This window comes from Pelophylax lessonae (genome assembly GCF_965119305.1).
Source record: "Pelophylax lessonae genome assembly, chromosome: 8".
Taxonomy (NCBI): Eukaryota; Metazoa; Chordata; class Amphibia; order Anura; family Ranidae; genus Pelophylax; species Pelophylax lessonae.
This window is the reverse complement of record NC_138775.1, coordinates 34,372,082-34,516,260: the sequence shown is the minus strand read 5'-3', so window position 1 is coordinate 34,516,260 and position 144,179 is coordinate 34,372,082. Positions and strand designations below refer to the sequence as shown.

General features: G+C 45.2%; 3 protein-coding genes across 3 annotated transcripts in view; 2 read left to right on the top strand and 1 right to left on the bottom strand.

The window, feature by feature from the left end:
- Nucleotides 1-5,733, top strand: part of IL17RC (interleukin 17 receptor C) — a 126,822-nt gene extending 121,089 nt beyond the window's left edge. Inside the window, exons 18-19 of the mRNA XM_082265783.1 lie at nucleotides 2,178-2,213; nucleotides 4,982-5,733. Of these exons, the coding sequence (XP_082121909.1) occupies nucleotides 2,178-2,213; nucleotides 4,982-5,658 (713 nt within the window). The 3' untranslated portion in view covers nucleotides 5,659-5,733. The remainder of the gene's footprint in view (nucleotides 1-2,177; nucleotides 2,214-4,981) is intronic.
- A 43,791-nt stretch (nucleotides 5,734-49,524) lies between these two features.
- Nucleotides 49,525-93,358, top strand: CRELD1 (cysteine rich with EGF like domains 1). The gene is made up of 10 exons (XM_082265772.1): nucleotides 49,525-49,675; nucleotides 55,125-55,207; nucleotides 59,970-60,080; nucleotides 65,294-65,385; nucleotides 65,472-65,648; nucleotides 69,558-69,653; nucleotides 70,752-70,832; nucleotides 78,910-79,005; nucleotides 89,367-89,504; nucleotides 92,307-93,358. Exons 1-10 carry the CDS (start codon nucleotides 49,544-49,546, stop codon nucleotides 92,525-92,527), a joined length of 1,227 nt encoding a protein of 408 aa, XP_082121898.1. The 5' UTR covers nucleotides 49,525-49,543; the 3' UTR covers nucleotides 92,528-93,358.
- A 15,596-nt stretch (nucleotides 93,359-108,954) lies between these two features.
- LOC309561021 (uncharacterized protein) lies at nucleotides 108,955-128,705 on the bottom strand. The gene is made up of 6 exons (XM_082264736.1): nucleotides 128,670-128,705; nucleotides 124,512-124,636; nucleotides 120,758-120,885; nucleotides 117,080-117,143; nucleotides 113,852-114,037; nucleotides 108,955-109,082 (listed from the first exon to the last, which is right to left on the bottom strand). The coding sequence occupies exons 1-6, from the start codon at nucleotides 128,677-128,679 to the stop codon at nucleotides 108,972-108,974; spliced, it is 624 nt and encodes a 207-aa protein (XP_082120862.1). The 5' UTR covers nucleotides 128,680-128,705; the 3' UTR covers nucleotides 108,955-108,971.
- Between the last annotated feature and the right edge of the window lie 15,474 nt (nucleotides 128,706-144,179).

Below are 144,179 nucleotides of genomic sequence, written 5' to 3'. Positions count from 1 at the left end.
CTTTTTTGACTTTTTTTCACTAGTTTTGCACTTGGCTAGGGTCAATATCACTACTTGTAGTATGAGACGATACCTGGACCCTATAGAGGTTGCACACGTAGTCTAACTCCTCCAGGGTGGCACATCAATATGTACCATTGCCAGAAGGTTTGCTGTGTCTCCCAGCACAGCCTCAAGAGCATGGTGGAGATTCCAAGAGACAGGCAGTTACTCTAGGAGAGCTGGACAGGGCCGTAGAAGGTCCTTAATCCATCAGCAGGGCCGGTATCTGCTCCTTTGTGCAAGGAGGAACAGGATGAGCACTGCCAGAGCCCTGCAAAATGAACTCCGGCAGGCCACTGGTATGAATGTCTCTGACCAAACAATCAGAAACAGACTTCATGAGGGTGGCCTGAGGGCCCAACGTCCTCTAGTGGGCTCTGTGCTCACTGCCTGGCACAGTGGAGCTTGAACATTCGCCATTGAACACCAGAATTGGCAGGTCCACCACTGGCGCCATGTGCTTTTCACAGATGAGAGCAGATTCACCCTGAGTACATGTGACAGATGTGAAAGGGTCTGGAGAAGCCGTGAAGAAAGTTATGCTGCCTGTAACATCATTCAGCATGACCAGTTTGGTGGTGGGTCAGTGATGGTCTGGGGAGGCATATAAATGGAGAAACGCACAGACCTCTACAGGCTATGGCACCCTGACTGCCATTAGGTATCGGGATGAAATCCTTGGACCTATTGTCAGACCCTACACTCGTGCAGTGGGTCCTGGGTTCCTCCTGGTGCACAACAATGCCTGGCCTCATGTGGCAAGAGTATGCAGCCAGTTCCTGGAGGATGAAGGAATTTATACCATTGAATGACCCCCACACTCGCCTGACCTGAATCCAATAGGACAAAAAATATGGGGGTTCCCCCTGGGGTGGGATTTTAAAGGCACAGAAAAAAGGTTCAAAAATTTTGTTTTGAAAAAGTGATAAATTTTATTAATGAACAAAATGCACATGATAAACATTAAAAACAGAGACAAGCAGAGAAAATTGCATCATATCAGAAACCAACCACACAGTACAAAGTCGATACCCGACGCGTTTCGAAGTGACTGGGCAGCTTCTTCATCAGGGGTGACTTTGGGTGGTTTTCTGTTGATATTAAATATAGTGATAAGACCACTCATATAAATACTTAAGAAATCATCAGAAAACAGTACAATGGAATATATCATAGAGGTAAACTTACATGGTTTACTGCACATGAATATTGAATGCTTGCTGAGATTAAAATCAAAACAGGATTAATTGGAGCCTGACTGATGCTGTATGGCCTGGGAGAAATCAGATGTGTGTAGATGTTCACTAGATGGTTGCCCAGTTGTGTGTCCCCTGAATTATGGACAGCTGGAGTCCAAGGTGGCTGAAGAGCTCACTGAGAGAAAGCCATAGAGGACTAAAATAAAATAGAAGAGAAAAGAGCATGCTTTTCGCTTAATGAAATTACCTGAATTCAATAGAACACCTCTGTGGACATTATGTTTCAGTCCGTCCAACGCTGCCAGGTTGCACCTCATTCTGTTCAGGAGCTCAGTGATGCCCTGGTCCAGATCTGGGAGAAAATACCCAAGGAGACCATCCGTTTTCTCATTAGGAGCATGCCCCGTCGTTGCCAGGCATGCATACAAGCACATGGGGGCCATACAAAAAACGACTATGTACCATTTTGAGTTGCTGCAATGAAATTTCAGCAAAATGGACTAGCCTGCTGCATCATTTTTTTCACTTAAATTTTCAGGGCTTTCTTTGAATTCAGCCCTCTGTAGGCTGATCATTTCCATCAAACGATTTGGCATCCTTTCGTTCCTAACACATTACCCAGTCCATATCAGTATAGATATCCAGCATTATATTTTTCCGCATTGACATCTGATGTGTTTTCAAAGTGTTCCTTTAAATTTTTTGACCAGTGTAGTTTGTTTGGACCAGCTTGGCCCAAACAACCTATCATAGGAAACCTGGAGTTAGGCTTTAGGTGTGAGATCATAGGACCAAAATAATATTGATAATATATAGACAGTAAAGTGAAAAAATGTGGAAGAGGGTAAACAAACGATAAATATACCTTGCAAAATGTAGAAAATATTGACCCATCAGATTTCCTACACATAACCTATATACCTTTTCTGTATACAGAGTGGTTGAAATCGGTGACAGCAGAAAAACCTGTGGGTAAGTACAACCAGGAAATATCTTGTATAATAAAACTAATTGACTTGGCTAAACAGCCAAATTCCATCAACAACCCTCAAGAAAGTTTAACAACAGGAACAGCAATGGCATTTTAAATTATGTAAATGATTAAAGAGGGCAAGTTCTCTTCACCGCTGCTTGGGGGCCACACCTTGCTTCTTCTATACACAGGTCTTATCTTGTCATCATCATAAATCACAGCTTAGGATGTCAGGAAAGATGTGAAATGGAGATAAGTGGGATTCCTTAATGCTTGCTGCATACCTACATATTTAGCCGATGTGACAAACAGCATCAAGACCGAGCACAAATAGTGAGAGCTCCTCATTGGTAATGGTGTATCTCAGCCTTTCTCAACCTTTTTAAAGAAGAGAAACCCCTTAAATAGTTTTTAGGTCTCGCAGAGCCCTTACTAAATCCAATTCACGGGGGTCAATGGCAAAAATGCTCCATACACTGGTGGTCAATAGAAAGATTGCTCCTTACATTGGTGGCCAGGTGAAAGAATGCTCCTTACATTGGTGGTCACTGGGAAGAATGCTCCTTACATTGGTGGTCAGTGGAAAGAATGCTTCTTATATTGGTGGTCAGTTGGAAGAATGCTCATTACATTGGTGGTCAGTGGGAAGAATGTTCCTTACAGTGGTTGCCAGTGGGAAGAATGCTCCTTACAGTGGTGATCAATAGGAAGATTGCTCCTTACATTGGTGGTCAGTGAAAAGAAAACCTCCCTTGCGGGCAGCTAAAAAGATCATTGGGGTAATGCTAATGGCTTTGCCAAGTGGTGTCAGCCCTAAGATTATGCAGGCATCATCAAAGAAAAACTCAATAAGCCACAGCTCAAGGAATCCCTGGCAACCTTTGGAGGACCCTAGGGTTCCAAGGAGCCATGGTTGAAAATAGCTGGTGTATGTTGTAAAACTTTTTTTTTTTTAGTTGTTTTGTATAGAGCACGGGTCTCCAAACATTCCAAACAAAGGACCATTTTACTGTCCTTCAGACTTTAGGAGGGCCAGACTATGGCCAGTGAAAATGCCTCGGGCTTGGTGGTTAGTGGAAGTAAAGAAAAAATAAAAAATGTAGCACCTGTGGTCAGTAGGAGGAATAGAGCCCCTTCATTGATGTCAGTGGGAGGAAAAGTGCCCCATCATTAGTTTCAGTGCAGGGAAGAGTGCCCTATCTTTGGTTTTCGGTGCCTCTTTTATTTTTTGTCAGTGGAAGGAAAAGCACCCCATCATTGGTGTCAGTGGGAGGGATAGTGACCCATCACTGCTTTCAGTGGAAGAATAGTGCCCCTTTCCTGGTTTCAGGGGGAAGAATAATGCCCAATCGTTGGTGTCAGGGGAGGGAATAGTGTCTCATCATTGGTGTCAGTAGGATGAATAATGTCTTGCATCAATGAGAGGAATAGTGCTCCAAGGGCCAGAAAAAGGCAAGTAATGGGCAACAAGCGACTAATTAGCTGCAGTTTGGAGACCACTGGTATAGAGTATTGAATGCTTAAAACCACTGTCAAGTTTCTTCTTTTTTTGGTGATTCTGTCCCATTGGGGAGCTCTTCCCTCACTTCCCATTTGAGGCAAAACGGGAAATATGAAGGTATTACTTCAAAGTAATATAAATCCTTGCTTGGACAGTTATTACTGGAAAAAATGTCTCTTCTGTAAGTTTTCCTTTTTTTACCTCTATTTTTGCTCTGAAGACAACTTTGAATTTTCCCTCATTTTCTGGTCTAGGGTGAATTGTCCAAATGGGGCACATAGACAGCAATAAAATCCACATTGAAGTTCTAACTCTTCCCTACTTTATCCAAAATATGTTTATTTTGGCTTTAGATACACTTTAAAACTGAACTCCAGTAATTTATCTGTACTGCATACTTACATTGATCAAGCTTGGCACAATTTAAGTATGCACATCTCATACCTAAAGGGCTGCTGGGGAAGCTGACAATTACATAGCTCCCAACTATCCTATATTTCGAATGACTGTCCCTGAATTGGAACAAAGGGGTCAATTCACTAAGAGTTAAACAATGGCCAGTAAAATGCGGTAAAAAAACACTTGCGGTAAATCTGTTTTGAATGTGCGATTCACTAAAAATTTAGCCTTAAATAACAGATGTTTGTTTGATTGAGCAGTAATTACTGCATTTTTTAATGTGGTAATTTATCACATAAAGCTGGTTGCTAAGGAGAGGGCCTGGGAAGCCGGCCACCGCGTCCTTAACAACCGATGAGTCATCAGCGGGTTACCTGCTGACAGCTAAATGTAAAAGAAACTTGCCGACAATTAACAATTATGAAAAAAAACAACAGCATGCCCCCCCCCCCCCCCAATGCATACCAGGCCATTTGGGTCTGGTATAGATTTTAAGGGAAACCCCATGCCAAAATTAAAAAAAGGTGTGGGGTCCCCCCCAAAATCCATACCAGACCCTTATCCAAGCATGCTACCCAGCAGGTCAGGAAAGGGGGGGGGGTCCCTCCCCCCTGAACCAAACCCAGCCACACGCTATCAACATGGGGGGGGGGGGGTGGGTGCTTTGGGAGCTACTACAACTATTTTTCATTTCCCCGGTGGCCCAGTATGTATGAGTAATGCATACTAACATTGTGCCAAGATTGATCAATGTATGTAAGTATGCAATACAGATAATTCCCAGTGTTCAGCTTTAGGTCCTGAACAGTGATCTAATGTTCATGGTTAATGTTTTCTGCATGTAACAATGCTTTTTTTTTTCTCCAGATGAGATCTTCAAGAATAGAAGAGTGTTGATCCTCTACTCTCCAGATAACCCAGCCTATGAAGAACTAGTGAGGGTTTTTGCTCTCTCACTAAAAGTTGAGCTTAAACTTGACGTGATTCTGGACCAGTGGGACCGGATAGAAATGGCTACAGTGGGCCCTTTGCCTTGGTACCAGAAACAAAAATCTGATGCTTTTGAAAAAGGCGGGCTTATAATCCTGTTATTCTCAAAGGGAGCCGGAGATAGGTATAAGGCGTGGAAAGAACAGAGAGCTGAGCAGGTTGTGGAATCTGACCCTTATGGATCATTTGGTGCTGTACTAAACTGTGTTTACCCTGACTTCCTAAAAGGACGGGCCAAAGGGCGCTATCTTGTCGCTAGCTTTGGCTCCAATGGTGGTGATGTGCCAGATCCATTCAGTTTACTCCCGAGCTACACATTACCCTTGAATTTGCTAAAACTATTACCAGAGCTGGCGGGAGACAATAGGAAAATACTTCGGAGAAAACAAGCCAAGCATCTGTCTGTTAAAATCAGTGACAGTCTACAAGATTCATTGAACATGTGCCCGCAAATTATGAACGGGAAAACTGTCATAAGCCAGAATGGTAGTGAGTTGTCTAAATCACCAAGGTTCAATGAAAAAGTTGCTATGGAACTAGAGCCACTTGTGTAAAACTTGGACACAATTTGGAATGGTAGCACACAATGTGGAGGCCACTTTGGAGGACTGTCGGCCAGACCAAGGGACCTGTTTCCAAATGCAAATGCACCATTGGCCAATTATGAACGGCAAACTGTCATTAGCCAGGATGGTAGTGAGTTGTCTGAATCACCAAGGGTCAATGAAAAAGCTGCTATGGAACTAGAGCCACTCGTGTAAAACTTGGACACAATTTGGAATGGTAGCACACAATGTGGAGGCCACAGACCAAGGGACCTGTTTCCAAATGCAACAGAAGTATTGTACAGATGGACAAAGCACATTAATGGGCATTTTGTAATTTATTTTCAAGGGTACAGTGAAGAATTTTTTAAAGAGGTTTTCAGCAATTTTATGACTTTAAAGAGTATTTTTAGAAAAAAGAGCTAACCTTTTCTAATGTACTCATAAAATAGTATTTTCAATGATGAATGCTCATATCAATACCTTCAGTGAGAAATTCCATGATGCCTGAGCCCTTATCTTATATTAGCTGATCTGAGATGAACTGTTGTGTCTATAATTATACAATTTTCATGTACAATTTTCATTTAGATTTACTAAAACGTTATGCACACTTGCAAAGTGGTTAGCACTTGTGCCTAGCAGCACAGGGGTCATCGGTTTGAATTCCAACCGCGGCACAACCTACCTGCAGATTTCATGCTTTCCCTGTGTCTGAGTGGGTTTCCCCCAGGCACTCCAGTTTCCTCTCACACTCCAAAGACATGTAGGTTGGTTAATTGGCTCCTGTCTGAATTGGCCCTAATATGTATGAATGTTAGTTAGGGACCTTAGATTATAAGCTCCATGAGGGTAGGGACTAATGTGCATGTGGGAGCATTGGTGTTCCATTGTTGGTGTCAGTGGGAGGAATAGTGCCTCGTCATTGGTGTCAGTGGAAGGGTATAGTGCCCCATCATTGGTGTCAGTGGGAAGAATAATGCCCCATCATTGGTTTGGGATGAGTAGTGCCCGATTGTTGGTGTCAGTGGAAAGAATAGTCCCCTGTTATCAGTGGGAGGAACAGTGCCTCATTGTTGGTGTCCTGGGAGGAATAGTGCCTTTATCTTTGGTGTCAGTGGGAGGAATAGTGCCCCATCATTGGGGTCAGTGGGAGGAATAGTGCCCTGTTGTCATCAGTGGGAGGAATGGTGCCCCATTGTTGGTGTTGTGGGAGGAATAGTGCCCCATGCTGATGTCAGTGAGAAGAATAATGCCACATTATTGGTGTCAGTGGGATGAGTAGTGTACTGTTGTTGGTGTTAGTGGAAGAAATAGTGCCTGGTTGTTGGTGACAATAGGAGATATTTTGCCCCACTGTTGGTGTCATTAGAAGGAATCGTGCCTCATCGCTGGTGTCAGTGGGAGTAATAGTGCATCCTATATGAGAGAGGAATCAAAGAGCCACAGTTTGGAGACCACTGCACTAGAGAATCAGAGTTGCTGGTGCACCGCTCCTGGTAGGTTTCTGTAGGAATAAATGAAGAATGCACTGTTAAGGGGGGAGAAGAATAAAAATACGCTTACATGGATGTCTTGGGTGTCACAAGGACAGGAAGTGAGGACAAGGCTTAACATAGGGGACACAAACATTTATAAAAACCCAGAACAAGTACTAAACTTTCCCTACTCTATTCAAAGTTAGTGTTTTGGTTGACTTTCAATTTAAGAAAAATGAAGAGACACTTTCTTTACCCACCTACATTTTGCCTTATTAGACTGTACAGTAGTCTAATCTTTGGCAACCAATCACCTTCCAGGTTTAACTTGTCTTGTGAATATTGGCAAACACAAGGAGAAATCGGATTGGCTGCTTTGAGAAATGAGATTGTCAGGTTTGTCCTTTTATTTTGTAACCGGAGTTAGAGAAACGGCAGCTGGGGACTGATTGGTTGCTCTGGGCAAAAGGAACTGTTCTCTTTTAGAACTATTTTTACAATACAAAATTATTCCTCTATGATGATATATAAGTGGCTGCATGCAGGACCAGGCTAAGACAGATGCAAGATAGGCAACTGCCTTTGTTCCTCTGCATTGCCCTCCTGTGCCCTGTACTGTATAGGGCCAAACTCTCAAACTGACAGCTCAGTCCTGCAGATTGCACTAGGAGCAAGAGAGCAAGATTGCACTAGCAGCTGTCCCTGTGTAATTAGCCAAGCTCTCTTGTCAGTTTAATACACACCTGTTCTGTTTTAGGAGCAACACCATTCACAGAGCACGGAACATAGCTGATAAAGTCACAGCAGAGCTCCTCTGATTACACTGGAAGAGCTGCTCACCCTCCATAATCTGCAGGTGGGTATTTATGCCTTGTCCTGGCATTGGGTGCATGCACAGAAAAAAAATTCTCCTGAAGGCAGGTAATGCCTTTAAGACCTGTTTCATTACACTGATATTCAGTGCAAATGTTATGTACAGTTTTGTTCTATCAGTTTCTGTGAAACTAAACATTGGCTTGAAATTTCAGTTTAGGGTGGGTGCCGTTGGCAGAGTACTTTTTTTTATAGTTGCCAGCATTCCTGAAAAACCTTTGGTGCATGTTCATGTATCAACTGCTTTGGCAACATTGTCTCCACTCCCTCCTAGAAATCCACAACAATGGTGGAACTAGACTTTCATTACACATGGTGGAGAAAATGATGCAAATGACATCATCAAGTGGCTTTGTGGCCTTGACAGTTGGACAGAACTGGGAAATCTCATGGATTGGTCTCACCATCCTAGTCCCCCTGAGGTATAAGAAGCCAGGACATGCACTACCTAATGCCTCGTACACACGCGTCGATAGTTGGCCGTGAATTTTCGGCCAACGTCGGATTGGCCGATTTTCGGCTTGTTAGTATGATGCTTTCGACAACCGACTCCGAGTTTTCGGCCGAAAAAAATCTGGTGTGCAGGCTATAAAATTTTTGTTGGCCGTCAACACAACGGCCGATTTTCCGTCAGTCAGTACAGATTTCGGCAGACAAAAATCTTATGAGCAAGACTGGGCATGCTCAGAGAAGAAAAAACACACGGAAAGTAAACCATCACATGACATCACTTCTGAAGTTGATTTTTGTTGTCCGAAAAAATTCGTGTGCAGTCTAGGCACATTCCAACCAACAAAACACAACTCTGGACAAAAGACGGCCGATCGGTCGGCCGATAATCGTTGCGTGTGTACGAGGCATTACCAACAACCATGAAAAACTGAAATCCCAGAAAGTAATGGACAACTACATCCAAAATATATTTTTTTGATGAAACTGACCTTTATTTTCTGGACATGTAAAAAACTATGAATGTAAGTACAACCTTCACATTATTTGTGTACATAATACTGTAAATCCTGCTGATTGATAATTTAAATCAGATTGACTTGAATCAACCATCTTGTGTTGTTGAAAATGAATGGATTATATAATTTTGTATTGTTGCTCTAAAACAAATGAAGGAAATCCAATAATACTGTCTACTGTCTTTGAATATAAACCTGCTGGATATGGTATGTAACCTGATAAGGTAGATTTCAGGTATGAAAATGTATGATAAAACAGCTAAACGTTTTTCAACTAGGCCTAGCGTACTCATGACCATCAATCCCTCATAACTGAAACCCAGGCCTCACCAATCCTTAACAGATAATGCCTGAGCCCCACCAATCTCATCTCTCACAAATGACAACCAGGTCTCACAATTGCTTCACAGATGACAGCAGACCCCATTCTCTAATACACATGTGTCAAACACAAGGCCCGCGGGCCGAATTCGGCCCTCCAGGCCCTTTCATGTGGCCCTTGCACCTCTCCTGCAGCTGCTCTGGTCCTTCTCTAGACCCTATACTTTTTGCTTTCTAGCAATGCCTACAGCTTCTTCCCAGCAGCAGCATAAGATAAGGGGTGATGTAAGGGAGGGTGAGGGACTCAACTTCTGATGGGGAGAGGCTCTTGACATCTTATGTAAGGGTAAGGGATGCTCTTTACATCTAGTCTTACAGATATAACCGGCCCTTTTGAGGGCAATCATAACGCTGATGCGGCCCACGATTGAATTGAGTTTTACACCCCTGCTCTAATAGATGACGCCTGAGGCTCACTAAAGTTTCACAGATGATAACCTAGCCTCGCCATTCCTTCACAGATGACACCTGGGCCCAGTGCCATCTTAAGAGCATTAAAGGGCCGCAGGCAATGCAGTGCACTGGGGCCCCGCCTACACAATCACCCACGAGAATAAAAATGCAAATTATCAATAAGGCGATATTTATTGGAACAGCAGTGCCAGGCTAATGACCGCTTCCAAGCTGGGTCTGGTGAACACACACACGGACGGGAGTCAGATTAGACTGTCCTGTGTGTGCCTGTTCCCATGGAGGCGGACAGGCATTCCTGCAGTTGTGGGCTCCCCCTTCATGGCCCAAATGGCCTGACAGCAGCGCAGGGCCGACAGGAGCTTGCCACCTTCTAAGTTTGGCAACGGGATGCACATGGGAATTGGGACTAATGATTAACTGGGTCGCTGGGCAGGTGGGGCCCCCTGGGCAACTGCCCAGCGTGCCCATTCTGAAAGATGGCCCTTCCTGGGCCTTTCCAATCCTTCACAAATGGATCTCTGATTTTAGCAATCCCTCACAAATTACACCAGGGCCTTTCCAATCCTTCACAAATGGCTCTCTGGCCTTTCCAATCCTTCTCCAATTTCACCCTGGCCTCACCAACCTATCAAAGATTACACTTGTGCCTCACCAATGCTTCACAAATGACACCAGACTTTACCAATCCCACACAGATGACACCTGGGCTTCACCAATCTCTCACAGATGAAAAAATTACCTCTCCAATTCTTCACAAATGACACCCCACCCTCACGGTTCTCTAATAGATGGGCCTCACTAACCAACACACATATGAAACAATTAACACACCAAATGGTAACATTTTACACATTTATTGACATAAGTTAAAAGAATTCCAGCAAAGGGAGTATACAAACATAGCCAAAGCCATATAGCACAGGATAGCATGAACTATTGATTGCTGACACACATCGAAAAAGGTAATCCCAAAGCTTATCGTCCAGAGCCCTGGCGCGTTTCTACTGGTTCAGTCTTCTTCAGGGAATTTGTGGACTTACAATGCAAGTTGGGTTTTATAAAATTACAATCAACAATCAGACAATACACATTGCCCATTCAGACAGGGGCGACACTACTTGCTGGGGCGACCTGCTCGGCGCGACTTGCACGGACTTCATATAATTGAAGTCAATGCAAGTCGCCTCCAGGTCACCCCAAAGTAGTACAGGACCCTTTTTCTAAGTCGGAGAGACTTGTGTCGCTCCTATTAGAACGGGTCCTGTGCTAATCAATGGCAGGCGACCGACCGCGACTTGTCAGGTGACTTGGTCGCCTGACAAGTCGCGCTAGTGTGAATGGACCCTTATAGAAAAAAACATAAAAAACAGTGTTTGAAAAGTAAACAACATTACATACATAGCAGGCTGGATAACTTATGCTGGGGATCCATTCACTGGATGAAACCAGATGTAATTAGCCTTTGCCCATAGTGTTGAGTCCTGAAACCCTTTTTAAACCTATTCTATCACTCCCTTGCCTTTTGAGTGCATGGGACCATAAATACAGTCCTTATGACCCTTACTTTGGTGTATTATTATCATTTTTTTATTTTTATTTTTTATTTTGGAATGCATTAAGTTTTGGCTGCCACTTTTATGTCCTTTGCTTTCAGGACTCAACACTATGGGCAAAGGTTAATTACATCTTGTTTCATCTAGTGAATGGATCCCCAGCATAGGTTATTCAGCCTGCTATGTATGGAATGTTGTTTACTTTTCAAACACTGTTTTATGTTTTTTCTTATGCATGCATATTGTCTGACTGTTGGTTGTATTTTAGAAAACCCAACTTGCATTGTAAGTCCACTAAACCCCTGAAGAAGACTAAACCAGTCGAAACGTGTCAGCGTTCAGGACAATAAGCTTTGACATTGCTTTTTCGATGTGTCAGCAATCAATAGTTCATGCTATCCTGTACTATATGGGTTTGGCTATGTTTGTATACTCCCTTTGCTGGAATTCTTTTAACTTATGTCAAATTTTTACCATTTTTTGTGTTCTATTGTTTGATCTCCCTGGCAACACTAAGAGTCCCGCCTCTTTCCCCTTTTGACCCTTGTGGTATGTTGTACAATAACAATTTGGGAAGGATGCCATTTAGGTGATCTAAATCTATTTTGTACATACTTCACAGATTACCCAGTCCCTCACAAATGGCTCTCTGGTCTTAACAATCCCTCACAAATTACACCAGGGCCTTATCAATCCTTCACAGGTTACACCCAGGCCTCACCGATCCTTCACAAATTTTACCCTGGCCTCATCAACACCTCAAAGATGATGCCATGCCTCACCAATGCTTCACAAATGACACCCAGGCCTTACCAATCCCTCACGGATGACACCCAGACCTTACCAATTTCTCACAGATGACAACATGACCTCGCCAATCCTTCACAGATGACACCCCACCCTCACTGTTTTCTTATTGATGATGACTTGGCTTCACTAATCTTTCACAGATAAGATGACACCCTAGCCCCATTAATCACAGGTGACACCCAAGGTGACACACAACTTTACCAATCCCACATATGACACCAAGGCCTTACAAATCACTCACGTCACCTAGGCCTCAGCAGTCCTTCACAGGTGACACCCTGGCCTCAGGATTTCCTCACAGATGACACCCTTGCCCCACCAATCCCTCAGAGATAACATACTGGTCTCACTAGTCCTTCACAGATGACAAAATTCCTTGAATATCTTGGGCTGTAAATGTCCAGCCAGACATAAGCTAAATTGACCAGCAACAAAAATCCTAAAAGCACCTTAAGGCCCTTTTCACACATGCTGTCTGTTTGTCAGTTTTTCATCCATCTGTTGACGGATGAAAAACGGACATCAATGCATCTCTATGTAAAAACGGATGACAACTGATGATCATCAGTTAACATTTGTTTTCATCCACTTCCGTAAATGTCTGTTTTTTTGAACGTATGAATGCCCTATTTTTCATCCGTCAAAAAAACGGATCGGCCAAAAAAACGGATGACAACGGATGAAAAACGGATGTCAACTGATGACAACGGATGACAACTGACGAAAAACGGATGACAACGGATGAAAAACGGATGAAAAATTGATGAAAAACTGATACATTTGACGTGACTGAACTTTTTCATCAGTTGCCATCCGTTTTTCGTCAGTTGTTATCCGTTTTTCATCAGTTATCATCCGTTTTTCGTCAATTGTTATCCGTTTTTCATCCATTTTTCGTCAGTTATCTGTTTTTCATCTGTTGTCATCCGTTTTTCGTCCGATCCGTTTTTTTGACGGTTGAAAAATAGGGCATTCATACGTCCAAAAAAACGGACATTGACGAAAGCGGATGAAAACGGATGTTAACTGATGATCATCTGTTGTCATCCGTTTTTACATAGAGATACATTGATGTCCGTTTTTCATCCATCAACGGATGGATGAAAAAACGGACAAACGGACAGCATGTGTGAAAGGGGCCTTAAAAAGATCTGCACTGCCCAGAACAACAAATCAGATTCTTCATTTCTATTTCAATCCAATTGGTCATTATAGAGATCCAGATAGTCCTTCCTTCAAGACTCAGTTACAGTATTTCTGGCCAAGTTTACCGTTGAAAAAGGAGTCAAGCTGGAGCTTTGCCCATACCTGGAGGAACTTTCGGGTTGCAGCTGTTTGGTGTAGATATTTAGGCTCGGGTCACACTATTGCGATGCGGGAAGGCTGCGAATTCGCAGCCTGTTCCCGCATCGCACACGCACCCCCGGCAGTTCACACTGCCATATGCGATCCGCTGGGGGTGTCAATGTAATCTTAACAACACCCCCAGTTTGATCGCATATCGCAGTGCGATCGTGCAGTTCGCACAGGATGGGATCGCACAAGTGTGAACCGCTGTGCGATCCGATCCTGATGCGGCTGCAAAAATGCCTCCTGTGCGTGTTTGCACCGGGTGCGATGCGAATTTAGCCATACAAACTGTATGGCTAAACTCGCACCGCACAGCTGATCGCATGTAATGTCGGAGCAGTGCGCTCCGACATTACATGCGAACCCGGCACTCGCATCAGTGTGAACCGGGTCTTAAACTTAAAAGTGTTGTACAAGTGTGTATTTATAGCTGCGGTTTGTGATAAGATTGCGCAAACATTTGATATGTGGAACACACTGTGCTCAGTGAAACCTGTGGAAATACACCAGATCCTACAGTGACATGCATGACAAATATTGGAAGATATGTTTTGGTCCCAGCCAAACTAAGCGAATAAACCCAACCCATACCATTTACACAAGATTAGATAGGATGGTTCTGTTATCAGCATGGAGAAATTTGACGCAGAGGTTGTTTATGGTTCTTTTGTCACGTACAATGGCAAGTTGGAACTAAAAGCAGCTCTGGCATCAAAAACATACCAGTGAACCTCTCTGTACATGAACCACAGAGGCTTTAACAGGGCTGGGAGCCAGATCGCTAGTGTGACTCAACTCAATCTGCTTTTCCTAATGCTGTCAATAGAAGTGCATATTTTCCTGGTATCCAAAATTACTCAAGGTGCAGTAAATTGGTATTGAATGAAAAAGAAGTTCCACAATGGGGTAAGGCCAAAATAATGATGTTTTTAGGTGGATGGATGGATGGATGGAGGAAGGGAGGGTTATAACCCCTGACAGATTTTTTTTTCGCCTTCTGTGTCCTATTGCAGAGATTTCCCCTACTGTCCCAGCAAAAAAAACTGACAGGGGTTCCAATCCCTCTCCACTCTATCCAAAAAAAAAAAAAAGTTTGCATTTTTTTATACTTCCAAATAAATAGAAAATTGGGCCAGCAGGAGTTTTTAGCCATAATGGGCTAGTATACTACCTTGTTTCCCCCGAAAATAAGACCTACCCTGAAAAAAAGACCTACTGTTATTTTTTGGGAGGGCTGCAATATAAGCCCTACCCCGAAAATAAGCCCTGTAAAATCCTAGCATACACTTAATTACCGTTTTATATAATGTCCAGGGTGTTTCTGTAATATAATAGTGTGAAATACCTTCGGTACACCGCTGCACGGCGCTCAGCTGATTCCCCGCTCTGCTCTTCTCCTCCATTCCCAGCTGTCAGAGGGGGATCTCAGCCCCTCTCCTCTGCAGTGTTCAGAGTGGGTCACAGAAGCGCCGAGCATTATATTATAATTGTGTGAAATACCTTTGTTACAGCGCCGTTCGGCGCTTCCGTGACCCCCAGCTGTCAGCGGGGGAGAAGAGAAGGAAGAGCAGCGGGAAATCAGCTGAGCAACGAGCAGCACTGTACCGAAGGTATTTCACACTATTATAACATAATGCTTGGCGTTTCTGTGACCCGCTCTGAGGGGAGGGGCTGAGATCCCCTATTGACAGCTATGAAAAGCGGAGGAGAGCAGAGCGGGAGATTAGCTGAGCGGCGCTGTACTGAAGGTATTTCCCACTATTAGATTACAGAAACACACACACTAGACATTATATAAAACAGTCATAAAGTGGATTCTACTATTTTTACAAACACTAAACTTGGTTCACACAGGGGTATCCTGACAGGCAGTGAGGGATTTAAGACCTACCCCAAAAATACGCCCTACTGTGTCTTTTGGTGCCAAAATTAATATAAGACCTTAATAACGCTTATTTTCGGGGAAACACGGTATGACATTATGGCACACATACCTTGCAAGTGAACCCCTTCAGGGCTGCAGTGTCAGAGCTCCCATTCATCATGAGCACTTCCATGTTTTCCCATTCATCCTTCCGGGTTCAGATCTTTTATTCGCTTGATTAGCTGGGCAAAGCTGACTCTTGCACACGCACAAGTGATTAAGGCCATTTTAGCAGAAAGCCCGCGCATGAATGGCTTGGGGCGTATTCAGAAGAAGCAAACATAGGCAGGTAGAAAGGAGTATTTTTGACAGAAGAGACCACCTAGGTCTTTAATGGTTCTACCACACACTGTATTTTACATTTGGTAATTGTCAATACCTAATCCAACTATCAACTGTTCCAATTTACTAATTGTTTAATTTGATATGTTTTTGAGTAAAACCAGATTTTTACAGTATGTAGGTTCCCCAAAAACTCCCAGTGGCCTTAAAGAGGAAGTAAAGTGCTGGCTTTTTTTCCATTGCCTGCAAAGTAAAGGCATAATGTGCTAGTGCCAGGAGCTGCTGGGGGGCCGTTCCTTCAGAGCACATGTGCCGGTGCCGTCATCAGCAGCATATGCAGTAATTATCTCCTAATATTACATGTTTAGGAGATATTTACAGTACCTATAGGTAAGCCTTATTATAGGCTTACCTATAGGTAAAAACAATCAGTAGAAGTTTACTTCCACTTTAACCACTTGCCGACCGCTCCCATGGGTACTACTGCGGCAAAGTGGTTTGTTATCGTCCAGCAATGTAGACCTACGTCGCTGGACTCCTCCCCTTGTGGGCGGCAGGTGATCAAGTACCACCAAAAGAAAGCTCTATTTGTGGGGAAAAAAAGAACATAAATATTAATTTGGGTACAGCATCGCAAAACCGTGCAATTGTCCGTTAAAGTAACGCAGTGCCGAATCTAAAAATATGGCCTGGTCAGGAATGGGGTAAAATCTTCCGGTCTTAAAGCGGTTAAAAATACGCTCATTGAGAATTTTTTGTCAAACACATGTAGCTAAATACATTTTGGCCTAAATATATGACAAAAATTGAATATATTGGATATTTTTAACTGTCAAAGTAGAAAAATATTGTTATTTTTTCAAAATTGTCGCTTTTTTTATTAATATCGCAAAAAATGAAAATCGCACAGGTGATCAAATGCCACCAAAAGAAAGCTCTGTTTGTGGGAAAAAAAGGACGTAAATTTCGTTTGGGTACAGCGTTGCATGGCCACGCAATTGTCAGTTAAACTCGCACAGTGCTGAATCGCAAAAAGTGGCCTGGACGTAAGACAGCAAAATCCTCCGGTGGTAAAGTGGTTAACCAAGCACTAGAATATTGTTTTTTTTTTTTTTTTTTAAGAGCCTAGGTAAAAGGTAGCCACCCAATCCAGGTGCTTTCCTACATATAGATTGTGTCCCTGATTTCAACACTTCACATAAAATCAGGTAACACTGGGAAATATCTTACTATTCTTTTGGTGTTCTTAAAGTAGACCTATAGGAAAAACATTTTTTTACATTTTGGATAAAGTAAGGCAGGGTTATAACCCCTGTCAGATTTTTTTTCGCCATCTGTGTTCCATTACAGATATTTTCCTTCACTTCCTGTCCCATAGCCAAACAGGAAGTGAGAGAAAATCCATCCTTTCAAATTGAGGGAATTCCTTGGGAACTCCCCAGGTCACCAAAACTAGTGTCCCCATTGAAATATTTCTCCTCTATTACATTTCTGGGAACAACCTAAAATTTTGGATTTTCTTTTACGTTCACTTTAAATAATAATGGTAAACAGGACAAATAGAGAGGGTGAATCTCCCTAATGGGGGCACAGACCACAGTAAAATCTCACAAGCATTCTAATCCCTCTCCACTCTATCCAAAAGGAAAAAAAAAAAGTCTGCCTTTAGTCATACTTTAAATTACAAGCTAAATTTTGTAGAAAAAAAGTTCTTTAATATTTGGATGTCCTATTTGATTCCCTTTGGCTATGCCTTTACATCCCTTTTAATAAATTTGCTTTCTGTTTGCCCTTAGCAAATCTATATATTTCACCCACAAAGTCTCTAGAACAGTGTTTCTCAATCTTTTTACCCCAGAAGAACCCTTTGAGTAATTTTCAGGACTCAGGGAACATCAGCTTGACTGAATTAATCAGGGTCAAAAGGGAAGAATGACCCTTACATTGGTGATCAGTGGGAAGATGCCCCCCTTGGTGGTGATCAGAAAGCCACCATTGCAAACAGTTAAAAAGATAATAGTTGTCATGCAGTTGGCTCTGCCAACCACAAACGAACCGCCAACCACAAATTATGCAAGCACCATCAAATGTGAGGTTATTTGACCACAGCTCAAGGAACCTCAAGCAATCTCTGGAGGAACCCTGGGGTTCCATTAAACCTGGCTGGGAATTGCTGCTCTAGAATATCCCTTTCTAGGAATCTCTCCCTAGAAAGCCAAAGACTCCCTCTCAAACACCTCAAGATTGTAAAATTTGTCTTATCCTAATAAACTGTCCTTGTAGGAATGCTCCAACAACACTCCTAGGATGGCAGCTAGTGGCACAAAGGAGGAAATTCTGAGAAATGGCTTTTCTATACACTTATACTTCCACTTTCATATCACATACTACATAGAAACATAGAAACATAGAATGTGTCGGCAGATAAGAACCATTTGGCCCATCTAGTCTGCCCAATATATCTGAATCCTATGAATAGTCCCTGGCCCTATCTTATATGAAGGATAGCCTTATGCCTATCCCATGCATGCTTAAACTCCTTCACTGTATTTGCAGCTACCACTTCTGCAGGAAAGTTATTCCATGCATCCACTACTCTCTCAGTACTTTTAAACCTTTGCCCCTCTAATTTAAAACTGTGTCCTCTTGTGGTAGTTTTTCTTCTTTTAAATATGCTCTCCTCCTTTACCGAGTTGATTCCCTTTATGTATTTAAAAGTTTCTATCATCCCCTCTGTCTCTTCTTTCTTCCAAGCTATACATGTTAAGGTCCTTTATCCTTTCCTGGTAAGTTTTTTCCTGCAATCCATGTACCAGTTTAGTAGCTCTTCTCTGAACTCTCTCTAGAGTATCTATATCCTTCTGGAGATATGGCCTCCAGTACTGCGCACAATACTCCAAGTGAGGTCTCACCAGTGTTCTGTACAGCGGCATAAGCACTTCTCTCTTTCTACTGCTTATACCTCTCCCTATACATCCAAGCATTCTGCTGGCATTTCGTGCTGCTCTATTACATTGTCTTCCCACCTTTAAGTCTTCTGAAATAATTACTCCTAAATCCCTTTCCTCAGATACTGAGGTCAGGACTGTGTCAAATATTCTATATTCTGCCCTTGGGTTTTTACGCCCCAGGTGCATTATCTTGCACTTATCCACATTAAATTTCAGTTGCCAGAGTTCTGACCATTCTTCTAGTTTTCCTAAATCCTTTTCCATTTGGCGTTTCCCTCCAGGAACATCAACCCTGTTACATATCTTTGTGTCATCAGCAAAAAGACAAACCTTACCATCGAGGCCTTTTGCAATATCACTTATGAAGATATTAAACAAAATTGGTCCCAGTACAGATCCCTGAGGTACCCCACTGGTAACATGACCTTGTTCTGAATGTTCTCCATTGACTACAACCCTTTGTTGTCTGTCACTCAGCCACTGCCTAATCCACTCAACAATATGGGAGTCCATGCTCAATGACTGCAGTTTATTGATAAGTCTTCTATGTGGGACAGTGTCAAAAGCCTTACTAAAATCTAGATATGCAATGTCTACTGCACCTCCACCGTCTATTATTTTAGTCACCCAGTCAAAAAAATCTATAAGATTTGTTTGACATGATCTCCCTGAAGTAAACCCATGTTGTTTTTCATCTTGCAATCCATGGGATTTAAGATGTTCCACAATCCTATCCTTTAATAGGGTTTCCATTAATTTGCCTGCTATTGATGTCAGACTCACTGGTCTATAGTTGCTCGATTCCTCCCTACTACCTTTCTTGTGAATGGGCACGACATTTGCCAATTTCCAATCTTCCGGGGCGACTCCTGTTACTAATGATTGGTTAAATAAATCTGTTAATGGTTTTGCCAGCTCACCACTAAGCTCTTTTAATAATTTTGGGTGTATCTCATCAGGACCCTGTGACTTATTTGTCTTCACTTTAGACAGCAATCTTAGAACGTCTTCCTCTGTAAAGACACATGCATCAAATGATTTATTAGTTATCCTTTCGAGTGGAGGTCCTTCTCCTTCTTTTTCTTCTGTAAAAACTGAACAGAAGTATTCATTAAGGCAGTCGGCTAGCCCTTTATTCTCTTCTACATACCTTCCGTCCTTTGTTTTTAATTTAGTTATTCCTTGTTTTAATTTCCTTTTTTCATTTATATATCTGAAGAATGTCTTATCCCCCTTTTTCATAGACTGAGCTAGTTTTTCTTCTGCCTGCACTTTAGAAGTTCTTATAACTTGCTTGGCCTCTTTCTGCCTAATCTTGTAGATTTCCTTATCTTCATTGCTCTGGGTTTTTTTATAATTACAAAATGCTAGATTTTTATTTTTAATGATTTGGGCCACTTCTGCTGAGTACCACAGTGGTCTCTTCCTTTTTTTGCTTTTACTGACAAGTTTAATGCATCTTTGGTAAGTGCAAGAAAGTGTAAGGGTCCATTCACACTAGCGCGACTTGTCAGGTGACTTGGTCGCCTGACAAGTCGCGGTCGGCCGCTTGCCATTGAGTAGTACAGGACCCGTTCTAATAGGAGCGACACAAGTCGCTCCGACTTAGAAAAAGGGTCCTGTACTACTTTGGGGCGACCTGGAGGCGACTTGCATTGACTTCAATTATATGACTTCACAGGTCGCCCCACAAAATCCTGTTGCGGCAGTGTGAATGGGCTGTGAAGATTATTTATTTATTTCACAAGTGAATGGTAAATTCTACTAAATTTTCATTCAGACAGTTGACCCATATCAAAGCTTCCAGATCACCATCTATTATAAAGATGAAATCATTTATTTGATAGAAAAATAAGTTTGATGAATGATCTGTAAGGTTTACTATCTCCACAGACCTGACATTCCCACCGTCCCATATAGAAATTGGCATATTTCTTCCAATGGCAACAAGTCTTGCTTTTAATGGCCAGACCGATAAATTACTATCAATCCTAGAAGGAGTTTACTTTATAAAAAACGAATCCAAAAGAGTGCGGGGCCACTTGAATGAATACATATATTATAAATACATTTCATAAATATAAGTAAATCTAAGTGAAATGAATGAATAATATTTTATTCATATTGAAAAAAAAATAGGGAAAAAAAGTATTTTAAAGTGAATAAATATTGAAAAAGTCTTTCAAAAAGAACAAATAGATAAATATAAAAGTCCTGTGCTATGAGAGTTTGCAAAAGTGGTGCAAAATGACCATAAATATCACAAAATGGAAAAACGCCAGTGCTTGAAAGTGAATCTTCTGAAGTGCAATCCTTCACCAATAAAAAGTGGCTGCTCACCTCCCGTTCTGACCCACTGTGTTACCCGTGGGTCAGAAATAGCTGTTCCCAAAGAGGGATATATTCCTAAGGATGATGACTGGCCGATGATCCTTCAATCTCCAATCTTGTATCCCCTTAGATGTGTCTCCAGTATAAGGCTCCTTTCACACGGGCGATCAGTTTTTATTCTCCGCTCCGGTCCTTTTTTTTTTTTTCACGGAGCGGATGACATTTGTGTGATCCGCTCCGTGTGTCCGCATATCATCCCATCAGTTTGCGGATGATATACGGACATAATGTAAGTCTATGGGGATTGCGGATGTCAGCGGATGGCACCGCTGACATCTGATTTTGCTTCCTTTACGTTTTTTGAACGGAGGAAAAAATAGGGTTCTGTTCCGTTCCAAAAAACTGAACAGAACTGAAAGGAAGAAAATCGGATGTCAGCGGATAGTCATCCGCTGACATCCGCAATGCCATGGACATACATTATGTCCGTATATCATCCGCAAAAAAATAGGATGATTTGCGGACATACGGAACGCCCGTGTGAAAGGGCCCTAAGACAAAAAACGGGACAGATCTAGTGCTCTCCATATATCAACATTTATTGGAAAACAAATTACAAAGTAACAGACTCATTTCACTTTACCTTTGTTGGAATCTCCAAAGGCTTAATGCTTCGCTGAGCCACACCTTTGGAGATAGTATTTTCCCATCAAACAAAAAAGTAATTATAGATTGGCAAATACCGAACTCTCTCTAGGTAAGTTATCTGTCTGGGCATTAAAGCCGAGTACACACGGGCCGAACATCAGATGGAATCGGCTTGCTGACATTCAGCCCATGTGTACAGCGACTGCTCTGTCGAAGGGGCATGACCTAAAAAGGACTTCCGGTCACTACTCTCAGCCAACCAGCGTGTTCTGGCGGGGGGGGGGGGGGGGGGTTGGGGCACGCTCCCCTGCTTAAGGCTGCACTCAAGTCAGAATCATTAACTTTCTATTCCGGAGTCATTCCCTAAGGCTGGCCATAGATCATACAATTCTCTTGTACTATTTTCCTTTAGCGTTTACTGAAATAATAGAATATGAGGTCAAACCTAAACACTTTCAACTTGTATGCAATCAGGCAGACCCTTGCACTACATAGTTGAATTAAATCTAAAGGAAATTAAACTAGATAGTTGTATAATGTATGGCCAGCCTTACCTTAACTAAACCTGCAATCATTTTTATTTAGTAGACTCAGTTGTCCATGAATAAGAAGCCCTACAAGAGCTCCACCTCAGGGCTTGACTGCACTGTCTTCTGATAAGACTGGTAGCCCCCTTGCTTTCTTCATGGGTTAGGAACTGGTTGTCTTTTAGTTCCTGAAGCCAAAGGCCAGCAATGCCTTCAGTACAACATGCCTGCAATAGGTGGAAATGTTCTGTGTTCTACCACCCATCCCCACTCTCAGCCCTTGAATGACAGTGTACTGTGAGTCTTGTTTAGAATGCGTATATGATGTAAGCCGCCTTGCACATCCCTCCTTCTGATGCCTTGAGGCAGCTGCAGCGCTTGGGGAAAGGTGGTGGCATCATAGATATTTATAGAATGGTTTTCTCTGCAATCAAAATTTGTATTTGTATTTTGGCAATTATTTCTACACTGTGAAGTAGGGTTGCACCGATACCGGTATTGGTATCGGTGCCTATACTAGGCCTTTGCACGAGTACTTGTGAAAATTTTCCGATACCTAAAACCTATACCTTTGCGGTGTAATCTGTGACCATACAAAATGAATGGGCTCAAATCGCACTGCAAAGAATCGCCAGAGTTGTATAAAGTACTCAAAACCCATACTTGAGTAAAAGTACAAGTGCTCGATCAAAAAGTGACTTGAGTAGAAGTGGAAGTGCTCAATCAAAAAGTGCCTTGAGTAGAAGTACTAAAGTATTCAACATTTGTTGTACTTAAGTATTGCAAGTAGTTTTTTTTTAAAAATGTGCTACTCAAGTACTGAAAGTAAAAGTACAAGTACTGTGTTATGTAGTTATTAAAGAAAGAAGTCAAAAGTTTATTAAAGTTAAAGTTATTAAAGAAAGAAGTCAAAAGTCAAAATTACACATGACATTATACACATTTTTTTGAGCTTCATGAAACCTGCCATCTACTGTTCTGGCAGTGGTAATTTTTATAATAGTAACGAGTAACTATGCAGCACAAAAAAAAAAAAATATCGGAGTAGAAGTATTGAAATCATCGAAAAAGTGTAGTGAAGTAAAAGTGGAAGTAGGAGAAAAAAATTCTACTCTAGGAAAGTACAGATACAGCCTTCCTTAAAGCGGAGTTCCAGCCTAACCGCACACTCACCTGTCCCACAGTCCAGCGATGCGCCGTCTCCTCCCTCTCTGCTCCGCGGCGCCGGCATCACTGCTGTGGGCACCCGGCTGTGACAGTTTGCGGCTTCACAGCCAGGTACGCACTGCGCATGCGCGAGTTGCGCTATGCATCGTGACATGTCCCAGAAGATTGCAGGGAGGGAGGGAGAGAGGAGAACTTCCGCTTAGGGCGCCACGGTGCTCCGAGCGGAAGTGGGAGCGGGTACATGTCAAAACTAGGTACCCGCTCCCCCCCCACCAAAAATGACATGCCAAATGTGGCATGTCAGGGGGTTAGGACTTTTTAAAGAGGAAGTTCCACTTTTGGGTGGAACTCCGCTTTAAGTACAGCAGTGAAGTAATTCTACTTAGTTACTATACATCTCTGAGAATCGCATGTGGAACGCGGTGTGATTCCTGTCCAAATCACATGCGGTTTCCCCCACCGCTACTATGTGAACCCATGCTTGTCATAGTGACTTCAGCCTGGGTTCACACAGGAGCGGTGCCGGAAACAACATGCAATTTGGACAGAAATTGCACCGTTTTTCTGTTCAAATCGCATGCAATACTTTGCAGTGTGATGTGAGCCCATTCATTTTGTATGGGCTCAAATCACACCGCAAAGGTATCGGTATCGGCGAGTACTTGCGCACAAGTATCAGTACTTATACTTGCTGATAAATAAAAACAGTAATTCTGTGCAACCCTACTGCGAAGGAAATTTATGGCATAAAAAATAGGTGATCCTGGTGTTTTGGCTTTATTAACCACTCTGCAACCGCTCACAGTAATACTACTGCGGCAGAGTGGTTCGTTATCGTCCAGCCACGTAGTATTAACGTGACTGGACACTCCCCCTTCTTGGCGGCGCTTGCGCGCCGCCGGAGGCTCGCTCCCGCTGTTTTCATTCACAGCGGGAGTCGGGCCAGGGGAGGAGCAGCGGCGATCGCCGCTGCTCTTACCCGATCGTCGGGGATCGAGTCTGGAGATCCGCCCGCTGTGTGTAAACACAGCGGGCGGATCTCCATAGTGACAGGGAGTGACAGATCGGACTGTTCAGCATAGCTGGACATCCGATCTGTCCATGAATCACATAGTCGCCTCCCCCCCTACACGTCAGTAAGCACCAGGCATACATTAACCCCTCCCTCTCCAATAAAATTAACCCCTTCCCTGCCAGTGTCATTTTTACAGTAACAGTGCATATTTATAGCACTGATTACTGCAGTAATGTCACTGGTACCCCCAAAAGTGTCAAAAATGTCAGTCAGGGGTCCGGTCTGTCCGCCGCAATGTCGCAGTCCCGCAAAAAAAATCGCAGATCGCCGCCATTACGCGTTAAAAAAAAAACACCAAAAATGACAGAAATCTTTCCCTTTGTTAGTAAACGCAATAACTTTTGCGCAAACCAATCAAAATACGCTTATTGCGATTTTTTTTACCAAACATATGTAGCATAAAACAAATTGGCCAAAAATTTTTTAAAAAATTGGTTTTTACATCTTTTTTGGGGGGAATTTCATATAAAAAAATGTTAAAAATATTGTTATTTTTTCAAAATAAACGCTCTTTTTTTGTTTATAGCGCAAAAAGTAAAAATCGCACAGGTGATCAAATACCACCAAAAGAAAGCTCTGTTTGTGGGAAAAAAAGGACGTAAATTTCGTTTGGGTACGGCGTCGCACGACCGCGCAATTGTCAGTTGAAGTCGCACAGCGCCGAATCGCAAAAAGTGGCCTGGACGGAAGACAGCAAAATCCTCCGGTGGTAAAGTGGTTAATATGACTTGTTGCCAATAGTAGAAATAGGAGCGATCATAAAGTTAAATTTCTTGGAATTGTTTTCCCAGAAAAGGTGATAACCTCCCATCCAACGCCTCCATGTTCAAAGTCTAATACAGGCAAACCTTTCTTCTGTAGCTGGATTAGGTAAGATGTAGTCACAATCTTATGTCACTTTGCAGGTTGCTCAATTCTGTTGTAAAATGAAACAAAAGTTAAAGTTTCACTTTTACTGCAGTTTGTTTAAACATTAATTAATTATTGGGCAACATTTAATGATCCATTTATATTTTCCTTCCACTTCCCCTTACGGTGATTCTTGTAACTAATTAACCACTTCTGGACCAGAAGGATTTACCCCCTTAATGACCTGGCCAAATTTTGCAATACGACACTGCATTACTTTAACTGGCAATTTCGCGGTCGTGCAACGCTGTACCCAAATAAAATTGATGTCCTTTTTTTCCCACAAATAGAGATTTCTTTAGGTGGTATTTGATCACCTCTGCAGTTTTTATTTTTTGCGCTATAAACAAAAAAAGGGGCGACCATTCTGAAAAAAAACCCCCAAAACCTCAATATTTTGTACTTTCCACTATAAAACACAGCCAATAAAAAAGCATTTAAAAAAAAATCGATTTTTTTTCATCATTTTAGGCCAATATATATTCTGCCACAATTGTTTGGTAAAAAAAAATCACAATAAGTGTATATTGATTGGTTTGTGCAAAAGTTATCGTGTCTGCAAACTAGGGGATAGATTTATGGCATTTTTATTTATTTTTACTAGTAATGGCGGCGATCTGCGATTTTTAACGGAACTGAAACATTGCAGCGGACACCTAAAAGACACTTTTGAGGGGACCAGTGACACTACTACAGTAATCAGTGCTAAAAATATGCACTGTTACTGTATTAATGACACTGGCAGGGAAGGGGTAACACCAGGGGCGATCAAAGGGTTAAGTGTGTCCCTAGGGGGTGCTTTCTAACTGTGTGGGGGATGGACTCACTGGATGAACATAGAGATCAGTGTTCCTAAATAACAGGAACACAAAATCCCTGTGTTTATCTGTGACAGAACTGCAGCCTACTTTGTTTTCTAAAGGCCCGTACACACGTACCGATTGTCGGCCGAAAATGTTCGGACGATTTTCGGCTTGTTAGTATGATGCTTCCGACAGCCGACAGCGCACTTTCGGCCGAAAAGAATCTGTCTTGCAAGCATGAAAATTTTTGTATGCCGACACCAGAACGGCCGATTGTTCACCAGTCAGTACAGAATTCGGCCGACAGACAGCAGATTTGCAAGACTGGGCATGCTCAGAGAAGAAAAAACACAGGGAAAGTTAACCATTACATGACATCACTTCTGCAGTCGGCTGTAGTCGGCGGACAAAATTCTTGTGCAGTCTTTTGCACTTTTCAACAGACACCGACAGCCCTGGACAAAAGACGGCCGATCGTTCGGCCGACGATCGGTACGTGTGTACGGGGCTTTAGGCAGACCGCCGTTTTGTCTCTCTGGGGATCGATCCTGGGTGGCCGGCGGATGTCGCATCTGCCGGACTCGCTGATTGGCTCCCCCTCTGGCCAATCAGTGCACCTCCGTTGGCGCGCGCTCCCACTGGCTATTGCACGAAACGACGTACAGGTAAGACGTTTCGTGCAATAGAGCTGACCTGCTGCAGTATATGTTCTGCTGATGGTGGGCAAGTGGTTAAAGTAAACTCATATTAGAGCTGAACTCCGGGATGATATAACTGACACAAATGAGTGAAGCGTGGTATTCATAAATGGACAACACATTAAAATAAAGTCCAAAAAAGTGCTAAAGTGGGGCGCACTCTGTGACTGATGTGTCCTTTACCTCGATCTGTGATGAGCTGTGTCCAAAGGGCCAATCACCACAGACCTTTACCATGTGATCAGCTGTGTCCAATCACAGCTGATCATATGTAAACAAACTTGCCGGTTATCACCATTCCTTTCCTCATATGCTGTCACTGTGTGAGGAAAGGGGAGCTGATAACTGGCAAGGCTGACAGGGAACATTTACACTGACAATCATTATTAACGCAGCCCCATCAGTGCAGCCTATCAGTGCCCATCAGTGCCTCCTCATCAGTGCAGCTTATCAGTGCCCACCAGTTTTAACTTATCAGTGCCCATCAGTGCAGCCTCACCAGTGCCCATCAGTGTAGTCTCATTAATGCCCATCAGTGAAGCCTCACAAGTGCTCATCAGTGCAGCATTACTGGTGAGTGCCCATCAGTGAAGCATCATCAGTGCCCATCAGTGCATCCTCACCAGTACCCATCAGTGTAGTCTCATTAATGCCCATCAGTGAAGCCTCACAAGTGCCCATCAGTGCAGCATTACTAGTGAGTGCCCATCAGTGAAGCATCATCAGTGCCCATCAGTGCAGCCTCACCAGTGCCCATCAGTGTACTCTCATTAATGCCCATCAGTGAAGCCTCACAAGTGCCCATCAGTGCAGCATTACTAGTGAGTGCCCATCAGTGAAGCATCATCAGTGCCCATCAGTGCAGCCTCACCAGTGCCCATCAGTGTAGTCTCATTAATGCCCATCAGTGAAGCCTCACAAGTGCCCATCAGTGCAGCATTACTAGTGAGTGCCCATCAGTGAAGCATCATCAGTGCCCATCAATGCAGCCTCATCAGCCCACAACAATGAAGAAAATAAATTACTTTTGCAAAAAGGAAAAACTTTTTTTTTTTTCTCCAAATTTAGACAAAAAACAAAACAGTGATGGTTAAATACCACCAAAGAAATCTCTATCTGGCTCAAAAATAATTATAAAAATTTAATATGGGTACAGTGTAGCATGACCACACAATTGTCATTAAAATTGCGACAGCATTGAAAGCTGAAAAGTGGCCTAGGCAGGAAGGGGGTAGAAATATTGAAGTGGTTAAAATAAAAAAAATGTGCAAAGTCTATAGCAGTGATGGCGAACCTTGGCACCCCAGATGTTTTGGAACTACATTTCCCATGATGCTCAACTACACTGCAGAGTGAATAGGTATCATGGTAAATGTTGTCCCAAAACATCTGGGGTGCCAAGGTTCCCCATCTCTAGTCTATAGGAACCCAATGAGTATGAAACATCTTTTCTTCAAGGAGACCACAAAAGAGCAAAAATGGGCTAAAAAACATCAACTCCCTGCCAGGGGACACTATCACCAAACGCACAGCTCCATATTATTCCATATTCTGAAAAGTCAGCTCTTGTGTCTTCACAGACACACAAAGATATAGTATTGTCCTTGAAAAGCCTTGAGGCATTAGGTCAGCCATAAGATACAGCCGTCATCCAGTGTGTCCGAATGGTATGTGACTGAATAAGACACCTCTGCAGCTATAGGCACTATGGATCTCAGTGAGGATATAATGCTTTCAGTCCTCGCTCACTGAGAGGAGGCGGGGCGGAGCACGGCCTCAATACACTACATACATACAGCTCACTGAGAGGAGGCGGGGCGGAGGCGGGGCAGAGCATGCAGTACAGCTCATCTCCTGTGTAATAATGCGAGATTTCATGCCCTGAAATACATCCCAGCACACACTGCGAATCGCCGAATGACGTAATCGCCGACCGGACCCGGAAGTGAGAAGAGGATAAATAAAGCAGAAAATAAGGTATTTACTAGCAACAAAAAAAAAAACTTTCCATTGGTAAAAGTCGTTTTAAAGGGGATTACATACATCTAAAGTGACTAAAATGGGTGGAACTCCACTTTAAGTACCGTTGTTTGGCACCATTCCATAGCCAACGATCGGCTGTCTTGTAATGACAACCGATGTGGCTGAGAAGCCACTCAGCTGTCATTACAAGGAGCGGGGGGGACGTCCCCCCCCTCCCACCACCTTCCACGGCTCGCCCGTCCCACCGGGAGACCCGGGCAACCAGCCTGCACGGCCGCCGAAAGCCACAGTTGCCAACATTTTAAAAAAATTTCCAGGGACACTTTGCAGCACAGCTATCAATTACCACACCCACTTCCCTGAAGCTCCACCCACTCTGCATAATTAATCTCGCCTACTTATCAGATTATAGAGTCTACTCCAATATAGAGAGAATTACAGGAAATTAAAAAGGGAATTTCAAACTTGAGCCCACAGTAGCAGAGTTGGAATAAGTCTCCCATTCAGCTGCACTACTTCTGTGTAACATTTATGGGCAGCCTGATTAACAGGCGCTTCCAGGGACAATATAAATTACCTGGGACAGGCTCCTATTTGCAGGGACTGTCCCAGGAAAAAAGGGACAGTTGGCAACTATGCGAAAGCCCGATCAAAGCCGCATTCGGCTCTGATCGGGTCTCCATGTAAAAACCCGGAAGTGATGTCATGACTTCACTTCTGAGTAGTAGATTCAAAAAATGACAGCATTCAAAACTTGCTTTTAAGTGCAGAGGAGGGGTTTGGGTTCTTTTAGACCCCCAGATTCCTCCACAAGAGTACCTTTAAAAAAAAAAAAATGTAAATGTACATAAATATTGGCCAATGCTGTTAAGCATTGACCAAAAAAAACGGTATCAGCAACGAAAAACCAATATCGGTCCATCACTAGTTCTCAGGTTATGAAAATGAAATGAAAGTGTACCAGGTTATATGTGGGACCTCCTCAAAGCTTACAATATATTATGGGTAATAAACAGCAGTAGAAAATAGACCTTATAATAATAATACCCCGAGAGAAGGCAAGTCAAACAGATCAAGCCTTATTCCTTGATTTTAGATCAGAGAAGAAATGTATTCCTTTCCTGGTAGCGCCCCTTAGTGGGCTGCTGGTGCATTACAGCTAAACTTTGCTGAATCCTGGGCTTCAGTGACTTCAGGCTGTATGTCATGTTATCACTAATGGCACTTTTCCACTGCAAGTACCGGCTCGGCTCCACTCGGCCCTGCTTGGCTCGGTTTGGTTTTCCACCGCATGGTACGGTGTTGGAATGGTTCGTTACGGTTCGGTACGGTTTGCTTTTCCACTAAAGTAGCAAGTGGGTGGGATAACAACGATTATCTGACCAATCAGTGGCTAGTATTGACAAACAGTCAAGGCTGCATGCAAAGGATTGTGGGATATGGTATCGGTACGGCCCTCTTGGAACCACAACCGAGGTGGTACTGTTTAAGTGAGCCATACCGTTCGGTTCCATGTAGTGGAAAAGCGCCGCTGTACCGTACCGAACCGTTCCAACACCGTACCATGCGGTACCATGCAGTGAAAAAGCGCAAAAGCGAGCCGAACCGTTCGGTTCCATGCAGTGGAAAAGCGCCATAAGTGCCGGTTCACATTGGTGTGATGCGGGAACCCTGCGAATCCACTGCAGGTTCCCGCATTGCACCCACCATATGCCATATGCAAACTGCTGGGAGTGTCAATACAAAGTTAATGACACCCCCAGATTAGTTCGCATATCGCAGTGTGAACTGTCAATTCGGACAGGAATAGGATTGCATAGGTGTGAACACCCATGTGATCCGATTCTGGTGCGGACCAAAAAAAGGGTCCTATGCGGCTTTGGCCCGAATGCGATGCGAATTCAGCCATACACTCTGAATTCGCATCACACAGACATCACAGGTAATGTCTGACATGGCTATAGTGCAGTGATGGCGAACCAAAGTCTAATTTATAAAGCTCAGGCGATTTCAGTTGTCTCAAACTATATATCACAATGTTTTGGGTTATTAAAATGTGAATTTAAGACACCAAAGTCAATTTTTTTAAAAAGTAAAGTGAAACAAAAATAACAAAAAAGTTTAAAGTGTAAATAAACCCGAACAATAAACTTCTCCTATTTACTCTCTTTTGGTCTGTTAACCACTTAAGCCCCGGAAGATTTTACCCCCATTCCGACCAGGGGGTTTTTTGCGATTCGGCACTGCGTGATTTTAATGGACAATTGCGCGATCGTGCGACGCTGTACCTAAACGAATTTGACGTCCTTTTTTCCCCACAAACAGAGCTTTCTTTTAGTGGTATTTGATCACCTGTGCGATTTTTACTTTTTGCACTATAAACAAAAAAAGAGCGTCAATTTTGCAAAAATAACAATATTTTTCAAATTTTTTTATATGAAATTCCCCCCCAAAAAATGTAAAAATCTAAATTTTTTTAACATTTTCGGCCAATTTGTTTTATGCTACATATGTTTGCTTAAAAAAATCGCAAAAAGCGTATTTTGATTGGTTTGAGCAAAAGTTATAGCGTTTACTAACAAAGGGAAAGATTTTTGTCATTTTTGTTGTTTTTTTTTTAACGCGTAATGGCGGCGATCTGCGATTTTTTTTTTGCGGTACTACGACATTGCGGCGGACAGATCGGACCCTTGAATGACTTTTTTGACACTTGGGGTTACCAGTGATATTTCTACAGTAATCAGTGCTATATATATGCACTGTTACTGTAAAATTACACTGGCAGTGAAGGGGTTAACTTTTTTTGAGAGGGAGGGGTTATGTGTGTCCCTAGGGGCGTGATTCTAACTGTGATTGGCTGTGGCTTGAGGTGTATGAACAGTGATCAACGGTTCTACATAGTAGAACCGTATGATCACCATTCATACACAGGGGAGAATGACAGGCGGCTTGTTTACATTAGCCGCCTGTCTTTCTTCCTATGCACCGACGATCGTGAGTGACCAGCAGACAATCGGGTCCGCCGCTCACACGCGGCGCGCGGGGGGGGGGTGGTCCGTGTCCGTAGTACTACGTCGCTCTGCCTGTGAGGGGCTGACCGCTGTAGTCGTGCGGCGGTCGGCAAGCGGTTAAAGCGTAACTCCACTTTTGTTGAGAAAAAAACATTCCCCTCTGGGTGATCTCTGTACATTACAAGGATTATAACAAACTTTGTTGCAGATTCCTATCTTTGGTTATTCTGAAGAAATCATTGTTTGTTCCTATGTGCTGAGTGGGTCTAATGGGAGTGGTTTCATAATTATCTATCAGCTGTGCAGCTGCAGGGCACTAATGAGGAAAATTGCAGGGTCTACATCACTTTAGACATGATTTCCTATTGGGAGTATCTAGCCACAAATTCAATTTTTCTTGCGGGGGATGCCTGAAATCTGACTTGTATCTTAGGCAGACTTCTGGGAAAATTGGTGAGCCAATCACACAAGCAGGAAATTATGTTTCTGGGGGGGCGTTGTGTATTTAATACCATTCAGTGATAATATGATTTGTGTCGCAATTGTATACACTTTATTATTTTTTCTTTCTTTCTTTTTTTTCCCCCACGAAAGTGGAGTTACCCTTTAACGCTGAAGTTTGCTCTGCATATTTTTTTGTCTTCCCTGCCCCCTCCCCCCCCTTTCCTGTCAACACTAATGACGTTTTTAAACACCGTAAACATTTTTAAACATATTTTACAATTTTTAAACACCTTAGCTGTGGAAGATTTTGCCCCCTTCATGACCAGGCCATTTTTTGCTGTTCAGCACTGTGCTACTTTAACTGGTAATTGCGTCATCGTGCAACACTGTACCCACATTATGTTTATATCATTTTTTTTTCCACACAAATAGAGCTTTCTTTTGGTGGTATTTGATCACCACTGGGTTTTTAATTTTTTGCTATATAAACAAACAATTTTGAAAAAAATCTTTTCTAATTTTTGTTATAAAACATATCCAATAAAATCCTAGGCTTAGGCAAAAATGTATTCTGCTACGTCTTTAGTAAAAAAAAAAAAAAAAAAAAAGAAATCCAAATAAGTGAATATTGAGTGGTTTGTGTGAAATTTATAGCGTCTACAAACTATGGTATACATGTTTGAAAATTGAGGATCAGTCCTGATATTCATGAGGCCCTTAAAATGCCAGTTTTTTTTTTTTCAAACTTTCTTTTTACATACTGTCCCCAGTGCAGAGGTTGATCAGGGATTTTTTTAATTATTTTTTTTAGTTTATTTTTTACACTTTGATTGCTGTTACAATGATAATCATTGTAACAGCAATGTTCTCAACATGGGTTACATTCACGGCAGCTGTGATTACTAGTGATCTGTGCTTGGCTTCAGCTAATCACATGGTACAGGGTGTGATTGGCCCAGGTACCATGTGATAGCTGTGGGCCAATCACAGCAACACTCTGTAGGAAACATAGCTGATATGAATGAAATTCTTACATAACAGCTTTGTTGACATTGAGATTGTGTGATTTCTGTGATTTGGGACATGGCCTCGGGCACACCATCAAAGGAACAAAGTGGAACGCCTAAGATAAAAGAAGTCAAGACTGACTGACCCTATAATCAAAATATCAGTTTTTGGATGGACTGACCCATTAAAATCCATGACAGCAACAATCAGAACCCAAAATGTAGTAATAAATTGGGCTACAAATATGTTAGAATAATATAGTTACATAATAGAATATTATTACATTATAAATGATAATACAGTCGCCTAGACAGCATTAAATCTAAAGTTGATGACACTGTGCATAGAATGGTGCAAAACCCCACCATGATTACTGAGCTTCAAGATTGCCTAGATCAGGGATCCTCAAACTACGGCCCTCCAGCTGTTGCAGAACTACACATCCCATGTAAAACTCTGACATTCACACACATGACTAGGCATGATGGGAATTGTAGTTCCTGAACAACTGGAGGGCCATAGTTTGCAGACCCCTGGCCTAGAGGAAGCTAACGCTAAAATTGATGACCTTGAAAATCACACCAGGAGGTATCATTTCATATACGGGGATTGCCAGAAAAGATATCACTTCTATCACTTATTCTCTGATGCAATCTGCTATACCAGATATTGATGAAATCTATATGGAGATTGACCGTATCCACAGGGTCCAAATTCCTCCAAAATCTGATAGGCCCCCCAGGGATGTGATTGTGAATCCCCACTTCTTCAGGGTTCAAGAAGCGGTCATGCGGTATGCCAGCAAACATCCTGATCTTAAAGTCGAAGGCTAAAAAATCTAGATTTTTTCAGACATATCACAAACTGCTATTCAAAAACGGAGAAGATTTAAACTAGTGATCGCCCAATATCTTTTTTTAGTGCCGATACCGATATTTTGGTCATCGGATATTGGTATCGGCCGATATTTTCGGACATTTACATTTTTTTTTTTTTTATTTGTCACAGGTACTCTTGTGGGGGGGGGTCTAAAATACCCCAAACCCCTCCTCTGCACTTAAAAGCATTCAAAACGCCAAGTTTGGCTGTTTTGACAGTATTAGGACAGGAGATGTACCAGGGGATTGGAGGAAAGCTAACGTGATACCGATATTCAAAAAAGGGCAGAGGCATGTCCCGGGTAATTATAGGAAAACAACAAGAGAAGGGCGCACTGACCTTGTGCATTACCACTTAAAAGTTTATTAAAATCAAAGAAGGGTAGCGTACAATATACTCACAAACGTAGCATATGAACAAGCATATAGGAAATGGGCACCGCTCGCTTCCAGGACACTTCTCTACTGCTGGATAGCGTGATGGCGTCCTCAAAACCTGATGTGGCTTACGCGTTTCGAGGGAGGACCCTCTTCCTCAGAGCCAAAATCGCCACTGCGATGCACAGGTAATGCACAAGGTCGGTGCGCCCTTCTCTTGTTGTTTTCTTGTAGTGCCTTTTGGATACCCTTGGTCCTGAGGGGGGCAGCAAGACCACTTCTTTTGTGTCATAAAACCGCCTAGAAGATTCACCTTCCCGCATACCACTTGAGCGCAGGAGAGATATTGTTGTTTTTTTCCGGGTAATTATAGGCCTGTCAGTCTGACATCAGTAGTATGTAAACTTCTGGAGGGGATGATAAGGGACTATATCGTAGAGTTTGCTAAAGACAACAACATCATCAGCAGTAATCAGCACGGGTTTACAAATGGGCGTTCTTGTCAAACCAATCTCTTAGCATTCTACGAGGAGGTGAGCTGTGAGCTGGATAGGGGGAGACCAGTGGATGTGGTGTACCTGGATTTCGCTAAGGCGTTTGATACAGTTCCCCACAAGCGCTTAATTTATAAAATAAGGTCTGCAGGTATCGACCGCAAGGTCTGCTCTTGGATACGGAACTGGCTAAAAGGGCGTGTCCAAAGGGTGGTAATAAACAGCGCATACTCAGACTGGTCTGGGGTGGTAAGAGGGGTCCCCCAAGGCTCAGTCCTGGGACCAACCTTGTTCAATTTATTCATAAACAGCATTGAGGACGGGATCAGTAGCTCTATATCAGTTTTTTTTAGATGACCCAAAATTGGGCAGGTCAATAACTGCACAGCATGAAGCAGATATCCTAAATAATGACCAGGACAAAAAAACAGAGTGGGCAACGACATGGCAAATGAGGTTTAATGTGGAGAAGTGTAAGGTTTTCCACTTGGGGGCTAAAAACATAAAAGCACAATACACTTTAGGGGGGGAACCTTTGGGAGAATCAAAAATGGAGAAAGATCTGGGAGTCCTGGTAGAGGATAGACTAAGCAATAACATGCAATGTCAAGTGGCAGCTGCCAAAGCCGGCAGAATATTAGCATGCATAAAGAAAGGGATGTATTCCAGAGATAAGACTATAATCCTTCCACTTTATAAAATGGTGATCTCAGCATAGAAAAAAGCTATTCAGTCGAAAGGATTGCATTAAGGACTCGAGGACATACAATGCAATTAGAGGAGAAGCGTTTTAACCTCAGGCAACGTGGGGGGTTCTTTACTGTTAGGGCTACAAGATTGTGGAATTCTCTACCGCAAGAGGTGGTTTCTGTGGGAAGTATGGTGGCTTTCAAAAGACTCTTAGACTTACATCTCAAGGATCAGAACATTAAGGGGTATGAGAGATGATTACAGCCACACACACCTACACAGGTTGAACTGGATGGACTATTGTCTTTATTCAACCTCACCTACTATGTAACTATGTAACTATATGAATGCTGTCATTTTTTTTAACCTGGCGCCGAGTACCCGGAAGTGATGTCATGACATCGCTTCCGGGTCTTTACACGGAGACCCGATCAGAGCCAAATGCGGTTTTGATCGGGGCTTCTCTTCTCTTATAGAAAAAATAAAATAGAATCAATATTAACCTCTTTACGACTGCTCGCCACAGATGTAACTATACGGCAGTCGCGAGCAGGAGGCTAGGGGGCGAGCGCGCATCGCCGCTGGCGCGCTCCCGCCCCCGCTCGTCAATGGGAAAGCTGATGCACGGGGGCAGGCGGCTCCGATTGCTGCCTGACACCCGCGATCGTTCCCCCGCTGAGAGAGAAGTACGGTCAGCTGTTGTAAACACAGCTGACCGTTCTTCTCCCTGGAATGATCACAGAGCGCCTGTGATCTTTCTATATAGGATCACAGGTCTCTATGGTCATTTCACAAGCCACGCCCCCCACAGTTAGAATCACTCCCCTAGGTACACATTTAACCCCTTGATTACCCACAGGGTTAACCCCTTCCCTGCCAATGTCATTATTACAGTAACAGAGCATATTTTTAGCACTAATTACTGTAGTAATGTCACTGGTCCCCCCAAAAGTGTCAGTTAGGGGTCCGATCTGTCCGCGCAATGTCGCAGTCCCACAAAAAATTGCAGATCGCTGCCATTACTAGTAAAAAAAAAAAAAACATAAACCTTTCCCGTAGTTAGTAGACGCAATAACTTTTTTTTTACCAAAAATATGTAGCAGAAAATAAATTGCTCTAAAATGTTAAAAAATTTGGATTTTTTTATTTTTTTGGGAATGTTATATAGCAGAATGTGAAAAATATTGATTTTTTTTTCAGAATTGTTGCTCTTTTTTTGTTTATAGCGCAAAAAAATAAAAATCGCACAGGCGATCAAATACCACCAAAAGAAAGCTCTGTTTTATTTGGGTACCGCGTCGCACGACCGCGCAATTGTCAGTTAAAATCGCGCAGTGCCGAGTTGAAAAAAGTGGCCTGGTCATTAAGGGGGCAAATCCTTCCGGTCTTAAAGTGGTTAATAAATATTAGTAAAATATACTTAATATACAGTATATATATATATTAGGAATATAATAAGAATACTTGTACTACTGCTAAAAGAATAATAGTTATTATTTATTAGTAATAACATATACATACAGGTAAATATACCGAAATAATAATAATAATCCTTCTAGAACGTTCTAGAACCTCCCACGTGCCGCACGGTCCCAGCTGTCCCGATCACATTATAAATAGACCCGCCCCGGCACGTAACGGGTTACCGCACACTGACAGCCCGCTGCCTGGGGACTCACCGGGTGACGTCAGGGCACATGGCCGCCTTCGATTGGCCGAGGGTCCGCTCCAATAGCAGAGGTGTTCTGCGGCCAGCTGGTGCTTGCAGTGCGGAGTGCGCGGTGCATGCTGGGAGTGGCGCTGGACAGAGGTAGAGCCGGGTAGTGGGGGACATGCTGCACCCCTCATCTGAATAGGGGACACCGCCAGAGGTGGGTACAACGGAGGGGCTGGGCTCATACATGGCAGGGTGTGGACATTGTGACTGCCCATAGATATGAGATGGGGGTGGGAGGATGGGAGGTATTGGTGGCCCTCATGCTGTGGACATGTATGGTGCCCATTCCCCCCTATGTGTGTGTTCTGGGGTCATCTCCCACAATGCACCGTGATAAGAGATGTGTGTTGTAGTGCACCATGGTATAGATTGCTGTATGATGAGAGATAGGAAAATTAACCTTTTTATGGTGCGTTGGGTGTCTGATTCAAAGGAATGTCTCCCTTATCACCGAGTGTCCCCCCCCACCTCAAATGACCCCCCCCCCACACCCCCACCTCAAATGACCCCACACCCCCACCTCAAATGACCCCACACCCCCACCTCAAATGACCCCCCTCACACCCCCACCTCAAATGATCCAGCCCCCCACCTCAAATGACCCCCCTCACACCCCCACCTCAAATGACCCCCACCCCCCACACACCCCCACTTCAAATGATCCCCCACCCTCCCCACACCCCCACCTCAAATGACCCCTCCCCACACCCCCACCTCAAATGACCCCCCCTCACACCCCCACCTCAAATGATCCCCCCCCACCTCAAATGACCCCCCTCACACCCCCACCTCAAATGATCCCCACACCCCCACCTCAAATGACCCCCACCTCAAATGATCCCCCACCCCCCACACACCCCCACCTCAAATGATCCCCCTCCCCCACACCCCCACCTCAAATGATCCCCCACCCTCCCCACACCCCCACCTCAAATGATCCCCACACCCCCACCTCAAATGATCCCCCCCCCCCCACCTCAAATGACCCCCCTCACACCCCCACCTCAAATGATCCCCACACCCCCACCTCAAATGACCCCCACCTCAAATGATCCCCCACCCCCCACACACCCCCACCTCAAATGATCCCCCACCCTCCACACCCCCACCTCAAATGATCCCCCACCCTCCACACACCCCCACCTCAAATGACCCCTCCCCACACCCCCACCTCAAATGACCCCTCCCCACACCCCCACCTCAAATGACCCCCCCCCACACCCCCACCTCAAATGACCCCCCCCCACCTCAAATGACCCCCCCCCACCTCAAATGACCCCCCCCCACACCCCCACCTCAAATGACCCCCCCCCCACACACCCCCACCTCAAATGATCCCCCACACCCCCACCTCAAATGACCCCCCACACACCCCCACCTCCAAATGATCCCCCTCCCCCACACCCCCACCTCAAATGATCCCCCACCCTCCACACACCCCCACCTCAAATGACCCCTCCCCACACCCCCACCTCAAATGATCCCCCCCACCTCAAATGACCCCCCCACCTCAAATAACCCCCCCCACACCACCACCTCAAATGACCCCCCCCCCACACACCCCCACCTCAAATGATCCCCCACACCCCCACCTCAAATGATCCCCCCCACCTCAAATGACCCCCCCCCCACACCCCCACCTCAAATGATCCCCCACCCTCCACACACCCCCACCTCAAATGACCCCTCCCCACACCCCACCTCAAATGACCCCCCCACCTCAAATGATCCCCCCCACCTCAAATGACCCCCCCACACCCCCACCTCAAATGACCCCCCCACCTCAAATAACCCCCCCCACACCCCTACCTCAAATAACCCCCCCCCCACACCACCACCTCAAATGATCCCCCACACCCCCACCTCAAATGACCCCCCCACCTCAAATGAACCCCCACCTCAAATGACCCCCCCCTCACACCCCCACCTCAAATGACCCCCCCCCTCACACCCCCACCTCAAATGACCCCCCCCCTCACACCCCCACCTCAAATGACCCCCCCCCCACACCCTCACCTCAAATGACCCCCCCCCACACCCCCACCTTAAATGATCCCCCCCCCACCTCAAATGACCCCCCCACCTCAAATGACCCCACCCCCACCTCAAATGACCCACACCCCCACCTCAAATGACCCCCCCCACACCCCCACCTCAAATGATCCCCCCCACCTCAAATGACCCCCCCCCCCACCCCCCCACCTCAAATGACCCCCCCACCTCAAATGAACCCCCACCTCAAATGACCCCCCCCTCACACCCCCACCTCAAATGACCCCCCCCTCACACCCCCACCTCAAATGACCCCCCCCTCACACCCCCACCTCAAATGATCCCCCCCCTCACACCCCCACCTCAAATGACCCCCCCCCCACACCCCCACCTCAAATGACCCCCCACACCCACCTCAAATGACCCCTAAAATGGCCCCCCCCCCACCCCCACCTCAAATGGTCCCCCCCACACCCACCTCAAATGATTCCCCCCACACACCCAACACCACAGGTGACCCTTTTTATTCTTCCCAACGCTGTACAATGCGGTTCATGTGTATTTACATCTATTCATCATAGTGCCTTCATTATGGCTTGGGATGCCACCATAACGTGACCTGAACGTGACCGTCCACCATAACGTTACCACCCACAATAACATGACCTTAACGTGACCACCCACGATATTATGACCGTGCACCATAACATGATCTTAACGTGACCACCCACAAAAATGTGACCGTCCACCATAACGTCACCTCAATGTGACCGTCCACCATAATATGACCTCAGCGGGACCGCCCACCTTAACATTACTGCAACGGGACCACCCACCATAACATGACCACTCAGGTAATATTGAGTAGGTCCTCGTTTGCCACTTAAATAGCCCTGACCCTGAAGGCATGGACTGCATTAGACCTCTGAATGTACACTGTGGAATCTGGCACCAACTCGTCACTAGCCGATACTACATAAGTCCTGTAAGTTGTGAGGTGGGGCCTCCATGGATCGGAGTTGTTTTTCCAGCACAGATGTTCGATTGGTCTGAGATCTGAAGAATGTGGAGACCAGTAAACCCCCTTAAGGCCCGTACACACGTGCAGATTGTCGGCCGAAAAGATTCGGCCGATGACCGATCGGCTGATTTTCGGCTTGTTAGTATGGTGCTTCCGACAGCCGACAGCGCACTTTCGGCCGAACAGAATCTGTCGTGCAAGCATTAAAATTTTTGAATGCCGACACCAGAACGGCCGATTGTTCGCCAGTCAGTACAGAATTCGGCCGACAGACGGCAGATTTGCAAGACTGGGCATGCTCAGAAAAGAAAAAAAGACCAGGAAAGTTAACCATTACATGACATCACTTCTGCAGTCGGCTGTTGTTGCCCGACAAAATTCTTGTGCAGTCTTTTGCAGTTTTCAACAGACACAATAGCCCTCGGACAAAAGACGGCCGAACGATCGGTACGTGTGTACGGGGATTTTAACATGATTGTGTTCCCCAAACCATTTTTGAATCCATCAGACCAGGCCACCTTCTTCCGTTGCTCTGTGGTCCAGTTCTGATTCTCAGGTGCCCATTGTAGGCATTTTTGGCTGTGGACACGGGTCAGCATGGACATCCTGACTGCTCTGCAGCCCCATAGACAACAACCTGCAATGCTCTTTGTGTTCTGACACCTTTCTATTTGAACCAGAAATACATTTAATCTACAGTAGGACCTACTCAATATTTAGTCTGAGAGTGTAAGAGGACACGCGGCCACACAATGAGATTAGAGGAGAAACGGTTTAAAGTTTTGAAAAATCAACACAATCTTTGACACAAATCTGATTCTGAACATGGACTGAACAATGTTTTATTAAAATTTTTAACCTTAAGGGCTCGTTCTTCACACCATGCCTGCCTGCATGAAAACTGATGGGAAAACCGCACAGATTTCACTTGCAGAGGAATGTTTCACATCAGTTTTCCTGCACACTGTGTGGTGTGAACACTGAACAGGGCACATAGAGAAGAAGAGTAAGGCTCGGTTCACATTTATGCGATGCGGGAAGGCTGCGAATCCGCAGCGTGTTCCCCCATCGCACACGCACCCCCGGCAGTTCACACTGCCATATGCGATACGCTGGGGGTGTCAATGTAATCTTAACGACACCCCCAGTTTGATCGCATATCGCAGTGCGATCGTGCAGTTCGCACAGGATGGGATCGCACAAGTGTGAACCGCTGTGCGATCCGATCCTGATGCGGCTGCAAAAATGCCTCCTGTGCGTGTTTGCTCCGGGTGCCATGCGAATTTAGCCATACAAACTGTATGGCTAAACTTGCACCGCACAGCTGATCGCATGTAATGTCGGAGCAGTGCGCTCCGACATTACATGCGAACCCGGCACACACACAAATGTGAACCGGGGCTAAAGGGAAGAACCATTATTGTTGTTTTTTTTGTGTACTTGCAGAACGTGTGCAGCAAAACTGACATCTGTCTATACCATGGTGTGACTGAACGAACGAACGAGGCCTAGAAGTAGACAGCTGTGAAACAAAGTGCTGGAAAAATCAAAAATTGGAAAATGGCATAAAACTGCTGCAGTGCACTCATTGCAATGATTACATTTAAATCACTGCTGCAGTGCAAAAGCTAGACAGTGCACAGTACTACACTTACTTCAATACTCCCAGTTATATAGAACATTTCAGCATGTTCACCAGTTAAACTGCTTCTGTTTTTTTTCATATATTGCTGCCACTTCACTAAAAACACGCTCGCTTGGTACAGAGGAAGGAGGAGCAGAGAGGTATCTGGGTGCTCCCCGGTGTTGGATCCTTGCATCACTTTTGTATTTAACACCAATTGCCTTTTTGTCCATCCGCAGTCAATGAAGTGGCATGTAAGACTCGTTAGTAACTGTTTGTCCTGACCAGCAGTCAGTGGTGAATGAGAATGAGTTGCCAGCATTCTCTGGTTGCAGCATAATCTTTACTTTGTCAATGACCTTTAGGTGAATCTTTCCCAGCATTTCGGTTCATTAAAACTTGTCACTCTTCAGTTTGTACCTTGGCTCAGCTATGGACATCAACCGCTTAAATCCAGAGTCAGACACTATTGTAAATGGCTGGTTATAAGTGACCATCATCTCTGTGATTACTCTGTCCATTAGTTGGGATCTTCCTTTAGAATTTAGCCATCCGTTTTTTTTTTTTTTTTTCCTGAAGTGTATCTCTTATTGTTGCCTGGGATAGTGGAAGCATTTCACTTTGTGATTCAGTTTGTATTTTATGTGCTGATGATGAACTCTTAGATGGACCCAAACATTTTATGTATTTTATGTTTTTGCAGTTGCTGATCCCATGCTCACATTGTTTGTGCTTGTGTTGCACACTTCTGCTTTTCCTGGGGATGGTTGAGATGAGAAATAGTCCCAGATCACGCCTTTTCTGTCTATATCCATCTCCATTGCAATTTGAAAGAGAGTTTATACTGACTAAGGGTAAAAAAACTGGCTGGCACAGGGGCGGTGGGTGTCTGGCTGGTTGGCACCCTGTTGTGGGTGGCTGGCACCCTGTTGTGGCTGGCTGGCACAGGGGCTGTGGGTGTCTTGCACCCTTTTGTGGCTGGCTGGCACAGGGGCTGTGGGTGGCTTGCTGGGTGGCACAGGGGCTGTGGCTGGCTGGCACCCTGCTGTTGTGGGTGGCTGGTTGGTACCCTGCTGTGACTGGCTGTTTGGCACCCTGCTGTGGCTGGCTGGCTCAGGGGCTATGGGTGGTTTGCATTGGGCTGGGGCTGGCTGGCACCAGGCTGCTGTGGGTGGCTGGCTGGCACTGGGCTGCTGTGGGTGGCTGGCACTCGCTGGCTGGCACAGGGGCTGTGGGTGGGTGGGTGTCTGCTGGCTGACTGGCTAGCGTGTCCTCCGTGGCGTGCACTGTCCAAAACGAGGGAGGCTGCCTAAGAACCCTGAACGTGCAGGCCACATAATAAAATAAGATTAGTGTAATTAATCGAATTTTATTTTAATTTATTATGTGGCATATAAATTAGTACTATGTATGTTGAATCTATATACAGCTAGTTGTTAAGCGATCATGTCCATCAGCCAAGCAGAATTGGATTGGATCACCAATTAAGCGATTGTGCGTATATAAATAAGAGAAGTGACGTGCACGATCACGTGACCCCTGATGACGTCAGATGCACACTGAGGAAACGCGTAGGGCCGGACTCAAACGTGACACGCCGCTTCTGCTTTCTGGAACACGGAATGGTGTCCCCTGTTTTTTACTTGCTTGAGAACATTCGTCTTTTGTAAGTTTAACGTTTTAAAGTTTGTATATACTATACCATGAGAAGCCCATCTTTTCTACCCACTCTATCCTGGGATTCTGTACCAGTATTAGGAACGGTTTCCAGAGGTCCATGGAGTATTGTCTATGCTGATTTCGTCTACCTGGTAATGGGGTCAAATATTTCTGGTGAGTGTCCTGTGCATGCGATTGTCGGTGAAAAAGGGATTCACATTCACTGGTGATCTTCTATGAATGGATGGTCTTGGAGGAGTTTGAACACTCGCCTGGATTGTAGTCACAAATATTTTTTGGACTTTTTTGAGTTTCACTATATTTTACATATAATTTGGAGCGCAGTCTACTATCTATTTATTTATCCTTTACTGTATTATGATGGATGCTCACTCTGGGGCTGTGCATTAGTGTATGGCCCCCTACGCTGGTAGCACGGCCACAATGAGCAGTGGGGTCCGTAGGGGTGGTCAGGACATTTGTCACTGGTGTATCCTTTCTGATGTAAGGGGGGGGAAACGGTTTTGGTAAATCTAAAAGGGATTGTACAGCACTTGGACAGCCAGATTGTTATGCATATGACCAGTGTTTGTGCAACCTACCTTCAGTCCTGTCCTCCAATCAGATTGTAACGGTTATGGTCAGCTTCTCGCAGTAGGTGAAACCCTTGGCTTGGCCAATAAATAGGATGATGTGGGAAGCAAGACCAGGAACAACAATGGCGATGAGACCTTATCCCATGCCCCCCCCCCCCCCCTAGAGATATAGGAAGCCAGCAGGTCGCTGCCTCTGTCTGCATCAGAAATATCTGTTTTGGGCAGAATAATCCTTTGAGAAGCAATGGCCGCTGCTTGTCGGCATAGCAGGTACCTAATCATCCTGTGCCGGCTCATGGTGCACATCTGTCAGTCTGGTCCCTTCGGACTCTGCTTTACTAATAAATACTTAAGTAGCAATTTACATCTCTGCGTCTGAGTCTACCGAGACCTCGGGCCGTCCTCGCCCAATAATCAGCAGCACAGGACTCACTCAGGGTAATGAAATACACAGCGAAGACCTGGTTGTATGTGAAGGGATACTCCTGTCTAATAATAGTAAAATAACGTTATATAGTAGAAAAGCAAGCCCATGTTATCATATAATAAAAGAATACGCAATGTATCCATATTATATTGTATATACAGGAGGATTTTACAAGAGCTCACTTTAGCGTAGGGTATCTTCAGTATCTGAGCCAGCCTTTATCAACTCTTTTGCCCCAGAGGAACTCTTGAAATAATCTTCAGGTCTCAGGGAACCCCTGAAGAGTAGTCCATTTAAGGAAATTGGGGAAAATGCCCCTTACATTGGTAGGTGTCAGTGGTGAGGAATGCCTAAAGCCTCGTACACACGCACAGATTGTTGGCCGTAAATTTCGGCCAACGTCCGATCGGCTGATTTTCGGCTTGTTAGTATGATGATTCCGACAACCAACTGCGAATTTTCGGCCGGAAAAAATCTGGTGCGCATGCTATAAAATTTTTGTTGGCCAACAACACAACGGCTGATTGTTCCTCAGTCAGTACAGATTTCGGCAGACAAAAATCAGATGAGCAAGACTGGGCATGCTCAGAGAAGAAAAAACACACAAAGTCAACCATCACATGACATCACTTCTGAAGTTGGTTTTTGTTGGCCAACAAAAGTCCAGTGCAAGTCTAGAGCACATTTCAACCAACAAACACTGGGCAAAAGACGGCCGATCGGTCGGCCAACAATCTGTGCGTGTGTACGGGGCTTTACTTGTAGTGGTGGCCAGAATGTCACCATCACTGGCTCTACCAATTGACGTTGGACCTGGAACTGTAAGTGCCGGTTCACACTGATGCGGCTGCGGCGATCTCATGTAATGTCGGAGCGCACTGCTCCTTCATTACATGCGATCGGCTGTGCGGTGCGAGTTTAGCCATACACTTTGTATGGCTAAATTCGCACCGCACCCGCAGCAAAGACGCACAGGACCCTTTTTTGCAGCCGCATCAGGATCGGATCGCACAGTGGTTCACACTTGTGCGATCCGATCCTGTGCAAACTGCAAGATCGCACTGCGATATATGCGATCAAACTGGGGGTGTCGTTAAGATTACATTGACACCCCCAACTTATCGCATATGGCAGTGTGAACTGCCAGGGGTGCGTTTGCGATGCGGGAACAGGCTGCGAATTCGCAGCCTTCCCGCATCACATAAGTGTGAACCGGGGCTAAAGAGGCCATCAAATGAGGGGTCAGTTAGCCACAGCTTGAGGAACTCCTAGCCACCTCTGAAGGAACCCTGGTTGAGAATGACTGACTGGTCTAAACCATCAATATATCCAGAGATCTAAACCATTAAAGTGCAAATTTTGACTCTTCCTGTAAGGCAGGGGTGTCTAACTCAATTTCATTGCGGGCCGCATCACCATTATGGTCGCCTTCGGAGGGCCGGTTCTATCTGTAGCCCACCACTATCAGAAGTCAAGAGCCCCCACCCTCCCTTATATCACAGTGCATCTCTTTACCATATGCTCCTACTGGGAAGAAGCTGGAAGCAGCAACTGCAGGGTCTGGAGGAGGGCTAGAGTCAGCTGCCAGAGTCTGTTGAATGCTGAGACCTGTGGAAGCAGAGAGAAGTGGCTGCACAGAGAGGTGCAGGATCCGTAGGAGGTGTTGTGACCTCCTCTCTGCTGCCAACTGCTGAGTTGGGGGGGTCCTCTCTGCAGCTGCAGGGGGGCGGCACAGGATCTGGCAGAGGAGTTCTGTCCTCTCTGCTGCCGTCTGCTGAGATAAGGTGGGGGCAGAGATGAGGGAGATGCTGCAGGAGAGGAGAAAGGGCCACATGAAATGGCCTGGAGGGCCGGATTTGGCCCGCGTGCCTTGTGTTTGACACCTGTGCTGTAGGGCGTCCTTCATATGGGCTTAATTGTTGACCTCTGACCAATAGAGGATCATGTTGTCCAAGTGGCTTGCCCCCGCACCGCCTCCTACTTGCCTGTTTTGAAGAGCTATTTTGCGCCAAACAGGCTCTCATCGAAAAGGGTACAGGGGGAGATTTACTAAAAACGTGAGCACCCAGAATCTCGTCTAGCTGTTCCTGGTAGCCAATCAGCTTCTAACTTCAGCTTGTTCAATTAAGCTTTGGCAAAAAAAAAAAAAAAAAACACCTTGAAGCTGATTGGTTTCTATGCAGAGCTGCACTAGATTTTGCACCCTGCAGTTTTATTAAATCTCCCCCACAGTTTCAGTGTGGACCCGTTCACCTTGGTGCAGAGGCAAGCAATACTAACATGCTAACTGTTGAACGCTACATGCGCCACCCCCCCCCCCTTTTTTTTTTTAAATAGACTTCAATCACCTGGTTTTGCCACTGACAGTCTCTTGACTTTCATTCTCTTGCATAGCCTCCCTATCAGTCTTTACATTGTAACTAAAGGCAAGTTTTGTTTTTTTTTCTTCATTTTTTTTTTTTTTGGATAGAGTAAGGCTCGGTTTACACATCTGCGATGACAGACCTTGCATGTGAGTCGCAGCGCACTGCTCTGAAAATTGCATGTGATGTCTGTGCGATGCAAATTCAGCCGTACTATATAGATAGTATGGCTTAATTCGCATCTGATTTGGCACAAACACGCACAGGGCCCTTTTTTGGGTCCACAGCAGAATTGGATCGCATGGTGGTTCACACCTATGCGATCCGATTCATGTCCGAATGTCATATTGCATCTGCGATATGTGAACTGATCTGGGGGTGTCGTTAACTTTGAATTGACACCCCCAGCAATTCGCATATTGCAGTGTGAACTGCCTGTGCTGGGAATGCGATGCGGGAACCTGCAGTAGATTCGCAGGGTTCCCAAATCGCATAAGTGTGAACCGGGACTAAGGGATTTTTTGCCTTTTTTTAATTACATTTTAAATGTGATCGCCATCCTCGCTAACCAGTAGTGAAAGTATTATAGGTAAGACAAGGTTTGCATACAATTTAAGCAGCTTATACACTGTATATCTGGATCACCCGATTGTGTTTTTTATATATATGTATATATTTTTTTTTTTTTAGTATACAGATTATTTGTAGAATTTTATTTTAGGTGGGTGATGGCTGTTCCCATAAACAAATGTTTTTTTTACAAAGTATATCTAAAGCCAAAAAGAGTTTATTTTTATTTTAGTTTGGATAGGGTAGGAAATCGTTTTTTGGAGCAACGCAGTAATTGGGTGCTGGATTTACCTCCTAGATAGTTGCTCCAAACCAGGTGTCCCTGTCCCCTTAACCTGGCCATAGATGGTTGGTTACAAATCTCGGCCAGTTCACCATTGACTGGCTGAGATTCGAACCATGTATGGGCAGGCTGATTGTACCCAAATTCATCAATCAACCAGCCTGTTGGATTTTCCATGCGATTATTGCGGCAGTAATCCCTATGTTCTCCTGGCAGGGACCGTTCCCACCGACCGCCCCCCCCGCTCCGGGAGAACACAATGTCTCCGCAGAACAGATTCCCCCATCAACACGGCCTGTGATGGGGGAATCAACCTGTGGTTGCAGGAAAGAAGATTATTCCATCTATGGCCGGCCTTACCTCTTGTTTTGGGGACCACTGTACAATTCTAGGGACCACTGTACAATTCTAGGGACCACTGTACAATTCTAGGGACCACTGTACAATTCTAGATTTCCTTGCACTTGCTGTATCTGTAACAAGGAACACTAAGACAAATTAAAGGGGCAAAACTCCATAGTGGGACATGGTAATACAAACCTGATTGGAGGAGGGGGTCTAATCCTTACCCATTCCATCTAAAGCAATCACAAGTAATAGGTAAAGCAGACCTTCATCCCTTTTTTAAAATGTTTTCTTCAATTTGCTTCTCCCCCCCCCCCAAATTAATACTTTGATTCCTTGCCTTGGTGAGAATGACCTAGTGATCCCCCCACTGCTTCCTCCAAGATCTCCCAAACAAGATCTATGCATGCCCATATTTGGCTGCCCTCGGGCTGGACCTTGTATGACTCTGGAAATGGGGCAAGTTGTCCTTTTGAAATCATGGGAATAGCAGTCTTTTCTAGAACTGTCTGTCTTCACTGTCTGTGAGCTATTTGTGCATCTCTCAGCACTGTATAGGAAGCATTCATGCCTGCACTGCCAATATCCTCTGCGTTGAAGATCTAAGGATGCTGAGGAGTATGAGTGTCACCCGGTGACGTACGGACTGGCAAGAAAACCAGAGTGATCAGCAGAACTCTCTGGCAAGCTTAGATCTCCAGGGCATAGGAGTTTGGTTGTGTGTGCGATGGTACAGGCAAGTATTGTTTTTGAGGATCCCTTTTATTATTTCTCTATTTCTAGTATATATTCTATGCATGAAGGTAAAAAAAAAAAACTTTGTGTTCTGCTCCCCCCACAGCTCCCCCTGCAAATACTCACCTGAGCCCCTTCGCAATCCAGCTATGTGCACAGGAGCCCCAGTTGTCTGGGATCTGCAGCCATTTGCTGTCAATCACAAAAACAGCAGGGGGCGGAGCCGAGCCGCAGCTCTGTGTGTCTTTTGGACGCACAGAGCGGGGCTCAGGAGTGAGCATGCACCAGTACACCCATAGCAAGTGGCTTGCTATTGGGGGCACTGGTCAAGGGGGAGGGGCCTGGAGTGTCGTTGTGGGATCCGAGAAGGGGAGGATCCGGGCTGCTCTGTGCAAAACCACTACACAGAGCAGGTAAGTATGACCGGTTTGTTATTGAAAAAAAATAAACATTGAACCTTTAAATTTAAGCACTCTGTTTCTAACTTTTTTTTCTTCTTTCCATGGTGCAGTACTTTGCTGTTGACTCTTCAATATGGATCGTCGGTCAGGACTGATGGGGTACTTTGTTGGGACGTTGTTCTTCCTTCTGGCACTGTCCAACATCAGCGCTGCCAAGCAAGAGCCGTGCATGACGTGTATGAACTTGGTCAACAATTTCGTTAGGGTGAGAAATTCTATATGTTCAGCTCATTGGTTAAATGTGTATATTTTTTATTTTTTTTTTGCAGCTATTGTCACTAGGAGGGAAAGTTATGGGAACTCTAAAATGTTCCAATTGTTACCAGAACAGGAGGTTAGGGGAATTTTTCTAATGGGGGCATCCTCCCTTCCTGAGATTTCCTCACTTCCTGTTGAGTTTCTGGGACAGGATGTGTAAAGTGAAATCTCTCCAATGGGACACTGCCCAAAAAATTTGGCTTCAGACACATAAAACAATCATGTCTTGGAAATATTGCGTTTTGTTGTATATGGCTGATAAATGTAATAGTATGCAGTGATTGAACTGTGTATATGTATAATTATAGGTGTGTAAATTTTTTTTATTTCAGATGCCTTTTATATTTTGCATGCAGACGATAACACTGCCAGGGTTGGTTACAATGATTAAGCTTTATTCATAGTTAGTCTTGTGTTTTTTTTTTTTTTCTTTTTTAAATAACAATCATGGTATTCTTACCTGCTCTGTGCAGTTGGTTTTGCACAGAGCAGCCCCGATCCTCCTATTCTCCAGACCCTCACCGGTGCTCCTGGCCCCTCCCTCCTGTAACAAGCCCCCATAGCAAGAAGCTTGCTATGGGGGCACCCGAGCTGAGCCACATCTGTGTGTCCATTCAGACACTGAGTCGCAGTTCGGCCCCGCCCTGCCCTATCTCTCTTTTCTCATTGGCTAACTGACTTTGATAGCAGCTGGAGCCAGTAGTGCTGCTGCTGTGTCTCCAATCAGGAGGGAGAGGCGGCCGAGGCACTCGTGCACATTGCTTGATTTGAAATGGGGCTCCGGTAAGTATTGGGGGGGCTGCTGCACACAGGTTTTTTTTTTTTACTTGATACACAGAATACATTAAGATATAAAAAAAACTTGCCTTTTAGGATCCCTTTAATCTTTTTTTTCTAAAAATAAAAAAGTGGTTATCCAACTGCCTCAGCACCCCGGGTAGTGCCTTACCTACTTACTTTTCCATAAATGTACCTGGAGGTCAGAACAAATCTCACATATTTATGATGTGTTCTGTTTCACCCAAACAATTTCAAGCACAGAGGTGGCTTGGATTATGCTTGCCTATCCTTCTACAGTCTGTGGACTTGGGCCATTTGTATATAGGAGATTGCTATGATCAGAGCTCTTTGTTTTTCTTTTGCATGACAAATGTTGAGGTCAGAATCTATTCACATAAGGAGGGGTCATTCATTTTTATTTTTAGGGCTCTTTCACACACTCCGTCCGCTGGACGGAGTCCGTTTTTCTCAGCGGGGGATCGAGCCGCCGATCCCCCGCTGAGCAGCAGGAGGACAGCTGTGTCTCCGCTCTGTGTGCGGAGACACAGCTGACAGTTCCCCATGCATTTCTATGGGGGAAATCGGATGTCAACGGACCGTCAGTCCGTTCTCACCCGATCCCATCTGATCCGCTGGAGGGATGGAAAATAGGGTTTCCATCCGTCCAGATTTGACGGATCGGGTTGGATGTCAGCGGACATGTCTCCGCTGACATCCGATGCCCCATAGGAATGCATGGGGGGACCGTTCAGATCCGCCAAAAAAACGGACAGGCGGATCTGAACGGTCCGCCTGTGTGAAAGGGGCCTTAATGTTAGTGGAAGTGGAAAGCTGGCCATAGACTGATCATATTTCGACTCGTCTATGGGCAGGTTGGATGTCTTGTACTCAGTTGCCAACCTACCAGATTGAAATACACTGACATGACACTCAAAATTTACTGGCACAGCCAAGTTTTTACTGGCATTTCCAAAAGTTAAAAATTACAGTTTTAAATGCAAATTTCAATATTTAGGCTACAGACAAATACAATATGCAATTATCAATGTGATTTAAGGTAGGTATTAAGGCAAAAACAAGAAATTAGAATGGGCGCACACCCATGAAATTGGCTCTTACAGTGACGGTAGTGTGCAGAAGCACAGATCACTGACACCATACATCCCCCCCTGAGTGACAGTCTCTCTCCAGGCCAAGTGGTGCCTTTAGTCCACTCCAGTCCAAACAGCACTGACCGTCCCGGCTTGCTTTGCTCCCGTCCCACAGACCCGCACACAAGGCTCCGCTAGGCTCCCTTGCACCATGACCTCACATACCATGCTTAGGCACCCCTTCTGCCCGACCTGCCCCCTTGCTATTGCCACCCAAAAACACTGTAGCAGGCACTTTGGGGGTCTCGGTCGGCTCCGGACCGGAATTGCGCATGCTGAGGCCAAGCATCATATTTTTTAATGGCAACCTTTTCCTGTCACTGGCATTTACTGGCAGGAAAAAAGCGCCTGTTTTTTACTGGCTGCCAGTAAAAATACTGACGGTTGGCAACACTGGTTGTACTGAAGCCAATCTATTGATCAACTTTAGTACAACCTGCGTTGTGTGTGGTTTTTGTGTTTTTTTTTTTTTTTTTCTTTTTCGGTACGATCACTGCTGCCGGCTATAGCTGTATTCTGACAGTAGAGGAACCTCCCACTGTCAGACTACAATAGCGCAGCAGGAGGGATTCCACAATCAACAGAGTAGATTAAGACCAGACAATTGCAAAATGTATGGCCAGCCTAAACCCTGGTACACACTGATTTTTATTTTTTATTTTTTTTGTTTTACGTTCAACCCAGAGGATTGAACGAAAAACAAAAAAATCTGTCCACTCTGGAGCCGCTATAACAATCTGACGTTAGTACAGCGATCTCCCCCGCTACGCTTTTGTGTTCTGACAGGTGGACTCCCCCCGTCCCTCCTGCTAGAACATTGCAATCAGTGCTCGCAGTCATTGGCTAAGAGCGCTGATCAGGAGCCACTTGGCTGCTGGTTTTCCAGCATGCACGTCCTAACAGAAGGTGGCGGAACAGCATACACACGGGCCCTTTGTCTCTTGACATTCGGCCCGTCTGTACGGGGCTTAAAGCGGAGTTCCGGGCACAGAAGTCATTTTTTCCTGAACATACCCCCGGGACAGTCAGGGCTAGCACATTCCACAATGGCTAGCCTCTGATCTGTCCCGGTTCGCACTTACCTTTTAGAAGAAATACTTACTTAGAAATTTTCTTCCACAGCGTTTCCATCTCGGTTGTGGGCAGCTGAAGCCGGCGCGGTCCTCTTCTCTGTCTTCTTCCGCATCTTCGTGTCCCAGAATGCACTGCACCGGCCCCTCGTCACTTCCGGTGCGGCGCCGCATTCCTAAACAGCTTCTGGGCATGCCCAGAAGCTGTTTAGCAGGGGAATGCGGCGTCGCCTGGAAATGACGAGCGGGGCCGGTGCGGCGCATTGATTCCTGGGAGCTATGACGTTTAGCTCCCAGGAATCATCGCGAGGCAGGAAGTGACGGGGTGAGCCTCGGCGCTGGAGGAGGAAGCGGTCATAGGTGAGTATTTACGATCTTCAATAAAAAGGTGAGTAAACAAAAAAAAAAAAATAAATAACTATCCAATTCCTTTTCAGGTGCGGCATACCTAGCGGAGGGGCACAAAAAAAAAAAATCTTTTTTGTGCCCGGAACTCCGCTTTAAGTGTCTTGGTGTAAGTTCACCTTTTGGAACATTGGAATGTGTTATATAGAGATAAAGGTGATTGAATTCCGTTACGTGCCACATCCTTAAATTCAACATACAAAGTGGGAGTTCACCTATTTTTGGGACTTTCAGCCCCCGTTCACACTGGGGCGACGCTGCTTCGCACCGCGACCTCCAAAGTCGCGGTGCGAGCAGCGCGCCGCTACCTCGGAGCGGCCGCCACGGACTTCATAACCTTGAAGTCTATGGCGGTCGCCTCCTGGTTGCCCCAAAGAAGCTCCGGACCCTTTTTCTGAGTCGGAGCGACTTGTGTCGCTCCTATCAGAACGGGTCCGCAGCTTCCCTATGGGAGGCGACCTGTGAGGCGACCTGTGAGGCGACCAGGTCGCCCCAGTGTGAACGGGGGCTAAGGGCACTGATTTGGTATCAAGTGAAAACCATATTAAGAAACTTTGTAGATTTTATAAAAACATCAATTTTATTAATACATCACTAAATAAAGAAATATGGTATGAACAGTCTTTTCAATGCACCAACTGTGAGAATGACATTGATGTGATATGACTTCCTCCACCCAACAGGTTTCAGAGATTTAATATATCCTTCATCAGTGATAAGTTTCATATCTAAACAAAAGGTGCTATAGATAAACATTCCATGTTTAAAAAAAAAAAAAAAAGTTTTAGGCCCCGGTCTGTTCTCATCCGATTCCCCCATAGAGAACAGTGGGGACCTGACAGCTCTGTCTCCACACACAGCGCGGAGACAGAGCTGCCATTCGCCTGCTCAGCGGGTGAATCGGCGGATCAATCCCCCACTGAGAAAAACTGAGTCCGCCGACGGACTCTACAGTGTGAAAGGGGCCTTACAGTTTTGCTGATCTGCTCAATTATCTAAATGAAGTGGAAGGCCGAAGATGGTGCAAGGAAGTGCCATAGAGCACTGTACCTAAAAGAGGAGTTTTCATCTATAGCACAATTTGTTTAGATATGAAACTTGCCTCTCGCTCCCCTGATGAAGGAGATATTCAATCTCTGAAACACGTCGGAGGAAGTCAGTCCTATTGCATCCAATGTTATTCTCACAGTTGGTGCATTGAAAAGACTTGTTCATACCATGTTGCTTATATATTTTTTTATTCAGTGATGTATTAAAACTGATGTTTTTTATGAAATCTATAAAATTCCCTATTATGGTTTTCACTTGATATCAAATCAGTGCCTTTAAAGTCCCAAAAATAGAGGAACTCCCACTTTGTATGTTAAAGCGGGAGTTCCACCCAAAAATGGGACTTCCGCTTAAGGCCTCCTGACTCCATGAGGTGCCACATTTGGCATGCCATTTTTTTGGGGGGGGAGCGGGTACCTAGATTTGAATGGTACCCACTCCCACTTCTGCTTGGACCGCCTCGGTGGCTCAAGTGGAAGTTCTCTTCTTCCCCCTCCCTCCCTGCAATCCTCGGGGTCACATAACAGGTCCCAGAAGATATTATTTACTATACATTTTTTTTTTTTTTCCCCAAAAGGTGAACTTATCCTATAGGTCATGATGACCTTAAACTATACCATAGGCATCGCAAATTTTTTTTTTTTTTGTGTATTTTTCAGTAAACAGAGGGTTTGAGTCTATATTCTAAGTTTATTTGACTGTAATTTAGACATGTTTTAATTTGCTGTATCCTATAAAGAGATATAAATTGTGCATGTTTGTTTATATAAAATGTATACTTTTTTTTTTTTTTTTTTTTTATTATTACAAAAGCAAGAACAGAGATTTGCATGAGTGGCTGAGCTACACACAGACCTTGTATATTTACCATTCTTCATTCTGATAATAGTGAGCATTGCATGCTGTGTATCAGTTAAATTGTATGCAACTTCCACTTTAGGGCATCGAGAAGACTGCTGGACATAACTTTGGTGGAGGAAACACAGCCTGGGAGGAGAAGAAGCTGGCCAAATATGAATTCAGGTATTTCCTGACCTTTTTGAATAGAAGTAAAGCACACCATTTTTTATTTTATAGCCAATGATAACTAGCCATAGGAAACACGTATCTTGATTGGCCAGTTCAATTGATCTTGCCAACCAACAATAATTTGCTTTTTGGTTTTGACTAGATTGTTTAGGATTTGCGTAGTTCCTATTACGTTGTTGGCAGATATCTAAAGTGGACCTTTCAGTAGCTTTGTAAATCTATATAAATACATTTTTGACCTGTATTACAGCAGTAATATCAAAATAGATCAACTTTTTATTATAAAAAAAAAAAAAAAAGCTGTCCTTGAGCTCTGGTCTTACACCTTTTGCCTAGGCTGAGATGAGGCCAGCATTCTGCTGCAGGCAAAATAATGCATTTCCCCTGATTATCTTTATAGCAAGTCACAATGTGAGAGGCTTTAGCAGAGCTGATCTATGCAAGACATTTGTAAATACAGCCAAGAACTGTGCCAGCCATTCTGAGCTGGCATCTCTTTTCTGGAAGTACAGTGCCTTTAAAGTTTTCATACCCCTTGACATTTTCCACATTTTGTCATGTTACAACCAAAAATGTAAATGTATTTTATTGGGATTTTATGTGATAGATCAACACAAAGTGGCACAGAATTGTGAAGTGGAAGGAAAATGATAAATGGTGTCCAAATTTTTTACAAATAAATATGGGAAAAGTGTGGTGTACATTTATATTCAGCCCCCCCGAGTCAATACTTTGTAGAACCGCCTTTCACTGCAATTACAGCTGCAAGTCTTTTTGGGGATGTCTCTACCAGCTTTGCACATCTAGAGAGTGACATTTTTGCCCATTCTTCTTTGTAAAATAGCTCAAGCTCTGTCAGATTGGATGGAGAGCGTCTGTGAACAGCAATTTTGAAGTTTTGCCACAGATTCTCAATTTGATTTAGGTCTGGACTTTGACTGGGCCATTCTAACACATGAATATGCTTTGCTCTAAAGCAGGGGTCTTCAAACTATGGCCCTCTAGTTCAGGAACTACAATTCCCATCATGCCAAGTCATGGCTGTGAATGTGAGAGATTTACCATACCTTATTTGATGTGTAGTTCTGCAACAACTGGAGGGCTGTAGTTTGAGGATCCCTCCTCTAAACCATTCCATTGTAGCTCTGGCTGTATTTTTAGGATCGTTGTCCTGCTGGAAGGTGAAGATATTAGGGTAATTGGCGCTGCCAAATAATGAAGAAAAATATAAAGGTGTGTCTCATAAATCTGGGTGCATATAGGTGGTCAGAAAAAATTATTGCTGTAAGTAATGGTCCTCATAATATAACCAATGGTCTTAGTGATAAGCCACAATAAATATTAAAGATATCAATAAATAAATTAATAATATAACCAACCATTCATCAATTAATATCACGAATAAATACTTGATAGAAATGCAATAATTAGGCAAGCCAATAAAATTAATAAAAACCGTGAACATTGTCTCAAAATAGAAAGTATAGTGACTCTTAAAACGATTGGTGTAAACACTAGGTGGCAGTATTAATTCGTGCCAGGTGCTATAATTAAATCAAAATCTAAAATTAAGTGCAAAAATGGGTATCCAAGTGAAATTAAATATATATAGAAACCAGCCAAGTAATGTAAAAATACATATGATGTGCCAAGTGAAATATAAAAAGTAAAAAACCAATAAATAGGTGAATTTCTGGTGAATAAATAAATATGAATATAAAAAATAAGATAGTCCGTAATATAAGTGACAAAAAGTCCAAAGAAAAATATATGCTCAATATAATAGTCCAACAACGTGCAATATGGTGATAGGACGTGCCAGGAAAAATTGCATGGATGGAGGGGGTGTCTCCTGGTGTGGATCAGGATGTGGGTGCTGGGTGAGGGAATTCCGTGCTCCCCTTCCTAAATAGCCCGCACTCACCAGAGAGCGGCACCCCTACAGGGGTAACCAGCGTTGGGTAATTGGGGTAAACCCCGATAAACCGCGGTGAGCCTCTCCTCTCCTGGTGGGACCAGTTGTACTTCCTCCCTCAAATGGTAGGTAATAGGGATGAGCGATGTGCAATAGGGGTAATATGCAGCGCTCCAGCAAAAGATGATGTCTCTTTCTTGCACTGAAAATCGTTTACTGCCCCAGGCACTGGAATGTTTCAACAGCTCATATTCTCCCGGTCCCCCCGCTGCCGCCTGTACTTCACTACCCTCAAAGACTTTGCAATAGGACCCTGAAATCATAAGAGTCTGTAATGTCACATTTGCTTCAGCTTCTGTTTAGACTCTCAGTCCAATCGAAAATGGCCATTTTCGATTGGACTGAGAGTCTAAACAGAAGCTGAAGCAAATGTGACATTACAGACTCTTATGATTTCAGGGTCCTATTGCAAAGTCTTTGAGGGTAGTGAAGTACAGGCGGCAGCGGGGGGACCGGGAGAATATGAGCTGTTGAAACATTCCAGTGCCTGGGGCAGTAAACGATTTTCAGTGCAAGAAAGAGACATCATCTTTTGCTGGAGCGCTGCATATTACCCCTATTACACATCGCTCATCCCTATTACCTACCATTTGAGGGAGGAAGTACAACTGGTCCCACCAGGAGAGGAGAGGCTCACCGCGGTTTATCGGGGTTTACCCCAATTACCCAACGCTGGTTACCCCTGTAGGGGTGCCGCTCTCTGGTGAGTGCGGGCTACTTAGGAAGGGGAGCACGGAATTCCCTCACCCAGCACCCACATCCTGATCCACACCAGGAGACACCCCCTCCATCCATGCAATTTTTCCTGGCACGTCCTATCACCATATTGCACGTTGTTGGACTATTATATTGAGCATATATTTTTCTTTGGACTTTTTGTCACTTATATTACGGACTATCTTATTTTTTATATTCATATTTATTTATTCACCAGAAATTCACCTATTTATTGGTTTTTTACTTTTTATATTTCACTTGGCACATCATATGTATTTTTACATTACTTGGCTGGTTTCTATATATATTTAATTTCACTTGGATACCCATTTTTGCACTTAATTTTAGATTTTGATTTAATTATAGCACCTGGCACTTTTCATTACCTATTATTGGTTTCACTTGGATATCCATACTTAATTTTGAATTAATACTGCCACCTAGTGTTTACACCAATCGTTTTAAGAGTCACTATACTTTCTATTTTGAGACCCTGTTCACTGTTTTTATTAATTTTATTGGCTTGCCTAATTATTGCATTTCTATCAAGTATTTATTCGTGATATTAATTGATGAATGGTTGGTTATATTATTAATTAATTTATTTATTGATATCTTTAATATTTATTGTGGCTTATCACTAAGACCATTGGTTATATTATGAGGACCATTACTTACAGCAATAATTTTTTCTGACCACCTATATGCACCCAGATTTATGAGACACACCTTTATATTTTTCTTCATTATTTGGCAGCGCCAATTACCCTAATATCTTCTTCATATTCAGATATAGTTTCACTATATTTTTGGGGTAGGCTGCCGCCAACCACACAATTAGATCCATTTGCGCGGAATCCTTTCTTTACTGCTGGAAGGTGAACCTCACCCCCAGTCAAGTCTTTTGCAGACTCTTAACAGGTTTTCTTCTAAAATTGCCCTGTATTTGGCTCCATCCGTCTTCCCATCTACTCTGACCAGCTTCCCTGTTCATGCTGAAGAAAAGCATCCCCACAACATGATGCCGCCACCACCATGTTTCACGGTGGGGATGGTGTGTTCAGGGCGATGTGCATTGTTTTCTGCCACACATAGCATTTTGCTTCTAGGCCAAAAAGCTCAATTTTGGTCTCCTCTGACCAGAGCATCTTCTTCCACATGTTTGCTTTATCCCCACATGGCTTCTCACAAACTGCAAACTGAACTTCTTATGGCTTTCTTCTTGCCACTCTTCCATAAAGGACAGATTTGTGGAGTGCACGACTGATAGTTGTCCTGTGGACAGATTCTCCCACCTGAGCTGTGGATCTCTGCAGCTCCTCCAGAGTTACCATGGGCCTCTTGGCTGCTTCTCTGAACGCTCTCCTTGCCCGGCCTGTCAGTTTAGGTGGACGGCCATGTTTTGGTAGGTTTGCAGTTGTGCCATACTCTTTCCATTTTCGGATGAGGGATTGCAAAGTGCTCCATGAGATGTTCAAAGCTTGGGATATTTTTTTTATAACCTAACCCTGCTTTAAACATCTCCACAACTTTATCCCTGACCTGTCTGGTGTGTTCCTTGGCCTTCATGACGCTGTTAGTCCTTTAAGGTTCTCTAATAAACCTCTGGGGGCTTCACAGAACAGCTGTATGTATACTGAGATTAAATTACACACAGGTGGACTCTATTTACTAATTAGGGGACTTCTGAAGGCAGTTGGTTCCACTAGATTTTAGTTAGGGGTATCAGAGTAAAGGGGGCTGAATACAAATGCACGCCACACTTTTCACCCATTTGTAAAAAAAATTTGGAAACCATTTATCATTTTCCTTCCACTTCACAATTATGCGTCACTTTGTGTTGGTCTATCACATAAAATCCCAATAAAATAAATTTGTTTTTGTTTGTAACATGACAAAATGTGGTACATTTTAAGGGGTATGAATACCTTTTCAAGGCACTCTAGATAGTGATGCCTCAACAAAGATGACCTCATGGAACTAACAAGCTGCTGGCTTTTCCTTTAATCTTGAGCAGATAAGAATTTTGTCTGTTGTGACATCTTGTGATCTTGTCATTGTCAGTGAGACGCGCCTGGTGGAGGTGATAGAAAGTGCTTGCGATCAGTCCGACTTTGAGTGTAACAAATTGCTGGAGCAGAATGAGGAGCATCTGGAGACTTGGTGGTTCAAGAGGTGAGGATCATCATCTTACTGGGATATACTCTGGTAATTTTTTTTTTTTTCTATTGACCAACTATCTTACCATTACTTGGGAAATACTCCCACCAGTCCCCACCTCCAGAAGAGCTTGCAATTTTTCGTTCCTACCATGTCTTCTTGGGCTGATTGGGCAGAAGCTTATGAACCTGCCAGTATGTTTTTGGGTACACAGAGGAAACTGACACAGGAAAAAATGCACCATGATATGTTGGTGCCTATGGGAATAATACGGAGGTCCCCAGTGCTGCAAAGCAACAGATTTACTATATTGCTAAAAGTATTGGGACGCTTGCCTTTACACACACATGAACTTTAATGGCAGGCCGTTAGTCCGTAGGGTTCAATATTGAGTCGGCCCACCCTTTGCAGCTATAACAGCTTCAACTCTTCTGGGAAGGCTGTCCACAAGGTTTAGGAGTGTGTCTATGGGAATGTGGGGGTTATTTTTGATCTCTGTAGAGCTATAAGAATACGTGTCTGCCTTCGTCCCTGAATAGATTGTATATATTTGGTTGCTACCTCAGGCCAGGTGGGTTGGGACTTTTGAGGCAAGTGAGTTGTATACAAGGTATGTAGGGTAAAAATATTTGTATTTATTTGAAAAAGAAATTGTTTACATCAAACATACGAGATGAATATACACATTCATTGTGATGGGTTATAGGCCCAAAGTGGATGAGTGCAAGAAGTTTAGAAGTAACGTGATGTGTCATATGGTGACTATTATAGGAATATTTGTCTCTGTCCCTCCATGCTGTTGGGCTTGGAAGTTTGATCAGAGAAAATTCCTGGTGTGTATCCTACGCGTTTCGGCTTTTTGCAAGCCTTTGTCAAGGATTAAAAGTTATTGTCACCATTTATTTATGGTTTTCTGTTCCATGTATGGTTCTTTTGCCCTTCACTAAGCAGCGAGAACCTTTAGGGAGCGTCAGTAGCTTGCTGTAAGTGGATTGGCCGAGTGGAGCAACCTGAATTGGTTCATGCTCCAAATAGATAATTTATGGATAACGTTAGTGGTCTCATCTAGGCCAAATGAGGTGACCAGGATTGATTCATGCACCAAATGAATTGTTTTTTGATACCTTTAGTGGTCCCATCTAAGCCTGCTGGGCATTATAGGAAGAAATGTATCTTGTCCGTAGTTGTGGAGTTTCTTTTGACCAAAGCAGGTAACAGCTCCCGTGTCCTTCCTTCTCCCTCTCTGCGAGAGAAGTGAGTGGGAATGTTTGACCATTCTTCCAGAAGCGCATTTGTGAGGTCAGGCACTGATATTGGATGAGAAGGCCTGGCTCACAGTCTCTGCTGTAATTCATCCCAAAGGTGTTCTATCAGGTTGAGTTCAGGACTCTGTGCAGGCCAGTCAAGTTCCTTCACCCCAAACTCGCTCATCCATGTCTTTATGGACCTTGCTTTGTGCACTGGTGCGCAGTCATGTTGGAACAGGAAGGGGCCATCCCCAAACTGTTCCCACAAAGTTGGGAGCATAAAATTGTCCAAAATGTCTTGGTATGCTGACACCTTAAAAGTTCCCTTCACTGGAACTAACCCTCAAAAACAACCCCACACCATAATCCCCCCTCCACTAAATGATTTGGACTAGTGCACAAAGCAAGGTCCATAAAGACATGGATGAGCGAGGGTTGGGGTGGAGGAACTTGACTGGCCTGCACAGAGTCCTGACCTCAACCTGATAGAACACCTTTGGGATGAATTAGAGCGGAGACTGCGGGCCAGGCCTTCTCTCCAACATCAGTGCCTGACCTCACAAATGTTTCCAGAAGAATGGTCAAACATCCCCATAGACACACTCCTAAACCTTGTGGACAGCCTTCCCAGAAGAGTTGAAGCTGTTATAGCTGCAAAGGGTGGGCCAACTCCATATTGAACCCTATGGACCAAGATTGGGATACCATTAAAGATCATGTGTGTGTGTATAAATGCAGACGTCCCAATACTTTTGGCAATATAGTGTGGATGATCCAATGTACCACCCAGTGAGTGAAACATGCAAGACTGAGAATCCTGAGAAGGAGACCATTCAGATTCTGTTTGCACAAAATGTATTTGCAGGAAACATGGAGGCTGCCATCGCTGTGCGGTCATAAAAATCCTTGTGGCTTGGTTAGATAGTTAGGTTGAAAAAAGTTCAACCAATTAAAAAAAAAAAAAACCGCAACCATACAATCCCAAATACACAATCCTATACCCACAGTTGTTCCAAATGAAGGCGAAAAATCCCAGTAAGCATGATCCATTTTGTTACAACAGGGGAAAATAATTCCTTCCTGATCCCCCGAGATATTCCCTGGATCAACTTTACCTATAAATATTAGTACCCATTTATATTATGTAAACCTAGGAAAGAATCCAGGCCTTTTTATAAAGCAATCTAGTGAGCTGGCCAGAGCCACCTCTGGAGGGAGTCTATTCCACATTTTCACAGCTCTTACGGTGAAGAAACCTTTCCGTATTTGGAGACAAAATCTCTTTTCCTCTAGACGTAAATAGTGCCCCCTTGTCCTTTGTGATGACCTTAGGGCTCTTTCACACGGTCAGCCCCCGTAGGCGGATCCGTGCTGCTCAGCAGGGGATCGTATACACCGGTGACATCTCTCTCTCAGCTCTGTGTGCGGTGAGAGAGAGAGGTGTCAGAGCCCCATGCATCTCTATGGGGGAATCGGATGAAAGCAGACCACCAGTCCGCTCTCATCTGATCCCATCTGATCCACTGGACGGATGGAAAATAGGGTTTCCATCTGTCTGGATTTCACGGACAGGATCGGATGCGAATGGCAGCGGATATGTCTCCGCTGCCCCATAGGGATGCATGGGGGATCCGATCAGATCTGCCTAAAAAAACTGACAGGCGGATCTGATCGGAGCGCTCGTGTAAAAGGGACCTTAAAGTGAAATCATACTGGTCCTGTGTTTTCATCACCACCTCAGTCCCTGGCTCAGAGCAAAAAAAGGCAGATAAAGAGTTATGACTTCTACCATCTTTTCCTTATTACATTATCATGGTGATCCGAATCATATTTAAGCCAGGCAACTAGCATTTTAGCAGGAAAACCACAAAGGCAGCCTATGTACTTCTCTTGGTATAGGTTAATGTTAAAGCCTGTCTAAACCCAAACTAAAAATGTAATGCATTGTACCTTACCAGTCTTCTGTGTGGTGACTGCATTTGTTTTTCTTTTCCTCTTTATTTTCACCTGGTTATCTTTCCAGTAACACATTTTCTGAACTAGGGTGGCAGCATTTACTTACACTAAAGGCCTGTACACACGGCCCGAATATCAGCCAGTATCGGCCGGTTTCTTTATCCTGGCTGACATTCGGCTGTATGTACAGCAGCCTGCCTTACAGAAGCCAGCCGAATGTCCCACTTTTAGATCACAATAGTACAGTGAGCTCCATGTTTTTTTTTCATTCAGCCCGCTGGGTTGAAAGAGAAAAAAACTGCTTGTGTATGTAGCACCCTACAGGTAGGTGCTAGGTAAATGTATAGTGGGCCTTGCCTGCCTAACAGCAGGGCCATGATTTTATTTTTAGTCAGCGTGTCATTGCTTCCAGGTGTGTCTGCTGAGAGGGGAGTCTCCTCACTGAGCCCTGTGAGAGGCTTCTCATAGGGCAGTGGAGGAAACCCAATCAGGGGACACATTCAGGCTTGTATTTACCCCAGAAGGCAGATTATGCCGCAAGGGATTCTGGGAGTGGGTATAAGTTTTGGGGAAGTGCGTGACTGGGTGTCTTTGGCGGAAGCAGAGTCCCAGGAGGGAGAGAACGGCTGTCTCTCTTCCTGTCTGAGGAAGGTGGATGTCTCGGGGGCAGGGGCGTAACTGCAGGGGGTGCAATTGCAACCGGGCCCCATGCTCCAGGGGGCCTGCGCAGCTCCCCTGTACACCTGGATAGGAGGGGCAGTGGGGGCAGCATGTAGAGAAATCACTGTCCTCCTTTTTCCTCCTGTAGCTGCAGGAGGAAAATAAAGGAGATTGGTGCTTCTGTATGCTGCCCCCGCCACTCCTCCTCCTATCCAGTTCACTTGTGTTCTGCTGTCTTTGCGGGACCGTAATAAAGGGCCCCGCAACGAGAATAAAGGGTCCAAAGATCAGTGGGAAGAGCCCCGGGCTTGAAGGGAAGGGCCCCGGCCAGGGGTCTGGGGGGCCCTTCATGGTTTCTTGCACCGGGGCCCTGAAGGTTCTAGTTACGCCTCTGCTCGGGGGGGGGGGGGGGGGGGGTCGCCTGAGAATCCAGAGAGTGCTGAGTTGAGCTGAGGGGGTCCGGTGTGCCGAGAACCTGCAGAGAGAGCGAGAGGGGTCCAGTCCCAGGAAAGACTACACAGGTCGTGAGTACTGCGGATTGCCCCTGGGGGTCTGCCTGAAGTGTTGAAGGGTGACCACTCCGGACAAGGTTCTAGGTTCCAGATCTCAGCTAGCTGTAAAGGGGGTACCTAGGTTGAGGACCCTGAAGTGACAGAGGGGGTACCTAGTCGGGGTACCCTGAAGAGTTAAAGGGGGCACCTGCAGTTTTGGCCCTGAAGAGACGGTGTGCGGTGTCTTAGTTGAGAGTTGTAGCTATACAGGGATTCACAACAGTCTACCTCAAGCCAGAGCAAGGCTGGAGGAAGACGTTAGTGACTTTGCAGCACAGCAGTGTCCGTAGCTCATTGTTCTACAGTCCTGGATCTTCTGGACTTAAGGTCGAGGATCTAGCACTTCTTTCAAGTTAGTGAGTTCTGAGTGTCAGTGAGCGTCGCTAGCGTCAAGGCAGCGTTAACAGACATTTTCCTGAGAAAGTCCCAAGTTGTACTTAGTTGAGCCTAAAGGAGTATCCCACTCATTTCCCTTCTCCCATCCCGTTAATTACAATAAAACAACAAAACAAAGATGCCGGAGTTGTCCGTGTCTCAGTTCTCACACCCAGGGCCGCAGCTCACACGGGCTGGAGAGGTAACCGGTGACAATGGCAGACCCCCATCAGGCCCAACCTGGAAAACCTGCTACATGTACCAGGCTTAATGCAGTCACCACATTTAAGAACTGGAACGCTGCAATGTACATTTTATTTACTATTATGTATGCGATTTAGCTTGGCAGTGTGAGCAAGCCAATAACCTGACTTTCCTTTTTCCTTCCTTTTCCTCCTCCCTTTTTTTTTTTTTCTTTTCTCCTCCATATTATTTTCAGACCAAAAGATCCCAGTGGCCTCTTCGAGTGGCTTTGTATGGAAACCCTGAAGTTGTGCTGTCCTCCAGGCACTTTTGGCACCAATTGTACACGTGAGTAGTTGTCCTCACAAGTGGATTGTATCCTGAAAAGTATAAATTTCCCTGGACTGGCGATGATTTTCCTCCTCTCACTACAGCTTGCCCGGGGGGCACAGAGAAACCCTGCGGCGGACACGGCAAATGCGATGGGTCTGGGACACGATCTGGCACAGGAACCTGTGACTGTTATCCTTCCTATGGCGGCCCGCTCTGCCAGGACTGCGCTATCGGTTATTATGAGCAATCCCGAAACGAGAGCCACCTGGTATGTTCGGGTATGTAAAGGGAAGATAAAGCGTGTTCACACCCAGCTATTACCTGCCTATTTTTAAATGAATGTGTAGTGGTTTTGTACCTTCTTTTCTTTTGGTATGGTCAGGTCTGAAAATGCTATATCATTTTTTATTTTATTTTTTGTGAGTGGAAAAGAAAGATAGGTGGGAATTTACCAAGATTGGAGCAGCCACAATGTGGAGCAGCTGTGCATGGCAGCCAATCAGCTTCTGTCTTTCATTTTTAAAAGCTCAAACAAGCTAAAGATAGAAGCTGATTGGTTATCATACAAAGCTGCTCCAGATTTTTGTTCCAGTTTTAGTAAATTCCCTCCATAGTGTATAATTTTCTATCCAGCAGGTAGCGCTAATCTGTGCTAATTACATTTTTTTTTTTTTTTTTTTTTGCAAAAAGCAACAAACATAGATGTGGTAATAAGAAGAGGCATGTATATGCTGTGTTTTTGATTGGCTTAGTATATAGCGGCCTTTCTCAACCTTTTTCAACACAGAGGAACTCTTGAAATCAATTTCTGGTCTCGGGGAACCCCTGTTAAAAATTAGAAATCTACAACTCATGACACATTAGTGTGACAGTCAGTGGGAAGAATGCTCCTAAAGCCTCGTACACACGCAACAAATTTCCGCCGACCGGTCGTCCGTCTTTTGTCCAGAGTGGTGTCTGTTGGTTGGAATGTGCTCTAGACTGCACACAAATTTTCCCGCACGACAGAATTCTACTTCAGAAGTGATGTCATGTGTCGGATTGCTTTCTTTGTGTTCTTTCATCTCTGAGCATGCCCAGTCTTGCTCATATGATTTTTCCCCATCGAAATCTGTACTCCTGGCCGAATTTCGACGCGTGTGTACGAGGCTTTACTCTTGTCATCATTGGGAAGAATTACCCCCTTACAGATAGCTAAAAGGAACAATGGTGTCATTGAGAACATATCGGAGAGGCAGAAATTGCTCATTGCTCAAGGAACCCCCAGCAATCTCAGGAGGAACCCTGGTTGAGAATCCCTGGTATATAGGATAAATGCAGTAAAAACATCCTGCTCACAATTTACCATAAGAGCATATATTTATAGGCCAAAGTCAGCTTGTACGTGTTTAATATTGCTCATTAATTTACTAAATTTTTCTTCTATGGAGGTAGATGCCAGGTCTAGCTACCAATCCCATATTTTATTATATTTTGCCAGACAATTTCTGTGCATATAGATGACCTTTTTAAAAGGCAGGAATTGATTAACAGCCACCTTCCACTCCCCAAGTATTGGTGTGGAGGCTTGAAGCCACCTTCTCGCTATAAGTAATCTAGCCATAAATAACTTTTCCTGTAAGAAGATGTGGTGATGTCTGTCTTGTTCCTGGTCAGGGAATAACCCCAGCAAGTATTGTTTAGGGCATACAGTCAACTGGAAGCCCATTTCATCATGCAAAAAATTGATCACCTGTTCTCAATAATCTTCAATGTCAGGGCAAGACCACAATAAATGAAAGGGTGTACCACTGGGATCTCCACATCTGGGGCAAGAGGGGTCATAATGAGTAGTATGTGTGTCCAGGTTGGTAGGCGACTAGTAGAGATAGGGAAGGGAGGGGGAAAGGACAAAAAGGAATAATTCTACCAAACCCCGGAAATGGGGATTTAATTGTACCTATATTTCAAAAAGTAGAACCCAAAATGAAAGGAGAAATAACAGAAAAATATATAATTTATTGACAATTGGAGATAAATTATATATTTTCTAAAACAATCATATCCATAAAACAATGTAGTCTGAAATGTATCACATAAAGCGCTAATGGATCGAAGCGTTTCGCTACAATAGCTTCCTCAGTATCAGCACCTTATGTGTAAACACAGTCAAAATGTCATGATATCTAAAATGAAACCATACAATTCAGTATACAGCATATATAATACTTCAAAATAAACACTAATCATGCCCAAAAAATAAATCAATACATCATAACAAAAGTCAAGGAAGAAAGGAAAAAAATAAATGAATGATGGGGATGTGAGGAGTCAGGCCGCAGCAGATCAGTGGGGGAGGTGTGGTCACATGTTGGTTACGGTGTGGTATCTATGGTCTTCCTCCTTTTTTTTTTTTTTTGCTCACTGGCTCGGGTGTTTTCTTTTGCTCTCTTCTCTTCACAACTGTTGGTGTGACACCTCTTTGGTTTCAGGTGCACATCCATATATCACCATTATTTTGCTCATGTTGTGCAGTTTTCTTCATGGTCACTTTTCTGATACATATGTATCCATGTCCCTGCGTCACTTTCAGTACCTAATTCTGGGTTCCTCTGCATTTTGTTGCGTTGACACTTGTTTGTTTATATATATATATATTCTGTATGACAATGCACAATTCAAGACACTTTTATTCAGGCATTAATGTCATATTGCCTACTACCCAACTATACTTGAAGCCCGCTGTCTGCTTTTATTGATTGGTAAGAATATACATATACGTTATATTTTATGACATATGTTAGTTGATCCTTTTCCCTCCCATCCTTCAACTTGTTTGAAGTCACCCCCCCCCCCCCCCCCCCCGTGATCTGCTGCGGCCTGACTCCTCACATCCCCATTATCATTCATTTTTTTTTATTTTTTTCTTTCTTCCTTGACTTTTGTTATGATGTATTGATTTATTTTGGGCATGATTAGTATTTATTTTGAAGTAATATATATGCTGTATACTGAATTGTATTGTTTCATTTTAGATATCATGACATTTTGACTGTCTGTTTACACATAATGTGCGGATCCTGAGGAAGCTATGTAGCGAAACGCGTCTCTATTAGCGTTTTATGTGATACATTTCAAACATACATTGTTTTATGGATATGATTGTTGAAGAAAAAAAATATAGAATTTATATAATATCTATCTCTCTATAATTGTCAATAAATAAATTATATTTTTCCGTATTTCTCCTTTCATTTTGTGTTCTACTTTTTGAAATATAGGCACGATTAAATCCCCATTTCCAGGGTTTGGTAGAATTACACCCTTTTTGTCCTTTCCCCCTCCCTCTCCCTTCCCTATCCCTACTAGTCGCCTACCAACCTGAACACTTATACGATTTTACATTTATCCCAGGGGACGGTGCCTGTGTATGTGTGTGTGTGTGTGTGTGTGTGTGTGTGTGTGTGTGTGTGTGTGTGTATATGTATATATATATATATATATATATAATGTATGTATATGTATATATATGTATGTATATGTATATATATATATATATATATGTATATATATGTATGTATATGTATATATATGTATATATATGTATGTATGTGTATATATATATATATATATGTATGTATGTGTATATATATATATATATATATATATATATATATATATATATATATATATATATATATATATATATATATATATATATATATATATATATATATATATATATATATATATGTGTGTATGTATGAAGAATAAGACCATTTCTCTCCATACAATTCTCAGGGGTCATAATGAGGTTTATAACTGTTTAAACTAACGGGAGTCAAACAAAGTCTATGTAAATATATGAAATTGGGTTAGTGTATCAGATAGTTTTGGGGAGACCATCTTACATAATTGTAAGACATCTGTCCACTCCTCGTCCTCCATCTCTCCCACGTCTGCCTCCCACCTGCATTTCAACCGAAAGGCTAAGTCTGTCGCTGCAGGTTGGAGAAGCCTTCTATAGAAAATAGATGTAGCTTTGTTTTTTTAAACAAATGATTACAGGGTGGGTGTTTTTATGATCAGAGTTCAGTGTTAAAATGTATAAACCAAGAAATCAATACTGGATGTGTTTTGATCTCAACTGGGAACATCATGCTTTGTGGATCTGGCGCTGAGCTTCATTTTATTTTTCTCTGAAACAGAGTGCCACAAGGGGTGCAGCAAGTGTCTGGGTCCAGAGGAAGATCAGTGCCTCTTGTGCAAGAAGGGTTGGATGTTGCATGAAAAGAAATGCATTGGTAAGTACTAAGAATGAGAGGTATTAAAGCCCTAATTTAAAGGATAAAAAAAAATAAAGAAATAAATGCACATCTTTTTGCAGGTAAAAAGAAAATTTACTTTTATATTTACTAAGAGCCTGGAAAGCCTTGCACCCGCAAACAGCAGATCACGGGTGTAATGCAGGACTCCTGCAGACTTTTCAGTGTATCTGTCTGCTCGTACAGGCAGACAGATGCACGCTGACGGGAAGAATGAATGAACTACCAGAGCGCTCAACAGCGTCTTGGTAGTTCATTGAAACTAAAAGCTGACAGCAGCAAAGGCTGTTGGGACTTGTAGTCTCCCATTCACAGAGGACTGTAAACTAACAAAGTGTGGCGGAGCCCCACACACACAGCCATGGTGGGGTGTTTGTTTATTTTTTTTTTTTTCTCCAAGCAGTGACAGCGAGTACCTGAAGATGCCAGCCTGCTGTCACTGGGGAGGGGAGGGAGAGGCTGCAGCTGCTGGAACATGTTGCATGTTCCACCCTAAACACGTTCCAAAAGGTGAACTTTAAACTTTTAAAGTGCCATTTTAACCACAACTTAGTCTTCTGACCCGGCCGTTTTCTTTCTCTGCTGCATCTGCCAAAACGCCCCCCCCCCCCCATTTTTTTTTTTTTTTTTTTTTTTTTTTTTTTTAGTCCCTTTTAAAAAGTTTTGTGTTTTTTTTTTTTTTGTTTTTTTTTTTTTTTTGTTTTTTTTTGTTTTTTTTTCTCAACAAAAGTGGAGTTACTCTCATCTAAGAGATAGCTCTAGGCAAATCACATGATTCAGTATTTAGTCCATAATGAATAGATAATCAGATCTGTGCTTTGGTCAGTTCCTGTGTGCTGCAGCATTCTGCTCTTCTGTCTTGTGTCCTGAAATGACTGTTTCGTACATTGTAGTTTGATTCAACCCCTCCCGTTCCTGTTGCCATCTGTTTTTGTACTTTCATTGCATTCACTTTTACAAAAAAATGCACTTTGCTCGCAAACTAATATATTTGCCAGAAAACAGAGCATAAATGAGGTTTCTTTTCATTTGGTCCTGCAAAAAAAGGAAAAATGTTTGTATTTTTCTTCTCCACAGATGTTGATGAATGTGGCACTTTGGATCGCTGTAAATCAAACCAGTATTGTCTGAATACAGAGGGGTCCTATGAATGTCGAGGTCAGTAATGTTGCAGAACTGGAAGTCTTTGTAGTAGAGAAGGCAGACTGTAGTAGAGGCTGTTGTGCGATCCTTTGTATGCAGACTGTAGCCTCTTCCCATACAGTACAGCTGTTTGTTACTTTTCTTTAGGATTGGTTTTTACTGGACTAAACGGAGAAGTAAGGGAAACATATCTAGAGAAATAAGATGAGGTCAATAAATTATTTTAGGTCTCCTTTTTCCATCTGTAGCAGTTTTTTTTTTTTTTTTTTTTTAAAGCTTTCATTGAAATTCTTAAGTATATTTACATGTACCTGTAGCAATTTTATTCTTGGTAAAGATGAAGGCGCACGTACCCCCATCGCATATCTTCATGTATCATCTAGAGGGCGGTGGTAGTGCCGAATCCTGCCTTGATCTATTATAAAATATACCGGTAAGCTAGAAAGTGGTCTTTTGTCCCACTCTTTACTGCTCTCCCTGTAACGTAGTGGGGTCTCTCCTCACATTAAAGCAAACTTAAAATTGTGGATATTATGTTAAAAAAAAAAAATTAAAGGGGTGGGGGGGTTGGGGGGGGCAAAGGACTAGTTATCAGTGTTGCCTATAGGCTTCCTCTGGCTGACCCTTGTTCCTATTGCTAATATTAAACCATGAGTTAACCCAGCCTTGTTTTGCACTGTCTGTGTTGAGCCAGCCATTCTGGTATATACCCTAATTAACGTTAATCAACCCCCCACCTTGTAACACCTATGTATATGTATATGTGTATGTGTGTGTATATATATATATATATATATATATATATATATATATATATGTGTAATTTGCTTATTTCTCTTACGTCCTCCGACAGTCGCCGCCCACTTCATATTCATCACCAATGGGGTTATGTCCTTTATTCCGTAGGAGTAGCTAGGCAATAGAATATGTTAGTACAAAGACTTTTAACATATCCCACCCCCAGGGGGTGGTCCCCTCAGTACATAACCCTCCACTTCCTGTATCCAACTCAGTTTCATTTGTCTAGCTGTCAGGAGTAGCTGGAAGTTTCTGTGCTGGGGCACCTTGTCTCAGCTCTCTTTCCTTTCTTTGGATTTTATTTGAGTTTTTTTCTCTCTTTCTTGTTAGCTGTTATTTTACCAGCGTTAGTTCTTCGGAAGAAGAGGATCATGCGGGCTGCGTCTCGGGCTGATCCCCCTGGTAGCAGGCTGTGGGTCAGTGGCTTCTCAGCCCGCCATCGAGCGTTCAGTCAGGTATCGCTCCTGAGTTATCTGAACGACCCATCCCTGTTCCGTGCAGGGATGCTAGGTGAGGTGGCTACCTCACTGGACGCTGTGCGGTTTCTCAACCCACCTTCTGCTGCGTCCTGGATGCGACTCTCCCTGCCTCATGTGCAGCGGTTTGTTCGCCTGTGCGGGTCCCCCACGCCATGTAAGAGGTAAGTGTATTTATGTGGGGACCTGTCTGTCTGGGGGGTGTCAGTCTGGGACTGTGTACCTTGCCCTGTGTTCACACTATTACGTTTTCCCTATCTCTCACATTGCAAGCTGTGGGCTGCAGGAGGGGGGGGGGGGCTGGCTGCACTCTGTGTCAGTTTTCTGTCTGTGTGAACGGCTGTGTGCTGTGGGGCTTGAGTTTCTCATGCTTGGGGCACATTACAGCGCCGCTGCGGCGGTTTACCATGTTCCTTTTTTGGGCAGATGGTGTGTTTTTTACTTCTCCCTCATGGGGTGTGGGAGCGGCGGTTTCGGCGCCAAACGGCGCCATTTTGGCTGCGATCGCTCCGGCCGCATGTTTTACATGCATGGCGGCCATTTTCTTGTAGCCTCCATAGGCTTTCATAGAGCGCCCTGTATGCCAGCATTTCCTTTCCTTCAGGAGCACCGCAGGCAGCAGCAGCAGCACCGATCTCTCCAGGTTCATTTCTTTTTATTCCCTGTATCCTGCCTTGGTATACTTGTCCCTGTGGGGGTCCCTTGTGTGGAGTGCTTAGTGTGAGTGGGCTACGATCGCAGCGCTCTCTTAAAGGGGCGGTCACCCATTTATTTTTGCTGCTACAAGGGCATGGATTCTCAGGAATACTAGTTTCCTGCCAATTTAGTGGGAAGCCAGGGGACTGCGGTTTCCCCCCCCGGGGAGGATTTGGCTGCGATTGTGGCTAGCCTTGCGACTCAGGTGCAAATGCTGGTGGTTGCTCAATCCTCTAAAAGGCCCAGAGTTTTCAATTTCCTCTGTTTCAGAGGGTGATGGTACTGGGGCTGCTGGGGCAGAGATCTCCTTATCGGGGTCTCGTTCCTCCCTGGACCTTATAGGGTCAGAAATGGAGGCTGAGGTAGAGGGGGTTGATAATTCTCCCCCTGGCTCGTCTGAAGAGCTTGCGCTCATGGATGAATTGGTTGCTTCTATCAAGCAAACTCTGCGTTTGGAGGTGGAAACATGTCCTCCAGCTGCCTTGGCGGCTTCTGGGACGCAGAAAAGGCGCATATCATCGCAGATGTTTCCATGCACTGATGATTTTCAGCGCGCTGTGAAAGAACGATGGCGTAATATACGCAAACCTTTTGCTGTACCAAGTAGGTTTAAGCTGCGCTATCCTTTTATGCCCGCTACTGATGGGCGTTGGTGTGTCCCACCTCCGGTGGACCAGGCGTTAGCAGTTTTGAACAAGTCCACTGCGATTCCTGCTGCAGACACCCCGGTGTTCCGGGATGCCACGGACAAGAGGATGGAGTCCTTTGCCCGTCGTACCTATTCTATTATGGGTTCTATGTTGAAAGCTTTATTGCTTCACTTATGGCGGCCCAGGCGGTCGCGAACTGGACGCAGGTGCTTAGGCGTGTCCTGGTGGCTGATTCTGCCCCCCAGGCGACTTTGGATATGGTGGATCAAATCCACCAGGGTGTCATGTATTTGTGTGATGCGGACCTGGATATGGTTCCGTTGGCTGCACGTGTACACAGTGTGGCGGTGTTATCTCGCCGCCTGGTTTGGTTGAATTGTTGGTCTGTGGATCAACCTTCACGTAAGACCTTGGCCAATCTGCCTTTTGATGGTTCTCGCCTTTTTGGCGAATCCCTGGATGCCCTAATTAAAGGGGTCAAGGGGGGTAAGAGCACGCTCTTACCTCAATCCCACTAGACTAAGACGGCTCCTGGAAGAAAGAATGCTTTCTTTCGGCCCCCTCAGGGGTCCTTTCGTGCCTTTCGGTCACATTTTGGGACAAGCCGTCCAAGGGTCAAGGCTCCCGCAAGAAGCCGTGGGCAGGTAAGCAAAAGTCCGGCCAATCCGGTTCTGCGGCCCACAACAGTGCGGCCTGAAGGGGCGCCCTCACCCACTTCACAGGAAATCGTTCGATCTGGCTACTAGATCGAGTTTCTCTCTCGGCCGGAGAGCAGATTTTTTCCCTCAAGTCTTCTGTTATCCCCGGAGCGTTTGCGGGACCTGCATCTAGCGGTGCAGGACCTGAGGGCTCAGGGAGTGGTGGTCCCGGTGCCTCATCGGGACAGATTTCGGGGGTTCTATTCCAATCTGCTCACCGTGCCCAGGAAGGAGGGCAAGGTGCGTCCGATTCTGGACTTGAAGGCGCTGAACCGCCTTGTGCGGGTGCGCAAGTTCCGCATGGAATCCCTGCGGTCGGTGGTGGCTGCCCTGGTTCCGGGGGAGTTCATGGCTTCCATCAACTTGCAAGATGCGTATCTTCACATCCCGATTTTCGAGGGTCACCAGAGAGGTACCTTCGATTCGCCATAGCGGAAGATCATTACCAATTTGTGGCGTTGCCTTTTGGTCTCGCCTCGGCTCCAAGGGTGTTCACCAAAGTGCTGGCACCGGTTCTGGCTTTGTTGAGGGCCCAGGGCATTTCGGTTCTGGGGTATCTGGACGATATTCTGGTTCGGTCTGCGACCAGCCAGAGTCTGGAGAAGGATCTCTCCGTCACGTTGCAGACTCTGCAGGAGTTTGGTTGGACGATCAATTTTCCAAAGTCGACATTGTGCCCATCGGTTCGGATTTCTTACCTGGGTATGATTCTGGACTCTGTCCAGGCATAGGTCTTCCTGCCGGAAGAAAAACTCGCAGCTCTTCAGGAGGCAGTCAGGTCCCTCAGGGACGTTCCATCTTCGTCCATTCGGACGTGCATGCGGTGTCTGGGATTGCTGGTCTCGGCTTTCGAGGCGATTTCCCTTCGCCCAGTTTCACACACGGGATCTCCAAGCGGAGATATTGTCCAAGTGGGACGGGCGTCCGCAGTCTCTGGATCTCCAGATGTCATTGAGTTCTCAGACCAGAAGGGATCTTCTGTGGTGGCTTCAATCCCCCTCAGTATCGGGGGGCAAGTCTTTTTGTCCCCTTTCGTGGACGGTGATCACCACGGACGCCAGCCTGTCGGGCTGGGGTGGTGTTCTGGGCGTTCTGTCCACCCAGGGTGTTTGGTCGACGGAGGAATCCTCCCTTCCGATCAACGTTCTGGAACTGCGAGCGATACTCCTCTGTCTTCGTCGTTGGACGGACAATCTTCACGGCTACCCGGTTCGGGTGCAGACGGACAATGCCACGGCGGTGGCTTACATCAATCACCAAGGGGGCACCAGGAGTGCCCGGGCGGCTCGAGAAGTGGCCGCGATTCTGTTTTGGGCCGAGACGCATGTCCCGCCAATTTCGGCAGGTCACATTCCGGGGGTGAAAATTTGGCAGGCGGATTATCTGAGCCGTCGAACTCTGGACCAGGGAGAATGGTCCCTTCACCCGGCTGTCTTCCAGATGTTGTGCGCGAGGTGGGGTCTTCCTGAGGTAGACCTGTTCGCGTCTCGTCTGAACTACAAAGTACCACGGTTCGTGGCAAGGACGTGCGATCCTCGGGCAGACGCGTCGGACGCGTTGGTTGCCCCGTGGCATCAGTACCAACTGATGTATGCGTTCCCGCCGATTCAATTGCTGTCCAGGTTCCTTCGCGGAACCGGCCACGGTGATTCTTGTGGCACCGGACTGGCCTCGCCGGTCCTGGGACGCAGACCTCGTAAATCTGGCAATCGACGCCCCGTGGCGTCTGCCTCTTCGAGACGATCTTCTGTCGCAAGGACCGATCTTCCATCCTGCTTTACAGTCGCTGGCCTTGACGGCCTGGCTGTTAAAACCGAGGTCCTGAAGAACAGGGGTCCTTCCCCTGAGTTCATTCACACCTTAATAAATGCGAGGAAGTGTTCCTCGGGGAAGGTTTAATACCGTACTTGGAAGGCGTATTTTGCCTGGTGCTAATCCAGGGGTTTCTCTCCTGACACTTATTGGGTGTCTAGGGTGTTGCCCTTCCTTCAGACGGGTGTTGACCAGCGTCTGGCGCTGGCCACAATCAAGGGTCAGGTGTCTGCTTTGGCCGTTCTTTTTCAACGGCCTGTGGCATCTGATTCTTTGGTTAGCACTTTTGTGCGGGGGGTACGTCATCTGAGCCCTCCTAGGAGGGACCCTCTTCCCCCTTGGGACTTGAATCTAGTTCTATCAGTATTGCAGCGTGCTCCTTTTGAAAGGTTCAGGGAGATCTCGCTGTCTTTGTTATCCAAGAAGGTCGCCTTTTTGGTGGCTATCACCTCGACTCGTCGAGTGTCGGGGCTGGCAGCCTTGTCCTGCAAGTCTCCGTGTCTGGTTGTGCATTTGGACAAGGTGGTCTTGCGACCTAACCCTTCTTTTCTTCCAAAAAGGGTTTCGGACTTTCATCTCAATGTGGACATTGTCAAACCTTCGCTTTGCGCGAAGCCGAAGCATCCGACGGAGGTGTTGCTTTACTCCTTGGATGTTGTCCGGGCGATTAGAGTCTATCTCAAATCGACTGAGTCTTCTCGCAAGTCGGATGCCTTGTTTGTCCTTCCGGGAGGTCCTCGGAAGGGCATGGCGGCGTCGGCTTCTACAATCGCCAAATGGATCAGACGGACCATTGATCAGGCCTATGCTTTGAGGGGGAAAGTTCCCCCTGTACCTGTGAAGGCGCACTCTACCAGATCTCTGAGTACGTCTTGGGCCTGTCGTCATGGGGCCTCTGTGGCCCAGGTGTGTGAGGCGGCGACTTGGTCGACCGTACACTCTTTCACGATATTCTACAAAGTAGATGTTCAGGCATCGGCTGATGCTTCCTTTGGCCGCAAGGTTCTTAGTGCGGCAGTTTCCTAGAGCCCTTGTTACGGGTTCTTTGGCTTTTTGGGATTTTTGTTTTTTACCCTGGGTTTTCTTGCTCCTGTTGAGCGAGTGTTTTGTTCTTATGCCCAACTGGTTTCCTTCCTTTGGTAAGGTTCCTTTCTCTGATGGGGAGACGGCGTTGCCTTGGGCGCGGCTGAGTTCTTCCCACCCCTCATGTTTACACTGCTTTGGGACATCCCCATTGGTGATGAATATGAAGTGGGCGGCGACTGTCGGAGGACGTAAGAGAAAACGGAATTTTTGTAAAATCTTACCTGTAAAATTCCTTTCTCTGAGTCCTCCGACAGTCGCCGCCCCCGCCCCTCTTTTGGGGTTTTGATGTACTCTCTACTGCTATTCCACTGAAACTGAGTTGGATACAGGAAGTGGAGGGTTATGTACTGAGGGGACCACCCCCTGGGGGTGGGATATGTTAAAAGTCTTTGTACTAACATATTTTATTGCCTAGCTACTCCTACGGAATAAAGGACATAACCCCATTGGTGATGAATATGAAGTGGGCGGCGACTGTCGGAGGACTCAGAGAAAGGAATTTTACAGGTAAGATTTTACAAAAATTCCGTTTTTCAGGCCACTCTGGTCAGGTCACTTGATCCAACTCCCCTTTGTTCAGTCAGCGGTGACAGCAGGGGAGAGGAGGGGCGCTGATGATGAATGGGCCATAGTAAAGGCTCGTACACGCTAGAAGAAAATTGGGTTAACATTTTCGGTCAAACAATTTTTTCATGCGATTTTCGTATAGTGTGTACAGAACTTTCTACAGACGATTCAGAATTGTTGTACGGAAATTCTCGAAGGGACAAACTCCAAAATTGTTCTCATACGGGGAAAAAATGAACGATTTTCGTTTAAGGTGTACCGTTTTTGGACAAGAAAAATCAAAAGACCGCATGATCAGAAACCATAAACAACAAAAAAAGCCTTTGCCGTACGAGAACTTTCGTACTAATTTTCTTAATTTTAGTTCATCTGTTCCGATTAGCTGTGAAACGAGGAAAATCGGGCAATCGTTCGCACGATTTTCTTATAGTGTGTACCCCACCTAAGCCTATGGTTGAAGATGCCTTTGCCAGGCACTGTTGAGTGCACTCTCATCTCCCTTATAGCTGGCGCTGTATGATACGGGAGATCATGTGACTGGAGTGGGCTGAAAATGGGGTAAGTATACAGATCTTGAGATTGGTTATAGTTCCGTGTGTGCAGGAAGGCTGCTGCCTACCTCGCATATCTCAAAGTGGGGTATGGAAATGAATAAGAGAAAGAGGTATGGATGGCACTGTCTATGTATTGTGTAATCCTCATGAAAAAAAAAGTAAAAAGGTTATATTGGAAGTGATAAACTAAAAAATATATAATCCTATTGCAAAAACCCTGTATGAGATCAGTAACAAAGTGCAAACAATAAAACTAGGGCTAAGACTAGAGCGTCCCTTCCGGCTCCAAACCTCTGGTCCGTGGAATGCACAGCGTTCCGGAAATACCAGATCTCCAAATGGCTTGAATTCTTTGTACCATTGTAAGTGTGTTTACTGTGTTTATAATAAACAATTTGCTACAGATTCACACTATGAGTTGCCTCTCTTGTCCACATACCCTGTGAGGAGTATCCCCACAGATCAGACCAGGGGAGAGAGATTTTTGGAGTTCTCTTGCTCAGGTGGTTAGATTGAAGGAAAGTGCTCCCACATTGCAGTTAGTTTAGAAGGGATTGCTACAGAACTACATTTGTATTATCAGAATAGGAGACAATCTGCAAAAAATGTTTCCAAAATTCTTACAGTCAAAAGTATATATAGTTGGTGGGGGATTTTTTTCCCTTTTTTTGTTTCTCACTTTGTCATGTTACATGATAGTGATTTATTATTTTTTTTTTGTTCTTTTCTTCATGCTCTTACTATTTTATTTCTAGAGTGTGACAAATCCTGCATTGGCTGCATGGGAGCCGGTTCTTCTCGATGCAAGAAGTGTAACGCTGGCTACTACCGGGACGGAGCCCGATGTCTGGGTGAGTGCTGGGGCCTTTGCTACAAGAAAGGCTGAAAATAAATATTTTAAGACCTATTTTTATTTATATCTTCTATATCCTTTTTTTTTTTTTTTTTTTTTTTTAATCAGAAAATGTTTATTAGAAAACGTATGCATGTAACCACATGCAAGAAAAACCATAATAAACATACAGATACCAGCTATAGACCATTGCGATGCATCAAGCAATATCATTTGCACTAAGCAGCAAAAGGGAAAAAGGAATGCAGATCCAAATGTATACTTCTACTATATAAATTCAAGTGGGAACCTCCGTATATAATCCCGAGTAGCCCTCTAGTGAAAGACTGGTAGGGATCTGTGAGTAAGGCAGAAAGGTATAAAATTAATTTTACAAAGGGAGTACTCCTGGGATGCCAGCCTCCTGGATACCAAATCCAGTAGGCAAAGCCCAGGGATATCTAACCAGGCTGACCAATATTTTGTGAACTTAGCCAGGCAGCCACTATGTTGGTAAATAATTATGTTCCAGTTGTAAAGTGTCACCTATATGTTTAATCCATTAATTATTGGCTGTCAGTATATCAGACTTCCAATGCCAAAGAATTAGTCTGCGAGCCTGAAACAGTGCCCGCAAAATGGCCTCTTTTGTGAAATCCTGGCGATCTAGGGCAGTGGTTCTTAACCTTTTTGGAGGTACTGAACCCCACCAATTTCATATGCGCATTCACCGAACCCTTCTTAATTGGAAAAATAAAATATGATTTTTTCAAATTCAAAACATAGGTATATATTATTTTAGGTATATATTTATACATAGGTGCACAAAATGAACAAAACCATTAAGAACAAAACCATTAAAACATGATTTTCACACAAAAACATAATAATGAATATTTAGTGCAATCAGTGTGACAGTGGGCGACGTCGGCTCCGGCTGGATCGGATTCGGCCTGGAGCCGAGCTGCATAGCCAGCAGTGAGAGTGAGCCAGGGGCAGAGAGAGCTGCGAGTGCGAGCAGACTCAGCAGGCAGCGGCGGCCAGCCTATCATGACGGAGTCAGTGACATGACACTGCGGAGCGGATGCGCCCCCCCCCCCAGATGTTGCGCCCGGTACGGACGCCCCCCCCCCCCTGCACCCCCACACTACGCCACTGGATGTTATGTATTTCCATGATGATGGCGCGTAGCGGGAGCGGAAGGACATGCCCGAAACTGGAGAAATAGTCCCTGACAGCAAAGTGGTACTAGTGGAGGGTGTGCCGAACCCTCAAGACTGACCCACCGAACCCCTGGGGTTCGATCGAACCCAGGTTAAGAACCACTGATCTAGGGAGTCTAAGATACCTAGAAGATATTGTTTAGGATCTATTGATAAACACGCTTTTCAAAGTATTAACTACCCCAGTCCAATGTAAATGCAATTTGGGACAGCACTATAAGAAGTGAATGAGATGTCAGTGCTCCCTTTGACACCTGCTACAAGTGGGCTCTGAGAGAATACCCATTTTAGAGAGCCTAGAAGGTGTTTAATGGACCCTTTAAAATCTACAATTGCGTCTGTCATTGTGGGTGGTTAAGTGAGACCAGTGGAACGGTCTGGAGCGCAGTGTCCCACTTATCCCCTGACAGGGTTCCAACATAATTTTCCCACTTCCACGTCGAACCAGAGGGGAACCCCCTCCAGATTAGAAGTTATCAGCATAGAGTAACTCTGGGACATAAAACCTTTGGAAGTGTCACAAGATGGGAGTGCGGGACACCCTCCATTTACACATCACCCGGAGCTTTAATTGCATGGTGCAGCTAAAGATATTGATGATATGCCCTCAAAGGTAGGGAAAATTGAGTACGGAGCTCCAGGAATGAGAAGAGCGAGCCATTGTTAAAAATAGGGGGCTTTTGAAGTATCATCTATAGAAAATATGGGTTACTGAAGTTTGTCGCCATTTCTCGGCGCTCGCAAATTTAAAAATTTGAAATGTTGGGTATTTACTGAATAAATGCTGCACAGCGTTTGTGTATTGATTTTAGTTAGCACAATGAGTGGGATTGTGAACAATGCTAGCAGCTTCTGTTCACGTAATTTCATAGATGGCTGGTACGTTCAATATATTTAATTTGTTGTGCACCATTTACTGAAGTTTTGCATTTCCTAGACCTTTGTGGTAATATCAAGTGACATAAATTGGAGCTATCACTATTTTATTCTCTAGGGTGTCTGCTTTCAGAAAATTATATAATGTTTGGGGCTTTTTTAATGTAATCTTCAGGGCTAAAACTATTTTCTCTTACGTCCTCCGACAGTCGCCGCCTCTTCATATTCGTCACATATGGGGTATTAGACTTTGCTCCGAAGGAGTAGCTAGGCAACAGAATATGTTAACAATAAAGCTTTAACATATCCCACCCTCAAGGGGTGGTCCCCTCAGTCAATACCCTCCTACTTCCTGCAACCATATCTCAGTTTTAATGTCTAGCTTGTCAGGAGTGGCTGGCTCTCTCTGTGCTGGGACTTTCTGTCCCAGACTCTTTCTTCTTTTTAATATTTTGTTTGAGTTTTCTCTCTATCTTTACTTAGCTGTTATTTTTGTCAGCATTAGTTAGTTCTTCGGACGAAGAGGATCATGCGGACTGGGTCTCGGGCTGATCCCCCTGGTCGCAGGTCGTGGGTCAGTGGCTTCCCAGTCTGCCATCGAGCGTTCAGCCAGGTAACGCTCCTGGCACAGTGAACGACCCATCCCTGTTCGGTGCAGGGATGATTGGTGAGGTGGCTACCTCACCGGACGCTGTGCGGTTTCTGAACCGCCATTGTGTGCGTCTTGAATTGCGACTCTCCCTGCCTCATGTGCAGCGGCTTGTTCGCCTGTGCGGGTTCCCCACGCCATGTGAGGTAAGTGTATCTATGTGGGGACCTGTCTGTCTGGGGGGGGTCTCAGTCTGGGACTGTGTAACCTGCCTTTAATCACACTGCTTGTCTCCCTATCTCTCGGCTGCATGCTGTGGGCTGCAAGGGGGGGGGGAGCTGTATGACACTGAGTATGTCAGGCTGGGCAGTGTGAGGAGCTGTGTGCTGTGGGGCATGTTTTTAATGGCATGTTGGGGCATATACAGCGATCGCTGCGGCGATCTAACATGTATCCATATAATGGGATAATATTGTGTGTGATTTTATGCACTGTGGAGCGGCGATTTCGGCGCCAAACGACGCCATTTTACCGGCGCCCGCTCCGGCCGCATGGTTTACATGCACGGCGGCCATTTTCTTGTAGCCTCCATAGGCTTACATAGAGCGCCCTGGCAGCATCACTTCCTCTCTCCTGGAAGCACCGATCGAGGCAGCAGCAGCAGCGGAGTCTCCTCAGGTTTTATCCCTCTATTCCTGTGTTCCATTGCCTGTATTCAGTCTGTATATTCCCTGTGGGGGTCTCATTGTGCCTGAGTGTGGTGCGGTGGGCTGCGCTTGCCGCGCTTGCTGTAAGGGGGCAGTTAACCCTTGGTTGTCTGGCATACAGGGGCAATGGATTCTCAGGAGGGCAAGTTTCCCACAGTATTGGTGGAAAGCCAGGGGACCGCTGTTTCCCCCCCAGGGGGGGATTTAGCCACTATTGTGGCTGGCCTTGCTGCACAGGTGCAAATGCTGGTGGCTGCTCAATCTGCTAAACTGCCCAGAGTTGCTCTGTCCTCTGATTCTGAGGGTGAAGGTGATGGGGCTGTTCTGGCGGGGACCCCTCTATCGGGGTCCCGCTCCTCTCTTGATCTAGTGGGGTCTGAGGTAGAGGCTGAAGTTGAGGGGGTTGATAATTCTCCCCCTGGCTCGCCTGAAGAGCTTGCAATCATGGATGAGTTGATTGCTTCCATTAAGCAGACGCTACGTTTGCAGGACGAGGTGTGTCCCCCCGCTGCCTTGGCGGCTTATGGGACGCAGAGAAAACGCAGGACGCCGCAGGTTTTTCCCTGCAATGCTGATTTTCAGCGCGCTGTTAAGGACCAATGGCGCGATTTGCGCAAGCCTTTTGCGGTACCAAGTAAATTTAAGCTGCGTTATCCTTTCTCGCCTGCCACTGATGAACGGTGGTGTGTGCCTCCGCCAGTGGATCATGCTATTGCGGTTTTGAACAAAGCCACTGCGATCCCTGCAGAGGGATCCCCTGTTTTCCGTGATGCCACGGATAGGAGACTGGAGTCTCTTGCCCGTCATACTTATTCTGTTACGGGTTCTATGCTTAAGGCTCTGTTTGCTTCTCTCATGGCGGCCCAGGCGATCGCAAGTTGGACGCAGATGCTTAGGCGCGTCCTAGTGGCCGATTCGGCCTCGGCAGGGACCCTGGATATGGTGGATCAGATCCACCAGGGTGTCATGTATCTGTGTGATGCGGACCTGGACCTGATTCCGTTGGCCGCGCGTGTGCACAGCGTGGCGGTGTTGTCTCGCCGCCTGGTTTGGTTGAAATGTTGGTCGGTGGACCAATCTTCACGTAAAACCTTAGCCAATCTGCCTTATGATGGGTCTCGCCTTTTTGGGGAGTCCCTGGATGTGTTGATTAAGGGGATTACCGGGGGTAAGAGCACTCTCTTGCCCCATTTCCCCAAGGCTAAGGGGGCTTCTGGGAAGAAGCATGCTCATTTTCGGCCCCCTCAGGGGTCCTTTCGTGCCTTTCGGCCGCACTACAAGGGCAAACCGTTCAAGGGCCAAGGCTCTCAGAAGAAGCCCTGGTCTGGGAAACAGAAGTCCGGTCAATCCGGACCTGCGGCCCATAACAGTTCGGCCTGAAGGGGCGCCCTCACCCAGTTTTGGGGTGGGGGGACGCTTGCTCGGTTTTCTTCAGCCCTGGTTGGCCCGTGTGAGGGACAGATGGGTTCTGGAAATCGTTCGATCTGGTTACAAGATCGAGTTTCTCTCTCGGCCGGAGAGCAGATTTTTTCCCTCAAATCTTCAACTGTCTCCAGAGCGCCTGCGGGATCTGCACCTGGCGGTGCGGGACCTGAGGGCTCAGGGAGTGGTGGTTCCGGTGCCTCATCGGGACAGATTTCGGGGGTTTTATTCCAATCTGTTCACCGTGCCCAGGAAGGAGGGCAAGGTTCGTCCGATTCTGGACTTGAAAGCTCTGAACCGCTCTGTGCGAGTTCGCAAGTTCCGCATGGAATCCCTGCGCTCGGTGGTGGCTGCCCTGGTTCCGGGGGAATTCATGGCCTCCATCGATTTGAAGGATGCGTACCTTCACATCCCCATATTCGAGGGTCATCAGAAGTACCTTCGATTTGCCATTGCGGAGGATCACTACCAGTTTGTGGCGTTGCCCTTTGGGCTCGCCTCGGCTCTGCGGGTCTTCACCAAGGTGCTTGCACCGGTTCTGGCATTATTGAGAGCCCAGGGCATTTCTGTCCTGGGGTATCTGGACGACATTCTGGTTCGGTCTGCAACCAGACAGGGTCTGGAGAAGGACCTGTCTGTCACAATGCAAACTCTGCAGGAGTTTGGTTGGACGATAAATGTTCCAAAGTCGACACTGAGTCCGTCGGTTCGTCTCCCCTATCTGGGAATGATACTGGACTCGGTGCAGGCGAAGGTCTTCCTGCCGGAAGACAAACTCAGGACTCTTCAGGAGGAAGTCAGGTCCCTCAGGGACGTTCCACACTCGTCTCTGCGGACGGGTATGAGATGTCTGGGATTGATGGTCTCGGCCTTCGAGGCGATTCCTTTCGCGCAGTTTCACACGCGGGGTCTCCAAGCGGAGATCTTGTCCAAGTGGGACGGGCGACCTCAATCTCTGGATCTTCAGATCTCGTTGAGTCATCGCACCAGGGAAAACCTTCTGTGGTGGCTCCAGTCCCCGTTGGTGTCCGGGGGCAAGTCGTTTCGTCCGATCTCGTGGACGATAATCACCACGGATGCCAGCCTGTCGGGCTGGGGTGGTGTTCTGGGCGTTCTGTCCGCCCAGGGGACCTGGTCGGAGGGGGAGTCTTCCCTTCCGATCAACATTCTGGAATTGCGTGCGATAAGGCTATGTCTTCATCGCTGGACGGACCGGCTGCAGGGCTGCCCGGTTCGGGTGCAGACGGACAATGCCACGGCGGTGGCCTACATCAACCACCAAGGGGGCGCCAGGAGTGCCCGAGCGGCTCGAGAAGTGGCCGACATTCTGTCTTGGGCCGAGACTCATGTCCCGGCGATAACGGCGGTTCACATTCCGGGAGTGGAGAACTGGCAGGCGGACTATCTGAGTCGCCAGACCCTGGATCAGGGGGAATGGTCTCTCCACCCGGCTGTCTTCCAGATGTTGTGCGCGAAGTGGGGTCTTCCAGATGTGGACCTGTTCGCGTCTCGCCTCAACTACAAGGTGAAGAGGTTCGTGGCAAGGACGCGCGACCCTCGGGCAGACGCGTCGGACGCGTTAGTGGCCCCGTGGCATCAGTACAGGCTGATGTACGCGTTTCCACCGATTCAGTTGCTGTCCAGGTTCCTTCGCAGGTTGCACTCGGAACGCAGCACGGTGATTCTTGTGGCACCGGACTGGCCTCGCCGGTCCTGGTACGCAGACCTCGTGAATCTGGCGGTCGACGCTCCTTGGCGTCTGCCTCTTCGAGACGATCTACTGTCTCAAGGACCGATTTACCATCCTGCTTTACAGTCGCTGGCTTTGACGGCCTGGCTGTTGAGACCGAAGTCCTGAAGGAGAAGGGTCTCTCTCCAGAGGTCGTTCATACTTTGATCAACGCGAGGAAGTCTTCCTCGGGGAAGGTTTATTACCGTACTTGGAAGGCCTATTTTGCCTGGTGTGAGTCCAGGGGGTTTTCACCCCGCACGTACTCGGTTTCCCGTGTGCTGTCTTTCCTTCAGACGGGTGTCGATCAGTGTTTGGCGCTGGCTACGATTAAGGGTCAGGTGTCGGCGCTGGCCGTTCTGTTTCAACGTCCCGTGGCTTCCAACTCCTTGGTTGGCGCTTTTATTCAGGGTGTGCGGCATCTGGTTCCTCCTAGGAGGGATCCTTTGCCCCCTTGGGACTTGAATCTAGTTCTATCTGTGTTACAACGTGCTCCTTTTGAACAGATCAGGGAGATCTCGTTGTCTATGTTGTCCAAAAAGGTCGCCTTTTTGGTGGCGATCACTTCGGCTCGCAGAGTGTCGGAACTGGCGGCTTTGTCCTGCAAGTCTCCGTACCTGGTTGTTCATTTGGATAAGGTGGTCTTGCGACCTAATCCTTCTTTTCTACCGAAGCGAGTTTCGGAATTCCATCTTAACGAGGATATTGTTTTGCCTTCGTTGTGCACGAAGCCTAAACATCCGAAGGAGGTGAGATTGCACTCTCTGGATGTTGTTCGGGCGATAAGGGTTTACCTTAAATCGACTGAGTCTTTTCGTAAGACTGACTCCTTGTTTGTTCTTCCAGAGGGTCCTCGGAAGGGCATGGCGGCTTCCGCCTCTACCATTGCCAAATGGATCAGGCAGACCATTGAACAGGCCTATGCCTTGCAGGGGAAGGTTCCCCCTGTGCCTGTGAAGGCGCACTCTACTAGATCACTGAGTACGTCTTGGGCCTGCCGTCATGGGGCTTCTGTAGCCCAGGTGTGTAAGGCGGCGACTTGGTCGACCGTACACACTTTCACAAAATTCTACAAAGTAGATGTTCAGGCATCGGCGGATGCTTCCTTTGGCCGCAAGGTTCTTAGTGCGGCTGTTCCATAGGGTCCCTTGTTGGGGACTCCTGGCTGTTGGGATAGTTTTTTGTATCCCCTGGTTTTTTTGTCTTTTCCTGGGTTGTTGCTCCTGTTGAGCACTTATTTTTGCTGTTGCCCAGCTGGTTTCCTTCCTTTGGTAAGGTTCCTTTCTTTGATGTGGAGACTGCGTTGCCTTTTCGGCGCGGATGCGTTTCCCACCCCTCATGTTTGCACTGCTTTGGGACGTCCCCATATGTGACGAATATGAAGAGGCGGCGACTGTCGGAGGACGTAAGAGAAAACGGAATTTTTGTAAAATCTTACCTGTAAAATTCCTTTCTCTGAGTCCTCCGACAGTCGCCGCCCCCGCCCCTCTTTTGGGGTTTGAATGTATACTCTACTGCTATTCCACTAAAACTGAGATATGGTTGCAGGAAGTAGGAGGGTATTGACTGAGGGGACCACCCCTTGAGGGTGGGATATGTTAAAGCTTTATTGTTAACATATTCTGTTGCCTAGCTACTCCTTCGGAGCAAAGTCTAATACCCCATATGTGACGAATATGAAGAGGCGGCGACTGTCGGAGGACTCAGAGAAAGGAATTTTACAGGTAAGATTTTACAAAAATTCCGTTTTTTTGAGTGCACAAAATACAAAAAATTATTCTGACAGTGAAAGGGTTAAAGCACCAATGGAGGGTGGCATTTGGTGGGATTGGGCAAATTTTAAGCTAAAAATCTTCAAGTTTTCTCCCCCTCCTCATCGAAAGCTTGTTTAGTGAAAAACCGCTGTGTTCCGCTGCAGAAGAAAGCATGCGATTACACACATCCTGGGTTGCCATCCACTCCTCCCTGGCTCCCCCCAGAGGGCGAGTCTATATATGCCCTTTCCAACTGTATCACCTGCTCTTCCACCTGATGCTCTCGTTCCTTAGTATCCTTTTTTTTTTGAAGTAGGATGCGGGCATTGATCTAGTATTGATTTTACCGCAGCAGTTTCTGTGATACATACTCCACGAAGGAGTGCATTTAAAAGTTTCCCACACTATCAAGAGGTCTGGATGCTCTGCGTGTGGAAGAACTCTCTAGTCTGTATCTCCACCCATTCATGATTAAAGAAAAGACGTAGCCGGAAGGCATTTCCAGGGAGCCATTTATATCTTCTTTTTAATTTTTTTTTTTTTTTTTTTTTTAATTCCTTTCTTGAATTCTGCTTCAATAAAGATATTCATTTGTTTAGAATGACAGCATTATTCTAACCATTACTTCAGAGTGCAGAAGATATAACTTTGTTTCTGTCCCACTGCTGCTGGAGGGTGGTGTAGTTTTAAAGAGTGAACACCAGATGGCGCTGCAACACTAATAATCATTTTAAAGAATAAGTTCGTTTTTTTAAAAAAATAAATGCACAATTTGCTGGTAAAAAAAAAAAGCACATTTATTTATTTTTTATTTTTTGAGCCTGCAAAGCCTTGCACCAGCGATCAGTAGATCGTTGTTGCCATGCAGGTCCCCTGCAGACTTGCCCAGTGTCTGTGTGCTTGTACTTCTCGTACAGGCAAGCAGATACACTGACAGGAAGAATCCATGAACTACCATGGCGCTCATTGAGAACTACAAGCAGGCATCCACAAAAGATGTTGGTACTTGAAGTTCATTCATGCACAGAATGAGTGAAGCGGCCGTGTGGAAGGAGCCCTTCATGGCCACGCTGATTTAAAACAACTGACAGCTATTATGGGGAACTTCTCCTCGTACTGCTGTCGCAGGGAGTAGGGGGGATTGGGCAGCAGCTGCAGCATTCCAAACATGACTGTCAACTTTGAAATTACTTAAAGAGGAAGTAAAGCCTGAATAATAATTTGTACCTATAGATAAGCCTTGCCTATAGGTACTGTAAATATCTCCTAAACGTGTACCATTTAGGAGATGTTTACATTGCATGCAGCCAGTGACGTCATCAGCGCATGGGCTTTGAAGGAACAGCCACCTGTGCCATTCCTTCAGATACCTGTGCCGCGAATGATGGCTCCCCCGTGCATGCGCGGGAGTGGCGTCATCATGGCTCCGGCCTGTCACACAGGACTCAGAGGAAGACCTGGAGAAAATGGACCCTGCCTCCAGCGACTACATCGCATCGTTGTAGGGCTTCGTTTTCAAGTAAGTTTCAGATAATGTGCTAGTATGCAATGCATACTAGCACATTATACCTTTACCTTGCAGGTTCTATGATGAAAAAATGGTAACCAGTGGTTTACAACAGCTTTAACTATTGAATCTTTGCCAGGTGACCGTTCGGAGTCTGTGACTAGCCTGTAGAGCAGGGATGCACAAACTGTGGCCCTCCAGATGTTGCAGAACTACAAGTCCCATGAGGCATAGCAAGACTCACTGCCACAAGCATGACACCCAGAGGCATGATGGGATTTGTAGTTTTGCAACAGCTGGAGGGCCACAGTTTGCATATCCCTGATGTAGAGTATGGAACGTTAACGTTTACAGCTCTGAAGCATTCACCTTTTAAAAGTAAAAAAATAAAGTATTGTTCCTTATAAGCTCATTTAAGGGGTTGGGGTTGGTGTGAGTGGCTCTGTGTACACTATGGCACCAAGTCATATGTCAGCACTTTATGGGAGAGAAGCAATACCCAGATATGCCATTTTTAGCCAGATGTACTCCACTGTTAAGTAAATTTGTTTAATGTACACCTCTTTCTTCCAGACATCGATGAGTGTGACACTGAGTTACCCAAGTGCAAGGGCTCACATGAGGAGTGTGTGAACACGGAGGGCAGCTACAACTGTGTGTGCGAGAAGGGTTACTCCAGAGTGGATGGCATGTGCAGAAGCACCAGTACAGGTAGGAGTGTTCGATAGGAATTTATCCACGCTCAGTGCAGCTTTTATTAGCCTGTAAAACATGAAAACAGTAAGCAATGAGATAAGATCTTGCAATCGTTCTTGATGCCTGTGCCATGTAGAGGTAATACACAATAGCAACAAGTTTTTTTCATGCACAGCAAGCTTTTCTGTGTTTATAAAATACAATCTCTGCAGGACCGATAGCCACCTATTACTTTTCTGTGGAAAAAAGGCAAGCCAGTGTGTGCTGCATCATACCTCTTGCGGGCCTACGTGGCGTCCATAGACCTAAAATTGTCTCATAATCCAATAGCATTCAGGACATAAAAAGCTCAGTTCACAAAACACGACCCTAAACATACAGCCATAGCTACAATGGAATGGTTTAGATCAAAGCATATTCATGTGTTAGAATGGCCCAGTCAAAGGCCAGACCTAAATCCAATTGAGAATCTGTGGCAAGACTTGAAAATTGCTGTTCACAGACTCTCTCCATCCAATCTGACACAGCTTGAGCTATTTTGCAAAGAAGAATGGGAAAAAATGTCACTCTCTAGATGTGCAAAGCTGGTCAGAGACATGCCCAAAAAGACTTGAAGCTGTAATTTGCAATGAAAGGCGGTTCTACAAAGTTATTTTTATAACCTAACCCTGCTTTAAACATCTCAACAACTTTATCCCTGACCTGTCTGGTGTGTTCCTTGGCGTTCATGATGCTGTTTGTTCACTAAGGTTCTCTAACAAACCTCTTAGGGCTTCACAGAACAGCTGTATTTATACTGAGATTAAGCCCAGGTTCCCACTGAGGCCCTTTTTTAAATCGTGCGAGTTCAGCTGAACTTGTGTGATTTCAAGCCGACATTTTAGTCCGACACAGATGTCTATGGAAATTGCCCCCAAAGTTGCCAAAAGTATTACTTTTGGGAATCGGTGTGGCGCTGCGAAGACGGTGTATTTGCCGGCAATTGGCTTGGATTTGACATGTCTGATCACATGTCAAATTGGACCAATGTGAACGTGGGCTAAATTACACACAGATGGACTCAATTTACTAATTGGGGGAACTTCTGAAGGCAATTGGTTCCACTAGATTTTAGTTAGGGGTATCGGAGTAAAGGGGGCTGGATACAAATACACACCACGCTTTTCAGATATTTGTAAAAAAAAAATGTGAAAACCATTTTATCATTTTTCTTCCACTTCACAATTCTGTGCCACTTTGTGTTGGTCTTTCACATAAAATCCCAATAAAATACATTTACATTTTTGGTTGTAACATGACAAAATGTGTAAAATTTTCAGGGGGGTATGAATACTTTTTCAAAGCACTGTACATGTACGCTTCCGACTATGTAAAAGCTGTGGCTTAGTCAGTCAAATGATTATACAGACCATAGAGACGATACATAGGGTCTCATATTAGCATTATTCAGAAAGTACCATCAATGTTACTAAAAACATACATAAAATAGAACATTCTCTGCCTGAAGTAACATACTTAAGCCCAGATGAAGGGAGTGTTTGCAAACCCCTGAAACTTGTTGTTTTTTTTTACCTTGACCATTCAATAAAATATCCTTTGGGATTCTTATTACCCATGATGTGGCGCCTTTGCTACTTTTTTTACATCTGGACTGGAAACTTGGCTGCTTTACTGGGATAGCAAATTCACTTCCGAGGAGAGGTTAGGAACTCTAGCTTGGGGGGTAAAGCAGACAAAAAGTGATTTTAAGATAATTTTTTTTTTTTGTCCCCGTCTGATCACTTGTGTTTTTTTTTTTTTTTTTTTTTTCAAATTCTTAAGTTCACATGTAGGCGTTTTGGGGAGTTTTTTTCTGCTTTAGGATCAGCTCTCAAAACGCCCAACAAGACAAATCCTATTCATTTCAATGGCCCCTGTCCACATCTGAGCGTTTTGACGCTGTGAGCAAAACGCCCAACGCTCAAAAAAGTACATGAGCTTCTTTTTGGGCAGATTACAGGCGTTTCTATTCAATCTAAAACGCCTGCACAAAAAACGCCTGTAAATCACGGTAAAAAATACGCTCAGGTGTGAATGTAGCCTTATTTATGGAAGTGGAAAAGGAATACAATATCGTCAAGAGCAATGATACATGACCAAACAAAGAACATTAGAACATCAGAACATGCATGAAAAACACAAAAGATATCCCAAGAGATAGCTTGTGACTATTATGTGAAACAATGACACAGTGGGACAGTAGGGTCTACAGATATGGCTCAAATACACTTTGATATGGGACCCCAATGTGCCACATAGTGCAACAGAAGTCTGTAGGGTGCCATGCCCTCGGGGGGATCCCCATCCCCACCGGCATCTATCACATGGTCGGTGTTTGAGAATGGAGAAGAGCAACCCAGGCGGCGGGCTACCACATCAGTCGAAGGACGAGGCAGCAACTATACGTATGCCCAAGGGGAGAGGGGGTAAATTTGGTCCCAGAAGTGGGGTGTAACTTTAGAAAGAAAGTGAGTAGAAGGAGCAAAGCAAAGAAAGTGGGAGGAGAGAGCGAGGGAGCTAGGGTAAAGAAAAAAAGGAAGGGGAGGGTAGAGAGGGCCATCCGGTCCGACCGAGTCGTCCTAGGCTGATCAATTGTCTTTCAACCGTCCCCTCACACAAGATTTATAACAATTTAGATAAATTGGTCGGATCAGACGACTGATGTCCTTTTATACCAAAAAAAAAAAGATTCTATATAGATGTATATCTCCATATCACTTTTAGCATTGTCCATTTTCAATCCTATTCTATTCTTTTTTTGTGTTCTTATTTGTGTAGACGATTCTGAGAAAGGCCTGTTTGATGACATCACAGATGACGAGGTGGTGGTCCTGCAGCAGATGTTCTTTGGAGTTGTGATCTGTGCCCTGGCCACACTGGCAGCCAAGGGAGACATGGTCTTTACCGCCATCTTCATCGGGGCAGTGGCCGCCATGGCAGGATACTGGTTCTCGGAAAGAAGCGATCGAGTCCTGGACGGCTTCCTGAAAGGCAGATAGCTCCTCAGCGATGGGGATACAGACGTGCGATGGAGGGAATTATGTGTACAGTGCTGCTCCTCTGCTTTACATGTGGGCACCAAAGAGTTTGTATCGCCCCCTTCTTTGAAGCAGAGAATCCTTATCAAGTCTTTAAACCAGGCTGATCTTAGGATAGGCAACACCCAAATTACGTCCTCTTAGTTTAAAAGACTCCCAAGTACAGATTGAAGCATTATCATCCTTGAAGTCCGCAACTGGCGGATGAAAATAGAAGGTGAATATTATTCCTAAGCCTGAGAAGTTTTATGGTTAAGCAACTATGAACCTTTTGTATGGCCGCCTTACCTGCAAAGGCCTTGGGTAGGATTTCCTGGCTAATAGGGAGCTTTACATGGAGCCTGACCGCACGGCATAGGAGTCGGGTGCTTCCTCAAAGCACGATGAAGGCCTGGCCAAGCTGTTCAGAAACGTATGATTTAGCACATTGTGTAACTTTTTGACCATGCTGAGCAACTCCTTGAAAAGGAATATTCTTTATGGTGTGTGGGGTCCTTACATATGCCTGTGTGATTTTTTTTTTTTTTTTTTTGCTGTGATCTGCTGGGCAAAATAGTCTATAAACTTTATCAATTTGCCCTACTTAACAGCCTGTGCTATGGACAGTCCAGCAATGCTGCTATAGAAAAAATAAAAAAAATGGATTTGAGTAACACAGACTGGAGTAACATGGTGACACGCAGAATTGGAGCTTGAAGCCGTGACTCTACAAGGCTTGTAGCTATTGGACAGCTGACCTGGAGCTATTCGTGAAGCCATTTGACCTACCACATTTAATAGGAAAGGGTATAAGCTATGCTTATTTTTTTTTTTTTTTTGCTGAATGTTGCCTATTTTTAGTCTGTCGTTGGATTGGGTTTATCTGAGCGTAGCTTAAGTGTCTGTAGAGTCAAAAAATGTCTTCTACTTTCAACAAATTCCTGGGCAGCTAAAGAAATGTGGCTACATCTGCACTGCAAGGGTTAACTGCACATTCTGGTCTAGGAAAATAAAAAGGGGGGGGGGGGGACAAATGTACTTTTCCAATCCTCTGATCCTCCCCGCAGCTAAACCAGTCCCCGCAGCTTCCTCTCCCCCATGCTCCAGCAGTCTAGGATCCTGATGTCAAAGCCCTGCATTGGAAGTGATAATGCAGAGGGGCAGTCCACCGCTGGAGCGCCATCTGCTGGGGGAACAGAGAATTGGGTAAGTAAAACGGTTTCTCCTCTCCCCTGGACAGCACAAGAAATTAATGCACTGCAAGGGATCAAGAGAACTTCCACTCTTTTGCTTCCTCCCACCCTCCGGTACCACATTTGGCACCTTTCAGCGGAGGAAAGGGTACCTGTTTTTGACAGGTACCCTTCCCCACTTCCGGGATACGGTGCCGCCCCTCAAAAGTTTGGCCCCCTCCTCCTTTCCCCAGCTGCCGAGCCAATAGGAATGCGTAGCGCGCTTCGCGCATGCGCAATAGGGACCTGCCCGTGAAGCCGCAAGGCTTCACTGCCGGGTTCCATTACCAACAATGGCGGCGGCAGCAGAAGGAAACGTCAACTGCGGTGCCAACATCGCTGGACTCCAGGACAGGTAAGTGTCCTAATATTAAAAGTCAGCAGCTATAGTATGTGTATAGTGTGTGTAGCTGCTGACTTTTAATTTTTGGAGGGGAAAGCGGAACTCCAGTTTAAGCGGAACCCCTATCTGGTTTTGATTGCTGTCTGCGTCCTTGTTTGAGAGATTCGCTCTGTTTATCTTGATGCCCATTGTCTTCAGTACAAACGTGATGATTAATTCAACTGTTTTGAGTCGTCACAGAAACAGGAGTCGCGGGAAAAACTTTCCAAGGGGGCGCAGGTGAGGAGGTGGGGGGGAGGGTTAGGGAACCTGACAGGGTTTAACACCAAACTGATTGCTCTTAATTATACAGAATTTATTGGGCTGCATATACAGTAATAATCGGCACTTTTATTTGCAGCATGATCACCGCTCCAAGCTATAGAGCCGCCCAGGGAGCGGATTGTGGATTTGGGACGTATAGAATCGCAGGAGACCAAGGTGTGTGAGAGCCACTTTCCGACTCTGGCAGGACACATTTTTTAACCCCTGCTATGGCACTTGGCAGCTGCTGATGGTAATTTTAAAAAAGCAGTCGTATCACTGTTTATGCAGCCTGCGGGCATTACAGTAAAAATTAGGATGGTCAGTTAGTTAAATACTCATTACTTTATCCAAAACGAAACCTTAAAGTTTTGGCTTTAAAGATCCACCATTGAAGAAAAAAAAAATTACATCCGTCTAACTTTGTGTGGTCTTCTAAGTATATAAAATCCTGTTTTATTTTACATGCCTTTTTAGTTACTATTTTACATCAAATTACATGAAGACCAAGCTGTTAGCAAATGACAATGGATAGAACAAACTTTAACATGAGCACTGAGTGCTTACATTGATTGCCTTTTAATTGCATGGTTTGAATGTTCTTTATTATGGGTAGTTGTATAGTGCCGGAAATTTACAAAGCGCTTTAAATACTACACATTAATACCACTCCCTGCCCTCAAGGACTAAGGTCCCCATCTCACCTACACATATAATAGAGCCATGTTTTCTCAACCTTTTTTTTAATTAAGGCACCCTTTAAAATTATGCATTCTCTCAAGGCACCCCATTCTAAAATGTAAAAAAAAAAAATTAAATAGTTTTATATATCGTAGCAACATCCACACATGTAGGACACCCAATGCTAGAGGCGATTTTATTTTTTCAATGCAAATACACCTTTACACACGGTTACAGACTAGTATGTCAGTGTTTCTTTTCTCCCTCCGTTTCTTCCCTTCCTTCATCGGGGCTAAACAGTTCATGAAGGGTGTGGCTTGATATTTTATCGCCTGGATTTATCAGTCCAAACAACTGCATGATCTATCTCAGTTTTTCTCAGCGGGGGATCGATCCGCTGATCCCCTGCTGAGCAGGCGGATGGCAGCTCTGTCTCCACGCTGTGTGCGGAGACGGCGCTGTCAGGTCCCCACTGTTTTCTATGGGGGAATCGGATAAGAACGGACCGCCTGTCTGTTCTCATCCGATCCGCTGGACGAATGGAAAATAGGGTTTCCATCCATCCAGATTTGGCGGCCTGAACCGGATCAGATCGGATGTCAGCGGACATGTCTCCGCTGACATCTGATGCCCCATTGAGATGCATGGGGCATCCGTTCAGATCCGCCTGAAAAATTGGCAGGCGGATCTGAATGGTCCACATGTGTGAAAGGGGCCTTAGAGGATTTGTACAAACTAGCGTGGTACTCCCATTCTTTCAACACTTTAGTAAACACTGAGGGTCCAGCAGGACACCACCATTGCTGGTGAGCGGCCTCTAGGACTATACACCACCCATCACCTTGTAACATATAGGCCTCTGGGACTGCCCATTGCGTGCTAACATATAGGCCTCTGGGACTGCCCATTGCGTGCTAACATATAGGCCTCTGGGACTGCCCATTGCGTGCTAACATATAGGCCTCTGGGACTGCCCATTGCGTGCTAACATATAGGCCTCTGGGACTGCCCATTGCGTGCTAACATATAGGCCTCTGGGACTGCCCATTGCGTGCTAACGTATAGGCCTCTGGGACCGCCCATCGCGTTCTAACATATCGGCCTCTGGGACCGCACCCTGCCCATCGCGTTTTAACTTGGCGGCCTCTGGGACCGCACACTGCCCATCGCGTTTTAACCTGGCGGCCTCTGGGACCGCACACTGCCCATCGCGTTCTAACATATCGGCCTCTGGGACCGCACACTGCCCATCGCGTTCTAACATATTGGCCTCTGGGACCGCACACTGCCCATTGCGTTCTAACATATCGGCCTCTGGGACCGCTTATCACGTTCTAACATATCGGTCTTTGGGACTGCACAACTGGTCACTTCAGTCCTCCTAGAGCAGGAGTCTCCAAACTTTCTAAACAAAGGGCCAGTTTGCTGTCCTTTAGACCTTAGAAGGGCTGGACCATGACAATTGTGAATAGAAAATGATTATCCTTAGTGTGAGTAAACCATGCCCCATCATTGGTGTTCATGGGAGGAATAATGCTCCCTTGTTGGTGCCTGTGGGAGAAATGGTGCCCCATCGTTGGTGTCAGTGGGAGGAATAGTGCCCCATTGCTGCTGTCATTGGAAGGAATTGTGCCCCATTGTTGTCAGTGGGAGAAAAAATGCCCCCATTGTTGAGTCAGTGGATGGAATGTTGCCCCATGGGCCAGATAAAGCCAAGCATGAGCCGTAGTTTGGAGACCACTGTCCATGTTTCCTTTTTGTCGCCCTTCTTTTTGCTGACCACCTTTTATAAAAAGCCTTACAAAAGTGGCATTAAAACAGAGCAGAAATGCATATTATTGGGGTTTTTCTTTTGCATATTGTTGATTATACCATATAAAGGCAAAACCCAGAGCTTTAACGCTGCAATACGTTACAGTTTTGGATTGGGAATGACAGGACACTAACGTTCATGTGGACGAACAGGATCTGCATATTTGTTCCAGGTCAGTGGCACAAAAAGCCTTGAAGTCCAAGAATCGACATGACAGCCGGGCATTTTTTTTTTTTTCTTAAGGACCAGTTGTGGCAGCCTGCACATTTCTTGAAGCGGGACTCATGTTGGCACATACACTAAACAGATACGTTTATTAGGGTGTCAAGTGTTCTCTAGGACAAGGGAGAAGAGCCTGGAATTGTCGTTGAATGTTGCACTATTATGTATCTTTCTGGTATATGCAAGAATTTTGTGTTTTTTAGTATGTCTTTATATTCTTTTGTGTGAACAATGGTTGTTTACAGTCATTGAAACCTCCTTCTAGTACCTGTGGTTGGGGGTCCATTTATAAAGCGGTGGTTAAGCCTAGACATGACCACTGATTCTAACGCAATGGTGTCTTAGCCTAGACATGACACTTCCCTTGATCTAGGAAATAGGCAAACCCATATTCATTCTAATGAATGGGGGATAAAAGCGTGCCAGGAGTAGGAAACGTCACATGATCCATTAAGGGTCATGTGACTGCTCTCCTAGCCGGGAGTCTTCTTCGCAGCACTATGCCTTGGCAGTTCCACACTGATTTTATGTGTTCCCATCAGTGGTCATGCAGGGGCCCCCCTATTTCTGTTGGTGGTTTAGTGAAGCAGTCCCACCATTTCCAAAAAACAAACAAAAACCTGCTTGCTGCACCTTTTTAGCAGAACTCCCTGCCTGTAAGAAAAGCTAAGATTTCAGTGCCTCTGTTGTAAATTTGAAGTTGAATATATCCACAATGCCTAAAGCTACAGAGGTGAATGAGGGCTTATTTTAAAGGGATTTGGCTGCTTGTTCAGAATATGTAAATACATAATGTGTTTTGTCTGGGCACAGGTTCACTGTTTCGTAGTCTGGGCATAGGTTAATTTTAGGTGGCCTACAAACTGTAGACGGAGACTAGATGTGAAGGTATGATCCGGCTAGCAAGTTATACTTTATTATATCGTTATACTGACTGTAAGATTTTGCTTTTCCTGAGTAAATATTTAGGAGCGTTGCAAACTTAGACAGTTAAGCTAATTGAGGCTTAGTTTGCCTGTGGGCCTATAGTGCACTACCACTAGCCAATCACCACATGCCACATTCTAGGAAGATGCCACTGGAGAACATATTTTTTTTCTGTTTAGTCAAACCCTTTGCTTGTTGTCACTTAAGCACTTTTTCCAGTATGCACCTCAACGCCTTTTGTGGCCTGAAGAAAATAAAACCCAGACTATTATTCTCTTGTCCATATGCTGTTGGGCCTGTGAAAGGACACATGGTTCAGTCACTCAGCAACCAATCGGATTTTGGTTTACACTAGTTTTTGTCAGGAAGATCGGTTGTTGAGAATAATCCTTTTTACTTGAGTTTTGCTTTTGGGTCAATGTCGCTAGGCTTTTGTTTGCATCAGAACTTTCTTTTCTCCCAATACAAGGCAATGTGAACTCCAAATTAGGTTGATGCAGCTTAGGAGGTTAAAGGTAGGCATGAAGGTGGTAAACAGCTGATCAAATGTACCACCTGTCTATAAACTCGATCTTTGAGACTCAATCTGATCTCAAGCGTAATGTACCCATAAGCAAGATGCATTTATCCATCGACACAAGCCCAAAACCTCTTGACACATGCCCTTAAAATGAGCCTATGCTTTAGGCAGTCCATAGATTATGCAATTTTATTTCCTTCCACCAAGGGTGGAAGAAAAGAAAATTGCCCAATTCCCCCATCAAAACAGTCAGTGTTAATGGGGGAATCCCTCCCGCAGGGCTATTGTGTTCTCCTGGTGGGGAGCCTTCCCTTCCAGCAAAACGCAATGAAATGGACTTGTCGGTTACATCTGCCTATCATGAGGCCTGCTAAAATAAATGGAGGAGGACTGCATCCTCGTTCTTTTGGACGTACCGGAACGGAGGCAGCTGACAGACAGCAGAGTCTATTATACTCCCGGCTGCCCATGGAGCAGAGTGGTGTCTGTCTTTGTCTGCTCTGCATAAACTGAGCGTGCACAAACCTGTCATCCGCCCGCTCTGCGAAAGGATGGGAGGAAGGAAGGTGTTAGTGCGAAAGGGCTGTAAGATCTTAGAGTAATTCCACTTTTGTTGAAGGAGAAAAAACAATACCCTGCACTTTTTGTACGTTGCAGGGTTACCAAATTTTGTAGCAGATTTCCATCCATTTTTGCTCTGAAGAAATGGTTATATCCTATGTAGACTGAATCTGAATGGGAGGCTTTGGTTCATTATAATCATCTGGTGCACTCTGTTCTAGTGAGAAAAGCTATAGGTTCTGCATCCTTTTTAGAAGTATCTAACCCCTGGGGAGAATCTTGTGAAAACCGAAATTCCTATTGCAGGGGGTGCCTAATATAGGTGAGCCAACCCTTCCAGCAGGAAATGACATTTCTAAGAGAATCTGTACACCAACAGTATACAGAACGCCTCCAGGCTGCCATATTGCTTTTCTCAGAATTTTTCAGCGGCTGCAGATTGGAGAAAGAGGTAATTTTTATTAACCTTAAAATACATCACCACTTGTATTAATAGTTGGATGTTTGTTTTTTTTATTTGCTGTATTTTTTTCCACAAAGCAGAGTTACCCTTTTAATGTTCTGCAATCACAACCTAAATATGTTTTTGGGAAGGAAATCCCACACAGCTCCTGTGGACGGTCAGTAAAAGGGCTCGAAAGACAATGAGCTTGTGCATGTTCTAAGCCTGTTTTATTTGACTCGGTTACCTTTTTAGAACTGTTTTGTCTCTATTTATTCATCTCAGGATAATAAAAGTATTTAAGCCTTTTAAACATGTGTGATTTGTCTTAATAATTCATCGTTAATTGAGTGAAAAATTTCCCCTTGTTACAATTTGGGATTTCCGGCCCCTTTTTGTGTTGGTGATAATGGTCACCAAGATGGAAAGAATTTATCCGACCAACTGGGGACACAAACCGTAATAAAAACTTGACAAAGGTTTAATTATTTCCTGTCTCTGTTTTACAAGAGCCTGAAAAGCCAATACGCAGGTTGAAACAAAGGAGGAAAGAACATCTAAAGCTGTCGGAACACTAGTAGATTTTTGTAAAAAATAATTTAAAAACCATGCTAGTGTCAGTCTCCATTCACACTAGTACGACTTGTCAGGCGACTTGGTCAGCCTGACAAGTCGTGCACCGTCGCGGTCCATTGTATAGTACAGGAACGGTTCTAATAGGAGCGACACAAGTCGCTCCAACTTAGAAAAAGGGTCCTGTACTACTTCGGGGCGACCTCGGAGCGACTTGCTTAGACATTCATTTTATGAAGTCCGTGCAAGTCGTGCCGAAGTCACAGTGCACGCGACTTCACAGGTCGCCCCCCGAAGTCGTGCCGCTTCAGTGTGAACCGGCACTCAGTGGTACCGTTTAAGTATATGTGAGTTACAGCAGTAACTAAACTGTGGGATATAACCACAGTCCAAAATCCATTCCAGCAAAAAAAAAAAAAGCTGCGTTCGTTAAAAATAAAGTGAACAAACTTCAATAAACATTGATCAAACAGTACAAATATTGTGATAAGCTATAAATAGAAAGTAAAATGTAGCCCATTCACACTAGCTCGACTTGTGAGGCAACTTGTGTTGCCCCAGGTAGCTTGACATAACAAAAGCAATGTTAATCAATCAGTGCCGTCTTAATTGGCACTACTGAAGTTGCTCCGACTTCAGAAAAGGGTCCTGTACTACTTTGAGGCGACCTGTGATCCGACTGTCCCATATACTTCAATGGGAGTTGCCTCCTTATCTTAATTGACATGACTTGTTATCAGACTTTCCAGGAAGAAGAAAGAGATTAGCCAGGCATTCCCCACAGACAAAGTCGCCTGTCTCTTCAAAGTAGTGCACAAGTCTCTTCCCAAGTCTCTTCCCAAGTCTCTTCCCAAGTCTCTTCCCAAGTCTCTTCCCAAGTCTCTTCCCAAGTCTCTTCAAGTCACGGGGCGACTTTCTGGTAGTGGTAGTGTGAACCAGCTCTAAAAAGTCTACGTGAAAAAGTAGTAGTATAGAAATTCTTCAGCCAAATAATTATTTATTAGGGATTCCAACACCAAAATCTGTAGAAGCGCCTTCAGTGACACCCACCACCCCTCAGTTAACAGGGGCACTTACAAGATCCTGTAGACCCTCTATCGCTAGAGGGGGTCAAACGCGCATTAAAGCGGTTGTAAACTGCTGAACTTTTTTTATTTTTTATTATTGCCCTGCAAGGTAAAGGCATAATGTGCTAGTATGCATCGCTTCCCAGTTCAGACTCCGGTCCTGTGATGGCTTCACTCCTGCGCAAGAGCCGCTGATTGCGGCACAGGGCTCTGAAGGAGCATGGGTGGACGTTTCTTCAGCGTGCATGCGCCAGTGATGTCACTGGCTGCATGCAAAGTAAATATCTCCTAAACGGGCTTACCTTTTGGTAAAAGTTACTTGTGGGAAATTGACTTCCTCTTTAATAGTACCCCCAGTTACCTCAGACTATGGATAGTCTACTGATGGGAATGGTACCAGCTGATTGGAAAAAAGCCAACGTGGTACCAATATTTAAAAGAGGGCCGAGATATATCCCGGGTAACTATAGGCCGGTCAGCCTAACATCAGTAGTCTGTAAGATATTGGAGGGGATGTTAAGGGACTATATACAAGACTTTAGTAATGAAAACGGTATTATTAGTAGTAATCAGCATGGATTCATGAAAAATCGCTCTTGCCAGACCAATCTATTAACCTTCTACGATGAAGTGAGCTGCAACCTAGATAAAGGAAGGCCTGTGGATGTGGTGTATCTGGATTTTGCAAAGGTTTTTGATACAGTTCCCCACAAACGCTTACTGTACAAACTAAGGTACGTAGGTATGGATCATAAGGTGAGTACCTGAATTAAAAACTTGCTTCAGGGGTAAATCCAAAGGATGGTGATAAATGGGGAGTACTCAGAATGGTCTGGTGTGGAAAGTGGGGTCCCCCAAGAATCTGTCCTATGTAAACAAGGCAGACCGCTGTTCTGTCACAGAGGAGAGAGATCTTGTGTTTCAGCTAAGCTGAAATACAGATCTTTTCCTCGACTGCATCCACTCCCCCTACAGTTATAAAGCACTCCCTAGGAGCACACTTAACCCCTTGGTGTTAACCTTCCCTGCCAGTGTCATTTATACAGTAACTGCATTTTTTTTTTTTTTTTTTTTTTTTAAAGCACTAATCACTGTATTGGTGTCACTGGTCCCCAAAATGTGCCACCTAGTGTCAGATTTGTCCGCCATAATGTCGCTGGTCTCTGCCATTACTATTAAAAACGATAATAAAAAAAAGTGCATAAATCTATCCCCTAGTTTTGTAGATGCTATAACTTTTGTGCCAACAAATCAATATACACTTATAAGGATTTTTTTTTTACCAAAAATATGTAGCAGAATACATATTGGCCTGAATTTGAGGAAGAAATTAGATTTTTTAATTATAGCAGAAAATAATTTTTTTTTTTTTTTTTTTTTTAAATGTGGTTCTTTTTTTGTTTATAGCGCAAGAAATCTAAACTGCAGAGGTGTTTAAATACCACCAAAAGAAAGCACTATTTGTGGGGAACGTTTTTATGAAATTTTTTGTATATTCAATGACTTGGCGAATATCAGTTGAAAGTACTGCAAAGTTTTGTTTGCGATTAATATTCGATTTGGGAATGAATGCACTGCTGATGTCCTGTAGTCATCGGGTTTTTTTTTTTTTTTAATTTTCAGTTCCTTCATATATGTATACTACAGCAATGGCTACATGGGAGTTCTCAGGGTGGGTTTCATTATGGGGACAACAGTGGACCATGCCTGCATATTGTGTTTGTAGGCTTCATTGGAAGTCTGTGCAACAGGGTGACCTCCAGGAGCACTTTATTCCACACACCCAGCAACACTGCCCATTTTCTGTTCCCAACTCCCCCCCCCCCCCCCCATGCACCCCTATCAGACCTGGGACCAGCATGGTGGGTGATGCTGGGTAGAGGAGAGGGACATCTTCCCTTTTACTTAGGCTGGCCATACATGAATACGAGATTCGAACCGTTAACTACTTGCCACCCAAGCCAATTCTGACACATGTAAAAATCCATAATTTTCTCAAATCGCCTTTCAGGACAGCACCTGGAGAGAGCACAGCTCCACCCAAAATCAGGAAACACTGCAGTCTTTAAATCCCTCCTCTTTCACCATGCCTTCAGTTGTTGTGTTTCCTCCTCCATGGTGGAAGCACTGCGAGAAAGAAGCCTTTCATTCCCTGGATGTGAGAAGGTGTCTAAATACACTACCTGTCTGTCACCAAAGAGTTCAGAAGGTCAAATGCCCTGTTTATCATTTTCACAGGACCTCATAAGGGTGAAAAGGCATCAAAGGGCACCTTGGGAAGGTGGCTCAAATGGGCAATTGAGGTAGCTTATGTAGCTCAAGGAGAGACTCCTCCTGAAGGTATTGTGCCCCATTCTACCAGGTCGGTGGCTACATCCTGGGCTGCAAGGGTCGGTGGTTTGCTTGAACAAATTTGCAAGGCAGCTACCTGGTCCAGTTATTCCACTTTTCTCAAGCACTATAGGCTGGACTTACTGTCTGCTGCAGATCAATCCTTCGGGAAGAAGGTACTGCAGCTAGTGGTCTCGCCCTAGGGTAAGTTACTCTTATATCCTCTCCAGGTGCTGTCCTGAAAGGCGATTTGAGAAAACCTTAGTTAGACTTACCGGTGACGGTATTTCTAAGAGCCTTTCAGGTTAGCAGCCTACTACCCTCCCTAAAATGTTGCACTTTATAAAAGTTATGACCTATGTGTTGGTTGTTCTGTTATGTGCTCTGTTCTCCAGCATGTCGGAGGATACTTTATAACTGAAGGCATGGTGGAAGAGGAGGAATTTAAAGACTGCAGTGTTTTCTGGTTTTGGGTGGAGCTGCGCTCTCTCCAGGTGCTGTCCTGAAAGGCTCTTAGAAATACCATCACCGGTAAGTCTAAAGTTTTTTGCTAGAAAATTACTCAGAACCCCCAAATATATATATATATAATTTTTTTTTTTTTGTTTTTTTGCAGAGACCCTATGGAAAAAAATGGTGAGCGTTGCAATTGTTTATTGCACACAGTCGGTATTTGCACAGCAATTTTTCAAATGGGATTTTTTTTTTTTTTTTTGGGGGGTGAAAAAAAAAAAACTTATGTATTAAAACCAAACCTAATTTTTACCCCAATTTTTTTGTATAATGTGGAAGTTCGGTACTTAAAAATCTCCATAGGAAACGCTTTAAACAATTTTACAGGTTACCAGTTTAGAGTTAGAGGATGTCTAGTACTAGAAATTTTGCTCTCACTTATAGCAGCGATACCTCACATGTGGTTTGAATGCTGCCTACGTATGCGTTTGCTTCTGCGTGCGAACACGAGGGAAGAGGGCGCTTAAAAAAGATCTACACTGGAAAGTCTGATATATAAAAAAATAAATCAATCATTCTCGGGCTTCCCAGCAAACAGTGTTTACATCTGCTGGTGCCGGAGGTGACGTCATGACGTCACTTCTGGCCTCCGAGGGTCACAGAGATGGCCGGGGACCATCACTATGGTAAACCACCGCTGCCAGGGGATTCGTTCTCTGGCTCCCTGATCGCATGGGCGAGACCAGAACCGCACTGGTGTGCGTAAAGGCAATCAAGCGGCTGAAAAGCTGCTATGATGGCTTTCACATTGCAGGGAAATCACCTGCTAAAAAAAAAAAACTGAATGATGCCTGTAGCTGCAGGCATCATTCAGAGATCTCCACTTTTAGGTTTACCATGTTTGGTATCTATTTACTTGGCGCAACCTCATCTTTCATGTTAAGAATATATTGCATTGATGTGCCCTAAGTATACATTTAGTTTATTTTTTTCTGAAATTTTGAGCTTGATAAACCATTGCTGAATTATGTGACGAAAAAAGTCCAACTACAACTATTTTAGTCTTTAGGGTCTCTGCTTTCAGAAAATATATAATGTTTTGGGTGGCTTTAGGAAATCTTCAGACCTAAAATGATTTTTTTTTTTTTTTTTTAACGTGCGCAAAAAACACCATAAAAGCCTGGCTGCAAAAAGGTTAAATGTGCCCACAGGTTATGAGGGGAAGTGACCTGATTTATAAAACTGAGACAACTCCCAACAGCCAAACAAATGCAACTGTCATTTTCCATTGCTGAGTTGAATCTTCATTGTAGAATAAAAACAACAAGCCAGAACAGAAGAATCTTTTTATTGGTTATACAGAGTTCAGGCTTTTTTATTAATCAGAAATTAAACCTGGCATTAAAAATCCTCCTTGATTGAAATTCGGTTTGATTAAAAAAAAAAAAATTAAGCTTGAAAATAGCGATTGGTGTACTTTAAAGGGACCCAGCCATGACTAGGACACCTGAATATCTTGGGTTATAAATGTGTGGCATTCTAAAAGATTTACATTTGCCCTCTGATTTAGCTTTTCCTGCGCCTGACACCTCTTCACTGGTCTCCACCCTTTGAAAGAGGCACCAGCTAATGATGCACAATCAATGGACGCAGGGAGGTGGAAATGGTAGGGATGGAGGGGGAAATGGTAGGGATGAAGTGGGGTCCATAATTTTGCCGAGTTAGGCTTGAATATCTGAATTCTTGAGAACAGCCTTCTATCGTGCTCTGTACAGCAGAACCAGTTAAACCAGCATTGTACATAAGCTTAGGAACCAAAACAGTCTTCCACACGATGGAGATAATATGGTCCTGGCAAAAGTCGTACTACCAGTTAACGTGTTTCAAAGGATATGCCCCCTTGTTCAGAGCAAAAATCTAAGGAAGGGGCATGTTTCTTGAAACATATCAGCTGGTAGTATGACCTTTGTCCAGCCCATGTGATTGTGTGGTAGACCATTTTGGTACCTGAGCCTGACAAAGGTCATACTACCAGCTGATGTGTTTCAAGGAACATGCCCCCTTCCTTAGACTTGTTTTGAGCAAGATGGGAATGTCCCTTGAAACGTGTCAACTGTTAGTATGACCTTTGTCATGCTCAGGTACCAAAACATGAGACAAACAAAGATAAGAATTCCCAGTTCAATTTGCTAACCAGTTTGCTTACCAATCAAATTAACCTGTCTAACAGTTTGCGTCAAAACAGGGGTTTAGTTAGCACACATTTGCAAACGCATGTGTAAGCTGCAGGGCCACTCCATGGCACCATGTATTACCTGCAGTCCTAACTATAGTGAATTTATGAGTCTTCACAGTGGAAGCACATGCAAGCTAATGGATAGATAAGGGGCAGGTTAGCCTGGAGGTGACACATCCCTTCTAAAGGTACCATGTTTTCTTTGCTATGAAGGCCAGTTATAGGTGAGGGTAGATGCCATTTTCTTGTTAATGTAGCTTGCATGTGCTTCCACTGTGAAGACTCTCATAAATTCACTAGAGTTAGGACTGCAGGTAATACAGGGTGCCGTGGAGTGGCCCTGCAGCTTACACATGCGTTTGCAAATGTGTGCTAACTAAACCCCTCTTGACGCAAACTGTTACACAGGTTAATTTGGTTGGTAAGCAAACTGGTTATCAAATTGAACTGGTAATTTTTATCCTTGTTTGTCTTATGTGCGTTGCCCTTCCATGTGTTCTTTGCTATGAAGGCCAGTTATAGGTGGGGGCAAAGGCCATTTTCTTTGTCAGGTACCAAAACAGTCTACAACACAATGGAGATCACATGGGGCGGACAAAGGTTGTATTACATGCTAATATGTTTCAAGAAACCTGCCCCCTTCCTTAGACTTTTGCTCTGAACAAGGGGGCATGTCCCTTGAAACACGTCAGCTGGTAGCACGACTTTTGCCAGGACCATGTGAGCTCCAGTGTGTGGAAGACTGGTTTGGTTCCTGAGCTTAAGTACAATGTTGGTTTAACTACTTGCTCCTGTGAGTTTGTACTTTTATATTTCCTAATAAAAGGTCGGTGATCAGGCACCAGGCCTTTGCGCCATTTTGTTTTGCTTTGTTTATAGATATTTTATAGTCCAGCTTGAGCCAATGTCTCTTCAGTGATTTCCATCTTCTAGCGCAGTGGTCTGCAAACTGTGGCCCTTTGCTTTCCTTTAACCAGCCCTTAAGGCATTAATCCTGCCACTGACACCAAAAATATGGCACTGACACCAACAATGGGACATAATTCCTTCCACTGACACCAACAATGGGTCAAAGCTCCTTACACTGACATTAACCATATGGCACAATTTATCCCAGTTACACCAAGGGTGAGACATTGTTTACTCCCACTGGGCAGAGCCCGGACCCCTTAACGTCCTGCATGACAGTAAACTGGCCTTTTGTTTAAAAAGTTTGAAGACCCCTGTTCTAGAGGGATCCCACTATGTATAAACCATACCTGTGGGATCCCTCTAGAACAGGGATCACCAAACTATGGCCCTCCAGTTGTTTAGGAACTACAGTTCTCATCATGCCTAGTAATGTCTGATTGTCAGACTTTTATAATGCCCTATGGGACGTGTAGTTCCGCAACAGCTGGAGGGCTGTAGTTTGGAGATCCCTGCTCTAGAAAATGGAAATCACTTTATAAACACTGCTACTCCAGTGATCTCCACGAGCTTCTGGGTCCCATGCAGAGTGGCTGCCCTGCTGCTTTCATAACACAGGAGGTCGACCACTGAGCACGGGTGCCATTCAGAGATTTCTCCATCTCAATGAATGCAAAGCATTTTCTGATTGGATGAGTGGAGAGTGTGTGATTATCACTGCTCCACCTCATCCATTCAAAGCTTTGCATTCATTGAGAAAATGAAAAGCATTTTCACAATGCAACAGGGCAGCTGCTTGACATGGGACCCCCGAAGCCAGTGGAGATTACTGGAGTAGTGGTGTCTAATATAGGGATTTTAGCTTCTAGAGGATCCACGGATATAGTATATACCTTGGGGTTGATTTACTAAACCTGGAGAGTGCAAAATCTGGTGCAGCTCTTCATAGAAACCAACCAGCTTCCAGGTGTTTTGTCAAAGCTTAATCGCACAAGCTGAAAGCGGACCTTCAGTCATTTTTTTTCATCTTTTCATTTATTAAATCCTCTGCCCTTATTGTTTTAACTTTGAATAGTAAAACATTTTTTTTTTTTCTGCCAGTAAATACCTTATACAGCCCACTTCTTTCTTGTCTGGTCATTAGGCTAATGACGTCACGCACAGCTCTCTCTCACTCTTATGAGAGTTTGCCAGCAAGGGAGGAGGGATGAGTCATAGGAGAGCCAATGAGAGCTGCAAAGCTGGAGGAGGCTGGGTGAGGGCGGAGATAACAGGAGACTGCAGAGATCCACAAGTATTCATCAAGAGGAGAAATGTGCAGGCAAGTAGTGGTGTGAGTGTGTCTGTCAATTGTGTGTGTGTTTGCATGTATATGTAAATCCAGGAAGTTAGCAGTCAGCAGCTTCAGCTGCCCACAGCAGCAAAAGGCTGCAGCCAGACTTAGTGGAGGGAGATTTCTGCAGCATATTTGGCAAGTACAGAATCACAGTATATATAAAATATGCAAAGTGGCTGGAGGGAAGCTTCAGAATACCAAATATGTTTTTATTACAAATTATGTGAGCAGACTGCAGTTTCTCGAAGTTAGAAGCTGATTGGCTACCATGCCCAGCTGCACCAGATTTTTCACTCTCCAGTTTTAGTAAATCAACCCCATAGTTACATTGGTCCAATATCTATACCTGGAATAAAGCCGTACCTTCGAGATTTTATTTTTATAATGTCTATAATGGTAAACTTTTTAATATACACAGAAAAACACTTAAAAAAAAAAATGTTCATTAGTACAATGCTTGCTGCTGACCAGTTTATATTATTTCAGAGTTCCGCTCCAGTTGATTGGGTTATATTGTAGAAGTTCTCTCTCCTTCAGTGTCTCCAGGGATCGGGTCAGACGGTTTTCTTGCCATCTGCTTTCCATTAACTGCAAATATTGAAAAAAGCATTAATACATGAAATTCTTTAGGCTGATTTATTAAGTGATCTAAGTGATTAGGATTTATTACCCCCGATAATCACTTTTATTCTAATTCTCTAAAATATTAAAACCCATCTCCAGTTCTCTCCTGCCTCCCAATCACCCCCTGAAGGACTGCTGCATGTATAATATGCATTTGACTTTTCAATATGTCTTCAGGCCAGTCATGTGGCAACTGGGACACTTTCTCTTTAGAGCTTCTATGGCAGGGGTCTCCAAACTGTTTAAATAAAGGGCCATATTACTGTCCCTCAGACTTTAAAGGGGTTGGACTTTGGCCAGAGGGACTAGAAAATGCTCCAGCATCATTAGAAATAAACAATGCCTCAGGCATGGTGGTCATTGGGAGTAAAAAAACTGACTCTGTGTCCCTGGTTATTAGGAGGAGGAATAGTACCCCCCATTTTTTATTGCCCCATGCAATAAATAGTGCCCTGTTGTTGGTGTCAGTGAGAGGAATAGTGGTCCATCCTTGTTAACAGTGGGAGGTATAGTGCCCCCTTGTTGTCAGTGGGAGGAATAATGCCTCATCATTGGTCTCGTTGGGAGGAATAGAGTCCCGTTGTTGGTCTCGTTGGGAGGAATAGAGTCCCGTTGTTGGTCTCGTTGGGAGGAATAGAGTCCCGTTGTTGGTCTCGTTGGGAGGAATAGAGTCCCGTTGTTGGTCTCGTTGGGAGGAATAGAGTCCCGTTGTTGGTCTCGTTGGGAGGAATAGAGTCCCGTTGTTGGTCTCGTTGGGAGGAATAGAGTCCCGTTGTTGGTCTCGTTGGGAGGAATAGAGTCCCGTTGTTGGTCTCGTTGGGAGGAATACTGCCCTGTTTTCGGGGTTTGTAGGCGCTCCATCATTGGTGTCAGTGGGAGGAATTATGCCCCACAGTTGTCAGTGGAAGAAATGGTTCCTGATCATTGATGTCAGTAGGGAGAATAGTTGAATGAAAAAAAGAGGGATAGTGGCGCTGCCTAAAATGTGCAAAATATATAATATGTATAATGTAACGAAAAACTAGATAATAAAGTGACTGGTGCATATAATAGTATAATGCAGTGATATCAAACACTATATATCAATCCAAAATGCAATCAACTTTAAAAGCTTGCTAACAGTGCATAATAAATCACAAAGTGCGATATTAAAGGTGCTGGGTGTACAGGTTATAAAGTGACTGGTGCTTGCAAAAAATATATCATGCGATGAATAAATTAGAAATGCCAATAACCAGCAAATATATTGATGTGCAATAAAGTGCTTAACAAAACAGTGCTTCAGTGAATAAAAAGCCCCTCCCTACCATATCTTATGGTATGAGGGTAATATATAAAGTGCCAATAGTGAATGGCAATCAATATGCACACAAAGGACAGTCCAGTGAAAATAAACAGTCTTTATATCACGTGCAATGACCAAAAGCAGGTGTAGAGAGTTCAAGATCCATATAAGTGACCACAATCTGGTAATGCTATATGAGGAGTGACCCCGTGGTGGACAGTGAGGTATTGGGTGACCCTTCTGGTAAGAGGACACACTTACCAGAAACACCCACCCCACACGGGTATAGAGCGGGTGTAGGAATATATCCAGCGATCCCTCGAATCCGATTGGTCCTGAGCAGGGACGTCCTATCGGAAGCCAAGCTGGTCCTAGTGTGAGGTATCCCCTATGGTGTACTTGGGTCCTAACAGGCTCTTAATGGTAGGTCCAAGGTGTTCACCGGTGTCACTCCAGAGTGTATAGCAGGGAGTAATGATAAACAAGGGACATAGCGTAATTCCGTATAGAATTTTATTAAATGCAATAAAGAGAGGTACTCACAAATCGGTAGAATCAAACAAGTGTGTAGCAGGAAGGAGCGCAATACGGTCCAAGCCTCGATCTCAGAAGGTGAAAACCGGCAATGGCATGACGCTGTACACGTTTCGTAGTCAATACCTCATCAGCGGCCACTACGAAACGCATACAGCGTGTCACGCCATTTCTGGTTTTCACCTTCTGAGATCGAGGCTTGGACCGCATCGCGCTCCTTCCTGCTACACACTTGTTTGATTCTACCGATTTGCGAGTACCTCTCTTTATTGCATTTAATAAAATTCTATACGGAATTACGCTATGTCCCTTGTTTATCATTACTCCCTGGTATACACTCTGGAGTGACACCGGTGAACACCTTGGACCTATCTACCATTAAGAGCCTGTTAGGACCCAAGTACACCATAGGGGATACATCACACTAGGACCAGCTAAGTTTCCAATAGGACGTCCCTGCTCAGGACCAATCGGATTCGAGGGATCGCTGGATATATTCCTACACCCGCTCTATACCCGTGTGGGGTGGGTGTTTCTGGGAAGTGTGTCCTCTTACCAGAAGGGTCACCCAATACCTCACTGTCCACCACGGGGTCACTCCTCATATAGCATTACCAGATTGTGGTCACTTATATGGATCTTGAACTCTCTACACCTGCTTTTGGTCATTGCACGTGATATAAAGACTGTTTATTTTCACTGGACTGTCCTTTGTGTGCATATTGATTGCCATTCACTATTGGCACTTTATATATTACCCTCATACCATAAGATATGGTAGGGAGGGGCTTTTTATTCACTGAAGCACTGTTTTGTTAAGCACTTTATTGCACATCAATATATTTGCTGGTTATTGGCATTTCTAATTTATTCATCGCATGATATATTTTTTGCACGCACCAGTCACTTTATAACCTGTACAGCCAGCACCTTTAATATCGCACTTTGTGATTTATTATGCACTGTTAGCAAGCTTTTAAAGTTGATTGCATTTTGGATTGATATATAGTGTTTGATATCACTGCATTATACTATTATATGCACCAGTCACTTTATTATCTAGTTTTTCGTTGCATTATACATATTATATATTTTGCACATTTTAGGCAGCGCCACTATCCCTCTTTTTTTCATTCATCTATGGTGATAGTCCTCGGACTATTATTTAGGGAGGCTGCAGCCTAATCTTACATCACCTTTGCATTTAGTTGCACATATATCCCTTTTCCGAGTAGACCATTAGCGCGGAAGTTTTATATCTTCCAGTAGGGAGAATAGTGCCTAATATCAGTGGGAGAACAGTATAAAGACAAGCAGAGGGCCAATGGGATGCAGTTTGGACTTATGGCATTGGGCAGTCGATGATGGAAAGATCAGTCATGTCAGGGCCAGTATGAGTGAAGGATACCAAGGTTGATGCCAAGGCGGTGACTGTGTGATGTCCTGAAATCATAGTATGTCCTCAGTCTCCAGGCTGAATGACACAGGGTGGACATCTTGTGCAAAAGAAGTACTTTGGAGGATAGCTCAGGTTTGAATTTCAGTATTGCAGAAAAAGCATTATTAGAGACAATCAATAAAAAAAATGAGGGATTGACCGGTTATCGGCAAGGCCGATATGCACTTTCCCCGATATATCGGTATCGGCCCCGGAGGTTGTCGATATTACTGTATGTGTATGTAATATTAGTGTATGTAAAATCCTAGCATCCACTTTGTTAGTGTTATATATATATATATATATAATGTCCAGTGTGTGTTTTTGTAATCTAATAATGTGCAATACCTTCATTACATCGTCGCTTGGCCCTTCCGTGACCCCCAGCTGTCAGTGGGGGAGGAGAGAAGGACAGCAGAGCGGGAGATGTAACGAAGGTATTTCACACTATTCTAATCTAATACCCGGCACTTCTGTGTACACTACAGAATGGAGGGGCTGAGATTCTCCTCTGAACGCTATTGGTGCTTTTCCACTGCATGGTAAGGATCGGTTTGGCTTGGTTCGGCGCTTTTCCACTGCATGGTACCGCATGGTACGGTTTAGAACGGTTGGGTACGGTTTGGTACAGCGGCACTTTTCCACTACATGGTACGGCTCGCTTAAACAGTACCACCTTGGTTGGGGTTCCAAGCAGGCCGTACTGATCCCATATGCCACAATCCTTTGCATGCAGCATTGATTGTTTGCCACTACCCACTGATTGGTCCGAGAATCGTTGTAATCCCACACACTTACTACTAAGTACTACAACAGCGGAAAAGCAAACCGAGCCGAGTAGAGCCTATACAGTGCTGAAAGGTGCCGACTCGTACCACGCAGTGGAAAAGCAAACTAAGCGGAGCTGGGCCAAGCAGTGCCAAGTGGAGCCGAGCCGGTACTTGCAGTGGAAAAGTGCCATATGAGAGGAGAAAACAGCAGAGTTACATAGTTGCATAGAGTGGGAGATTAGCGAGGAGATCCCGGAGCAGCGATGTAATGAAGGTATTTCCCACTATTCTATTACAAAAACACACACTTGACATTCTAAATCACTAATAAAGTGTATTCTAGGATTTTAATGACACTAAACTAGGTTCACATGGGATTCCTGGCAGGGAGGGAAGGGAAGACCGCACATTACAGCTAAAAGACCTACCCAACATGTTCAGTACCAGATTTGTGTCAAAATGTTATTTTTCAAAACTTTAAATGTACAAAATATTGTCCCAAATCGCCCGATACCGATATGCAATGGCAAAAATATCGGTATCGGCAACGAAAAAAATGATGTTGGTCAATCGCCAAAAAAAATGCATCTATGTTTAGGCTTTAAGGAGGGCAACAGCAATGAGTACATTTTAAAACATAAGCTACTTTAAAAGCAGCTAAAACTGGTGAAAAAACAACCTCACAAATATAAAATCATTGACTCACCCGTTTATTCTCATCCCTGTATCTTCTCAGGAATAAGGCTTTTGCTCGTTCCTGCTCTATGTCCTGGACAATGGTTAACCGGTCAGCTTCCTTGAGAGTCTCCAGTTCCTTGCTCTGGCTTGCCAGGGTCTCCCTCTCCATAGCCCACTTGTCACTCATCTGCTTCTTCAGCATATGTCTTATCTCCTTTCTGCAAAATGTGATAAAGAAAACGGTTCCTGTCATGGAAATGGGATGGGAATCTGTCAGATATATGAACATCTACTGTACCTGATCTTACTGATAAAGACCAGGAGATGACTGTTAAGAGCACCCATAAAAGGCTGCATACATGTGCCATTACATACAGACAGCCATGGACAGTGTCAGGCTTCCTGTCTTCTGCTGATTGGAAACACCTGGACGTATGCACCACAGACGGATGCTGAGGTGGGCAGTGTGTGGTCCTAATTGGCCGTGTGAATCAGTCCTTACATTTTTAGAGTCAACTATCTGTCTATGAGCTGATGCCATTTATTGGCCAATTGAATTTGCCAATACACTTAAATTCTTAAAGGGTATACATTTTATTGCACAATCTTTAAAATTGTAAGTGGGGTTTACAATCCCCTTAAAACATGAGGTAGTTCAGCAAACCATGTTCGGTATTGCAACCCATAATAGAGGCAGCAACCCTAGTACACAAAACTGTTATATATGTGACATCTCAACATTTTCAATATCACGCATTCCAGTATAAAAGGGGGGAGAAGGGGAGAATGCCTTGTCTTGACGCGTTTCGCAATGAAAGCTTCTTCAGGGGTTCATGGGGTGCATTCAAGTATGGTTGCTGAAAAATGAAAATATGTGATGCTATTACTATTATTGATAATGGCATCATTTAATCTGTCTAGACATCACATTTATTGGGGACTGATATAATGCTGACTCCCCCTTGTGGGCGCCATCGAGGACTTTCTGGAGGCTCTTGTCTGGGCCACCACTCCTGCACTATTTTTGTTCTGCGCCATTAATACTTTGAGTGATGGCTTGAGAGATTGTTACGGTTTCTGTCTGTACCCCTTAGTGGTGATATTGTTTCTCAGCGCTTTTGTAAGTGTTTTTTTTTTTTTTTTTTGATGTTTGCCCTCCTTTAAAGGATTATGTATACTGTATATTTGATCAATAAATACAAATAAATTGCCGCTAATTTAAGATAAATAATCTCATAAACGGAGTCAAAATTAAAATAAATATATGACAAATGTGATGTACAAAGTTCAAATGATGTAAGGCCAAAAAGGCAAAAATATAAATCCAAATATAAAATCTATATAAAGTCCATGTGCAAGTGCAGGAAATTATCAGACAATGGTGATCCGGCAATGTGATATAATTTCCTGCACATGGACTTTTGATGAACTTTACACATAGATTGTCTCACAGCTTTGTATCAATTGCACTTTATATAGATTTTATATTTGGATTTATATCTTTGCCTTTTTGGCCTTACATCATTTGAACTTTGTACATCACATTTGTCATATTTTTAAATGTTGTTTATGAGATTATTTATCTTAAATTAGCGCCGACTTATTTGCATTTATTTTTTGGTATGTGGTGACACTCCAAATTGGCAGCTTTTTTACCTTGTATTTTAATTTGAATTATATTTTGATTATTTTTCACTATCACTTTCATTTACTTCACTGGTAGTGCAAAGGCTCTTCATTTCTAATTTGTATATTTGATCAAATGCAATCACATGCATTCTCCTTTTTCAGCAACCATACTTTAATGCACCCCAAGAGACCCTGAAGAAGCTTTTATTGTGAAACGCGTCGGTACAAGGCATTCACCCCCTTTTCCACCCTTTTTGGAATGCGTGATATTAATGTTGATGTCACATATGTAACAGTATGGTATATATCTACTGTATGTGTACAAGGGGAGCTGCCTCTCTATTAGGGGTTGCAATGCCCATGTAACCATACTCCTATTTTTAGAGGATTGTAAACCCCACTTACGGTTTTAAGAATTGTGCAAAAAAATGTATACACTTTTAAAGCTTACTTATGCATGGCATACTAGGTTATTATGAAATACTTGCCTTAAAACAAAGCCTTCCAGCAGCGCCGCCTGCACACCGCTGAGACAGCTGACATCTTCCCCAGTGTTTCTTCCGGGTTCGCGGGCTCCGGCGCTTTGAGTGGCCGGATTCACAATGAAGTCACATGCAGCCACCATTTACAACGTGGGCTCTGAAGGTCCGGCACAGTAAGCCGGACCTTCAGAGGGAATGTACCAATGACTTTATCAGCTGCATGCACTGAATAGCTCCTAAACGGTGCACGTTTAGGAGATTTTCACTGTACCTACAGGTAAGCCTTATTATAGACTTATCTGTAGGTACAGAGTAACAAATAAAACTTCCACTTTAAGAATTTAAGTGTATTGGGAGATTCATTCTGACAGAAGGTCTCAATCAAATCCCTGTCTTTTTCTTTGTTTTTCTACACAATGTTGGGATGGGATGTTGATCAATACAACTGAACTCATTTAGCGCCCATTCAGACTGGTGCGACCCGACTTGCTGGGGTGACCTGTGCACCACGACCTTGGTGCGACTTGCAGGGACTTCATATAATTGAAGTCAATGCAAGTCGCCTCCACGTCGCCCCAAAGTAGTACAGGACCCTTTTTCTAAGTCGGAGCGACTTGTGTCGCTCCTATTAGAGGTCCTGTAACAGGTCCTGTACTACTCAATGGCGAGCGACCGACCGCGACTTGTCAGGCGGCCAAGTCGCGCTAATGTGAATGGACCCTTATATTTAATAATGTATTGGTCAGTTAAACTACTATGTCACTCTTTAGTTTACTGTCCAATTTGTTACAAGGCCTGAACTCTCCTTGACTTGATGGCTGAGCTCTACCAATTGCTATCCTCCTTTTCAGTGGCAGTACCCTTATTGGTCACTAAAGAAAACTCAATGGACTTCCAGTTGGCAGGGCTTTGTCATCAATTTAAAGGCTGGTCAGGCAAATTTTTTACTTCTCTTTAAAATGAACCTTTTATGTCCATATCATGAAATCAGATTTACTGCACAGCAACATACAATCACTTAATTAAATTAAAAGTGAAGTTTTTAACTTTTCCAGGGTTGAAGAGTGCCAAATGGAAAATGAAAGGATATTCCAAAAATGAGGAGAAGGTCAGGAAAAATCTTAATATCAAAAGCTAGATTTTACTTGCCTGTATTCCTCTTTTTCTACAGCTGTGCCATAAAATGGCCGCCTCCAGCCCGTGTGGAACCTGGGAAAATAAAGAGTTTGTTATAGGATGATGCTGAATTGTCTTCTATCAAACCCCGAGTGGAAAATGTAACAGGAGTTTTTACACTTAACCGGTTGCCGACCATCCGCCGCCTTTTTACTGGGGCAGGGTGGCTCTCCTGCGCAAACCGACGTAGACCTACGTCGGTTGCGCGCCTGCAGCTAGGGAAGCGGGAGCCGATGCACGGGTCAGGCGGCTCCGATTGCCACCTGACACCCGCGATCGCAGCTGACCGTTCTTCTACCTGGGATGATCACAGAGCTCCTGTGATCCTTCTATATAGGATCACATGTCTCTGTGATCATTTCACAAGCCACTCCCCTAGGCTCACATTTATCCCCTGAAATCCCCTCCACAATGTTAACCCCTTCCCTGCCAGTGTCATTATTAAAGTAACGGTGCATATGTTTAGCACTGATTACTGTAGTAATGTCACTGGTCTCCCCCAAAAGTGTCAAATGTCAGTTAGGGGTCCGATCTGTCCGCCGCAATGTCGCAGTGCCGCTAAAAATCGCAGGTCGCCGCCATTACTAGTAAAAAAAAAAAAAAAAAACAATAAAAATTACATAAATCTTTCCCGTAGTTAGTAAATGCAATAACCTTTGCGCAAACCAATCAAAATACGCTTATTGTGATTTTTTTTTTTTTTTTTTACCAAAATTTATGTAGCAGAAAACAAGTTGGCCTAAAATGTTAAATTTTGATTTTTACTTTTTTTTTTTTTGAGAATGTTATACAGCAGAATGTGAAAAATATATATATTTTTTTCAGAATTGTCGCTCTTTTTTTGTTTTATAGCGCAAAAAATAAAAATCGCACAGGTGATCAAATACCACCAAAAGAAAGCTCCATTTGTGGGGGAAAAAAGGGCATCAACAGTGTCGCACAACCATGCAATTGTCCATTAAAGTAACGCAGTGCTGAATTGCAAAATATGGCCTGGTCATTAAGGGGGAAAATCTTCCGGTCCAGAAGTGGTTAAAGCAGAACTCAAGCCGTTACTTTGTTTGTCCCTTCTGTTTCAGGTGCTTTGTGAAAAACTGTACTGCTCTTTAATTTTTTTACCCCTCCTCAACCTTGTTCCTCTGAATTTGAAGAATATTGCAGCAGGCACACTTCCAATCTATAAGACGCTCAGTCTGCCACAAGACCCACTTGGCGGCTGCTGTTTCCTATGTGGTGCATATAACTGTCATACAGCCTGTTTAATCAGAATGAGTGAGAGTTGGATGCCGATTTGGCCCCCCTCCCTGTGTGCACCGAATCTCAATTTTCCTGCAGCAGTTGATGTATTGATCAAACAAACTACTGCCTACGCAGTGCTATCTGGACTTCAAACACATGTAACAGCATTTTGTTTCATCTGGATGAGAAAAAACTATCTCTGCAGAGAACCCTCTAGTGCACACGGAGGTGCTGGGCCCAGGAATTCCTCAGAAGTCAATAGTATTTATTGTTGTGTAGAACTATAATATTTTTTTTTTTTTTTTTTTTTACTGTTCTGTCCCCTGTGGGACAAAGAATATGTAGTACTTTTTGTCCCATGGTGTTAGGTGCTGCCTAAACCTAGCATGAGGTCCAATCTGCACCACCTTCTCTTCTGCTGTGGCCAGTCTGACAACAACTAGGAAAAAGACGGACACTTCATATCAGCTGCTTGTCTTTGCTCCAAGTACAAGCAACAGCAAGAGGAATGCAGGGGCTGACACCCCCTCCCTCTGCATTCCTTTTGCTTGTCTTGGGAAAGAGCTCAGAGCTGAGACAAGCTGTCATTTATGAAGTGCCCTTCTCCTTCCTAGCTGTTAGATCAGCCGCGGCAGGAGGAGAGGGGGGGTGCAGGTTTTAAGGGCTGTTTTATGAGTTTGTTGAAGTGTTGGCCAAACAAATGAAATTGTTTGTCAACTTCAATCATATTCAGGCAGATTTTGATTGCATAAAGTGTCAATTACATGCAACTGCCACCAACTTATCAATGCCAATGACTTCCTGATTGTTGGTGGTAGGCTGCATTAATCAGTCCAATTGCATTGAAATTTAATTTGCCAGCAGAAAATGCACTATATTACCAAAAGCCTTTAATGGCTTCCCAGTCTTAGTCCGTAGGGTTCAATAGTGAGTTGGCCCACCCTTTGCAGCTATAACACCTTCAACTCTTTTGGGAAGGCTGTCCACAAGGTTTAGGAGTGTGTCTATGGGAATGTTTGACCATTATTCCAGAAGCGCATTTGTGAGGTAAGGGACTGATGTCGAAGAGAAGGCCGAGCTTGCAGTCTCCGCTCTCATTCATCCCAAAGGTGTTCTATCGAGTTAAGGTCAGGACTCTGTGCAGGCCAGTCAGTTCCTCCACCCCAAACTCGCTCATCCATCTCTTTTATAGACGTTGCTTTGTGCACTGGTCCAAATCATTTGGTGGAGGGGGGGATTATGGTGTGGGGTTATTTTTCAGGGGTTGGGCTTGGCCCCTTCCAGTGCATCAGCACACCAAGACATTTTGGACAACTTCATGCTCCCAACTTTGTGGGAACAGTTTGGGGATGGCCCCTTCCTGTTACAACGTGACTGTGTGCACAAAGCAAGGTCTATAACAACATGGATAAGCAAGTTTGGGGTGGAGGAACTTGACTGGCATAGAGTTCTGACCTCAACCCAATAGCACACCTTTGGGATGAAATGAAGTGGGAACTGTGAGCCAGGTCTTCTCGCTCAACATCAGTGCCCGGCCTCACAAAATGCGCTTCGGGAAGAATGGTAAGTCATTCACATAGACACATGCCTAAACCTTGTGGACAGCCTTCAAGTTCCTGTGCGTGTAAAGGCAGGTGTCCCAATACTTTTTTGGTAATATATTGTATCTGTACTCAGTCTGGATTCCCTTTTCATGTGCAGGCAAGGAAATGACAGGGAGTGTCTGATATAGGATTGCCACCTACCCCGTATAATATGGGATTGGCCTGGATATCAAAATTAAAAAGTTCCATCTTGTATTGATTCAATACAGGACACAGGTTGTCCTGTATTGGTTGCTAGTCTAATAGCCAGATAACTCCTGCTGCCTGGCACCATTGGTTGCCAGGATGCAGGCATATATTGATGCCTAGTGTAGTGAATCTCGGCTCTCCAGTGATGTGTGTGCTCCTTGGTTGAGAACCACTGGCCTAGCGTCCTTGGTTGCTAGAACGCAGACGGCTAACGTTCGTGCATCAGTGGTGGATGATGTGAAGAGAGGGCTTCAGATGAGAAGGACTGAGCTCTGAAGTGAAGAGAGGGATTCAGGGTCGAAGGGCGGAGCGCTGAAGTGAAGAGAGGGCATCCCCGCGATGCCAAGGAGAGGGTGATGTCACCTTTCAGTGCAATGTCCGTGTCCTTCAACCCATCAAATATGGTTTGGCCACTCTTAGCCCTACCTCTAATCTGTCAACTTTTCTGCCCCCTACTACACCTTAATGGCCTTCAATTTGCCAAAACGTTGATGACAACCCAAGTCTGATAGTTGGCTATGGGCCACACAGACAAAATCTTACATTGGGCCTGCTACGAGCTTCCCCAGGTATCTATAATGCTGTTGCCATGGTGATTTCTTGTTAGGTACTCACCGGCTATATTCTCTTTGCTGCATGCAGAGGACCCTCTGGTGATTGTGCTGGTGGGTGGGCACTGTCTCCAGGCTCACCGTCCTCCTCTTCACTCCTGGGGGATGGAGGGGGTTGAGACGAGGAGGGAACTGGAGGAAAAAAAAAAAAACCCCCACGTCTGGGTAAAAGTATTTTGTCATGCACAGGTGAAATAAAACATAGGCTTAGGCCTGGTTCACTCCTATGCAGTTTGCTTTTGATCTTCATTCCCTTTTTGTGTTTTTGCACATGCGTTTTGAATGCATTTTTGCACATTTTTTTTGTGTGTTTTGCATTTTCTATGCTTTTTTTTTGTTTGTCCATTTGTTGGGTGGATTAAAAAATGCAGATCGTGGAAAAATTGCAGCAAAAACACACTACTTGCTTTTCTGCAGCTTCTCCATTGGTTCACACTTATGCAATGCAGAAAACTCAGTGAATCCTCTGCGTTTCCCACACCGCAGCAGCTGACCGTTCTCCTCTCTCAGCAGGGAACGATCGCGGGTGTCAGGCGGCAATCGGAGTCACCTGACCCATGCATCGGAGTCCCTGCTGACGATGCACAACTGCAGCATGCACAATTTAACACTTTACACTCTGGCTCAGTCAGTGAGCAGTTTAGGGCAGTGATGGTGAACCTTGGCACCCCAGATGTTTTGGAACTACATGCAGAGTGCATGAGCATCATGGGAAATGTAGTTCCAACACATCTGGGGTGCCAAGGTTCGCCATCATTGGTCTAGGGCAGGGGTGGGGAACCTTTTTTCTACCAAGGGCCATTTGGATTTTTGTAACATCATTCGGGGGCCGCACAAAATGTATGCATAAATGTAATAGGCATTGATTTGCGGCAAAAAACGCTGTAAAAAATTGCCTGACTTTGAGGTCACAAAAGTGTGAAAGGGGCCTTCAGTAATCAAGGTATAGCGTGCCCCCCTTTCAATGCAGACTGACCACAGCGTGCCCCCCTTTCAATGCAGAGTGACCACAGCGTGCCCCCCTTTCAATGCGGAGTGACCACAGCGTGCCCCCCTTTCAATGCGGAGTGACCACAGCGTGCCCCCCTTTCAATGCGGAGTGACCACAGCGTGCCCCCCTTTCAATGCGGAGTGACCACAGCGTGCCCCCCTTTCAATGCGGAGTGACCACAGCGTGCCCCCCTTTCAATGCGGAGTGCCCAGAGCGTGCCCCCCTTTCAATGCGGAGTGCCCAGAGCGTGCCCCCTTTCAATGCGGAGTGCCCAGAGCGTGCCCCCTTTCAATGCGGAGTGCCCAGAGCGTGCCCCCTTTCAATGCGGAGTGCCCAGAGCGTGCCCCCTTTCAATGCGGAGTGCCCAGAGCGTGCCCCCTTTCAATGCGGAGTGCCCAGAGCGTGCCCCCTTTCAATGCGGAGTGCCCAGAGCGTGCCCCCTTTCAATGCGGAGTGCCCAGAGCGTGCCCCCTTTCAATGCGGAGTGCCCAGAGCGTGCCCCCTTTCAATGCGGAGTGCCCAGAGCGTGCCCCCTTTCAATGCGGAGTGCCCAGAGCGTGCCCCCTTTCAATGCGGAGTGCCCAGAGCGTGCCCCCTTTCAATGCGGAGTGCCCAGAGCGTGCCCCCTTTCAATGCGGAGTGCCCAGAGCGTGCCCCCTTTCAATGCGGAGTGCCCAGAGCGTGCCCCCTTTCAATGCGGAGTGCCCAGAGCGTGCCCCCTTTCAATGCGGAGTGCCCAGAGCGTGCCCCCTTTCAATGCGGAGTGCCCAGAGCGTGCCCCCCTTTCAATGCGGAGTGCCCAGAGCGTGCCCCCCTTTCAATGCGGAGTGCCCAGAGCGTGCCCCCCTTTCAATGCGGAGTGCCCAGAGCGTGCCCCCCTTTCAATGCGGAGTGCCCAGAGCGTGCCCCCCTTTCAATGCGGAGTGCCCAGAGCGTGCCCCCCTTTCAATGCGGAGTGCCCAGAGCGTGCCCCCCTTTCAATGCGGAGTGCCCAGAGCGTGCCCCCCTTTCAATGCGGAGTGCCCAGAGCGTGCCCCCCTTTCAATGCGGAGTGCCCAGAGCGTGCCCCCTTTCAATGCGGAGTGCCCAGAGCGTGCCCCCTTTCAATGCGGAGTGCCCAGAGCGTGCCCCCTTTCAATGCGGAGTGCCCGACCACAGCGTGCCCCCTTTCAATGCGGAGTGCCCGACCACAGCGTGCCCCCTTTCAATGCGGAGTGCCCGACCACAGCGTGCCCCCTTTCAATGCGGAGTGCCCGACCACAGCGTGCCCCCTTTCAATGCGGAGTGATTGGGCACAATGCAGAGTGAACAGCGTGCCAAGCCCCAGAGCACTTACCTGTTGTAGCGGCGGCCGGCTTCCTCTCTTCAGTCCCCACGTCTCTTCGAGTCCTTCCGCGTCCCGCCTCCCGCCTCCTCCTCGGCCAATGACATTGGTCGAGGAGGAGGCGGATCCGTGAGACAGTAGCGAATTTTCATTCGCTATTGTCACACAAATGGGCGGGCTCGATGCGCACTGCTCTGCGCCTCGGGTCCAGCCTTTTCGGAGATTCACAGTGTCAGAACGGAGCCATTGGCTCCTTCTGACACAGCGGCACGGATCGCGGGCCGCACAGAAGGATCGTGCGGGCCGCATATGGCCCGCGGGCCGGAGGTTCCCCACCCCTGGTCTAGGGGATGCAGTTGTTTTTGTGGTTTTATTTAAATTAGGGATGGGAGAAGGGAAGTGTGGGATACTCCAACTTGAACTATTTACAATACATGAGGACTCCTGTCTGAATATACAGCCAAGCTGCTTATTCACCTTGCCACTTAGATGAATGTAGGATTACTTGTTAGGATGAATTATCTTCAGAATACACGCCTATTACCTCCTTTCACTTGACCTGCTCACACCCGTCCTCTGACTATCCTACACCGGGGTGGCCCTCCTCAGGTCCGCCCCTAGACACGATCCCCTGTACTCACGATACTGTTTTTCGAGGGTCTCACATGTCTCTACCCCCCTCAGTCAGCTCTCATGGACCCCTGGGTTCAGCTCGACTGCCTGTGACCGCGTGCCACTGCTACAGAGGAGGAGGCAGCCACCGCCCTCCTTCCGGGACTCTGCTCACCAGCCAAAGACCCCGCAGCACATGTGCTCCTGGCTTTTATACCACACCCCACAATGCACCGAGGCAATCAGTCTGTGCCAATCACTGGATCTGTATCAATGCCTGTGTACCCATTGGTCAGATTTCCTCCACTGTCCAATGTGCCTCCCTATTGGACCAGTGTGAAACACTCCCTAGGCCAGATGAATCGCACACTGAGCACATTGAGCAGACCTGACTCACACATCCTGCTCTCGGGTAAGCAGAAAACAATATAGATTTCCCTGCTGCTCCTCTGATAGGCAGACAGAGCCAAACTACACTTTCTCTCGCACCTACCTAGGAGGGTGCTACATACACTAATTGGGATTTTTTTTTACCAAAAATATGTAGTAGAACACGTATTGGTCTAATTTGATGAAGAAATTCTATTTTTTTTTTACATTTTTTTTTTTATTGGGAATGTTTTATAGCAGAAAGTAAAAAAAATATTGTTTTTGTTTTTCAAAATTGTCGGATCACCCCCTCACCCTCTGACATGTTTCTCCCAATGGGCTTAACCATAGAGCACACATTATAATTTCCCATAAAAAAAAGTTTCCTTTTTTACTGATGGGGTTCCATTGATGCATATGGGGGGGGGGCTCCATATAACAGAATAATGGCTTCATACTTACGACCATGCTGGTGGTATGTGATACTGGCACAGCGGGCAGACACAGGGGGGTGATGGAACTTTTTCTTTTAGGAGTGAAGTAATCTCCCCAGGTGACGATCGGTGTACTTGGCAACGACACCCCTTCTGGAGAAAAGACGTGATAAGACTTTGATAAATGATGTCTTTCTAGATGCTTACATATAATATTCAATCTAGAGCTTGTTCACACTTGCTTTGCTCTGTGAAGAGTGATCTGAATTCAGATCGCTCTTCAGAGAGCATTTGACAGTTGGGGAGGAGGCGTTGTATCGCCTCCTCACTGCCTGCTTTAATCCGTTGAAGCCTGAACTAGCATGCAGCAACTGCATGTATTACAAATGTTTGTGGTGTGGCAGGGGAGGACTGGGCCAGGGGGCAGGGGGGCAATTGCCCCCTGGGGCCGCTCTGATGCCCTGTAAAAAGGTTGCACCGCTTCTGTCACAGACATGCCTAAAGGATTCCTGGTGAAGAGAAGTAAAAAGTCCTCACTGCCGACCTACTGAGTAGTGCAGGATGAAGACAAGGACAGAGCGCAGCGGCCCCCCCCCAGCATGGATGGTGTAAACTGTGTCTAAGCAAAGGCCGGTTCCATGCCCCACTGGAGACTCTCCCCCGACCAGCCCCAACTGGGCTGTCCCAGCTCCCCCCAACCGCCCCCCTGCTGGCTAGCTCGGAAACCCGGATTCGGCCGGTGGTTAGGGAGTACCTGGAGTGGAGCTTCAGCTTGGAATGGGGGTCAGGAGGAGGCCAAGAGGAAGGAGAATGGGAGGGGGGCCGAGTTGCTGCACCATGGACCTCTGGATTGTACTTGCCCCCTGGGCCAAAAGTTGTCAGTCTGCCCCTGGTGGTGTGCTTGCAGAGCGGCCCTATTTGCTTGAATAAAGGGGGTAGCAAGGCTCAACTGTAGGGTTTTACTGCCCCCCACCCACTAGTGTGCACTAGTGAGCCCCTCGGGGCCTTTTCACACAGACATTGAATCCTAAAGCAGCCTTTAAAATGAATTAATGCACCAATGGCGTTAATAAGCCTTTTGAACATGCTGCTGGGGGGGGGGGGGGGGCTCTTCAAACACCCTGTGGCCTCATTTAGACTAGCGGTTGGAGGGGGGGTTAAAAATGTGCAGTTGAGCTGTGTTTTTAGTGCCCCCTAACTTCCCCCTTAAGCTGCAGTGGCAGGGAGTGGGAGTGTTTACAGGCCGTGGTCACAATGCTTCCCATCTGCAGTAAAAACTACTCAGCAAACCCCAATCTGCCCACCAAGAACGGCCCATTCAAGCAAATTGTGAAGTGCTGCAAACACCCATGCAATGCAGGTAATTGTTGCACAATCATTCAGCACAAACGGGGTTAAAACAAGCGGTGAGGGGGCATCACAACACCTGTCAACTGCCTCTGAAAAGTGATCCATACGAGTGTTGCTTTTCAGAGGAGCAACGGCTTTAGACGCACATCTAATCCCAGCCTGTGAGATATGTTTTTTGTATTTTTTTAACACTGATTACTTTTGACTCTTTGCAATCAAGTTTTTTCCCCCTTTATGTTCACCTGGTGGTCCTGCCAGTAACACACTTCCTGTCCTGGGGTGACAACACTCACTTACTGTACTGCATGTACTTGCTTCTGATTTAAACTACAGAACACCCCCCCCCCCCCTCCGCACCCTCCTAACATGGAGGGGGGGGGGGGGGGTTCCACAGAGTGAACTGGGCAGGGCTGATGACACTGCTTGGGATTTCAGTGCATTTTCAGGATCAATTAATTTTTTAAACATATAAAAGTAAACACTTTTAATGATATATTTACCAGACCAAAAGGTAGCAAATCATTGTTAACCACTTTACGTCTGCTCGCGGTAATACTACTGCGGCAGAGTGGTTCGTTATCGTCTGACGACGTAGTATTAACGTCGTCAGACACTCCCCCTTCTGGGCGGCGCTTGCTCGCCGCCGGAGGCTCGCTCCCGCTGTTTTCATTCACAGCGGGAGTCGGGCCAGGGGAGGAGCAGCGGCGATCGCCGCTGCTCTGCCCCGATCGCCGGGGATCTAGTGTGGAGATCCACCCGCCTGTGTAAACACAAGCGGACGGATCTCCATAGTGACAGGCAGTGTTGGGGTAGTTACTCAAAAAATGTAACTAGTTACTTCTGTAAATTGTAATGAGATTACTTTACTAGTTACTGCATTTGAAAAGTAACTTCACTACTTATTACTTTACTTTCCTCTTTCTTAATTGACCGTGTAGAAGAAGATACATGACACTCTTTCTGCATAGAGTTTATTGTATAAACGCAGGCTTTGGGAAACATGAGAACAAAACCTGAAAAAACTGAATAAAACATAAAGTGCAACAAAAATTCATAAACTTCATCCCTCTCTATTCTTCGAAATAACGATTGTATCGCACGGCTTGGGTAACGCAGGAAAGCGCGTTCCTATAGCCTAGTAAAGTAGTGTAGTTACCAATATTAGTATTGTAACTAGTTACATTACTTAGTTACCAAAAAAAGTCATGTAGTTACTGTAATTAGTTACTTTGTAACTCGTTACCCCCAACACTGGTGACAGGGAGTGACAGATCGGACTGTTCAGCATAGCTGAACATGCGATCTGTCCATGACTCACTCAGTCACCTCCCCCACCACACGTCAGTAAGCACCAGGCATACATTAACCCCTCCCTCTCCAATAAAATTAACCCCTTCCCTGCCAGTGTCATTTTTACAGTAACAGTGCATATATATAGCACTGATTACTGTAGTAATGTCACTGGTACCCCCAAAAGTGTCAAAAATGTCAGTCAAGGGTCCGATCTGTCCACCGCAATGTCGCAGTCCCACAAAAAAAATCGCAGATCGCCACCATTACGCGTTAAAAAAAAAAAAACACCAAAAATGACAGAAATCTTTCCCTTTGTTAGTAAACGCAATAACTTTTGCGCAAACCAATCAAAATACGCTTATTGCGATTTTTTTTTTTTTTTTTTACCAAACATAGGTAGCAGAAAACAAATTGGCCAAAAATTTTTTAAAAAATTGGTTTTTACATCTTTTTTGGGGGGAATTTCATATAAAAAAATGTTAAAAATATTGTTGTTTTTTCAAAATAAACGCTCTTTTTTTGTTTATAGCGCAAAAAGTAAAAATCGCACAGGTGATCAAATACCACCAAAAGAAAGCTCTGTTTGTGGTAAAAAAAACGACGTAAATTTCGTTTGGGTACGGCGTCGCACAACCGCGCAATTGTCAGTTGAAGTCGCACAGCGCCGAATCGCAAAAAGTGGCCTGGACGGAAGACGGCAAAATCCTCCGGTGGTAAAGTGGTTAAGGTAGAACTATAGGCGAAACTTTTTTTTTTTTTTTTTATGGAGTAAAGGAGGGTTTTAACCCCTACCAGGTTTTTGGCCATCTGTGTCCCTGTTGGGGAGATTTCCCTTCACTTCCTGCCCCATAGCCAAAACAGGAAGTGAAGGAAATCCCTCCAAAGTGACAGAATCCAGAACTAGTGTCCGTCCCCACAAGGAAGATTTGCCCTCTATTTCTGTTTTGGTGACAACCCATATTTTGGGATTTTCTTTCACTTTTGATAACAGTCACCAGGACCGATAGAGAGGGTGAATCTCTCTAATGGGGTCACAGACAGCAATAAAAACCTGACAGGGGTTCTAATCCCTCTCCACTCTATCCCAAACTAACAAAAAAATGTTTTGCCTTTAGTTATACATCAGGCATGTCCAACCTGCGGCCCGGGGGCCGCATGCGGCCTAGAGCCCCAGGCAATGAGGCCCACTGCCCCCTGACAATTTACTTATTTTTTGATGGGGAAGAAGGAAGTTGGGTCAGGGGCACGGCCACAGCGGCTTCCAACTTATTGTAGGCAGAGGCTGCCTCGGAAGGGATCATCCTCTAGTTGTGTTAAATTAGTGCTTGGGGGGGGGGGGGGGCAGCAGCACGGGAAGGGCACGGCAGTGTTTTATTACTTATATACCTTAACTATAGTATATATTTTATATGCGGCCCGAGAAGATTTCTCTACACTCAATGTGGCCCAGAGAAGCCAAAAGGTTGGACACCCATGATATACATGAAATACATCAGACTGAACAATGGACGGGTTGGTAGGAATTCAGAGCTTGCCTACTTACTCAGGCTCATTCTTTGACCTTGCCGGGGTCAGATGACCTGCAATGAAAGGGACATTTGTACTGGTAATAATAAAACATTTCTGCATCGTATTAATGTGATCCCAACCCACGGCCAGGGTCAGGGCCATCCCCTCTATGTGTACTGATTGCCTACGGTCTCTGCTTCCACCTCATGGGAAGGGGAACTCTGATGGGGACCCTGGTATAAGGGGGAACTCTAATGGGGACTCTGGTATAAGGGGAACTCTGATGGGGACCCTGGTATAAGGGGGAACTCTCATGGGGACCCTGGTATAAGGGGGAACTCTGATGGGTACCCTGGTATAAGGGGGAACTCTCATGGGTACTCTGGTATAAGGGGGAACTCTGATGGGGACCCTGGTAAAAGGGGAACTCTAATGGGGACTCTGGTATAAGGGGAAACTCTGATGGGGACCCTGATATAAAGGGAAACTCTGATGGGGACCCTGATATAAAGGGAAACTCTGATGGGGACCCTGATATAAAGGGAAACTCTGATGGGGACCTTGATGTAAAAAGGAACTCGGATGGTGCCCCTTATGTAAGGGGGATTCTAATGGGGACCATGGTATAAGGGGAACTCTGATGGTGACCTTGACATAAGGGGGATTCTAATGGGGACCCTGGTACAAGGGTGATTCTGATGGGGACCCCGATGTAAAGGGGACTTTGACAGGAGCCATAATGTAAGAGGAATTTTATTGGGGACCCTTATGTAAGGGGGAACTCTGATGGCAACTATGATGTAAGGGGGAACTCTGATGGGGACCCTGATGTAAAAGAGACTCTGATGGGGAACCTGATGTAAGGGGGATTCTGATGGGGATCCTCATGTAGGAGGGGATTCTCATGGGGACTCTAATATAAGGAGGAATCTGATGGAGACCTTGATGTAAGGGGAATCTGATGGGAACCATGATGTAAGGGGGATTCTGATGGGGACCCTGATGTAACGGGGACCTCTGATGGGAACCCTGATGTAAGGGGGACTCTGATGGGGACCATGATGTAGGGGGACTCTGATGGGGACCATGATGTAGGGGGATTTGATGGGGACAATGATGTAGGGGGATCTGATGGGGACCATGATGTATTGGGGACCATGATGTAAGGGGGACTCTGATGAGGACCATGATGTAAGGGGGATTCTGATGGGGACCATGATGTAAGGGGAACTCCGATGGGGACCCTGATATAAGGGGGACTCTGATGGGGACTGTGATGTAGGGGGATCTGATGGGGACCATGATGGAAGGAGGGACTCTGATGGGAACCATGATGTAAAGGGGTACTCTGTTGGGAACCCTGATGTAAGGGGGACTCTGATGTATTGGGGATCTGATATGGACCACGATGTAAGGAGGAACTCTGGTGGGAACCCTGATGTAAGGGGGGAACTCTGGTGGGAACCCTGATGTAAGGGGGTATTCTGATGGGGACAATGATGTAGGGGGGATCTGATGGAGACCATGATGTATTGGGGATCTGATGGGGACCATGATGTAATGAGCATTCTGATGGGGACCATGATGTAAAGGGATTCTGATGGGGACACTGATGTAAGGGGGACCTCTGATGGGAACCCTGATGTAAAGAGGAACTCTGATGGGAACCCAGATGTAGGGGGATCTGATGGGAACCGTGATGTAGGGGGATCTGATGGGGACAATGATGTAGGAAAATCTGGTGGGAACCCTGATGTAAGGGTTCCCACCATGTATTGGGGATCAGATGGGGACCATGATGTAAGGGGGACTTTGATGAGGACCATGATGTAAGGAGGATTCTGATGGGGACCATGATGTAAGGGGATTCTGATGGGGACACTGATGTAAAGGGGGGCCTCTGATGGGAACCCTGATGTAAAGAGGAACTCTGATGGGAACCCTGATGTAGGGGAATCTGATGGGGACCATGATGTATTGGGGATCTGATGGGGACCGTGATGTATTGGGGATCTGATGGGGACCCTGATGTAAGGGGGACTCTGATGGGGACCATGATGTAGGGGGATCTGATGAGGACCATGATGTAGGGGGATCTGATGGGGACCGTGATGGAAGGGGGAACTCTGATGGGAACCATGATGTAAGGGAGACTCTGATGGGAACCATGATGTATTGGGGATCTGATGGGGACCATGATGCAAGGGGGAACTCTGGTGGGAACCCTGATGTAAGGGGAACTCTGGTGGGAACCCTGATGTAAGGGGGAACTCTGGTGAGGACCATGATGTATTGGGGATCTGATGGAGACCATGATGTAGGGGGATCTGATGGGGACCATGATGTAAGGGGGATACTGATGGGGACACTGATGTAAGGGGGACCTCCGATGGGAACCCTGATGTAAAGAGAAACTCTGATGGGAACCCTGATGTAGGGGGATCTGATGGGGACCATGATGTATTGGGGATCTGATGGGACCCTGATATAAGGGAGACTCTGATGGGGTCCATGATGTAGGGGGGTCTGATGGGGACCGTGATGTATTGGGGATCTGAAGGGGACCATGATGTAGGGGTGACTCTAATGGGGACCATGATGTATTGGGGATTTGATAGGGACCATGATGTAAGGGGGACTCTGATGGGAACCATGATGTGCTGGGGATCTGATGGGGAACAGGATTTAAGGAGGAACTCTGGTGGGAAGCCTGATGTAAGGAGGAACTCTGGTGGGAACCCTGATGTAAGGGGGAACTTTAATGGGAACCCTGATATAAGGGGGTATTCTGATGTAAGTGGGGGGACTCCAATGTGAGGAGGGGCTCTGATGGGGACCCTGATATAAGAGAGGAGTGTGATGTAAGGGACCTCTGATTTGAACCCTTTTAATAAGGGTGAACTCTGATGGGGGATCCTGATGTGTAAATGGGGATTCATTCATTTATAAAACAGTTTTTTTTTTTTGTTTGCCCACAAATCTTTATAAAACATACTATGTGGCTCTCATACTTAAAAGTTTAGCGCTCCCTGTTTTGGTGTATAGGGGTGCCGTTCTGAATGATTGTAGCATATGCGTCAACGCACGGCAGCGCAAAAGTGTGCGTTCAGCCCGGAAAATCCTGAGCGCACTCACCTTCCGTCCCGGGCCCGGGAATTCTGGCTCTGATTACTGGAGAGACGCGGTGATGGAAGTGAGCTGGGATCCTCTTAGGAGATGAAATAGATGAACTTCTCCTCTGTAACTCAATCTCTCTCCTTTCTCCTCTCTCTTTGCTTTCCGGAGGACTGTTTGCATCATGTGATCTCCTGCTTCTATGGGAAACCGAAATCCTCCGGACAATAGGCCCGTCAAGTGGCAGGGCTGGTCCGGGGACTCCCACAGAGGGGACGCTGGTGGCGAGGAATTCATTATACGCAAACCTGTGATTATCAGATCTGCAGCCGTCACAGGATCACATCCTCAATGGCAGAGAAATGGTTAACTAATCTCTTGGCTGCAAAAGGTGTCAGCAGGTGGTTACAATGTAACATTCTAAAGTCTATAGCAGTGTTTCTCAACCTTTTTTCAGTGGAGGCACCCTTTATAATTGTGCACAATCTCGAGGCACCCCATTCTAAAATGTAAAAGAAATGAATAGTTTTACATAATGCAGCGGCATTGACACACATAGGACACTCAGCATTAGAGATGATTTATTTTATACACATTTGTACACTAGTACTGACTAGTATTCTGGTGTTTCTCCTCTCCCTCAGTTTACCTCCCTCATTCAGTTAATGTGACCCCCAGTGCAGACGGAGAAGGGCAAACAAGGACATCCTCAGATGCTCAATGTCTTCCTTATCAATGTTTGACATCATCATTTATTAGAATCCCAACAACTGGCTCACATGGTGCAAAAGATTGTAATGCTGCACAAATTAAAACCTGTGTCTTTGTGTAACAAAATTGCAGGCGAGATCCACCTGCCAGCATGCTTAAAATTTTGGACAATTTTTTGCATTTTACCAAGGTCGTCCTCGAAGAGCCTAGAAGGCACCCCAGGGTGCTACGGCACCCTGGTTGAAAAAGTTTGGTCTAGGACCGTGTTTCTCAACCTTTTTGCAGTCAAGGCACCCTTTATAATTATGGACAGTCTTGAGCACAGGTGTCAAACACAAGGCCCGCGGGCCAAATGCGGCCCCCCCAGGCCATTTCATGTGGCCCTCGCACCTCTCCTTCAGCTGCGTCACCCCCCTTGTCTCTGCCCCCACCTTGTCTCAGTACTTAGCAGCAGAGAGGACAGAACTCCTTTGCCAGATCCTCCACTCCTCTGTGCAGCTGCATAAAGGCTTGTCATTGCCCACCCCTCCCCCCCTTCTCAGCAGTCTGCACTAGAGAGGAGGGCAGAACTCCTCCTACAGATCCTGCACATCTCTGTGAAGCCGCAACATCACCTTGCCTCCGCCTCCCCTGGTCTCAGCATTCAGCAGACTCTGGAAGCTGACTCCAGCCCTCCTCTGGTTCTCCTCCAGACCCTGCACTTTCTTTTTCCAAAATCCACCCGCATATTCTTCCTGGCAGCGGGACAAGGTAAGAGTATGCATTGTGATGTAGGGAAGGGTGGGTGACTCTTGACATCTCATGTCAGGGTGTAAGGGGGGGGGGTTCTCTGGACATCTAATCTTACAGATATAACTGGCCCTTTGAGGGCAACCATAATGCTGATGCGGCCCATGATGGAATTGAGTTTGACACCCCTGGTCTTGAGGCACCCCATTCTAAAATGTAAAAAACTATTCTAATCATTTTACATGATGCAGCAACATCCACACATGGGACACCAAACGTTAGAGGTGACTTTTTTCTTCCAAAGCAAATACACTTTTGCACACTGGTACTGACTAGTATTCCAATGTTTCTCTTCTCTCTCAATCAGTCAGCTATATTGTCACCCCAGTGCTGAGGGAGAAAGGCAGAGGAGGGACAAATAAGGATGCAGTGGAGGCTGACATCTTCCTTATCAGCTGATGACATCATTGGTTGTTAAGATGCCAGTGTCTAGAGGTGCCCAAGAAAACCTGTGGCTCTGTGTAACTAAAAGGCAGGCTTCACCCACCAGATGACTTGTATATATTTTTGATCAATCATTTAGGAATTTTGCCAAGGCACCCCTGAAGCAGCCTCAAGGCACAGCAGGGTGCCCACCCCTGAAGAAGCCTCAAGGCACAGCAGGGTGCCCACCCCTGAAGAAGCCTCAAGGCACAGCAGGGTGCCCACCCCTGAAGAAGCCTCAAGGCACAGCAGGGTGCCCACCCCTGAAGAAGCCTCAAGGCACAGCAGGGCGCCCACCCCTAAAGAAGCCTCAAGGCACAGCAGGGCGCCCACCCCTGAAGAAGCCTCAAGGCACAGCAGGGCGCCCACCCCTGAAGAAGCCTCAAGGCACAGCAGGGCGCCCACCCCTGAAGAAGCCTCAAGGCACAGCAGGGCGCCCACCCCTGAAGAAACCTCAAGGCACAGCAGGGCGCCCACCCCTGAAGAAGCCTCAAGGCACACCAGGGTGCCCTCCCCTGAAGAAGCCTCAAGGCACACCAGGGTGCCCTCCCCTGAAGAAGCCTCAAGGCACACCAGGGTGCCCTCCCCTGAAGAAGCCTCAAGGCACACCAGGGTGCCCACCCCTGAAGAAGCCTCAAGGCACACCAGGGTGCCCACCCCTGAAGAAGCCTCAAGGCACACCAGGGTGCCCACCCCTGAAGAAGCCTCAAGGCACACCAGGGTGCCCTCCCCTGAAGAAGCCTCAAGGCACACCAGGGTGCCCTCCCCTGAAGAAGCCTCAAGGCACACCAGGGTGCCCTCCCCTGAAGAAGCCTCAAGGCACACCAGGGTGCCCTCCCCTGAAGAAGCCTCAAGGCACACCAGGGTGCCCACCCCTGAAGAAGCCTCAAGGCACACCAGGGTGCCCACCCCTGAAGAAGCCTCAAGGCACACCAGGGTGCCCACCCCTGAAGAAGCCTCAAGGCACACCAGGTTGAAAAAGGCTGGTCTTTAGAAAGACGAAACACTCCATACAGTAGGTAAAACTTCACTCTTTGGCCTCATGGATCGGACGTTATAAAAACGCCAGTAGCTTTGTAGTGAGTTTTTCAGCGCTTTTCAGCCTTTTTAGCTAAAAATCACCTCTCTATTTTAGTAACTCCGACTTTCATGCAATGCTTGCCAGAATTGCATCACCCATGTGATAAGATTTATGTGCGGGGGAAGGGTCCTACAACATTTTGGTGCAAATGTGGACCCTTTTTTCCCCCTGCATCAAAATCGCATCGCACCCACACCCATGCAATGCGATTCTGCAAGCTTACTGCATTCCGCAATCGGTTTTGGGGTGTCGTTCATGGAACATTGGGCAGATTTGACATGTCAAATCACATGCCAAATCAGAGCCTATTGCCAGCAAGGTCGCTGTCCGAATTGGTGCAACTCTGAATTTGCGGTGCCACACCGATTTCCCAAATGTATTTTCTGCACTACTTTTGGTGACTTCAGGGTGATTTTAATAGACATCTGTGCATGAACCCGTACAGTACAATACACTGTACAATGTATCCTTATAAAGAATACATTGTACGTTGTCGGGATGTTGCCGGGAGGGTTGTCTCCTTGGCTGACGTCCGTACTAAGCTTATTATACTCTGAATTCTGCTGCCCATTGTTCAGAGAAAGCAGCAAGACCGGGGCTGCAACTTTCACTCCGTCCTCCCGCCATTTGTGTTGGATTTTGTGTTTCTCCAATAATTAGATCCCCATTTCACAGAATGGTTTACCAAGTGAATAACCACTTGACCTCCGTAAGATTTAACCCCCTTCCTGACAGGCCATTTTTTGTAATACAGCACTGCGTTACTTTAACCACTTTAAGACCGGAAGGATTTGCCCCCTTAATGACCAGGCCACTTTTTTCAACTTGCCACTGCGTGATTTTAACGCTGTACCCAAACAAAATTTCCGTCCTTTTTTCCCCACTAATAGAGCTTTCTTTTGGTGGTATTTGATCACCTCTGCAATTTAATTTTTTTGCGCTATAAACAAAAAAAATAGCAACAATTCTGAAAAAAAAACAATATTTTTCACATTCTGCTATATGACATTCCCAAAAAAAAAATTAAAAATCAAAATTTTTTTAACATTTTAAGGCCAATTTGTTTTCTGCTACATATTTTTGGTAAAAAAAACAGCAATAGGCGTATTTTGATTGGTTTGCGCAAAAGTTATTGCGTCTACTAACTAAGGGAAAGATTTATGTAATTTTTGTTTATTTTTTTACTAGTAATGGCAGCGTTTTTTTTTTTTTTTTTTTTTTTGCGGGACTGCGACATTGCGGCGGACAGATCGGACCCCTAATTAACATTTTTGACACTTTTGGGGGGACCAGTGACATTACTGTAGTAATCAGTGCTAAAAATATACACTGTTACTGTAATAATGACACTGGCAGGGAAGAGGATAACCTTGCGGGTGATCAAGGGGTTAAATGTGAGCCTAGGGGAGTGATTCTAACTGGGGGGATGTGGCTTCTGAGATGACCATAGAGACGTGATACTATATAGAAGGATCACAGGCGCTCTGTGATCATCCCAGGGAGAAGAATGGTTGGCTGTGTTTACAACGGCCGACCGTCCTTCTCTCTCAGCGGGGAGCGATCGCAGGTGTCAGGCAGCAATCGGAGCCACCTGACACACGCATCGGCTTCCCCGCTGAAGAGCGGGGGCGGGAGCGCACCTCCGGCGGCGCTTGCTCGCCCCCTAGAATCCCGAGAGCGAGCGCCGTACATGTACGGCGATTTGCCTGGGTGTGGCTGCCTGCTGCAGTACATCTGCGGCGGGCGGTTGTCAACTGGTTAAAGCGGAGTTCCGGGCACAGATGTCATTTTTTAATAAACATACCCCCGGGACAGTCAGGGCTAGTACATTCCACAATGGCTAGCCTCTGATCTGTCCCGGTTCGCACTTACCTTTTAGAAGAAATACTTACTTATAAAATTTCTTCCACAGCGTTGCCATCTCTGTTGTGGGCAGCTGAAGCCGGCGCGGTCCTCTTCTGTGTCTTCTTCCACGTCTTCTTGTCCCAGAATGCGCCGCACCGGCCCCTCTCGTCACTTCCGGCGCGACGCCGCATTCCTCCACAGCTTCTGGGCGTCGCCCGGAAATGACGAGCGGGGCCGGTGCCGTCGCATTGATTCCTGGGAGCTGTGACGTTCAGCTCCCAGGAATCATAGCAAGGCAGGAAGTGACGGGGTGAGCCGCGGCTCCGAGGGAGGAAGTACTCTGAGGTGAGTATCTTCGATCTTCAATTGCAAGGTAAGTAAACAAAAAAAAAAATAACTATCCAATTCCTTTTCAGGTGAGGCATACCTAGCGGAGGGGCACAAAAAAAAAATCTCGTTTTTGTGCCCGGAACTCCGCTTTAAATACTGAAATAGTTGCTTCGCCAGCAATGTGCTGAGTTTTGTATAAAATGTATGTAAAATATTTGAGGTCTTCTGTCCTATTTCTCTTTCTTGTTTTTTTTTGTATGACCACAAGCAGGGTGGGGCCCCGCCGGTGGATAAGGACCCACCATTGGCCCCATTCCTCATTCTCAGGGGTAATTCTCCCCGCCTGTGGCCTGGCAGTGAACGGCTCTCCGGGCAGGCTGGGGCCCGTCATGTCTATAAAGTTTTACTTTGTTGACTTCTCCATTCATGTCGCTGTGACCTCCTGTGTTTGATCTGAGTGCGATGTCAAACAACAGGCTGCCTTTCAATGGGAGACGTCACTTTCACGAAACGTCTGAGCGGCGTGATTTCCCCGTCTGGTTTGTGTGACCTTGCGGTCTGTTTGTTAAAAGCTTTATACAAATGAAAGCGAATGATGGAGGATTGTTGAAGAAAATGATTTATCTGTTTATTAACATGTCTTTGTTATAGAGGAGCTCTGCTCGTATGTACCAACAGAAAGGCTCACTTTCTAGAGTCCTTTAGTATTAATTGCACCCTAAAGCCCCGTACACACGCAACGTTTATCGGCCGACCGATCGTCCGTCTTTTGTCCAGAGTTGTGTTTTGTTGGTTGGAATGTGCTCTAGACTGCACACGAATTTTCTCGCCCAACAACATTCTACTTCAGAAGTGATGTTATGTGTTGGTTTGCTTTCTTTGTGTTCTTTCTTCACTGAGCATGCCCAGACTTGCTCATCAGATTTTTCCCTGTCGAAATCTGTACTGACTGCACGAAAATCGGCCGTTGTGTTGACGGCCAACAAAAATTTTAGTCTGCACACCAGATTTTTTTCGGCCGAAAAGTCGGAGTTGGTTGTCGGAAGCATCATACTAACAAGCTGAAAATCGACAGATCCCTGCCAATTTTCGGCGCTTGTGTACGGGGCTTTACTCATGTAGAACCCTCCCTAAGTAGGTGCTAGGTAAAAGCATCAAGTGGCTCCTTCTGCCTAACGGGAGCAAGATCTGTTAGTTCTGCCTGTCAGATGTTTCCAGGTGTGTTTTACTGGGTCTGGGGGAGTGTCCCCACTGTATCCAATGAGGGAGCTTGTTGGACAGTGGAGGAAACCTAACCAGTAGCACATCAGGGTTTATGGTTGTCTCAGTGGGTGGGCATTTCTGCAATGCATCCTGGGATTGGCAATAAATCTGGAGGGAGCATGTGACAGGGTGTCTTTTGGCGGGAGCAAAGTACCAGGAGGAGGTCTCTCCTCCTGTAGGTGTGAGGAAGGTGGTTCAGGCGGTCGGCCTAGTGAACCGGGTGTGGAGCTAAACTGCAGAGGATCCAGTGTGCTGACCAGTGGAGCTGCTGGCAGAATCTTCTTGGGAAAAACACTATTGTGAGTATCAGGAGATCTGCCTAGGAGAGGGGACCACTCCAGAGAAGTCAGGGGATCAAGGAGCTAGCTCACACAAGGAGTGTATCAGTGAAGGGGGGTGCTGTGTAGTTGACTCTAAAGATTAGGAACAAAGGGGGTGCCAGGAAGGGCCCTGAAGTTGTTCAGCAGTACAGTACAGATTACCTCAGGATACAGATTACCTCAGGAAGCTCAATTATTTTACTTCACCGCCAAGTGAAACAGTGGCCCGGCCGTGACTAGCGTCAGGCCCCGTTCACATAGGGGCGACGCTACTTCGCACCGCGACCTCCGAGGTCACGGTGCAAGCAGCGCGCCGCGACCTCAGAGCGGCCGCCGCGGACTTCATAACATTGAAGTCTATGGCGGTCGCCTCCTGGTCGCCCCAAAGAAGCTCCGGACCCTTTTTCTAGGTCGGAGCGACTTGTGTCGCTCCTATTAGAATGGGTCCGCAGCTTCCCTATGGGAGGCGACCTGCGGCGACCAGGTCGCCTCACAGGTCGCCCTAGTGTGAACCGGGACTCACTCAGCATTTTTCAAGTCGTCTAAGCCAATTGTGCATAGTGTATAAAGTTGGAGTATCCCACTCATTCCTTCTCCCATCCAGAGTTGTATAAAGTACTCGAAACCCATACTTGAGTAAAAGTAAAAGTGCTCGATCAAAAAGTGACTTGAGTAGAAGTGGAAGTGCTCGATCAAAAAGTGACTTGAGTAGAAGTACTAAAGTATTCAACATTTTTTGTACTTAAGTATTGCAAGTAGTTTTTTAAAAAATTTTGCTACTCAAGTACTGAAAGTAAAAGTACCAGTACTGTGTTATGTAGTTATTAAAGAAAGAAGTCAAAAGTTTGAACATCATATTGTTTTTTATTATTTCAAATGCAGCTTTTATTTATACATACAGTAGCTTTTATTTTTGTATGCGCTGATAATACACATGTTTTGAGCTTCATGAAACCTTCTTAAGATAGACCATGGTAGCTTGGGTGTTGTTCTCACGACAGGTTCTCTTTAATCTGTCCACGATAAGGGGTTGCCTAATATTTACTGACATGTGTCCGCTACCCTAAGCTGAGCTGGTGTGAACAGATTTATTTAACTTAAGCATGTGCTCTACAAGATGTTCTGGTGAAACAAGACTTGGAACCACATGAAGAACACGGCCTCAGACCTCAGACGGCCTCAGACATAAAGCCATTGTTCAATATTAACATGCGTCTTTCTATAGGAAGAGATGGCGCGGGGCCCACCTCCCCCGACTTGTGTTAAATAATATATTGTTTGTCTGGCATCACATGGCTTCTGATGAATTGTGTGCGATATTCCATATAAGACCTTGTTGACGCCTTGCCAAGACCACCCGAGTCAATGGCCACCCCTCTCGTCCTTGTTGCTCTTTAGTTAAATAAATAGAGGAAATGTGAAACAGATCGGCTCCTTTTTGGTCTCGTTCTTTGATTGTAGTTCATAGACGCGGCACACTATCGCTTCTGACCTTAAATAAATCAAACCGAGGCGCATTGTGAGGTCCGTGTTTTGTGTGTAGACCATACAACTGACCACCATCACAGAGGGGGAAAAGAAAAGTCTTCAATGGCCTTAAAGGGTAACTCCACTTTTGTGGGGGGAAAAATAGCAATAAAATATATGTATATGTGTGTGTGTGTGTGTGTGTGTATATATATATATATATATATATATATATATATATATATAGTGACAGGAAGTCAGCTATTCAGAATGAGGCAATTAAGGCCTCTATAAGTTATCCAGAGGATGACTACTGATTGCTGCCTCCTGAGGCTTTTTGCGTTAAAGCGGTAGTATCACTATTTTTTTTCACTTTTAACTACAGGTAAGCCTATGCCGGCACGGTTTAGGAGATATTTGCAGTGCATGCAGCCGCTCGCACGAGCGGCGCATGCGCTCTGAAGGTCCGGCGGACCTCCAGCTTCCCTTGCCGGCAGCTTGCCGGAAAATCGCGCGCGGGAGTGACGTCATCGCGGCTCCGGCCAATCACAGCGCCGGAGCCGCCGAACCCGGAAGAGACGCCGTGGGATCATGTCAGCGCCCGCAGCGGTGTCCGGGGGTCCGTGACGGGGCTTCGTTCTAAGGTAAGTAATTCATAATGAGCTAGTATGCAATGCATACTAGCTCATTATGCCTTTGTCTTGCAGGGTTTTTTTTTTTTTTTTCCTGGGTTTACAACCGCTTTAAGGAGAGCAGTGAGCTGAGAGACTGAGAGAGACTTCTGAAGGTGAGGTGGTGTTGACTTTTTCTGTGTGAAAGGAAAACAATTGGACTATTGGTTTTCTGCTGTATGACCAGCAGTGTCTGCCCAGCAGTAGGTTGGGACAGACTCCATAGGTAGGTTCCTGTGTTGTGAAGGTAGACGCCCCAAGTGGCCAGGGTTTATTTTATGTTTGTTTGATTTATGCTGTTTGGATGCTTGCACTTGTTTCCAGCAAATTGGAAGAATAAACCATAGATCGTTGTTTTCAACCACTCCTCGGCTGTCTCTGTGTAGCGAACCCACCCAAGGGGTCACCCACACCCGCTACCAAGCTAACCCCTTACAATATGTATGTATGTATGTATGTATGTGTATATATATATATATATATATATATATATATATAGTGTAATTTCTCATTCATGGGGCAACATAGCATTACCTCTGGGGGTATATGTCCTGCCCAGGGGCTGCATCATACTGGTGATTCTGCTTCTGGAGACACCTTGCCAGTGGCAAGTTTCTCTAATGGTGGTCATTGGCCTCTTGTGACATGACCTTTGAGGTTTTACACTAAGAAAGTCATACAAGGAAAAGCAACCGGTTCTCTTTACCACTGCCCTACCCCTTTATACATTCACTTCCTAGCCACTCCAGTACAATGCAGGAAGCGAGGAAAGGAACCCTTGTATAAGCCACTGTAGTAGGGGTTTACACAGAGCTGAAGTGAACTTAAAAAGAGAGTTGTCCAATTAGTCTTTGGCATGTATGTAGAACAATTGTTCCTCCTATTGGCTTGTATGTCCTGGAGTAACATAGGAACTGGCTGGAGAAACCACTGCGTGTGGTGGGAGGAGCACTGGAGCAGATATTCACACACCCAAAAGTGCGTTTCTCGATACAGGTAAAGGAAAGTATAGTGGGTCTCCTATTTCAGTGCTGGTCATTTTAACCATCTCATTAACCCACTGTAACAAATGGTGGGGAGGTGGATGCTATTTTCTAAACGGCCAATTTAAAAGATGGCTTAAAAAAAAAAAAAACAAAAAAAAAACATGGCTGGCCAGTGTTTTAAAGAGCGGCTGTGATCTGAGCTAATGTTGGACAGCTCAGATTACAGGCACAATGTACAGAGCCAATCGGAGTGGCTCTGTACCTTGTGATTGCTGTGAACCAGGCAGTCATCACAAGTGTAAATACTGCTAATGTTTATAAACATTCAGCCCATATACAAATGAAGATGGAGTGCCGGTTCACACTGCAGCGGCACGACTTCGGGGGCGACCTGTAAAGTCGCGTGCACCGTGACTTCGGCGCAACTTGCACGGACTTCATAGAATGAATGTCTATGCAAGTCGCCCCAAAGTAGTACAGGACCCTTTTTCTAAGTCTGAGCGACTTGTGTCGCTCCTATTAGAACCGTTTCTGTACTACACAATGGACTGCGACGGTGTGCGACTTGTCAGGCCGACAGGTTGCCTGACAAGTCGTGGTAGTGTGAACCAGCACGGAGAGTAAAAGGAGCACTGAATGTTTCCAAACACAGTAGGAAGGAGGATCAGCAGATGGAAGGTGAAGGTGGGGGGAGTCTTAAAGCGTTAAAGTGCTACCGAGAACCACTGATAATGGGATTTTATTTTACTCTAAGGTTGGGTGGGGGCTGTGGTTAAAGTGGAGTTCTACCCAAATTTTTTGTTTTACATAAAAATACCCCTAGGACAGTCAGGGCTAGTGCATTTAAGCAACGATGGCCTCTGAACTATCCCATGTTTAGTGTACCTGTAATAAGAATTACTTACCTTGTAAATTTCTTGTCCAGCGTTGCCATCTGCAGTGTGGGCAGCTGAAGCCTCAGTGTTCCTTTTCCTGAATGTCGGGGTCCCAGAATGCCCTGCTCGTCGCTTCCGGTGCAGGCGCGTCATCCCACAGCTGATTCTGCACAAGCCCAGAAGCTGTTCTCGTTCATTCAGCAGGGAATGACGTGCATGCACCGGAAGGGACGAGTGACACCGATGCAGGTGCATTGACTCCTGGGATTGATGACACTCATCTCCCAGGAGTCAATGCAAAGGAGGAAGTGACGTCGGCGGACGCGGCCACAGAAGGAGGAAGTAGCAGGAAGGTAAGTTAATTTTCATTAAAAATAACATAAGTGAAACAAAAAAAAAGTAATAATAATTATCCAATTCTTTTTCAGGATGTTTTAATGTAATTGATGGTGTAAACGTCACAATTAGGGTGGAACTCCGCTTTAAAGTGCCCCTGACCACTGATGATTGTAGTATTGTTTTTTCTTTTTTTTTTTTTTAAGATGGGGTGAAGAGGGGATTTAAGTGCCACTGGCCAGCAATGATTGTTAGATTGTGTGTTTTTTTTTTTTGTAAGTAAATAAATGAAACCTAAGCGCCGGTTCACACTACCGCGACGCTACTTTAGGTGGCGACCTCCGAGGTCGCGGTGCGAGCAGCGCGCCGCGACCTCGGAGCGGCCGCCACAGACTTCATAACATTGAAGTCTATGGCGGTCGCCTCCTGGTCGCCCCAAAGAATCTCCGGACCCTTTTTCTAGGTCGGAGCGACTTGTCGCTCCTATTAGAACGGGTCCGCAGCTTCCCTATGGGAGGCGACCTGTGAGGCGACCAGGTCGCCTCACAGGTCGCCCTAGTGTGAACCGCCACTAAATGTAAGCAATCCTAAATTTTTGGTCTTTTTTTCTTTTATATAGTAAGAAAAAAAAATGTGGTTAATAGAGATGAGCCAAGGGAGACAAACGCCTGCAAGACTCCATCTGCCTCTGAAATACCACATTTGTTTGCAAGAGTCCTTTGAACATTTATATTCAGAATCTTTGGGACAATCCATCATTTTTAGGTCTATAATTACTTTACAGAAAAGTATCTTTTTACATAAAAACCTCATCAATTAAAACATTGTATCTCCTGTTTTGATTGCCAGGGGTTTCGTCGCTTATCCTACCCAGCTGGAGGACCCAGAAATCTTGCCAATACCCAGTGACCCCCCCCTGCCCACCGACCAAGACATCTGACATCCTGTGGCATGAAGATTCCAAACCGGGCACCTTAGTCTAAAGCGGCCAATTCTTCGTCCCTCACCTTGCGTGCCTTACACTAACTGCCATATCGTGGGACTTGCCGGCACATCGAAGTATCCTTGACTGCCCAGGTGGCACAGGTCTGCCATAACGAACCGGGCAACTTCCTACTGGATTTTTTATTGGTGTGGCACAGCCTGTGGGCTTACAAGCACTTGTATTTTATAGTCAAACATGGAAAGCACTTTGTGGAAGACCCGTGTGCATGATCAGGACAAAAAGTTTCAAACTGTGAAATTCAGTGGATCTGAACCTGGTATTCCAAAAATAAGGCTCTGCGGCTTTGTCAAGAAAAAGCACAAACTTTGATTTGGGAATCAGCAAAAC

Bases quoted from the DNA above. Each gene is read 5' to 3' on its own strand.
- CRELD1 (XM_082265772.1), top strand. From the start codon at position 49,544: ATGGATCGTCGGTCAGGACTGATGGGGTACTTTGTTGGGACGTTGTTC. The intron at 49,676-55,124 runs GTGAGAAATTCT...CTTCCACTTTAG, and splicing joins TGGTCAACAATTTCGTTAGG to GGCATCGAGAAGACTGCTGG. The intron at 60,081-65,293 runs GTGAGGATCATC...TATTATTTTCAG, and splicing joins GAGACTTGGTGGTTCAAGAG to ACCAAAAGATCCCAGTGGCC.
- LOC309561021 (XM_082264736.1), bottom strand. The intron at 120,886-124,511 runs GTAAGTATGAAG...TTTTTCCTCCAG, and splicing joins CACATACCACCAGCATGGTC to TTCCCTCCTCGTCTCAACCC. The intron at 117,144-120,757 runs GTGAGTACCTAA...TTATTTTCCCAG, and splicing joins CAGCAAAGAGAATATAGCCG to GTTCCACACGGGCTGGAGGC.